This window comes from Schistocerca gregaria, chromosome X (genome assembly GCF_023897955.1).
Source record: "Schistocerca gregaria isolate iqSchGreg1 chromosome X, iqSchGreg1.2, whole genome shotgun sequence".
NCBI lineage: Eukaryota > Metazoa > Arthropoda > Insecta > Orthoptera > Acrididae > Schistocerca > Schistocerca gregaria.
The window spans coordinates 789,004,053-789,148,231 of NC_064931.1; positions in this window are offsets into that span (position 1 = coordinate 789,004,053).

Genomic DNA, 144,179 nt, shown 5'->3' on the forward strand with positions numbered 1-144,179 from the left:
CCAGTGTATACACAGACCGCCAGGAGGCGCACACAAAGCTATAAACTACAGAGTACATCGCCAGTCTTCAGCAAGAAGTCGCTGACCGAACCAAAAATCCGCGCATACTTCCGGTCACGAGTGACTTTGGGGGCGGAATGTCTGTTCCTGAAGAGTTGCTATTTAAGCCAACGCAGGGACCACTGCGGACAGTTCACGTCGGCGACAGCTGGTCGACTCACGTGCCAACTGCTTGCAGTCCATCGCTTAAGCTCTCGGCGACGTGCCGTTGGAGAAGACTGCGTCATTCCGAGAAATTAGGCTTTGTGGCAGGCAACAGTTCATCAAGTGTTAATCTTTTCCACTTAATTCCGGCCCCCGGGTATTAGTTGAAAAATTGTATTGAGTTGGAGCCGCTGAAGATACGTAGTTATCTGCACTGTAATCATCTGTTTTTTTGCAAGCTAATAAAGAAGCTGCTCGTAACATGTATCATGCCTGTCGCTAATTTGTAACCAAAAAAAAAAAAAAAGGCTCTGAGCACTATGGGACTTAACTGCTGAGGTCATCAGTCCCCTAAAACCTAGAACTGCTTAAACCGAACTAACCTAAGGACATCTCACACATCCATGGCCGAGGCAGGATTGGAACCTGCGTCAGTAGCAGTTGCGCGGTTCCAGAGAGTAGCGCCTAGAACCGCTCGGCAACTCCGGCCGGCTTGTAACAAAAAGTTAGATTTTTCAGAAAGCACAATACATTAAGAGAGAGCGGTGAAAGGCCTGTAATGTAGACAAAGTCGAGTAGTTGACTTCAGTACGTTCTTAGTCACATAATTACGAAAAATTTAAACGCTACAACTGTCGTTGTCCTCCTAAACTGATAACTCTTATCACAAATGAAAATTAATGGATGAAAGAGTATTCAAACCCACTACCTGCAGATCTCCCTTTGGATAGTTTAATACTTTTCATAGTAGTTGTGCGAGTTTTCATGGAAAAAGACTTCCATATGCAGAGTGAAAGTGACACAGAGCGCCATCGATGGTAACTCAGAGACGCCATCTAACTTTGAATACCATGAACAGAGTTCTGAAGAAAACAAGCCACCAAAGTTACACAGTATGTATTTTGATAGATTTCATACGAGCTGATTGTTTTGTGGTGCCGAGTGCGGAAGATTGTGAAAACTTACTAGCTGCTAACGCAAGTGTCAAAATTTCCACACAAGAATGGCAATGTTATTCGTGTGCCAATTTTTCATGCTGCATATGGCCTCAGAATCACTGAGCCTCATAATCTACCATTTCGATTAAAATTTATCAACAAATGCAGTTGAATAATACACTTATTTATCTCATGATGAAAGTTTTTTGTGTAGAAAGAAAAAGGTTAACTGTTTGTTTGAGTCACAGTTATGATAAATTTAAGTATGTCACAAGGTACTCAAAATGTGTATTCACAAGGAAAATGTATGTCTTCTGATGCAGATGCAAAAATAGTGGTATGAATAAGCGAGCAATGCTACTATTCGATAGTTTTTCACCTAGACATTTACCTCAGTGTGTTCACTGCATCCATAACGTTTGTCAAGGATGATGATTCTCTAAATGACGAACAATCCACAAATATCTGTTATTAATGCTTCCTTCAAGATTTTCCAAGACTCTTCTAACGAAGTAAGTCAGTATTTCCACAACAGACACTTCTGGTTACTCCTACAGTGTGCTGAATCAGGGTTATGAGATGGCTTATGATGCAAAGCTTCTCTTAATATTTCATTACTGCATATCATTCTGGCTGCTTGCAAATTGAATAAAAAAAGAAAAACGAGAAAATTACTTACAAACCACAGCGTTTATGCCGTGACTTACGAACCGACATGTAAATAAACCACCTCGTTACAAGTTGAGCGTCTTACCGCCAAGGCAATAGTATGTAAATGCATCACATCTTCCCTCATGACATCCAGGGTGCCTAAGGTAGCTGGTCGGAACGTGGAAAGAGAGAGCAATCGTAGTTAGATGACAAACATTAATCCTGGGTTAAAACAACGTATTTTACTTATTCAACGTCACATTTTAAATAGGAGCCATTCAGAATATTTTATCGAGGTGATGGCGAAGTATCAAATGATTGTAGACGGGTAGTTCAGCCCCAACTGGAAGTAAGCGAAGTATAACAGCGTTTCCACACTTTTCCTGCGATGTTGTAAATTACCACGAACACAAGTTACCGCGACTAAACTGCTTGGGTGGCTCCGAAAGCCCCTCGAATAATCGGTGACAGAATTCGTGAGACTCCTCACCTCACCGTTATCCTGAACTGCTTAACTTTACTGTGTGTTAACATATCATAGCAGGTAAGGTGACAAAGTGGTACCGACATATTGTCAGTATCCGTGAACTCGAAAAATTGTCCGAACGTCTTTAGACAGTTTTACATAGTGTGGGAGACTTTACTGCTGGTGATTAATTTATCTCTTATGGTTACCTACGGTACACACTAAAACAGGTTCAGAATGCACTGTAGTAATACAAATGAATATCAACTTATCATGATAACGTTATGAAAACAGTCTTTTTTAATAATACAAAGTATTCTATATTGTAACAAATTACCATTATAATACGCACTTTCGACTTCGAAATGGGCTGTGTCTACATGTAGGTCAGTTATAATGAAACAGCGTTACAATACTACAACAAGAGTATGCAACTGTAACAGTAGGGGTAGATATGTAACTAAATCCAATTAACAGATCATTCAGTACCACAATTAAGTCAATACATCTCACAGATGTAGAATTTTTTCATCCTTAGATCTGCAGGGTGCAGATTCAAGGTAATGACAAAACTTATGTGGAAGAAGTTGTTTTACGATTTCTGTTCTGGTTCTGAATTTTCCCGCTTCTGGCTCTTTCCCAGGAGAAGTAAACATCTTACCTCCAATAGGATTAGGGTCGAAAATTACCATGGATTTCCACTTGAAGGGCGAGCTCGGTACGACTAAGATAACATACAATTGTAGCAGAGAGCGCTTCCATGTCATCCAAGTGATGGCTAAGACGAAGAGTTCGCAATTTAAATGGCGACGGTAGCTGCAGTATCGGTATAAGCAGTTTTCTAGACGCAAAACCATAAATTTGTAAATTTTGTGTCATACCTTAAATGAGAATCATTCAGAATATTTAATTTAAATGACAAACAAACAATATCGAGTGAATACTAGAATCGTTCTGAACCAAATCAGGAAGCAATTCGGCGGTCCCATAGTAGCCAAAACATGTCAGAAACTGCTTAAACGTTCCATTAACTAGTCAAAGACTACGTTCGGTCAGCTCACCTGAATCTTGAGTAGGCTACTACCGTTGAAGCACGACCTTCAAACCCATGATGTCGCCGGCTGCCACTATATTGACTAGGAGCAGAAACAGCTACTATAGGCCAATGAGTTTTATTCGCAATTCTGGGACTTCGATTTGGGTCCCAGGCGTTGTGGCAAGTAATGCTCAGAAGTACCGACTGCAGCTCATACATCATAAATAAAGAGCAGGGAAATTATTTCGGCCGTTCTCCTCTTCTGCAGCTGTCGTAAGTATGTTTGTTTTTCTGCCTTAAGCAAACCACGAACTAAAAAAAATTCATTCTTGGGTAATTTCACCAGAAGCGATTAGCATTGTAAGGAAATCAACTGCCTATTGGCTTCTGTCTCGGTTTCTTCGGCCGACATTCGTCTGATGATTTTATTGCCGTTGGTCCAGCACGAGTGGCTGGCATTGTCAAAGCTTCACCCTCCACTGCTGGTGGTGAACACGAGCGGACCACGCGGCCGCAGACTGTATGTACCTGGCACGGCAACGTCCGAGGGCTTTTCCGCGATCATTTCCGGTGCGGTTCTCCGCTTGCTACCTCCGGCGGTCGTTCGCTGCAGCACCATTTAGCCTAAGGCTTTCTTCATTCTTGTTGAGGCTATTCCCGTGTTTTTGTATTTCTATAGCCTCTTTGAACAAGCAGGTGTAATAGTGCCTCTCTACAGCCAGAACTTCCGTATCGGCAGAGGGCACTGTCCTCTCACACATGGCTTTTTATTACGGCTGGATGATCCTCCGTTTTGTAATGCTTGTGGTGTGCACATCTCTGTGCGGCACATTTTAACAGACTGCATTTTATACCGTGATGCGCGGGCAGAAGCACAAGTTGATGGGGATCTGCCTTCTGTTTTAGCTAATGATGAGGCGTGAGTGTCTAGGGTTTTTCAGTTTTGTGATGTGTCTGGACTCTGGCCTAAACTTTTAGGCTGGAGGTTTCAGTGTATTGCAGAGTGGCTGACTCCTCCCTTTTTTTCCTTGCGGTGAGCCAGCCACTTTCATCTGCTACATTGTTTTAGCTCCATCTATCATTTTCTTCCTGTGTTGTCCATGTTTTACTGCTGACGCTCTGTTTCATCCCACGCTTTGGTGTGGGTGAGCACATGTTTTTCAACGATTGTTACCCATGTTTTCTGTTCCGTTTTGTATTCCTGTTCTGGGGTTTTTCTTGACACCCGGCTCACTATGTTAGTGAACGGTCGCTGAAGACCTTGCTGTCGTGCGCCCAAAACCCCTCTGCTACTACTAATACTATCGGCAAATTTTACAACGTGGTCGGTCTCACATAGAGCGTGCTCTTCCACGGCCGATTTCTGCACCTACCCCGCCCTGCAATGTCGCAAATGTTCTTTGATCCTGGTGTTGATTGGTCCTCCAGTCTTTCCGACATAAACTTTTCCGAATGTGCATGGTACGCGGTATATTCCCGACAATGTAAGTGTCTTTCTCCTTTGCCGAACTAAGACACTCTTTGATCTTCTTTGGCGGCTTCAAAATCGTCTTTACGCCGTGTCTGCGCAATATACGGCCGATTCTGTCCTTCACTCTGGGATTGTATGGCAGAGAGGCCGCACAAGACATTTCTTTTTACGATTTTTCGCTTCGCCCTGTGTCTGGCTCTTTTACACTTCTAATGTAACTTGTGGAGTACCCATTGCTCCTCAGAACACTTTCCAGGTGTTGCATTTCTCGTCTGAGGTGATGCAGCTCACATACTCGACCTGCTCGCGTTTCTAATGTTTTAATCATGCCTCTTTTCTGGCTCTGGTGGAAATTTGATAAATTATACAGGTCTCGGTCCGCGTGTGTCGGTTTTCGATACATGCTGTGTCCCAGGTTTTCGTCATCCCTTGTGACCAGCACATCTAGAAATGGTAGTTTGTTGTCCTTTTCTGCTTCCATGGTAAATTTTATATTGGTATGGAGGCAGTTCAAGGGTCTTAAGAAGTCACCGAACGTTTCTTCACCATGGCTCCACACAACGAAAGTAAAATCGAGGTGACTGGGACAAAATCGACAGCATCACTCACAGGAGCATGGAGAACGAACTCGAGCCCTGCACTGCGCGACAGATGAAAAAGTACAACATAGCAATCGTTGTCGATGTTTTTTGTTTTGTAATCAAAGAAGAAGTGGGATACGGAAGTTCTAAGGAATGACGAGATACGTTTGAAGTTCTCTAACGCTATAGATACAGCAATAAGAAATAGCGCAGTAGGCAACACAGTTGAAGAGGAATGGACGTCTCTAAAAAGGGCCATCACAGAAGTTGGGAAGGAAAACATAGGTACAAAGAAGGTAGCTGCGAAGAAACCATGGGTAACAGAAGAAATACTTCAGTTGATTGATGGAAGGAGGAAGTACACACATGTTCCGGGAAAATCGGGAACACAGAAATACAAGTCGCTGAGGAATGAAATAAATAGGAAGTGCAGGAAAGCTAAGACGAAATGGCTGCAGGAAAAATGCGAAGACATCGAAAAAGATATGATTGTCGGAAGGACAGACTCAGCATACAGGAAAGTCAAAACAACCTTTGGTGACATTAAAAGAGTGCAACGGGAATTCCACTGTTAAATGCAGAGGAGAGAGCAGATAGGTGGGAAGAATACATTGAAAGCCTCTATGAGGGTGAAGATTTGTCTGATGTGATAGAAGAAGAAACAGGAGTCGATTTAGAAGAATAGGGGATCCAGTATTAGAATCGGAATTTAAAAGAGCTTTGGAGGACTTACGGTCAAATAAGGCAGAAGCGATAGATAATATTCCATCAGAATTTCTAAAATCATTAGGGGAAGTGGCAACAAAACGACTATTCACGTTGGTGTGTAGAATATATGAGTCTGGCAACATACCATCTGACTTTCGGAAAAGCATCATCCACACAATTCCGAAGACGGCAAGAGCTGACAAGTGCGAGAATTATCGCACAATCAGCTTAACAGCTCATGCATCGAAGCTGCTTACAAGAATAATATACAGAAGAATGGAAAAGAAAATTGAGAATGCGCTAGGTGACGATCAGTTTGGCTTTAGGAAAAGTAAAGGCACGAGAGAGGCAATTCTGACGTTACGGCTAATAATGGAAGCAAGGCTAAAGAAAAATCAAGACACGTTCATAGGATTTGTCGACCTGGAAAAAGCGTTCGACAATATAAAATGGTGCAAGCTGTTCAAGATTCTGAAAAAAGTAGGGGTAAGCTATAGGGAGAGAGAGGTCATATACAATATGTACAACAACCAAGAGGGAATAATAAGAGTGGACGATCAAGAACGAAGTGCTCGTATTAAGAAGGGAGTAAGACAAGGCTGTAGCCTTTCACCCCTACTCTTCAATCTGTAAATCGAGGAAGCAATGATGGAAATAAAAGAAAGGTTCAGGAGTGGAATTAAAATACAAGGTGAAAGGATATCAATGATACGATTCGCTGATGACATTGCTATCCTGAGTGAAAGTGAAGAAGAATTAAATGATCTGCTGAACGGAATGAACAGTCTAATGAGTACACAGTATGGTTTGAGGGTAAACCGGAGAAAGACGAAGGTAATGAGAAGTAGTAGAAATGAGAACAGCGAGAAACTTAACATCAGGATTGATGATCACGAAGTCAATGAAGTTATGGAATTCTGCTACCTAGGCAGTAAAATAACCAATGACGGACGGAGCAAGGAGGACATCAAAAGCAGACTCGCTATGGCAAAAAGGCATTTCTGGCCAAGAGAAGTCTACTAATATCAAATACCGGCCTTAATGTGAGGAAGAAATTTCTGAGGATGTACGTCTGGAGTACAGCATATTATGGTAGTGAAACATGGACTGTGGGAATACCGGAACAGAAGAGAATCGAAGCATTTGAAATGTGGTGCTATAGACGAATGTTGAAAATTAGGTGGACTGATAAGGTAAGGAATGAGGAGATTCTACGCAGAATCGGAGAGGAAAGAAATATGTGGAAAACACTGATAAGGAGAAGGGACAGGATGATAGGACATCTGCTAAGACATGAGAGAATGACTTCCATGGTACTAGAGGGAGCTGTAGAGGGCAAAAACTGTAGAGGAAGGCAGAGATTGGAATACGTCAAGCAAATAATTGAGGACGTAGGTTGCAAGTGCTACTCTGAGATGAAGAGGTTAGCACAGGAAAGGAATTCGTGGCGGGCCGCATCAAACCAGTCAGTTGACTAATGACCAAAAAAAAAAAAAAAAAAAAAAAAAAAAAAAAAAAAAAAAAAAAAAATCAAATTTTATATGCTACGAAACACGTATACCTTCATATCAAAAAGGCAAACCGTGCAAGGGAACGTTTCACAATAGCCGAAAAATAGGTCTTAAAACAGCGAAAATAATTAATCTACTGGATCATGGCTGTTGAAGTTCGAGTCCTGCTTGTGACAACATCGAAGGAGGAGCAGCTGAATAAGAATGTGAAATAAGTAATGACATACGCCGTTAATAATGTGTCGATTATGTCATTATTATGCAATTCTACAATTCTGTAATAACCAAAGAGCCAAAAAGTATAGTCTACCCATAAAGATTACAATATAAGTGCTGGTGATGCTTTGTCAACAACAACGATATGCGCCTGATGAATGAGCTTTACAATTTTCAGACAAATTATGACACAGGCCAACCAAAGTCAGTAGAAGTGTGACAAGCAATTTCCATGCAGTATCTCGCAGCTGACACATTTTCCTGGTAGTTTATCTCTCGATTGTTTCAGACTAACGGGCCCTTAGGCCACCACAACAACTCTGTGTGAATTATCGAAGTGTGATTGTTAAAACAGGCTACTATTTTAAATATTACGCCACTGGTGGCCGGATCTGTCTCAGTGAAAAAAGAAATTGTAATTTCATTTTATCCTGGAGACTATTAGAAAGGCGTTGAGAACCACAAGGGCCTAAAGCACACAATCATTGTTTTTGAGATTGTAGGATGAATGCATGCTCCTTGTGGTTGACCAGTTTTATCTATATCTATAGCCCCACTCTGTATATATGTACTCTCACGACAAGCTGTCTTACCAGTTTCTCGGACATCCATAACATCAAAAAGCAGAAAACATAATTCTGTTACTCTGTGTTTCCCATCTTTTTATCTTGGGTTGTCATCGTAACTTCGGGTATACGTCTCTACTGCATCAACATACACACTCCGCAAGTCACCGTATGGTGTGTGGCGGGAGTGTGCCAAGCCCCACTAACAGACATTTTCTTTCTTGTTGCATTCGTAAATGGAGCAAGGGAAAAATGATTATCTTTATGTCTCCTACGAGCCCTAATTTCTCCAATGTTATCTTCGTTGACCTTACGCGAAATGTACGCTGGTGGCTCTACAGTAGATCTGGGTTATTTAAATGCCAGTTCTCTAAACCTTCTCAACAGTGTTCCTCAAAAATATCGTCGCCCTTCATCCAGTGATTCCCATCTGAGTTTCCAAAGCATCCCCCTAATACTTGCGTGTTGTTCGAACCTACCGGTAGCAAATATAGCAGTCCGCCACTGAACTGCTGTGATGTCTTCCGTTAATAAGATCTGGTATGGATCCCAAACACTTAAACGGTAGTCAGTAATGTATCGCACTATATATGGTCTCCTTTACAGGTGAATCACGCTACCCCAAAATACTCCCAATATACCGAGGTCGACCAGTTTCCTTCCTCTCTACAATCCCTCATGTTTATTCCATTTCAAATCGCTTTGCAACGTTCCGCCTAGATTACGGTATATTGATAATTTTTACGTATAGGCCGTCTGACAACAACTAAATAAAACAATTTTAGTGCCATACGCGTTTCGCCATTATTTTCTGCAAGGTATCATCAGTGGCCTGGAATATGTACATATGTTTGCTATTTAATTTACATTTGGTCACTGTACCTATAGGTTATAAACAGTTCTGATGGTTGGTATTCTCTATTAAGTAGTAACATTGTCAACTGTACCTACAGGTGCGTGGACGATTTCCTACATATTACATTCCTGTTGCATTTTTGGTGTTGCTCTTCTTCTTATAAATGCCAATTTGCGTTTTCCCCACATTTCACAGTACTATGAACTGAACACTTGTTTCGATGCAATGTTTTGGTTTCTGTTGCCGACTGTCCGATGTTTTGGCCAAAGATCGAATGTTATTGCCAAACTTTCGAGTGTAATTATTGAAGTAGCTGTGATCTATTGGTGTATGCATTTGTGTGTGCGCGTGTACGTGTGTGTGAGTGTGTGTGTGTTTTGGTATGATATAATTTTTTCTTTTCTTTTATTTATTTATTAATTTTTTTGTGGTCTGTGATTGTGTGTGTGTGTGTGTGTGTGTGTGTGTGTATCGAGAAGGTGAAGGGGGAAGAGTCTTTTACCTGGTTGCGTGGGAGGAACGATTCGTTCCCTTATTTTTTCTTTTTCTTTTTTTTATCTTTTCATTTCTTCTCAGACGATCCATAAGTAAAAATTATCAATATACCCTAATATTAGACGGAACTGAGGAAGACAGGACTACAAAAGTTGCGCCGACCGGAGTGGCCGTGCGGTTCTAGCCGCTGCAATCTGGAACCGAGCGACCGCTACGGTCGCAGGTTCGAATCCTGCCTCGGGCATGGATGTGTGTGATATCCTTAGGCTAGTTATGTTTAATTAGTTCTAAGTTCTAGGCGACTGATGACCTCAGAAGTTAAGTCGCGTAGTGCTCAGAGACAGTTTTTGACTACAAAAGTTGAAGATGTCATTGCGCCTAGATATTTAATCGACGTGACTGTGTCAAGCATCACACTACTAACGCTGCTCTCGGACATTATGGAGTTGTTTTTCCCACTGATCCCCATTAACTTATATTTCTCTACATTTAGAGCAGCTGCCACTCATCAAACCCCCCGTCTCCGGCCATCCTGATTTAGGTTTTCCGTGATTTCCCTAAATCGCTTCAGGCAAATGCCAGGATGGTTCCTTTGAAAGGGCACGGCCGATTTCCTTCCCCATCCTTCCCTCACCCGAGTTTGCGCTCCGTCTCTAATGACCTAGTTGTCGACGGGACGTTAAACACTAATCTCCTCTTCCCCTCCTCCATCAAACCCACTAGGTATTTTTATAGGTCGTCTTGTATCCTCCTACAGTCACTCAACGACGACACTTTCCCATACACCACAATATCATTAGCAAACAGCCGCAGACTGGTGCTTACGCTGACCGCCTGATCATTTATGCGTACAGAAAATAGCAATGGTCTAACACACTTCCGTGGGCCTCATATGACGATACCCTTGTCTCTAATGAACCCTTACCGTCAGGGACAGCATACTGAGTTCTGTTACTTAAGAAATCCTCGAGCCGCTCATGTATCTGGTAACCTATGCCGTATTCTTACATCTTCGTTAACAGTCATCAATGTGACACCGTGTCAAATGCTTTTCAGAAATCCAGGAGTACTGAATCCTCCTCTTGCCCTTAATCCATAGTTCGCAGGAGAACATGTGAGAAAAGGGCAAACTGAATTTGGCACGAGCGATGTTTTCTAAAACCATGTTGATTTGTGGACAGAAGATTTCCCATCAGAAGGAAGTTTGTTACTTTCGAACTGAATATGTTCGTTATGCAGCAAATCGATGATAAGGATACGGGTCTGTAATTTTACGTGTCAGAGTTTTTACTCTTCTTATGTACAGGAGTCATCAGTGCTTTATACCAATCAATTGAGACTCCGCACTGGGCGAAAGATTCGCGGTATTGAAAGCTAGCAAGGAACCCCTCGAGTGTGAGGTCTCAAGTTCAGTCTTAAGTAAGGCTCATTTGGAAGTGTTGTGTCAACATTTATGACAGGGTAAATATTAGCTGCTAATGACTTACCATGTGCAAAGTATGAGTTTCAGCGAGGTATAATGACCGACCTTTTGTGGGATGCATGCATTGTACTTCAGAATATGGACGAAGTCGTCATTCAATAAATGTTGAAAAGAAATCATTAACTTGCACCATAGACACTGAATGAAAGATGGCGCGCCATAGTGATCACGAAGGTTCGCACCATTAAGATCGAAAGCGAACTCCTCGGGAGTTACAAACTGCAAAGGATGTTCAGCAAGGTACCCACTCTTAAAAGATGCATACAGGATCATACTGTTGTCATGGGGTGATGAGAACTGACGGAATTTGATGGCATGAAACCGAATGCGATACCATCTGTCAAGGAGCTATTCTTGAAACTGGCGATCCTTCAAGGCGCAGCTGTAGATAGTGCGATAATATGCTTTATACACACTGAGAAAACAAACTACCAGAGGTCGAATTAGTCCAGTGGTTGTAGTTGATATGAACTGCAGTCACACAGTTTTCAGGAGAGATACACTCCTGGAAATTGAAATAAGAACATCGTGAATTCATTGTCCCAGGAAGGGGAAACTTTATTAACACATTCCTGGGGTCATATACATCACATGATCACACTGACAGAACCACAGGCACATAGACACAGGCAACAGAGCATGCACAATGTCGGCACTAGTACAGTGTATATCCACCTTTCGCAGCAATGCAGGCTGCTATTCTCCCATGGAGACGATCGTAGAGATGCTGGATGTAGTCCTGTGGAACGGCTTGCCATGCCATTTCCACCTGGCGCCTCAGTTGGACCAGCGTTCGTGCTGGACGTGCAGACCGCGTGAGACCCCAGGAGCAACAGTGTCCCTAATTTGCTGGGAAGTGGCGGTGTGGTCCCCTACGGCACTGCGTAGGATCCTACGGTCTTGGCGTGCATCCGTGCGTCGCTGCGGTCCGGTCCCAGGTCGACGGGCACGTGCACCTTCCGCCTACCACTGGCGACAACATCGATGTACTGTGGAGACCTCACGCCCCACGTGTTGAGCAATTCGGCGGTACGTCCACCCGGCCTCCCGCATGCCCACTATACGCCCTCGCTCAAAGTCCGTCAACTGCACATACGGTTCACGTCCACGCTGTCGCGGCATGCTACCAGTGTTAAAGACTGCGATGGAGCCCCGTATGCCACGGCTAACTGGCTGACACTGACGGGGGCGGTGCACAAATGCTGCGCAGCTAGCGCCATTCGACGGCCAACACCGCGGTTCCTGGTGTGTCCGCTGTGCCGTGCGTGTGATCATTGCTTGTACAGCCCTCAGGCAGTGTCCGGAGCAAGTATGGTGGGTATGACACACCGGTGTCAATGTGTTCTTTTTTCCATTTCCAGGAGTGTATTTTTGTCTACAGAAGTGTGATTTTTATGTGCAGACCAGGAGTCGAGCTAAAGCTAATTATTTTGCGGATGTTGGCCAAAGGCAATGCCCATACCGTAGTTGTAGTTCTCTCACGCCCATTTTCCCACTCTTGCTTGCTGTGACGTAAATATTTCCTACTGCCCTTGCAAGATCACGCACATAAAGAAGAATCGCAAGAGGCAGTGCACCTCCAACTTATGGCAGCACAATAAATAACTTTCCAGTCAAATTACCATCCAGATTAAGAGTCCGCATAATTGTATACTACTGCGTTAAGTCAATGATGTTTGTTGATCTTAATACACTCTTTTGCTACCTCTGATTTCCAGGATTCCTTTCATATGGGTTTCCTCTCCAGATTCTGATTGGTCGAAACTGACAACAAATTCATTTCTGAACTGTGGGATCAGTTTGTTTATCTCATATACAAATTTTCGGGCCAATACCGCATATTGCTGTGCATCATGAAGTTGACACTTTTTTTGAAATTTCATTACCTTACGTCATCCAATTCGGCAGAGCCGTTTGAAGTTATGCAACCATCCACTACTTCCCGTTAAATTACTGTAATCTACGTCGCGCAATTTGATCTCACTATCATGCGCATCCTGTAAATTGTATCGAGAATTCCTGAAAGGAGCAAACACCAGTTTTCGTAACAAGTGCGCCTTTTCCTCCATTGAATATCCGTAGTTTTTCTTCTGCAGCACACGTTCATATTACAGCGGACGTATTCGTAATCTGTTCGTAATTGTTCTTTTATTATGCTGCGCATGATCCTCCATGTACGTTATTGCATTTAGTACCCTCTCCTTTGACAACGATTATCCTTTACAATGTTTCGCTGGAGACTGGATTTGTGGCGTCATATTCGAGAAGGATGGTACCATACATGCTTAGACACCTGTTTCAATATCATTTTCACATGTTAAGCATGTATCGTCATGATTGTTCTCCTTCTGTAAATTCTGCGCCAGTAGAACGTGCACGACACCACACATTCCACTGAAGCATCTTGCAGAAACGCTAATATTTCATCATCTCCTTCATATTTGGCGGTATCTTTTGATTGCCTTGGCTTAGAAGCTTACAGTATTTGTATCAAAAAGGACCGTACACCTTAGTACCTGACATAAATTTCAACTTTTTACCGCTACACGTACTTCATAAAATAAGTCATAACAGTTGGACAGGCACACAAACAGACAGACGAGACATGCAGACAACAATCGGATCCTGTAAGGACTCTGTTTATACCTACCCAAGATCTGACACCTAATTTTGGAGACGTTTTTGTGCATTATTGACTCTTGGGGTGTGCAAGTCCATCCTTCTTTACACGATGGTCTGGTTGTGGATGAAATCGGAACATCGATGTGTTCATTGAAAGTAAATTCGCCGAAGTCTATTCCTCTCCGTTAGCTCTACCACGTATACTTTTGCTGACAGGTGAAGAAATACATTCACCCATTACTAAAGTGCCCAATTGTCATCGCACAGCAAATCACAAGTAGAATCGATGAAACTAAGAAAGTGTGCGCCTGGCTATGTAATCAGTTAGAATCTCCAGCTCGAGAGAAAATGTTTGGATACGCTTGATTTGTTGCGTAATTATCGCCAGATTGTTGGTATTTAGAACGTTAACAAAACTGCTTTTCCTAATGATAATCACATTAAAGAATGTGACTGTGGCATATGTACCTTCGCGCTTTCCTCATAGTGCTTCGATTCTTTATGGTTTGAACTTGTTTATGTTAGATGGCACCCGGGGAAATACACTGGGACTCTTGTAGAGTTAACGTACACATAAAAGAAAAATTGATGCACTACAACTTACATGGTTTGCATTTTCAGTTACTGTTAGTAACAAAAGATTATATAAGATCTGTGATGATATAATCTAATTTTAATAATGTTTGAAATGTTTATTTATTTTGAAACGAACCCATTGTAGTTCTTGCTTTCAAAGAAATTACACGTCACTGGTATCACGACAACGAAAGGAAATAAGTACCAACAAAAGATTGGTTCTGAACGCCGAGCGCAAAAATTCGAACCGACGCGCTTGCAGTATCACCATCCGTTTGAACTGATGCAGCAGCGTCAATACTTTGAGTGTCACTTTTTCGGAAACTATTGGGTGTTGGCAACTACGACCAAATAAGGGTCCATTTATTATCGGCATTCTTCCACCAAGCGAAATTTCGACTTTGTCAGAAAATGAATTACTGCTGCTCCTCCTTGTAGGATATAGCTTCAAGAGACAGCTGATGTAGCTGGAGTTTATGTGGCATTTCTGCACGAGAAGCATGATTGTTGTGATAGCCTGAAAATGTCACTAGTGTGAAACATCCGAGAAATAAACTACGAGCAAAATGCTCCAGCTGCGAGTTCCAGCTCGGAAATTGCTTACCACGCTTACCTGGGGTCACGTCTTCTTGTTACTTTGGTTCGTCTCTGTCTTAATTTGTCTGAAGGTTGAAAAGCTCATTCCTCAAGAGATTTAGCAGTAATGGACGAAGCATCAGAAGCAGTTATATTGTACTCTTTATGGCTAGACGATACTTGTCGTCTATTTGGTTATTACAGAGTGAATGACAGCTATGCTTATGAATGACATATTTGATTCATTACTGTAGGCACTTGTTGCTCCTTGTTTCACTTTCTCGTTGCAGCTGCTCCTCGTTTCATGTTATCACAAGCAGGAATCGAACTTCAAATCCAATGATCCCGTAGATTGTTAATTTTCGCGGTTTTCAGTCGTATTTTTTCTGGCATTGAGAAACATTCCTTGCACGGTTTGCTTTTGAGATATGAAGGTATAAGTGTTTCGTAGAGTATGAAATTAGATTACAAAACTAGAAACATCGGCAACCACCGGTATGTTGTAGTTACATTTCTGTTATAAGGTGTTAGTGGTGGTGCCAATGCAAGCATTGATCAGCAAAACTATTTTGAAGTATGTAATTCTCTTATAAGGCTAATGGTGTCTGGTGAAATTACCCAAGGCATTAATTCATTTTGTTTGAAATTTGCTTAAGGCAGAAAAACAGAAATACTTATGACAGATACAGAATAGGAGACCCGCCGAGATAATTTCCTTGCTTTTTATTCATGATGTTTGAGTTGCAGTCGGTGCATCTGGGCGTCACTTGTAACTACGCTTGGGACTCAAATGATACTTCCAGAATTGCGAATAAAACTCATTGGCCTATACTAGCTGTTTCTGCTTCTAGTCAGTGCAGTGGCAGCCGGCGACTTGTTGTCTCTGAAGGACGTGTTTCAACGGTACCAGATTCACGTCGTCTGACCGAACGTAGTCTTGTCTGGTGTTAATGAAGAATTGTAAGCAGTTTCGAATATGTTTTGGTCGCTATGGGACCGTCGATTTACTTCCTCGTTTGGTTCAGAATTGTCCTGGTATTCACTCGATATTGTTTGTCATTTAAATTATATATTCTGAATGATTCTCGCTGCGCAGAGTAGGCGCACGGTCTGAGCCATCTTGTCACGTTTCGAGCGGCTTCTCCCGTCGGAGGTTCGAGTTTTCCCTCTGGCATGGGTGTGTGTGTGCGTTGTCCTTAGCGTAAGTTAGTTTCAGTTAGATCAAGTAGTGTGTCAGACTAATGACCGATGACCTCAGTAGTTTGCTCCCATAGGAACGTACCATCACCACAAATGTTTCTCATTTGAGGGATGACACAGAAGTTGCAAATTTATGTTTTTGCGTCCAGAAGGCTCCTTCTATCGAAGCTGCAGCTATCTTCGTCATTTACGTTGCAAGTTCTTCGTCTTAGCTATGACTGCTACAATTGTATGTTAGCTTTGTCGTGCGGAGTTCGCCCTTGAAGTGGAATTTTCGGTTCTCATCCCACTGGAGACAAGATGTTTACCTCTTTTGGGAAACAGCCAATAGCGGGCAGATTCAGAATCAGTATAGAAATCCTAAGACTACTTCTTCTCCATAAGTTTCGTCGCTGACCCTGTAGATCTAAAGGTTGAAAAAATTCCTGAATTGGACACTTATTAGTTCCTTCTGCTTCTACATCTGTGAAATGTATTGACTTAAATGTGGCAATGAATGATTTGTTAACTGGATTTTGTTATGTATCTACCCCTACTGCTACAGTTGCATACTTTCTAGTCCTATAATGCTACTTCGGTATGACTGAACTGCATGCAGACACATTCTGTTTCGAAGCTCAATGTGCCTGTTATCTAGCTAATTATTGACAATATGGAATATTTTGTATCATTAGAAAAGGCTGTTTTCATAACGTTATCATGATAAGCTGTAATTCATTTGTCATTGTGCAGTGCACGCTAAATAGCGTTTTTCCGTTAGTTTACTGAACACAGCAGATACGTAAATCAGCAACGCTACAGATTCCCACATTATCTAAAAGCCTCTGGAAATGTTCATATTGATTCTCGAGGTTTTCCCTGTAGACTACATATTGGTACAACGTCGCCTTCTTGCATGTTTTCCTCTGCTGTGCAGTTCAGCTCAACGGTGAGGCTAGAGGACTCGTGAAGTCTGTCACCGACTGTACTGCCTCTGACATAAAACCCGGTCGTCGGCCGGCCACTGTCGAGTCGTTCACTTAAGGCGGCCAATAAAACCGGCCGCCCCTTAGAATTTTCAATCCGGCCACATGCTCTCTCTGGAAATACTGTAGGTTGTGGGAGTGTCCGGAGGACGTGCTGTCTCCTTCTCGAGCTGCTGCAGTGCTGTATCTGTTTCTTGATATAGTGGTAACCGTTGTGGAATGTGGGTATGAGATAGAGAGTACGATTTCCCTTCATCTTCTTGTGTTTAAAAGCGGATTTAGGCTCGCTCCCAATGTTACCAGTCTGATTGACGCTCAAAGATAGTTCGCTTCACTTTATAGCCCCCAGTAGTGGCACGAACTTCCAAAGACAATTCTGACCAACAGGTTGTGGCTACGTCGAGGGCAGTTCAAGCTTGCGAGTTTGTTCTTTCTACAATTGTGACGGGCTCGCAGCTACACGCCACCACGCAGCTCACAATAGGCTTGGGCAAACCACATAACCGTGGCGAGGCGCTCTGTCTGTATTTATCAATTGTTATTTCATTTTTGAAGGTATAGTATTTGTCTTGTAGTTACCTATTTAATTTTGAATACTTGAAACTTACGAACGTTCAAGCGTTGCATTAATCACAAGTGGAAAAATATCAAACATTTGCTTTGTTATATGGTCACTTTATGTTTAATAGAGAGGTGAAGATAGCGCAGATAGCTTGAACGTTTTGTATTGTGTGTAGCGCGAGTACGTTTGGGGAAAACACTCAATAGAAGGAATTTCTTGTTTCAAGGAAGACCGTTCTGGCATAAATGATTTTCCATATTCAGGAACTCTCGGAAGCTGAAATATGTGATGAACTGCAACCATTTCATTGTCATGCGACGTTTTCATTCAATAGACAATGTTCAGTAGGCGGGAGCAGGAGTATTGCGTGCTCTAATATTCAAAGCAACAAAAATTAAAGGGGTCACTATTAATGTATTTCTAGTTGAACAACATCATTTCTCTCGATGATGATTCCAATGCAATATTGTTATTGGTGACGAGTTGTGATGCCTTAATGTTAATTCTTCAGAAGATATTAAGAGGTAAGACCTAACAAAATACGTAAACCCGATCGAAGGGCACTGTCGACGTAATACTGTGGCGGCTCAAAGAGGGGATTCTGCACTAGATGTATCACCATTGCAGCTGGCATTTGTTATCAACAACTGAGACACCTTTCACTAGCTTTGTAAGAGAAAAGATAGACAAAACCGTATGATGTGTTGCCGCTACTGGATAATGCACTCTGCTTATATCAAAACAAAATAATCTAGGAGTTCTTCACACACTTCTTCTTCTGACCTTACGCCTTCAAATGTTTATCTTTCCCTCTCCTGATCGAATAACCGCCAAAAAATTCCGTTCGAGACGAAAATGTTCTTCGAATCTGGTTTGACGGCACGTGAGTTTCTACAGACTTGGAATCAGTAAACTACTTGAGCATCCTTAAATCTGTTGCAGATAATGTGAGAGTATGTTTTCTTGATGAATAATTTCTCTCGAATTTTTACTGTTCTTTTCAGTAAACAAAGAGAAAACACTATTAAAATATGCACTGTGCTAATACAAATGAAATACAGCCAGCCGCGGTGGCTAAGCGGTTCTAGGCATTTCAGTAGGAACCGTGAAGCTGCTGCGGTCGCTGGTTCGAATCCTGCTTCGGGCATGGATGTGTGTGATGTCCTTAGGTTAGTTAGGTTTAAGTAGTTCTAAGTTCTAGGGGACTGATGACCTCAGATGTTAAGTCTCATAGTGCTCAGAGCCATTTGAACCATTCAAATGAAATACAACTTACCACGATAGCCTCACGACGAAAATCTATTTAAATAAATCAAAATATCTGTTATACTTACGTGCCTATATTATTAGTAAGATATTACTCACTTGGGACTATCGAACGATCTGTGTTTATTTGCTGGCCTTTGTCACACAAAAGTGGTGTGGTAATGTGGCATTTCATAAATAAAAACGCATATTCGAAAAACCAAAAATTATTCCGGCAGAAGTGGAAAGAAGCACTATCAATTGTCCAATATTAGTTTTTCTTCTTTCCGCTACAGGCGATGAGAAGCCGCGAGACGACGTTTGATGGAAAAGTTTCCCCAAGAGTTTTTTAACGATTTTCGATCTGACTACCCGTAGCGCCCTGATGGATGGGTTAAAAATCTAGTCTTCAGCGATACTGGAACATCGCGCCAACGCAGCCTTCATTTTATAGGCGAACACATCACCGCAGATCTAGCGAGGACTACAGCGATTGGTGCCGCCCTATTGCTGTATTGCTGGTTATCATAGATAAAAAAGGCGAGAGTACTTGCAATTTTTGCGAGATCAACTTTTCTGGACTCCAAACCATAATGTTTATTACATTATCTCACATTTTAGGTGAAAATCACTCAGATTATTCAATGAAAATTATATGAATGTAGCAATTGAATCTAGGGTAATTCTATGCCCTGCTGGAAGTATCGCTTTGGTCATGGGGTTACCAAACATACCCTGCGTACTTGTCACTATTCAGTTACACTACCACCAGGAAGGATAGCAGCCTATGTGTTCCCTGACAGGTCTGGGAGTGACTACAGTTTCTGGCTCAAAGACATGGCTGCCCAGGGCTGGAATAGCCAAAATATATGTCAATGATTCTCATTCACGTTTCTGAACTACAGTAGTAGGGCAATCAGGACATCACCACAAACTAGGTCACCCCAAGCACCGTTATCAAAGATGGCCGCCACGACGCAAGTATGTATGCGTCACGTGACGTCAGCTGACGACGAGATTGACATCAGCTGATGAATCGACTACTGTTATCCAAGATTGCGGCTTTTGGTGGGAAGATAGCTCAATTGCGGTACCTATATTAACCTAAGAAAGTGTCACTCTCGCCTGACGGCAAGTTTGAATTTTGGAGGGAAGATAGCTCAATTGCGCTACCTCTACTAACGTAAGGAAATTGTGGCAAAGAAAGAGCTACCTCCACCAACCTAAGTCACCTCTTCCTAGGAACTTTATTTAAACAATTAGAAGCAGTACCGCCATCACATGTGTTCGCCATCCTCTTCGAATTTCGGATTTTGCTCTAGGAGCTTATTTCTGCAACTGAGGCAAGTTAGTATGGTATTGCCGTTCAATTCGAATATAAGTTTTATAAATTTGTTTAAATGTGCTTAAATTTGCTAAAATTTGTTTAAATTTGATTAAATTTGTTTAAATTTATTATCCACCTACAGCATTAGTGTAGTGTTACCGCCACAAGACGCTGAGATATCGATAGCTGTATTACATGCACTCATTCAGCACTGGACATTAGACTTTATTTAAACAATTAAAGGAAGCACCACCATCAAGTGTGTTCGCCATCCTCTTGGAAAATGTTCGCATATTTTGCTCTAAGAGGTTACTCCTGCAGCTGAGGCAAGTTAGCATGGTATTGTCGATCAATTCGAATATAATTTCTATAAATTTGTTTATATTTGATTAATATTATTATCTACCTAAAGCACTAGTGTCGTGTTACCGCCACAAGACGCTGAGATATCGATAGCTGTATTACATGCACTCATTCAGCTCTGGACATAAGTCTTTATTTAAACAACTAGTGTCAGTACCACCATCAAGTGTATTCGCCATCCTCTTGCAAAAAATGGACGCTAATTTCGCTCTAAGAGCTTACCCCTGCAGCTGAGGCGAGTTACCATTGTGTTTACTCCACTAGACGCTGCTCATTCAAATCAAATATAATTTGTTTAAATATATCATCTACCTACAGCATTAGTGTCGTGTTACCGCCACAAGAGATTGAGATATCGGTTGTCGGTATATTACATGCACTGATTCTTCTCTACACGTAAGTCTCTATTTAAGCAGTACCACAATCCTATTGGAAAATGCACGTTAATTTCGCTCTAAGAGCTTACTCCCGCAACTTACGGGAGTTGGTATAGTGCTGACTCCACTAGAGCCTGCTCATTCAATTCGAATGCAATTTGTTTAACTTTATTATCTACCTACAGCTTTAGTGTCGTGTTACCGACATAAGAGGCTGAGATATCAATAGCTTTATTACTTGCACTGGACATAGGTCCTTATCTAACAATTAGACCCACTACAACCATCAAGTGTGTTCGCCACTCTCTTAGAGAATGTTCACGACATTTGCTCTACAGCTTACTCCTGCAGCTGATGGGAGATAGTATGGTGCTTCCATTCAATTCGAATATAATTTCTATAAGTTTGTTTAAATTATTATAAATTTCTTTAAATTTCTATAAATCTTTAAATTTGTTTAAATTTATTATCTACTTATGGTATTAGTGTTGTGTTACTGTCACAAGATGCCGAGATATCGATAGCAGTATTACATGCACTGGACATAAGTCTTCAAATAAACAATTAGACCCACTACCGCCATCAAATGTGTTTGCCATCCTCATGGAAAACGTGCATGAATTTTGCTGAGGGAGATTAGTATGATGTCACCCCCACTAGAGACTGGTCATTCATATAGGCGAGAAAAGGTGTTCGCTGCACTTTCAAATAACTGCGCTACTGGCTATTAAATTTGCTACACCAAGAAGAAATGCAGATGATAAACGGGTATTCATTGGACAAATATATTATGCTAGAACTGACATGTGATTACATTTCACGCAATTTGGGTGCATATATCCTGAGAAATCAGTACCCAGAACAACTACAACTGACCGTAATAACGGCCTTTATACGCCTGGGCATTGAGTCAAACAGAGCTTGGATGGCGTGTACAGGTACAGCTGCCCTTGCACCTTCAACACGATACCACAGTTCATCAAGAGTAGTGACTGGCGTATTGTGACGAGCCAGTTGCTCGGCCACCATTGACCAGACGTTTTCAGTTGGCAGCTGGCCAGGGCAGCAGACGAACATTTTCTGTATCCAGAAAGGCCCGTACAGGACCTGCAACATGCGGTCGTGCATTATCCGGCTGAAATGTAGTGTTTCGCAGGGATCGAATGAAGGGTAGAGCCACGGGTCCTAACACATCTAAAATGTAACATCCGCTGTTCAAATTGCCGTCAGTGCGAACAAGATGTGACCGAGACGTGTAACCAATGGCACCCCATACCATCACGCCGGGTGATACGCCAGTATGGCGATGACGAATACACGCTTCCAATGTGTGTTCACCGCAATGTCGCCAAACACGGATGCGACCATCATGATGCCATTCGTGCACCCAGGTTCGTCGTTGAGTATACCATCGCAGACGCTCCTGCCTGTGATGCAGTGTCAAGGGTAACCGCAGCCATGGTCTCCTAGCTGATAGTCCATGCTGCCGCAAACGTTGTCGAACTGTTCGTGTAGATAGTTGTTGTCTTGTAACATCCCCATCTGTTGACTCAGGGATCGAGACGTGGCTGTACGATCCGCTACAGCCATGCGGATAAGATGCCTGTCATCTCGACTGCTAGTGATACGTGGCCGTTGGGGTCCAGCACGGCGCTCCGTATTACCTTAATGAACCCATCGATTCCATATTCTGCTAACAGTCATTGGATCTCTAACACGGAACGCCGTGCTGGATACCAACGGCCTCGTATCACTAGCAGTCGAGATGACAGTCGTCGTATCCGCATGGCTGTAACGGATCGTACAGCCACGTCTCGATCCCTGAGTCAACAGATGGGGATGTTACAAGACAACAACTATCTACACGAACAGTTCGACAACGTTTGCGGCAGCATGGACTATCAGCTAGGAGACCAGGGTTGCGGTTACCCTTGACACTGCATCACAGGCAGGAGCGTCTGCGATGGTATACTCAACGACGAACCTGGGTGCACGAATGGCATCATGATGGTCGCATCCGTGTTTGGCGACATTGCGGTGAACACACATTGGAAGCGTGTATTTGTCATCGCCATACTGGCGTATCACTCGGTCTGATGGTATGTGGTGCCATTGGTTACACGTCTCGGTTACCTCTAGTTCGCATTAACGGCACTTTGAACAGTGGACGTTACATTTTAAATGTGTTACGACCCGTGGCTCTTCCCTTCATTCGATCCCTGCGAAACACTACATCTCAGAAGGATAATGCACGGCCGCATGTTGCAGGCCCTGTACGGGCCTTTCTGGATACAGGGAATGTTCGTCTGCTGCCCTGGCCAGCTCATTCTCCAGAACTCCCACCAACTGAAAACGTCTGGTTAATGGTGGCCGAGCAACTGGCTCGTCACAATACGCCAGTCACTACTCTTGATGAACTGTGGTATCGTGTTGAAAGTGCAAGGGCAGCTGTATCTCTTCACGCCATCCAAGCTCTGTTTGACTCAATGCCCAGGCGTATAAAGGCCGTTATTACGGTCAGATGTGTTTGTTCTGGGTACCGATTTCTCAGGATCTATGCACTCAAACTGCGTGAAAATGTAATCACATGTCAGTCCTAGTATAATATATTTGTCCAATGACTACCCGTTTATCATCTGCATTTCTTCTTGGTGTAGGAATTTTAATGGGCAGTAGTGTATTTAGCTACGTATTTCACCTAAATTATTTATTACGCTGATGCAAAACACTCACCCTAAAGTGCTTAGAGTCACTATAGACTGTTTACAGGCCTCGAAACTACTCCTAAATAATAATTCATTACACTGATGTGCCGAGACTCACACAACTCGTAAATTACGAATTCGCACAGTGGCTAGCACACTGGACTCGCATTTGGGAGGCCGACTCTTCAAGCCCGCCTTCGCCCCATCCTGATTTACGTTTTCCGTGATTTCCCTAAATCGCTCCAGGCAAATATTGGGATGGTTCCTTTGAAAGGTCACGGCCGACTTCCTCCCCCGTCCTTCCCTAATCTGATAAGACCGATGACCTCGCTGTCCGGTGTCCTCCATCAAACTACCCAACTCCTAAATTCCCGAAATAAACCAGTACATACTATGCAGACGTGCAAATTACTCGTAGATCACCCAAATAATCCATGCAAATACGCTCACAAACCTTAATGACCCGAAAATAATTCAATGTACAAAACAAAGTCTGTGAATCCCAACTTACCAACCACTCGAACCGTGATTGTACTTGATGGGAAGCCTAAGTGCACCCTCTCTAACGCATTGAAACGCTCCAGTTGAAGAAGAGGAAGGTTAGGTTTGTGTACTTTACTTATTTTGCGCGGGAAACTGACTCAAATATCCCTCCTAATTACATAATTAATCACAAAGATCGGTCCTAATTAGATAACTATATGCAAAGCGCTGCACAAGGACGACTCAAAATCGCAAAACTGAACTGTACAACTCACCTTATCATGCTTTACTTGCACAACTATATGCATAGCACCGCACAAGAACCGCAATACTACACAAATACTGACAACTCGTCTGATGCTGTTTGGGAAAAAAATTATACCACTCAAAACCAGCGACAGAAACTCTCAAACTCTGCCGTACACCTACAAGCTAGGGGAAAAACGTTTAACTCACTAGATCCTGCTTTTCGACAGAGATGAGTTTAAAAAGTCTATTAGCTCAAAGCATATACCATCTATCCCTGTTTGACTTCAGAGATCACTGCACACGCCTACTAAAAAATCACGCTAACCAAAGCCAGTGGGAGATCCTAGTCCTAAAAGACTTCCTTCTCATCCATACACAATGACAAACTACGAGATCGAGCTACTACACTAATAGTCTCACGGCACCTGCCTCGCCGAAACGCCCCGCCACCAAAGCCCCGCTTTCGCTCCAAATGCATCCTGTTCGTCCCTAATGGCTACGGAGCACCGCTGTCGCAGCCCCACAACACCTCGCGTTCACAGACTTTGTTTTTACGTCACGCAGTATGCTCGAGCCGGGCCGGACGAGAGCACCGTTCGATTATTACTTATTTAACATCAACTTCGCTTGTACAATAAAGCAAAACATTTCCTACCACAATATGTGTCCTATTTTTCACGAAAATAGACAAAGTCCAGTTTTATGAGCGAAAATCTATATAGTTTTTCACGTTAGACTCAGAAACTTCTCACCCCTGCGAACACATTTACGTCTAAACCGATCTTTCCACTCAGGAATACAGTTTTCTGTGATTTAGCAGATACCGAATCACGCACTATAATTTACAAATTCAAATTACGTCTCCCTCATGTCTAGACAACCGGCAAACGTGTCTTCCACCTGCTATATGCACACTCCACAGTCCACCTCCTCTCAGCTAAATACAGAAGTCAAATCCGAAGAACCACTCGACCCAACAATTTACATGATAACGGAATAATGACCTACCGCAAACACACATCCAAATTCAATCTTGTCAAATTCCCACTTGATCACGAAAGCTGTCCCACACATACTAAGTATTAGTTCGCTATTCGGTTGCCTAGACAACTACATATTTAAGTCAAATACATTCCCGCATTGCAACAGCCTGCTCAATTCGGATGGCCTCCAACCGTTAATGAGAAACTTAAATCATTCCCAGCACAGGCCGCGCATAGACAGAATCATCCTACCAAATCGAACACATATATATTTGATCGCTATACTTACAACTGAATGGCATTCGACAGTGAGCGAAGTATCCGAAATATACCCTGCTTACGGCTCTGGAAATAGAAATATCTGTACTATTCATATCACTTGACATACTTTTCCCGTTGCTGTCACAGTATTCCACTTCAAATCCAAGCTTTCCTTACCACTGGACATAGTCATCTCCTTTTCACTTCTCAGAACACAGACACATACTTTATAAACCAGATGCTCCCTATTTGGAAAATTATTCTGCTAAGGAACGTGTTATTGAACTGGTATTTTCAAACCCCGCAAGCCACCGCGACTAGATATTTATCCAGTATTTGTAAAGTATTCTCTCTCTATGCCATGTCAAAGGATCTGTGATATATCGACTGGGCTATAGGCGATGCTTGATTGAGAAGGATCACAAACAGTGGATGATGTGCTGGTTAAGGTCGTAATAAGTGTACTCTAGTTTTACAGATCTCTCGTACAACAGTATCCTCTAGAAATGCAGTATCCGATTTTGAATAAAGTCCTCGCATTCAAGCAAATACCTGCATAGGGTCCTATGGAGAAGTCCTTTATTACAGCCACTAATCTATCATATTTCTAGCACTCTCATAACTCGAAACGACTCACCTTTCTCGAGTCGATCTGCTACGGTAAAATTCCGACCTCGATTTAGTTAGCCCCCATGCAACTGCTGCCGTTTCTCCAGCTTTACGAATCTGATCGTTCCAATTTAAAAAGGAACTGAGAAGGAGTCGGAGGGAAATATATCTACTATTTTCTGCAACACACGTAGAAACAGGCTAAGCTGCGTTACTGCGACAGGTCTATGTTTTGACCATTCGATGGAAACCGGAAGTGCTAGAAGGACAGTGATTTTTTTCTATCGTACTGCGGTGCCCCCCCCCCCCCCCCAAACTACATACAAGTACGATAGATCCATGTCCATTTACATCTATCTTCGTTATTCTGTACCATCCAACAGAGAAATATTACCAACTATAAAAGGACCCACTCGCGAATCACGAAATTTCGATGGCAGGATCTACGAAAGCCTTCGATGCTCATCATAATGAAGAGAATGCAACAACACGACCTGAAGGCGAGAATTCGCCAATGCCGCCATACAGAGGACCACTGACAAGATCTATATCCTGGGTGCTGTAGTCGGCTGCAGTAGGAGTTTCTGGAACAGTGGGTCGCTATCTATCGACAGCACAGAGAACTGCTTTGAACTATGGTGCATGTAATGTGGCATAGTGGTTCGGATCGCTTGTTGGCGTGCCACGTAGTTGAAATCAGAATGCTAGCAATTATTTGTTATATAGTAATTATTCTTTTTGAAAATATGTTTGTAATGTTTGTATATCCTGAAATAATCTATTTTGCTATAAGTACCACCATTTATTTTTTTGTATGTATAGCTACACTCTCCGTTCAGGAGTTCAGTTCTGTTCTGGCTATGTGTTAGTGTTAGTAGTATAGGTGCTTTCAGTTCTTCGTGAGGTTCTCCACTGACGACAAAGCCTTCGGATTAGGCTGCGACTGTGTTTTCCACGTGACACTGGGTCTGTTTCAATGAGACTGAAATCCATATGAGCCCATTGTGCGCAGCGATCGTTGAATATAGACAATAGAGAAAAGTACGGCAATCGATCGCAAGATCTGTCGTTTGATTATATCAGATCTAGGTATCAACTGCTATATAGTCATCTTCATTGCTAAAAATTGCGGAACGAGTGAAACAGGAACAAAGAAAAGGTAGAAACGAATCGTAAGTGTAGACATAAGCACCACGCAGTTACATACCATACAACAACAGGTGACATGTGTGATGTCCTTAGGTTAGTTAGGTTTAAGTAGTTCTAAGTTCTAGGGGACTGATGACCACAGATGTTAAGTCCCATAGTGCTCAGAGCCATGTGAACCATTCAGTGTTACATAGTAAACAATATTGGTTGACGTAGAACATACAGGAGCCTAACATGTACCGAAGTCGTTGCTTGCATGGTTGAAGAAGAGGACGTAACTGTGACGTCAAAGATGATGAGTGGTACTCTCCAAGCACTGGTGAATAATTAAATTGCAGCCAAGTTATATATATATATATATATATATATATATATATATATATATATATATATATATATATATATATAGCACCATTTATTTTTTTGTATGTATAGCTACACTCTCCGTTCAGGAGAGTAATAAGTAATGGTTAAACCATAGAAAACAATCCACTTGTGTGTAGTCACCTCAGTAACAGTAAGTAAAGGATAATAAGTAATGTATTTTTGCATTACAAGCTAATAGAAGAAGATCCATTTCCAATTACATACAGCATCGAAAAGTACAATATTAAAAATAACATACCAAAATAATTAAAACATAAAATAATGATAATATTACATTCCATGCGTTATCAAAAATAATGTACAAAAATAATTAGCATATAAAGGAATAAAAGTAGGTTATTCCTTATATTTTAATTATTTTGGTACATTAATTTTAGTGTTGTACATTTCGCTGTTATATGCAATTTGAAATTGAACTGCTTCCATTAGTTTTTAATGCAAAAACACGTTATGTACTGATGCTTTCTGTTAATGAGCATGCTTTGCTTATAGCTGCATGTATGGGATTTTTTATGTCTTTTAACCATTACTTGATAACTTGTGGGTTTATTGTTCAATATCTTTAATACAACTTCTTATTATTTAATATCTCACCGGTGTATCAGTAGAGAGTACTAGACATCTCTGACGTCAGATTTGGTTCCTGTTAAACCATGCAAGCAAAGACTTCAGTTCATGTTAGACTCCTATATGTTCTACGTCTACCAATGTTGTTGACCACATGACACTATGAACTGCCGTCGAGAGTTTTTCTGTGGTATGTAACTATGTGGTGCTTATGTCTGCACTTGCGATTCGTTTTTAACTACCTTGTATTTGTTTCTGACTCTCATGGTTTATAATTTTTAGCGCTGAAGATGACTATAGGATAGCTGAAATCTAGATCTCCTATAATGAAACTACGGATTTCGTGATCGATTGTGGCTTTTCTTCTCCATTGTCAATGTTCATTTATGTTGACAGTAATCATGTATTCATATCCTGTCAGCTGCCCCGTACCAAATTATTGCGATAACCTTACCACTCAGATAATACATGGAACATGCAAGTGACTAACTATGTGGAGTACTTTGAGCTACAAGTGGTCAGTATCATTTCCTGATTGCACTAACTTGAGGCAACCGTCATGACGTACGAGTGTTGGTTTCGGAGGGATAGAGCAGGCTGAATCGACGCCACCACTGTAGCCAGTTTTTATCAAAAAGTGGTAGTAGTGAGCAGAAAATTCATAAAGTATTTAACAAAGTGAAATATGAATCCCTCAAGAGGACGATGAAAGTACAACTGAACTGCAAGGAAAGAAACACATGCGATTGAACGACTGTTTGCGAGGGAAGAAAGAGAGTCGTATTGCATTGTTGTCTGGGAGAGCACGAGTGGTAGTTGGAGCTGGCTGATGGGACAGGCTTTCTTCCCCCTCACACAATAGTCGCTTTCCTCGCAGAATGTCAGTTGTGTCTTAAGTGTATCTGTTGAGTCTGATCATTTACCGAATATCTTAAAAGTCTGACAGGTAGCAAAGCAAGTTTTAAATATATCTTAAAATCATATTTCTGGGATAACTCCTATTCCATTGGCGAATTTCTTCCTACAACTAATTATGTTCATTAATGTTAAAACCAATCATGTATACAAATCTTGTAAACTAACACTTTCTACATCATTTAGACAAAAGAATCGTTCAGATGATCTATGGAACATGTAATTAACTACGTAAGTAACTAACTGAGATTGTAATGGATGTGTGTATTGTGGAGGCGTCATGTTTGTGTTGTATGATAAGGAGAGAACGTGCGACGGCTACGGTCGCAGGTTCGAATCCTGCCTCGGGCATGGATGTGTGTGATGTCCTTAGGTTAGTTAGGGTTAAGTAGTTCTATGTTCTAGGGGACTGATGACTACAGCAGTTGAGCCCCATAGTGCTCAGAGCCGTTTTTTTTTTTTTTTTTTTTTTTTTTTTTTTTTTTTTTTTTTTTTGAGGAGAGAAGGGAAAGGGTAAAAGCTGATGTCGGCACGTAAGTTGCTACCTTTGAATAGCACGAAAGGGGCCACAGAACCTACGTTTCCCATCCAACTGACTACTGTCAACTGTGTCAAAAACCTTCATTACATCACACTCTACGCAGAAGTTTGGAGTTTAATCCAGGGCACTGAAAATGTCTTTCACCACCAGCATTTGAACCTGCTACCTCCTAACGATCGCCATTGCACAAGCATGTGCTGGCGACATTTCATATGCAGGCGGGCTGCATGTGGAGAGAAGGCAAATTACTTTAATAAACGGCACCGAAGTTGAAAAAGTAAGAAATCAAAGGAAAGGAGAAGACAAAGAACAGACATTTGGAGCTGTTGAAAAAGACAGATAAAACGTTGCAGCGGTTACACTGAAGTCAGTAACGCCTCACTGAGATAGGAGAAAGTGGTTATACAAAACGTGAAGTCACTACTGAAAACAAAATATATGCGACGGATCATTACATATATAATTTTGCTGTAGGTTATTATTGTTATAATTAGTTTGGTAGTTTCATGTTCCAAGGATCATTTGCACTTTAAATTGTAATGATGTGGAACGAATCATTGTACATTCACATCACACATTATTATGTAACTACGACTACATGCTGAATATTTATAAGATTTTTTTCTTTTTTTCCTTTTCATTTATTATTATTAAACATATACATGTGAGTTAGTAATCCCTACCCCGTTCTTTTACCCGTTATAATAACAAATCTTCTACGAAATAGAAGGAACTATCATGAAGAAAATTTTTCAGTTTCAGTCTATATATAGCTGACATCTACGCATAAATAGTAATAAATTACACAGATTAAAGTAGCGTACATTACCTATCGTGAAGAATATGTCAATTAATTAAGGCACCCCACTGCTGATACTATTGCTCACTATGAATATATCAATTATATTTACAAATACGGGCCACCAGTCTCATATGAAATACATAATTGCTTTAGGTTATTGAAAGACAGTGCCTGTAGTGTTTCTAGAATCTGAATGTGAAGCTTCTTAAGTACAGAAGGTTGAACATGAACGCCAAATTTCTGTCTAGTAATTTTAAAATGAGTGAAAATAAATGATAAAATAATGTTAGTGACACTACAGTATTTCTTTGCGTAAGACACAGGGCATAGATTATTGTTCAATATACTCTTATTTCGTACGTATGGAATAGCACCTCATTTGTGCGACACGATATGTGACTTTCTGTTGGAAAAATAAAAGTTCATAGTAAATGACGGAAAATCATCGAGTAAAACAAGCGATATCTGGCGATCCACAAGGAAGTGATATAGGTCCCCTGCTATACCTAATCTATGTAAAGAATCTGAGTATCCCTCTTAGATTGTTTAGCCAGCCGGTGTGGCCGAGCGGTTCTAGGCGCTTCAGTCCGGAGCCGCGCTGCTGCTACGGTAGCAGGTCCGAATCCTGCCTTGGGCACGGATGTGTGTGGTGTCTTTAGATTAGTTAGGCTTAAGTAGTTCTATGTTCTAAGGGACTGATGACCTCAGATGTTAAGTACGATAGTGCTCAGAGCCATTTGAACCATTTTTGAGCCACATCCTCAGGTGAAAAACAAGTTAACTTAAAGAAGTACGAGGTTTACAGCTAGAGCTAAGACTTACTTGACTGTATCTAAGTGCTGGAGTGTCAGTTACCAGGTGAGAACTACGGACTTTAAATTGCGTTTAATTTTCCACAAGTGTAAATAGCACACGTGCAGTATGGTTCAAATGGCTCGGAGCACTATGGGACTTAACTTCTGACGTCATCAGTCCCCTAGAACATAGATCATATAAACCTAACTAACCTAAAGATATCACACACATCCATGCCCGAGGCAGGATTCGAACCTGCGACCGTAGCAGAAGTGCAGTATCTTCTCGCTTAGAAACGCACCCGAAATCCATTGAAATGACAGAGGACCCGGGGAAAGTCGAAAGGAGGCAAGAACCGAATGGAGCGAAATGGACCAAGACCGCCCAGTAGATCCAACTTAGCAGCAAGTGGAGCGCGACAACCCAGATGAAGCGGCGACGACACCGACACAACAGACACTGAATGTCCGGCCTATGACCACGGAAGACAGACCGGATACGCATGCGTGGAAGTGGAGGACCAACAGAGGAGCTCCGTGGCCCTCAAGACGTGTAAGGAACGGGGGGAACCAAACCAAACCGAGAAATTAACTACATGACAGCACAAGAAGATATAGGAACATCTGCATCATAACAAAATACGGAATCACCGGTGTGAAGAAAGTATAACTGTCAAACAATATAAAGTATCTTGACACAAGGACTGTATCATATGCAACTGCGCTTGATACATGAAGGACAAAAGCGGTCAATCTGACGGTGGGCGTTATTTAACATTTGATAAATAGTGTACGTTTTAATTTATGGGCCTTATTTTTCATGACTTTTAATGTACGTTGGTGGTTAATAATTTCTGTAAAAGACAGAGTGTATGACAAAAACTGAACTAATTATAAATATTTTCACCTTAAAGGACCGCAGCTGGTCATTCTGACAGGTGAGGTATTTTTTACGTTTCATGTCTGTAAAATCGCAACAATGGATTTTTCATTAGTTTAGCTTATTTTCTTTCATTGTTGTAATCTCGTTCCCTCTCTCTCTCTTTACATTTTACTTTGTTTAGTGGAAGAGTAGACATACTTTAATTACTTTTCTCTGTCAATACACTGTTGTCCTCTACAGAAGTTTAGGGCTCCTCCTCGTTATAGCGATTTTTGACTGAGAAGAATTGGATGATAAAGATGAAAAATATTATAAAGATGACACGGAACACCAGCTCCACGAATCAGAACAAGGCGAATCATCACAGTCGGAAGCTGAATATTCAGAAACTGTACAACAACATCAGAATAACCCAGTGCTTAAACGTTCGGTTCCAGTGGTGCCACAAATTCTTACTCGCAGAAGAAAAACCATCAATACCATCCACCTCAGCATTCGGAAATTGGAAGTGCAGAGACTGCAGCCGACGGAACAGTATGGACTTAGATTGCACCAGGGCATGCACCTGGAAGATTAGGGCGTCACAACGTGTTGGTAGAAACTCCTGGGACAACGTGTAACTCTAGGAAACGTATATTCGCAGGCAGTTTTTTGAGTACATGGCGAGTGTTGATGGACAACAATATTCTATAGAACATAAAAATACTTTACAAAAATTAGAGCCGGAGAATTCTACAGGATGACACATGGGTACTTGATATTGCCCAAATAGAAGCATTCATAGCTATAATGTATGCACATGGAGTGTATGGAGGACAGAATCTTCCCCTCACATCTCTGTGGTCTTGCGTATGGGTGCCAGCATTTTTTTCTCGCAGGTTAGGAAGAAATAATTTCATAGAAGTCATACGATTTTTAAGATTTAATGACAAGCACACTCATGCCGAAAGACGTAAGACCAATGGTTTAGCAGCAGCTACACCACCATCTGGAATTCATTGGTAGCTAACTGTATCCAGAACTATAAAGCAGGTGCATTTATAACCGCAGATGAGGAGCTCCATCCATGCAAATCTCGAGGCCGCTATATACAATACATGAGTAATAAACGAGACAAATTTGGTTCGAAGTTCTGGCTTGCGGAAGATGCCAGTAGTAAATGTATGGTGAGTAAACGAAGTGGATTCACTATAATATCTGTTGCAGAGCATGTTGTTACACGTCTCATGCAACCTTATGCTTCGGAAGGAAGAAGTGTAACATGTGACGACTGCTTCACAGTCAAACATGGTGGGCTACCCTGAGGTACCATGGTGGTCTACACTGAAGAAAACACGAAGGGAAGTTCCTCCATTAGTGGAGTCTACTGCCGGATCCTTGTACGATACTATGTTGTTCAAAGCTGGCGACACAACAAATATTTCCTATCAGCGAAAAACCAAGAAAAATGATGTTCTATTGAGCAAAATGCACCAATCAGTTGCACAGGACAAAAAATGCAGAAGAAACTCTCTGAAAACTGTGAGCTTCTACAGCTCCACTTGAGCTGATATTCTGCACTAGATGCCTCGTCTGTACACTGTCAAGTTTGGCTGGTGCACATGGCCTATGAATGTGTTTTTAATGCCCTAGACCTTCCTCGAATCAACGCCTGGATCCTTCATAGAGAGACAACAGGAGAAAAAGTTATCCGGCTAATGTTTCTTTTCAAATTAGCAGAAGAGCTCTCCTCTGTGTATGTACGATCAAGGAAAGGACCTGTCCATACATTCATTGCAACTACTCAAATACGGAAGCTACCAGTACGGAAGACCTGCCAGATAGCAGGATGCAGAAGTTTAAACGAAGTTAAAAATCATTGTGTGTAGTGCAAGAAATTCGTATGTGACCCATGTACAGGAAGTGTTCACTAAATGAGTGCTCTGACTGAAAAGATATCATAGAGAGAAGAAATGTTATTTTCGCGTTGTTGCTACAGCAATTTGTGTCCATTTTTCTTTATTTTTAGTAATAAACATACGTTTATGAGTGTTTGGGGCTTTCCTGAGTAGAAGTCATACAGCTAAAAAATGTTGTTGTGTAACTATACGTTTATTCCCATTTTTAATTTTAGTTTAAACTGACTTTGTATTACAATACATTCTATACTTCGATCTTTTTTATTTAGTTAATATACGTTTTACAGAATTTTTTAAGCATAACGCATTTTTAAGATAAGCATAATGCACTACTGACCTATAAAGGCACATTACTGAAGAAAAAAAAATCTTCACCGGTCAAAATGACCGTAGAGGCCCTTGTAGATAGTTCGCTAATGCCAATCCTCCTAGTGTTGAGTATGAACTAATAGACCATTTTACTGCAAGGAAGTAAAACGTAAAATACAAGAGCGAAGTGATTACAAAATAATTCGTAAGAAATCTGACGCACAAGAAAAGCACATATATCTTCGACATGCCCCCACGTCTTCAAAACGAATTCTTTAAAGCAACAGATGCTGAAAGACATCCACTGCAAAAATTAAGATATGACTTATAATGTAAAATGGAATACAGTCATATAAAATCGGAACATGAGGTAGCCTGTCCTTAGAGCAATACACGTACATAAAAAACAAACTACTAAACACAGTGAATATGCAAATACCCTTTCTATGCTTGAAGTGTGCACTAGTACAAATCACTGCTGCAAATAGTGAACTAACTGCCAGGCACTTACTGAACTGCAGAATAGTTATGTAGAGTTACAAGGACTTGCTGAAAAGTAATGTCCCCGAATCTTTTATGTGAAAACTGTTAAGGTCTTTTTTTTAATAAAATAAACCTCACTAACTAAGTCGAAACAAGGTCCCGGGAGTAGACAACATTCCATTAGAACTACTGACAGCGTTGGGGGAGCCAGTCCTGACAAAACTCTACCATCTGGTGAGCAAGATGTATGAGACAGGCGAAATTCCCTCAGACTTGAATATAATAATTCCAATCCCAAAGAAAGCAGGTGTTGACAGAAGCGAAAATTACCAAACTATCAGTTTAAAAAGTCACAGCTGCAAAATTTTAACGCGAATTCTTTACAGACGAATGGAAAAACTGGTCGAAGCCGACCTCGGGGAAGATCAGTTGGGATTCCGTAGAAATGTTGGAACACGTGAGGCAATACTGACCCTACGACTTACATTAGAAGAAAGACTAAAGAAAGGCAAACCTACGTTTCTAGCATTTGTAGACTTACAGGAAGCGTTTGACAATGTTTACTGGAACACTCTCTTTCAAATTGTAAAGGTGGCAGGGGTAAAACACAGGGAGCGAAAGGCTATTTACAATTTGTACAGAAACCAGATGACAGTTGTAAGAGTCGAAGGACATGAAAGGGAAGCAGTGGTTGGGAAGGGAGTGAGACAGAGTTTAGCCTCTCCCTGATCCTATTCAATCTGTGTATTGAGCAAGTACTAAAGGAAACAAAAGAAAACTTCGGAGTAGGTATTAAAATCCACGGATAAGGGATAAAAATTTTAAAGTTCGCCGATGACATTGTAATTCTGTCAGAAACAGCAAAGGACTTGGAAGAGCAGTTGAACGGAATGGACAGTGTCTTGAAAGGAGGGTATAAGATGAACATCAACAAAAGCAAAACGAGGATAATGGAATGTAGTCGAGTTAAGTCGGATGATGCTGAGGCAATTAGATTAGGAAATGAGACACTTAAAATAGTAAAGGAATTTTGCTATTTGGGGAGCAAAATGATTGATGATGGTCGAAGTAGACAGGATATAAAATGTAGACTGGCAATGGAAAGGAAAGCGTTTCTGAAAAAGAGAAATTTGTTAACATCGAGTATTGATTTAAGTGTCAGGAAGTCATTTCTGAAAGTATTTGTATGGAGTGTATCCATGTATGGAAGTGAAACGTGGACGATAAATAATTTAGACAAAAAGAAAATAGAAGCTTTTGAAATGTGGTGCTACAGAAAAATGCTGAAGATTAGATGGGTAGATCACATAACTAACGAGGAGGTATTGAATAGAATTGTGGAGAAGAGAAGTTTGTGGCACAACTTGACTAGAAGAGGGATCTGTTGGTAGGACATGTTCTGAGGCATCAAGGGAACACCAATTTAGTACTGGAGGGCAGCGTGGAGAGTAAACATCGTAGAGGGAGACCAAGAGATGTATACACTAAGCAGATTCAGAAGGATGTAGGCTGCTGTAGGTACTGGGAGATGAAGAAGCTTGCACAGGATAGAGTAGCATGGAGAGCTGCATCAAACCAGTCTCAGGAGTGAATACCACAACAACAACATTAACATTCTGTGTATTTATTCCTAATGTCTACATATTTCTTTCTCATAATAGCTACCCCGACGACGAACACATTTTCCCAACTAGAAGCCAGTTTTTATATATCTTCATTGTAAAGTGTTTGCCTTTGTTGACGGCCCCACAACGCCAAATCTGCCTGCATCGCTTCATCACTATCAAAGACAAGTCTTTGAAGGTGTTCCTTAAGCTTTGGAAACAAAAATTTGATGTCACCAATTCGGAAAATTATAGAGGACGATCGACGACAGTGAACCTAAGGGGTCGGATTGTTGGCGATGTCGCAACGCTATTGAATGGTCTGGCTTTGTTATACAGAAGGGAGGGTGCTCCATGTGTGGCCTAACTTGTCGAATTCATAAATTCAGTTATCTGAGGATTTCGCAGTACCGTGCAGAGCGTATGGTGGTGAACTTAGGGAGCGGTCTAAGGCGCTGCCGTCATGGACTGTGCGGCTGGTCCCGGCGGAGGTTAGAGTCCTCCCTCGGGCATGGGTGTGTGTGTTTGTCCTTAGGATAATTTAGGTTAAGTAGTGTGTAAGCTTAGGGACTGATGACCTTAGCAGTTAAGTCCCATAATATTTCACACACATTTCAACATTTTGAACATTTGGTGCCCTTAGGCATGAATTACTAATTCACGACAACCTGAACATCTCAGAACATGGTGAACATGACTTATCCTGCTTATGGCATTGTATTGAACTTTTTTGTGATCATTTGTGGCGGACCTGTCACACCTGTCACAACGTTGTTAAGGAATCTACCACCCTCATGCTCATAACGTAAAAGAATATTCTGACAGATTTCCAATCTCCTCTGTTCCATATCGGCATGGAGAATTCGATGCACCGACCGTGCAGATTGTTTTTTGTAGCGCGGTTCTGCAATGATAGCCCGTGCACGCTCTCGTGACAAGCCATATTTACCTGACAGCTGCGTCTGTGTTACCTGACGATTTTCTCGTATGAGTTCATCAGACTGATTCCCATTACTCTCACTAGTTACCGTCCGCTGTCGTCCGCTCCGAGATCTGTTGCACACTTTGAGGTTAGTACCACCGTTTCCTCCATTAAGAGCATGAACAATCCAACGCCACATATTCATGATGTCGACACAATCACCATGGTACACAGGTTTCATTCTTCTGTCGTTTTCAATTAGAGGTAGGTTTTCTGTGGTTAGAAACTCGATTACAGCACGCTGTTTCTCACGCACCTGCATGGCTTCGTTATACACCACCAAGTTGCACGCTACTGTTCGGAGCTCTCTAGCGACAGAGGCTTGCAACTTGCGTCAGCAAAGCGAGAAAATCATCCGTGTAGTGTGCATTACATGTAATACCTGAACTTCGGAAGCATTAGTTTCCCGGGCACCCTCGCAGAAATGTAGATGTACATATATCCGTAACAGCTATGGTTTACTGTAAAGCAAATATGGTCTTTGTACTGCCATTTACTTATAAAGAATGTACTGGATGCTAGTCATTTTCACACGACCCAAGGTGTGTTGCAAAGAACTTTAAGTAAGAACTTATAGACAGTATAGTGTGTTGAACTCTGCTGCTAAAAAACATTTTAAAGAAAAGCGGTCGGTGTGATTTTAATATGTGTAACATCCATACTGCCTCAGTTAAGTGAATAACATCAAGTAAGGAGGTACCACACCTAGCGATACATTACAGTTTTTCGCAGCTTGTCCTATCTTTTGTCACAGTTAAGAAGTCAACAGAGTCCATTATGTTTCTCTGAAAATGATAATGTAAACTTTTGTACATTGCATCTGAAGATAAGCCTGAAACTGTTCGAAAATTAATGAACAAAAAGTAATATTTCATAAATGTCTGGCCTTAGTTATCTATAGCTTTAATCCATCATAAACTGCTGTTCAAATGGCTCTGAGAATTATGGAGTCCCCTAGAACTTAGAACTACTTAAACCTAACTAACTTGAGGACATCACACACCCATGGCCGAGGCAGGATTCGAACCTGCGACCGTAGCAGTCGCTTGGTTCCGGACAGAAGCTCCCAGAACCGCTAGGCCACAACGACCGAATAAACTGCTGTTTAGTGCAAGAATCATTATTGTGTCATCTGCCTGTCTTTCATTTCCATTCATTCACATTTATAGCAATAGGGCTAAAAAATTTTAGTAAGGTATGTGATCCAACCACTGACAGACAGTTACGTTTCTAATTGCGAAACTAAATTGGCAGTTCCCGCTCTCTACCTTTGACCACGATATTGTGAGATTCAACATTTGTACTTAGAGTGTTTTACTCTGACAGTTCATGCTAACATATCTTAAGACGATACAATTAACACGGTGTAGAACAGTCTCCAAATTTGTAACTTAAATAAGATTTTAATAAATTTACGGAGACAACAGAAGCTACTTAGCAGCATGTAAAGACAGGTAAATATCAAACAATTGAAGGTATTCTGCAGTATTGGAAACAGCTTAAAATATTTTAATATAAGAATGTGTTCATGGTAGATCACCAGCCGAAGGGTGGTAGCTCGTAAGTCAAGTCAGTATTATAAATAAATTTATATAAATTCATATGACTTGTTTCTGTACAGGATCTATCCTAAATTGTTACAAACGATGGTGGAACCCTCAGCTGTCATTTATTTTACACAATTCGCTACTAGTTTCGGTCAATGACCATTATCAAGCTTAGGTGGCATAAACGGCAGGGAAGTTATACCACAATTTGAACAAAAGTAATTTGTTCTTTTAAGCACACCATAGTACGTAAAAAATTTCGCACAATACTGTGTACGAAAATTTTCGTCAAACAGCAAGTCCATATCGACAGCTACACTATGTGTTTGTTTAGAGAATCAACAGCTTTCTGCAAACACGATAACAACTTCAAATAGAAAGGCGAAACTTTCACTCTGAGAGACTGTTGGATTACTAGCTGTCGATGTGGACTTGCTTCTTGACAAAAATTATCGAACGCAGTTATCATTGCGAGAATTTTTGTTCCTACTATGGTGGCCTTAAAAGAGCAAATAACTTTGCTTCATATTATGGTATAACGTTCCTACCTTTTATCCCAGCTAAGCTTGATAATAGTCGTTGACCGAAACTAGTAGCGAATTGTGAAAAATAAATGCCTACTGAAGATTTCACAGCGAATTCTAGCAATTATATGGCGGCTGAATATGCCCCCTCCCCTGTAAACATTTATCTATGATAAATAATAGTGAAAACTGATACTGGTGAAAGTATAGGGCGATAGAAATAAAAACGTTCCATGAAACGTGGTTCCGCAAACCTGCTAGTTTCGAAATAACTGAGGATAAATGGTTAAGAGCCACCACTGACTTTACTACGAAATAATGTCCTACTTAGTTCAAAGCTACTTCATATGTAAAGGCTTCGACTAAGCCCTTATTTATTTCGATTCAAATTTCACCCTGACAGAATGTTACAAGAAGTACAACACTACGTTGATACTTTTCTTGTTGCACCTTGTTAGCTTTTAAAGGAGGCGTTTCAAGCATCACCTTTCCACTTCAATGCAGTGCTGTGCTTGTCTGTGCAGTGATTTACGAATCCATTCCAACTCTACCGGATCATCTCTTATATCTCGCTTGGACTGTACAATTAGCTGGTCCAGTTCTTCAATCAACGGGAGTGCTGCACACAACTCTTGAGAAAAACCCAGACCGGAAAATACGGACGACTGAGGTCAGGTAATGTTGAGGGCCAAGTTACAGATCCTTGCAGGGTAGATGTCATCTTACATCAGCAGCAAAATATACCAATGGTCCATTACGCGTATAACAAATTCCACAACATGACCTTATATGAAATTTTACCGAATTAGATGGGGACTTAATCCAAAACTTCACATTTCAAATACATCTGCGCTACCTACTGCTGTACTTGATAGTGAAATCATTGGCAGATCTAACCAGTCAGTAGCTGTTATCTCGCAAACAGCTCGTTACTCTATGTTTATCGAACATTGTGGGTTCTACACTCCTGGAAATGGAAAAAAGAACACATTGACACCGGTGTGTCAGACCCACCATACTTGCTCCGAACACTACGAGAGGGCTGTACAAGCAATGATCACACGCGCGGCACAGCGGACACACCAGGAACCGCGGTGTTGGCCGTCGAATGGCGCTAGCTGCGCAGCGTTTGTGCACCGCCGCCGTCTGTGTCAGCCAGTTTGCCGTGGCATACGGAGCTCCATCGCAGTCTTTAACACTGGTAGCATGCCGCGACAGCGTGGACGTGAACCGTATGTGCAGTTGACGGACTTTGAGCGAGGGCGTATAGTGGGTATGTGGGAGGCCGGGTGGACGTACCGCCGAATTGCTCAACACGTGGGGCGTGAGGTCTCCACAGTACATCGATGTTGTCGCCAGTGATCGGCGGAAGGTGCACGTGCCCGTCAACCTGGGACCGGACCGCAGCGACGCACGGATGCACGCCAAGACCGTAGGATCCTACACAGTGCCGTAGGAGACCGCACCGCCACTTCCCAGCAAATTAGGGACACTGTTGCTCCTGGGGTATCGGCGAGGACTATTCGCAACCGTCTCCATGAAGCTGGGCTACGGTCCCGCACACCGTTAGGCCGTCTTCCGCTCACGCCCCAACATCGTGCAGCCCGCCTCCAGTGGTGTCGCGACAGGCGTGAATGGAGGGACGAATGGAGACGTGTCGTCTTCAGCGATGAGAGTCGCTTCTGCCTTGGTGCCAATGATGGTCTTATGCGTGTTTGGCGCCGTGCAGGTGAGCGCCACAATCATGACTGCATACGTCCGAGGCACACAGGGCCAACACCCGGCATCATGGTGTGGGGAGCGATCTCCTACACTGGCCGTACACCTCTGGTGATCGTCGAGGGGACACTGAATAGTGCACAGTACATCCAAACCGTCATCGAACCCATCGTTCTACCATTCCTAGACCGGTAAGGGAACTTGCTGTTCCAACAGAGCAATGCACGTCCGCATGTATCCCGTTCCACCCAACGTGCTCTAGAAGGTGTAAGTCAACTACCCTGGCCAGCAAGATCTCCGGATCTGTCCCCCATTGAGCATGTTTGGGACTGGATGAAGCGTCGTCTCAAGCGGTCTGCACGTCCAGCACGAGCGCTGGTCCAAATGAGGCCCCAGGTGGAAATGGCATGGCAAGCCGTTCCACAGGGCTACATTCAGCATCTCTACGATCGTCTCCATGGGAGAATAGCAGCCTGCATTGCTGCGAAAGGTGGATATACACTGTACTAGTGCCGACATTGTGCTTGCTCTGTTGCCTGTGTCTATATGCCTGTGGTTCTGTCAGTGTGATCATGTGATGTATCTGACCCCTGGAATGTGTCAATAAAGTTTCCCCTTCATGGGACAATGAATTCACGGTGTTCTTATTTCAATTTCCAGGAGTGTATTATCGTATAACTTAGCACGTGACTTTTTGCGCTATGACTTAAGATTCTGTTCACTTAACTAGCCACTTCCTCTCATTATCTGCCACTATTACCATGGCAGGTATTGCTCATCCCTCAACGTTTCAAAAATACATCGAAAGTCATAGCCGGTTGGCAAGAAAACATGATTACCCATATTACAATATGAGCGCTGAGCATTTTCACTCGGTTCGTCTGACAGTTATCATTTCCATTTCACCAGTCTATAGAAAAGAAATCATTGTGACATGCGTGACCCCTCTTGATATATTGCCAGAAGGCATATGTTTAGATTCTTCGATTGACGGTAGTACGGCTGATAATCTTTCATTTTGCCAGCGCTCTTAACCACTGATATAACTTGAGTTTCTGACAGGAACTACAGTATCTGTTTTTTCAAAGAAGGACCAACGATCTGCAAACACGATACCAACTTCGACTAGAAAGGTAAAACACTGCGTCCAAGCGGCTGTTGGATTGCTCTCGTCCCCTGAAAAGCGATGGAAAGTAGCAAGTGGGAAGGCACACCGGTGATGACTACGGAAAGGTCCTCGGAGATTGCTGACGTGAGTATATTTCATCTACTTCATCGAACTCGAGTTCAGTCCACCACGAGGATGGAGGACAGTTCTTTGACGATCCTGGCATTCGGGTACATGGGATGGATTTCGGGTAAACTCAGCAGATGCAAGCCACACGTAGGGTACGTGCAATGTTGCGTCATGATACTCCCTCTGTTGGCAATGGATTATTACACTGCGAGCTAGATTTGGCTGAAATAATCACAAATGCGTAACTTACATATACAAGGGAACTTTAGAAATTAAGTTACATATTATTATCGCACGCCAAGCAACTTCTGTTGAATTGTACACCACACTTCGAAGTGAGGTCGCTAAATGACACTAATTTTCAACATAGTCATCAAGCCTCTGTAAACAGCAGTCGCAAAGTATTACCAATCATCGCATCGACTTTTTAACGACGGAAATCCGCTCGTTGACCACTGAGTCATTTGACAACAGTTGTGTGAGCATCCTCATAGTGGAAAACTTGGCATCCTTTATGATGGATGCTTCCAAACCTACAATCAAAAACGTTCAAGCATAGCTTGTACTGTGCGCGTCGTTTGAGGCGTTAAGTTGCTGTGCGGAAGAACAATGACTTGGCTTAATTTTCCACGCCTCTTGTTCTTTACGTTCAGCCCGCTACAACTGCACTGCCTCATTTTAGCTTACGTTTCCAATTGGCGCACCATTTCATTTGGACTTTGCGCTGCACCTCTTACCCGCACTGCGGCAGAATTGTGTCTGCGGGAAACTCAGAACAGGTTCTCTCTTCCGACAATGCACCACTCTTGTTGCCCATTGGTCTTAGCGTGGGACGACATCTGCAACCTAGTTTCAGAAGTCCCTACGCGTAGTAAATAAAAAGTCGCCCTTAGCGTCGACACTCGAATAAAAATATTAATAACGTCACTGGTTCGGTGCAGGATATGTACTCGAGAGTATTCCCCACGTCACTGATGATAACAGGGTTTCTTATACAGTTACTAAAGAAACGAGCCATGCCCATACTTAAAACAGTCACATAGCTTACGGATATTGAAAAGAAAATAAGTTCAGTTTTTGCTGATAGAACCAAGCTCTGTCCTCAATACCCAGTTAGAACCTGTTAGTCTGTGGTGCCAGTGGAACAGAATCAAGTGTAACTGCGACTAACGTGCTCGTGCGAAAGGAAAACAGGAAAGAAAAGCGTCCCATCAGTATAACAGACCTCCAAGAACTGCTATCCGGTAACATGTTCGGTTGTACTTCCACGTTTCATATTTATGACGCATTTCGGGTCAGCCAGACGTACTTGACGGCTCCAAGAGTCTGACCTCCTGAGATGTATTCTCGGAATACTAATGAAGGTTACTACTACTAGCTTCCTGCGTACGAGAACCAACAGCTATCCTTGCGAAATTCAGCATCTAGAAAATTCACGCCTGATACCAGCATTATATCCCTTATTCTTATAAATGCGAGGGGGTATTGTACACTTACGTTTCAGGAACATCAGATTATTACACATCCGTTGGCCGAAGAACTCTAAACGGGTGCGTCCTTGGAGAATGTCTACGCCTACGTGGAGAATTTTCATGAGCGCGAAAGTCAATATTCACACCATATGAGAACTCTGCACCACATCTGCATTCTCATTTGCGTTGCATAAACAGCAGTACACGTCTAGTGTAAGGTACCTGTTGCGACTATGAGGTCGCCCTCATTTTATTCTCCAGACTGGAAATACAAGATAAAACTGCCACTCATGGCCTAATCTCGTCAGGGATTATGTTTCCTCACTGTGAGAGCTAATAATGATCCTCAAAGTCACAGAAATATACCATGATACAAGAAGAAAAAATGAGAAATTCATATATCCACTGAGGGAGAGTAGGTCGGTTGTTCAAGATAAAGAAATTAATCTCCGGTCTAGTGAATAAGAACAGGTCGTATTAGGCTGTAAGGTTCGTTAACGATAGAGCGCTTGAAACTCAAGTGAGGTCTGCTGCTCTTTGCATACGTCGTCTTGTATCCGGTACCGGCCGATTGCTGCACGGGTTCAACCTCGGAGTCGGCGCATTTACGAAATAGTGCGCCAGCCACGATGTTTGGCGGATCTTCGTCATTGGAGTGACCAGAATGTAATATAAACTATGATGTCAGAAGTACCCGGACACCACTTTGTAATGTGGAATTGACCCCTAGATGACATGAGAGGCAGACCCGCCAGAATAAAAGTAAGCGTAGAATATCGTATTTTCAGTAGACGAACAGTAACAGAAGAATGGTTCGGTCAGTAAATGTCAGTGACTTCGAAAGTGGACTATTCGTTGGATATAAACTAACGAATAAAGTCATCAACATTTTAACCGTTCTAAAGCTGTGCAAGTCGACTGTTGGTGTTGTTGTGTTGGTGAAAAGCAAACTCAAAGAATAACCGCACAACCGCAGCTGAACCAAGACAAGGTAGATTTTATGCACTGAAGGACAGGGATCGTTGAATATTGCAGATAGTGGCACGAAAAGGAAATAAATCAGCGGAAGAATCTCTCGCGAGCTCCAAACTGCTAGCAGCAACCCAGCTAGTACAATTACTGCGCGCAGGGAGTTAGAATGATTGGGATAATATGGGCGTGCAGTTCTATAGAAGCCACATATTTCTGCTGGTACACTCAATGGTAAGTTACACTTGAGGTTGTGTACAGAGCGAAGCCACTATACAGAGGGTGACTGGAAAAGAGTGATTTGGAGTGACGAATCACCTGTGGCAATCCGAAAGAAGGGTTTGGGTTTAGCGAATGCCTGCCGAACAATACCCACCATTAGTTTAGTGCCGACAGTGAAGTACTGTGCATGTGGTACGAGGGTTGCCCAGAAAGTAAAGCGCCGCGTTTTTTCTTCAACAATTCTTTATTGAACATAATGAGAACTACACATACGAAAGAATGGTGTTTTATCTATACAACCTATTTTTCCACGTAATCCCCATCTCATTCTATGGCCTTCCTCCTGCATGAAACAAAGGCGTGTGTGCCCTGTCGGTAAGAATCCTTGTCCTGGTAGTGGAGCCAGTGCTTCACTCTGTGAATCACCTCCTCTTCGTCCTCAAATCGTCTTCCACGAATGGCACCCGTTAATGGTCCAAGTGGAAGTCCGAGGGGGATAGGTAAGGGCTATCAGCTGTGACAGCAAACCGTGGAGCTCCGCCGAACCGCCTTCTGATAACTTCACCCTCCGTGCCCAGCGACTAAATTTACCTCTGACGACATCAGATGCTCGATAAACTTTGCACAAGCGTTTGTGAATATTCCTCACAGTTTCTTTCTCAGCAGCGAGAAATTCAATGACGTCGCGTTGCTTGTAACGTACATCACCAACAGAGGCCATTTTGAAACTGTCCTGCAGCTACGCTATCTGTCGGAAGTGACGGAAACTCGGCGCGCTCTTTCAGAAGACTTCAAATAATACATACAGGTATATAACGTTTCGCATTCGTAGCCTTGTTTTCGGGTGACAAAAATAAATGTTGTGCAGTACTTTCTGGGCAAGCCTCGTATTACGAAAATAGTCCAAATGGCTCTGAGCACTATGCGACTTAACTTCTTAGGTCATCAGTCGCCTAGAACTTAGAACTAATTAAACCTAACTAACCTAAGGACATCACACACATCCATGCCTGAGGCAAGATTCGAACCTGTGATCGTAGCGGTAGCTCGGCTCCAGACTGTAGCGCCCAGAACCGCACGGCCACTTGGGCCGGCCTCGTATTACGGTATGGGAGTGTTGTTGTTAGGGTGTGCTTCTCTTATTGCGCTTGAGCAAACGGTAAATGCGTAAGGATATGAACACATTGAGCATCATTGTGTACTGCGTACTGTAGAGGAACATTTCGAAGACGATGATTGTTTATATCATAATGACAATGCATTATGTAATAAAGCAGCATCTGTCAGTCAATGATTTGTCGACAATAATATTCCTGTAATGAGAAGGCCTGCCCACTGTGCCAACCTGAACTTCTTGGAATACTTTTGGGAAGAGTTAGATGTTCGACGTCACTCCAGATCGCAGCGTGCTATATCACCTCCTTTCCGGTTTCGGTTCTTGAGTAAGAGTGTACTGCCACTCATCCACAGACATTCGGACATCTCACTGAATCTGCCCCCTGCAAACCTGAAACCGTCATAAAGGCGAAGGGTCGATATATCCTATACTGAGGTCCATTAATGGGTGTTAGGATAGTTTCGAACAGATTAATCTACTCTCTCTCTCTCTCTTCAAAAAATGGCATGCGTTTGTGGAAGCGGTTTGATATGCACCGGATAAGGGTGGGAAAGGCATCGACATTGACATCAAATTGTCTCTGTATTGGCGCAAGAGTAGTTGAGGTGACAATAGGGTCGAGTCCTTTGCAATAGTAGGCGGCAACATCTCTCACGCCATTGACTCTGATGTGAGGAGAGGCCGAGACATAAGAAGCCCAGTTGGTAATCAGTGTCTAGCGCTCTGTTGGCGCTTGCACAGGCCGCGAGACATTTGGCAGTGAAGTTAGTAAGTACCTCAATGTGCTGTTGTCGGCTGCTTGCTGCAGGAGCAGCTGATTTCGGTAGCGGCAGAAGCACCGAATACATATGAATGTATTGGAAATCTGACTCCCAAGAATGATAATTTGTGGGCAACCCTTTTAAGCGAAACGACCATCGAAAATTCTCCCTTGATGGAAACTTGTTGCCTATCGTAATTTAGCAAACGAAGGTGCGTTGCTACAGGGGCTTGTGAACTTAGATGCCTATACATTGCCAGGTCATGAAAAAATATCTTGGTTTTATTCAACTGAAAGCAGACCAAACATTTAGTCCTCAAATTAATAACGAGCATGTGTTGCTTATCTGTTGTTGGGTTAATCACTGTCGTGATACTGGGTATGGTCACTGGTGAGTCAGTACTATGGTTTTCGTCCATGTCGTGCTCACTCCAGAAGATCTTGAGAACAATGTCTAGTCAATGGTAATATGCAAATTTATAGTTCCTGCGGGGATATTCATGCGGTGCATGTTTAGAAAAACTGGAAAGGGATGACTACGTTGAACTAGAATCTCTTCGTTGCGTTCGCAGTGAGAGAATGTCAGTAGATGACGCTGATGGTATGATAATGTGCTTGCGGCTTGTGCCGAAATGTCTGCTGATTAAAGCTTTCTGGCGTATGTGTGTTTCTCTACCCTTCTACGAGTGAATCGCAACGGCAGAAGGCTGCTGCGTGCAAAGTATCGTGCATGTGCTATTTTCTCTGCCTCATGATGACTGGGTGTTGTGTGATGTCCTCAGGTTAGTTAGGTTTAAGTAGTTCTACGTTCTAGAGGACTGATGACCATAGATGTGATGTCCCATAGTGTTCAGAGCCATTTGAGCCATTTGAACCATGTGCTATTCCCTGACTTGTGCTATTTCTAAAGCTTGCTCAATAGCAAAAACTATTTCGACTAAATTTCGAACAGCTTCAAACACGCAGAGGTGACTTTCTTGTACAAAGGAAGGCCGCGTAGCAAAATTGAGAGTTGAGGTTCGAACAAACAAATTGAAAACGGTGATTAAGGCGACGTAGATTAGCACCCCACATTTGCAACGATGTCGGTAGTTTCTGTCGTTAGTCAAAATGATGGCGAGACGCCACAGGCCCCTAGATACGTCTTGCGCTTACAGCGTATCACATATTCCTGAAAAGAGGAGCGAACTGGACCACGATAGTGACTGACACCCGAAAGTCTACCATGACAGGAAGACCGATAGGCGTAATTCGGGGAATCTACGTACCTTGAGGAAACCGAGCAAGATCATGCAATGGTACTATACCAGATTCGTGTTCGACCAATCAAAATTAGATTCCCGACATTTCGATCTTTGTCCTGCCCCAATCTTAACTTGTGATCCGTCTCTAATGACCTGCTTAATGACGACATGTGAAGCCCTGATCTTCAGATTCAGTCTCCTTATCTAAAAAGCGCGGTGGTGGTGCTGTAAGCGCCTGAACTACGCGTCGCACTCCTCTGTTGGTTCACTGAGCGGGGAAATATGGGAGGTGGCACACAGCTCTCTGTCCTGTGTTATTCGTACAGAAAATGTATCTGTTGTTTCCTCAGTCATTCCTTTAGCTGCTACGTCATATGCTGTTGCTGCTTATTGAGCTGCAGAAGCTCGGAATTCATTTTAATCCGTAACGAACACATGCTGTATGTTCTCGTCGTCACTGTTGAGATATAGTCTCAACCAAGGGTATATCTTAACTGAATCTACAAATCTACATCTACATCTACATCCATACTCCGCAAGCCACCTGACGGTGTGTGGCGGAGGGTACCTTGAGTACCTCTATCGGTTCTCCCTTCTATTCCAGTCTCGTATTGTACGTGGAAAGAAGGATTGTCGGTATGCTTCCGTGTGGGCTCTAATCTCTCTGATTTTATCCTCATAGTCTCTTCGCGAGATATACGTAGGAGGGAGCAATATACTGCTTGACTCTTCGGTGAAGGTATGTTCTCGAAACTTTAACAAAAGCCCGTACCGAGCTACTGAGCGTCTCTCCTGCAGAGTCTTCCACTGGAGTTTATCTATCATCTCCGTAACGCTTTCGCGATTACTAAATTATACTGTAACGAAGCGCGCTGCTCTCCGTTGGATCTTCTTGTTGTCGGATTGCATTTCCTTAGGATTCTTCCTATGAATCTCAGTCTGGCATCTGCTTTACCGACGATCAACTTTATATGATCATTCCATTTTAAATCTCTCCTAATGCGTACTCCCAGATAATTTATGGAATTAACTGCTTCCAGTTGCTGACCTGCTATTTTGTAGCTAAATGATAAGGGATCTATATTTCTATGTATTCGCATCACATTACACTTGTCCACATTGAGATTCAATTGCCATTTCGTGCACCATGCGTCAATTCGCTGCAGATCCTCCTGCATTTCAGTACAATTTTCCATTGTTGCAACCTCTCGATACACCACAGCATCATCTGCAAAAAGCCTCAGTGAACTTCAGATGTCATCCACCAGGTCATTTATGTATATTGTGAATAGCAACGGCCCTATGACACTCCCCTGCGGCACACCTGAAATCACTCTTACTTCGGAAGACTTCTCGCCATTGAGAATGACATGCTGCGTTCTGTTATCTAGGAACTCCTCAATCCAATCACACAATTGATCTGATAGTCCGTATGCTCTTACTTTGTTCATTAAACGACTGTGGGGAACTGTGTCAAACGCCTTGCGGAAGTCAAGAAACACGGCATCTACCTGTGAACCCGTGTCTAAGGCCCTCTGAGTCTCGTGGGCGAATAGCGCGAGCTGGGTTTCACACGACCGTCTTTTTCGAAACCAATGCTGATTCCTACAGAGTAGATTTCTAGTCTGCAGAAAAGACATTATAGTTCCAGCACAAATATTTTTACGAAAGTGAAGATGCCAAGCCCGTGTGACTTCAGGTGATCATGATGAGAAGCAGACACTGCACTACAAACAGTCGATGATGGTCAGAATCTTTAGCCGATTGTATGCAAATATGCAAGCACAGCGAGTCCAAATAACATCTTGAAGGCCCAAAATCAGATCAATAATAACATGCATGAGTAGTCTAAAAGCGTGAGTAGTCTGAACGATATTTCATCACTAGAGTAGTACACAGAAAAGTGAGACGCGTCGTTCCACCAGTAAGCTGCGTTAGTAGCGGGGTCTTCCCAAGTGACACCTGTGGTGTGTTGCCTCAATGGAGCAAGTTAGTCGTATCCTTGAAGTGGTCCTCTGCAGCTTCCACGAGTATCTCTGGGAGTTCTAAAGCTTCGTCCTTGGAGTCGGAGTGATACAAACGTTGCAGAAGGTGACTATCGAAATGTTTCCATGTGTGTGGAATCGTGTGTACATTTAAACATTTTGGTCTACATCAAGCAGTGGCACATTTGTGGCTTCGATGACAATCAAACACAAAGCTTATCAATCTTTTCTTCAGCTAATCCGAAATATTCCTAGTAAGCCCAGTATTGTTCATAGTAAATCGAGACAGCAATAAACTCAGAAATAATATGCGTATTGTGATGGATTGCATAGAATCTGAAACTCGAAACATACCACGAGTGCAGCTGTATTAATAGAAGACATTCAAAACAGCTCCGTGTCACTCATAACCGAAGGAAGGGAATGATGACATCAGTAATTATTCTATGACATCTTGGGTTGTCGGGAGTTCTGCCGGAAATCTGCGTCGCACTTGCGCGATATCTCGGTAACGTAGCTCGTAACCTTCATCAGGTACGACCTGAGACTGCTCCTCGAGTGGACCTGGTCCGGTATTTATGTCTATGGCCCTCCCCCTCAACCGGCGCTTGGAGAGGTTTCCTCTTGGATCCGCGCCCGCTCGCTGCGATCTTCTGGAACGTTGCCTTCGGTTTTCCGTCCCCAAAGGGAACATCCAAAACCGCAGCGGATCGAAAACGGAACGGCAGCGCTCCAGCAGATCGCAGTGATAGGAAGCGGACCTCGGGGGGAACGCCTGGTACCTCACACAGAATTCCAAAACAGCAGACCGAAGGTGGATCACCCAGTAGCGAGTCTGGTGAGCACGAACCACTGAGGGAACACTCAGTACCGCAGTGGACGGGAAACGGAACGAAAAGTTCCAGCAGATCGCAGGGAGAGCGCGCGGACCGCAGAGTGAATGCCTGCAAGCGCCGGTGGAGAGGGAAGGCTACAGACGTAAATACTGGACCAGGTCCACTCGAGGAGCAGTCGTGAGCGCGGTGTCAACGTGAGCAAACCGTGCAGCGCGCGCGCAGGAAGGCTTCGATCGCCAGTCGGCGGGGTCTGCCCCGCCGCAGGCCTCATCGGCCACTCCGCATATGACGACTTCGCCACCAGTAGATGGACATCGGAGGGAGACGACACGAGCTATGGAACTGGTTTACGTGAGTTCAACGTTTCACTCGGACGGGGCTGTGCAACCGCCTTACGCCGCGGCGACGAGAGAACACCACTCCGAACTGACACAAACAGCCGCTTCTACCGGTAAACAAGAGCGTTCGCGGAAGCCGGGGGCGCCGCGCTCAATTGCAACCTTTACGGACGAAGAAAACGCGTATCCTCCGCGCGGTAGTGTCCTTCACGACGAACCTGATGTGGAACAGGACAGAATATCGCTAGAATTCGGCGTGGACGTCGAATTGATGGACCAAGAACCACTGGAAAGAGACACCAGCTTTGCAGACACGATTGATTTCGTCCTAGTGCGAAACAAACGGCACTATCGGAGAAACTCGAAAGGACGCGAACTCTCAGAAACGACGAGCTGAGACGATTGAGACTACCAGTAGGTTTACACCTATTACCCTCAGAGATGACACCAAGGTAGACTCCACACAGACACGAAACCTCAAACTAGGAACGTGGAACCAACAAGCTGCTGCTGCATCAGACGCAGCAAAACAAAAACGTGTTCCATCAGTGACGATTTATTACACTGGCCAGTACGTGGAACTGAATAATGCGCTACAACAACAACTCTTCCAGAAGGACCGGATTAAGTTCCATTTATAGTCCTTTGAAGATCAGAGAATAGCTCTGAAATTTTTTGAGACCTACGACTTGCTACACCTCACACATCAACCACTGGAGGAGAAGGACCTTTAGGTGGTGACCAGGTCACAGGTCACAGAATGTCAACTCCAGGAGGCATTAAGTGAAAAATGATTCCCCCACTCCAGGGTACATCAATATAAATGGAGAGAGGGAGAACAAGTCAGTGGTGAATTAGTTAGGCTGCCCACTTACTGCGTCATCCTTCCCAAGGAAAAGGACAACCATAAAATCTACGACAGTCGATACCTTCTCTACACGAGGGTGCACATTGATGATTATTGGTCGAAGGATGGGCTGACACAGGGCAAAAACTGTCAACGCTTCGAGCATACAGCCAATTATTGCTGTATGCCATCCTGCTGCCTGAAGTGCACTGGAGACCATCGAACCAAAGACTGCAGCCTGCCCTGCACCTTCAAAGCAAAACGTGCTAATTGTGACAAAGACCTCAGTGCTTCATGGCGCGGCTGCAAAAAACACCAGGCACTCCTAAGGAAATATAAAGCCCAGCCGTACCTGCAGGCCAAGAAACCGACGGTGAAGATCGTTCAACAATCGACAACGCCAGCGACGACGATCAAAATGGACTACGAGGCACCAGAACAACAGCCAACCGAACGGCCCCAAATATCAGTTACAGATTTGATTAGATTAGATTAGATTAATACTTGTTCCATAGATCATGAATACGACACTTCGTAATGATGTGGAACGTGTCAGGTTAATAAAAGATGTCTGTACAAGAAATTACATTACACAAAATATTGCATGACACTAATGATTAAGGTTTTTTTTTTACTTAGTTTATATCTAAAAATTCAGCCAATGAGTAGAAGGAGTTGTCATCTAGAAATTCTTTTAATTTATTTTTAAATGTTAGTTGGCTATCGGTCAGAAGACTCCAAGACGACGTATTTTACGATCCTATGCAGACACAATGTCGGCCAGGTGCGACCAATCTGCAACATCTGCTTCAACTGCAGCCACCCTAGGCACATGGACGCGACCCATATCGGACATAGCAGCCCTACTTGTACAACTTAAAAAAAAAGAGCTGACAGGAATCCTCACGCTAATGAAGGGAATAATCAACGCGTTTAACGCTCCTTAAGTAATCGATAAAGGCCGCAGAATAAGACACCTCCGTCTATGTATTTGGAATGCCAATGGCGCAAGACGTAAACAAACTGAACTGAACGAATTTGTTAGTCGGCACTGATTGGACATAGTTCTGATACCAGACTTGCACATGACGGAGATGGCTAGTTTCAAATTACGCAACATGCGTGGTTATAGGACAGATCGGGTTGGACAACGAGGTGGCGGCATTCATCAAAAACACCATACGACATCACCAGGAGGCTCTACCGCCCCTGGACTCACTGGAAGCCACAATGGTTACAATCTTCACGGCAACAGGAAACATAACTCTCGTGGCGGCGTATCTTAGCCCCCAGAAACAGTTGGTGGCCAAAGATCATCATGCTGTCTTCGATCGATTCAATAAGGTATTGCTGGCAGGAGACCTTAACTCCAAACATGGTACTTGGCATTCAAGGAGGGCCAACAGAAAGGAATAGCAACTCTATGAGCTAGAGAACGATCTTCAAGTCACGATCTATGTGCCACTGGAGCCGACTCGCATCCCTGAGTTCGCCGTCCAGGAGGCTGACGTTCTCGATATAAAGTACTCCGTCTTCAAGCCACAAGTGGCCCATCAGGACCATCCGACTGCCGTGTCATCCTCAAGTTGAGGATGCGGATAGGAGGGGCGTGTGGTCAGCACACCGCTCTCCCGGTCATTATGATGGTTTTCTTTGACCGGATCCACTACTATTCGGTCGAGCAGCTCCTCAATTGGCATCACGAGGCTGAGTGCACCCCGAAAAATGGCAACAGCATATGGCGGCTGGATGGTCACCCATCCTAGTGCAGGCCACGCCCGACAGCGCGTAACTTCGGGGAACTCACAGGAAGCGGTGTATCCACTGTGGCAAGGCCTTTGCCGACGTTCTCGATATAGCGATTGTCAAAAATGTCGCTGCAAATCTACAGCTCAAGACCATCCAGGACCTGTGATATGATCGTCTACCACTTCTCGGACCTCTCGAGGGTGGCTGCCTCCCAGCACCTCCTCCTAGCTCCAGGGCTGTTAACTGGGATCTCTGTGCGACATACCTTATCTATAACTTCCGACCAACCAAAGCAGTCTCTACAATTCCTGAAATTGACATCGCTGTGGCAACTTTGACAGCTAAAATCAAACGGGCCACAAGATGTGTAGTTACTGATATCTTTCGTCATGAGCATCAATTTGAATCATTCCCTCCTCATCTCACCGACATCAAGCATCACCGGAATACTCACAGAAAACGATGGCCACGAATAGAAATCCAGAAGATAGACGGGTGATGCAACGTTGGCCCGGAAGCTACGTCGCCGAGCTGAAGAATGGCGGCAAGACCTCTGGGAAACAAAGATGAACGAAATGTTTCTCCGGCATAGGGAAGATTGGCAACTTGTCAGGGCACTACGCCAACCGAGACCACCAAAGAGAGCAATACGAGGCCCCGATTGCCTCTTATACGACTGTCTTGGCCAAGCTGAATTGTATGCCGATGTATATGAACACCACATGACAGCTCCGCCCAACAGGATGCAGAGGACGCAAGGGAAGTGGACTGTATCCGACAGCGAATCGCCGACTTCCGCCAACTCCCCACACAACAGAGGCCTCTTCTTCGTTAAAAACTCAACGTTGCCTGACAGCTACCACCAGATTAGTCTGTTGCCCACACTCGGCAAAATACTGGAACGGGTGCTACTACATCGTCTCAAATCCTATCTGAAAGAAAATAACATCATCAGCCACGAACAGTTTGGCTTACAACCACGGTTATCGGCGGAGCTTCAGTTGCTTCGGATTAGAGAGTCCATACAACTCAATATGAATAGACGAAACTCCACAGTTGGAGTTTTCCTAGATATCGAAAAGGTATATAATCGGGTGTGGCATGCGAAGCTTATAGTCAAACTAGTCGATCAAATCCTTCTCCCCGACTGTTACATCAAGCTGATTGATAGCTTTCTGCAGGACAGTCGGCTGTTTGTTCAAATAGATGGGAAGAAATCATCACTCATAACTGTCTCAGCTGGCATCCCACATGGAGCGGTGACATCGACATGCCTGTTTAATTTGTATATTAACGACATTCCCACCATTGTGCACGTCATCACCAGTCTGTACGCCGATGACACAGCGTTTCTAACCTCTGGAAGGAACATCGAACAACTTGTCAACAAGATGCAACGACAACTCGTTGTCACCCAACAATGGGCAAAGAGTAATAAATCACCCTAAACTCTAAGAAAACTGCATGAATACTGTATACGAAGAAACGGCCGGAACTGAGGGCGCGACTTTCCATCAAGGACAGCCAATAGCCTGCACTACGATCACGAAATACCTGGGAGTGGTACTGGATGACTTTTACCCCACACATACAAGGTAGAAAACTGAATACTATGAAGATGATCCGGGCACTCACGCAGTTTTCACGAGCAGGAATCTAAACCCGTCAACGAAATTAAAACTTTATAGAGCAACGTAAAACCCTCCCTGTTGCACAGCTAGACGTCTTGGGGAACAACATGTGACTCTAATACACGTAGTTTGCAACTATTATAAAACAGGTGTTTGAAGTGGAGTCTAGGCGTCCCACGATGGGCCACGACGAGAGAAATACACGAGATGACTGGAGAAAAATATGTCGCTGAGAAGATAAAAGGCCAGGCGACTCTTCTTTTTCACAAATTTGACGAGTATCGGGGAAATGACCGCCAACTTGCGAATGTAGGCCAGGCCCTACCGAAACATCCACACAAATACAAGGTGCCTCTAGCTATTATTGCACCCCCACAGGACCATCAAATTTGATGCAGTCTTCAGTTATTTGGTGTAGTTACTGTCCGTCACTTGTACGACTACCTAACCAACGCCCTCAAAGGACTCAAGGACCCATATAGAGCCCAAGCCCCTTTGCTAGAGAGCACAGAATAAAGTGAAACCATTTAACCATTTCTCACGCCTTGCCACTCCAGAAGAAAAAACCGCCAAAGGCGATCACTCTTTGGACACAACATGCCCATAAAAAAAAAGGAGCAGTCTCATGTCGCACCTGACGAAGGTGCACGTACGGCGCTGATATCCGGCAGAACACTCGACAGCCCAAGATATCATCAGATCAACGGGAAAGTTTGAAGAATTGCAATGATCATTCCATTTTACAATTCTCTACGTTCGCATTCCACTTCTGAAGAAAATCTCAAGAGAAGTTTCCAGATTTTTCTAGTTAATAGTGCACACCTCGCCGCAGTTTGTGATAGAATCCCGCGTGTCGATAACTGTCCCGGAAAGAACTGTTCATGTAGCTGAGGAGATAAAAACTTCAGAGTACGTTGTAAGTAACTTCCAGGCCATATTACGTTTGAAGGAAACTTCTTTCATGACATAAAATGCGTCTTGAACTCGATGGTAACCTTGTACAAAAACGATGTGAAAAGGTAAGCATTCGGATCTTAAATACGTCACTTCCTTATGAGCAGCTCCCTTATTAAATTGTATGGCTTTTTACAAAGTGACAGGCGCTGTATTTCAACAAAGAAAGCTATTACTATGTGGTACTCTGAAGTACTTTATAACACTGGTATCGTGCCTAACATTATTACCCATTAATGAACTCTATGTGTGTATAGTGTGGCGTAAGCTCGTTGAATGGTAATCAATTTTTGCACATGTCCGAAACAATCACAGTCAAATTCATAACCAGGTATAGTCGACCTCAGTGACTATAATGATGATAAATTGGTCGCACATGATCCACCATAGGAAACAAGTTGTCTGGTTAACTGCCACTTCGTAAATCCCTTCTACTGGTGCTGCAACTAGCTGTCGAGAGCTGACATTTATTTCTGGACAGTTATTAGATGATGAAGTGTCTTTATAATTTATGAGTTCCCTAGTTTCGTCTCATAAACAAAGCGGTGCATGTGTCGCTTATCTCTCTGAGCCTGTGATATATGGGATCCCTACCAATAACTGGTAGCTCTTTGAAATCAGCCTTCTGCTCAGCTACGATGTATCTTTAAGACGAATTGCAACATAAAATGTTAATGGACCATTCGACGATAAATTAACATCTGGTAATATGCAAGTTTCCTACGACTCTGAAACACGATGTACTCGTATTGAGATCATGTACATTGTACGTTTGTTAATGTTAGCTGCAGGGTAGTAAGAGTTAAATAAAAAAATGGGAATTAGGTCGATTATTCAGTACTTTGCTGTTCAACTTTAATTACTATCGATTGCAGGACTATAATTTTATGGAACTATCCTCCAATGCTCAGATACTCTGTTACTCCTACTTTAATGCAAACTGATACAAAACTCTTGTTATTTATGAAGAGTAACCTAAAACGTGCTATTTGTAAAAGCTGCTGGTCACCACCATGTGGAACGTGTCCGCAGGGGTGCTATGTAACTGTCTGCTTGTGTTGTTGAACCTCAAAGTGACTTCCGCGTAACATTTACACAGCCATGGTAGGAAATTCCAACTTCCATACAGACTCTGTTGCGTCTGATGTGATCGCACCTATAGTCTTTGCGGGGCAGACGCATGTCACAATGGATTGTGATAGGACTAATACATCGTCTGCTGATGACAGTAACACACAGTCGCCAGTTGATATTGCCCCCATTCCAAAGGAAAGGCTTTCTCGCACGCCTGTAGGGGAAGCACAGTACGCTTCACCAGAACAGTTTTATGAACTACACCAAGTAGGAAACGCTCAGTTTACGTAGACAGGAGCGTTAAACCAGGCGAGATACTAACAAACGTCTAGGTCGTGACAGAATATACTCGCAAACACCCAACCAAGCAAAAGCCATCTCAGACGAAGAAGCCCAATGCCGAGACTGGTGCACTTCCCTCTGATACCAAGAATATCGACATTGCGTCCGCAGGCGCTCTCGAATCATCTCATTGACTTTGACCGAAAGTTCAGAAATCAGTTAAAGTGCTCAAAAAGGGGCAGAAGGCCTGCAAACTTTAGCAAAAGATTCAAAAGAAAAACGAATGGAGACGGACATCTAACCACCTGTCACAGATTCAAACGATCCGTTGTGGCTTGACGGTGGTACAGAGGAAAGAGGAGGTTTCACTTGCTGATGAATGATAGTCATGCTTACATAATCACAAAGGTTAACGCGAACAGAAACCAAAATGTTGGCAAGATGCAGTCACTTACATATCTCGTCTACAATGCCAAAGCAGAAATTGCGCTGTTGCAGGACGCGACAGATGAGATTAGTGTGTCAGGATTTGGCTTGATTGAGAACATGAATAAAGAGACCTCTACTGGTACTGCTATTTTATTGCGCGAAGGTATCCATATTACACCTGTGAAACGGCCCCTGATCGGCAGAGCGGTGTCTTACAGGGTGAACGATGTGCTATTGGTTAACGTGTATCCTCCTTCCGATGGCAACATTAGACGCGAGCGTTCTCTTCATGTATAGGGTGATTTTTTCCACCGTGTACAAAGTCTAGGGATTGACCGATGAGAGGATACGGAACAAAAAAGGTCTGATGAACTTATGTCAGTAAATGTATGCTTTCGATATTACAGACTACACATTCAATCATACTTTGTTATAGAGACTGTGATCTAATACGCACTCTACCATGCTGCCACAGTTACAGTATGCATGGTTCTACATCTAAATCTACATGACTACTCTGCAATTCACATTTAAGTGCTTGGCAGAGGGTTCATCGAACCACAATCATACTATCTCTCTACTATTCCACTCCCGAACAGCGAGCGGGAAAAACGAACACCTAAACCTTTCTGTTCGAGCTCTGATTTCTCTTATTTTATTTTGATGATCATTCCTACCTATGTAGGTTGGGCTCAACAAAATATTTTCGCATTCGGAAGAGAAAGTTGGTGACTGAAATTTCGTAAAAAGGTCTCGCCGCGACGAAAAACGTCTATGCTGTAATGACTTCCATCCCAACTCGTGTATCATATGTGCCACACTCTCTCCCCTATAACGCGATAATACAAAACGAGCTGCCCTTCTTTGCACCCTCTCGATGTCCTCCGTCAATCCCACCTGGTAAGGATCCCACACCGCGCAGCAATATTCTAACAGAGGACGAACGAGTGTAGTGTAAGCTGTCTCTTTAGTGGACTTGTTGCATCTTCTAAGTGACCTGCCAATGAAACGCAACCTTTGGCTCGCCTTCCCGACAATATTATCTATGTGGTCCTTCCAACTGAAGTTGTTCGTAATTTTAACACCCAGGTACTTAGTTGAATTGACAGCCTTGAGAATTGTACTATTTATCGAGTAATCGAATTCCAACGGATTTCTTTTGGAACTCATGTGGATCATCTCACACTTTTCGTTATTTAGCGTCAACTGCCACCTGACACACCATACAGCAATCTTTTCTAAATCGCTTTGCAGCTGATACTGGTCTTCGGATAACCTTACTAGACGGTAAATTACAGCATCATCTGCGAACAGTCTAAGAGAACTGCTCAGATTGTCACCCAGATCATTTATATAGATCAGGAACAGTAGAGGTCCCAGGACGCTTCCCTGGGGAACACCTGATATCACTTCAGTTTTACTCGATGATTTGCCGTTTATTACTACGAACTGCGACCTTCCTGACAGGAAATCACGAATCCACTCGCACAACTGAGACGATACCCCATAGCTCCGCAGCTTGATTAGAAGTCGCTTGTGAGGAACGGTGTCAAAAGCTTTCCGGAAATCTAGAAATACGGAATCAACTTGAGATCCCCTGTCGATAGCGGCCATTACTTCGTGCGAATAAAGAGCTAGCTGCGTTGCACAAGAGCTATGTTTTCTGAAGCCATGCTGATTACGTGTCAATAGATCGTTCCCTTCGAGGTGATTCATAATGTTTGAATACAGTATATGCTCCAAAACCCTACTGCAAACCGACGTCAATGATATAGGTCTGTAGTTAAATGGATTACTCCTACTACCCTTCTTGAACACTGGTGCGACCTGCGCAATTTTCCAATCTGTAGGTACAGATCTATCGGTGAGCGAGCGGTTGTATATGAGTGCTAAGTAGGGAGCTATAGTATCAGCGTAATCTGAAAGGAAGCTAATCGGTATACAATCTGGACCTGAAGACTTGCCCGTATCAAGAGATTTGAGTTGCTTCGCAACCCCTAAGGTATCTACTTCTAAGAAACTCATGCTAGCAGATGTTCGTGTTTCAAATTCTGGAATATTCCATTCGTCTTCCCTGGTGAAGGAATTTCGGAAAACTGCGTTCAATAACTCCGCTTTAGCGGCACAGTCGTCGATAACAGTACCATCGCCACTGCGCAGCGAAGGTATTGACTGCGTCTTGCCGCTTGTGTACTTTACATACGACCAGAATTTCTTCGGATTTTCTACCAAATTTCGAGACAATGTTTCGTTGTGAAACCTATTAAAGGCATCTCGCATCGAAGTACGTGCCAAATTTCGCGCGTCTGTAAATTTTAGCCCATCTTCAGGATTTCGCGTTCTTCTGAACTTCGCATGCTTTTTCCGTTGCCTCTGGAACAGCGTTCGGACCTTTTTTCTGTACCACGGGGGATCCGTTCCATCTCTTACCAATTTATGAGGTATGAATATCTCAATTGCTGTTGCTACTATATCTTTGAATTTGAGCCACATCTCGTCTACATTCGCATAGTCAGTTCGGAGGGAATTGAAATTGTCTTTTAGGAAGGCTTCTAGTGGCACTTTATCCGCTTTTTTAAATAAAATTATTTTGAGTTTGTTTCTGATGGATTTGGAAGAAATGGTATTGAGCGTAGCTACAATGACCTTGTGATCACTAATCCCTGTATCAGTCATGATGCTCTCTATCAGCTCTGGATTGTTTGTGGCCAAGAGGTCAAGTGTGTTTTCGCAACCATTTACAATTCGCGTGGGTTCGTGGACTAACTGCTAGAAATAATTTTCGGAGAATGCATTTAGGACAATCTCGGAAGACGTTTTCTGCCTACCACCGGTTTTGAACAAGTATTTTTGCCAACATACCGAGGGTAGGTTGAAGTCCCCACCAACTGTAACCGTATGAGTGGGGTATTTATTTGTTACGAGACTCAAACTTTCTCTGAACTGTTCCGCAACTGTATCATCGGAGTCTTGGGGTCGGTAGAAGGAGCCAATTATTAACTTAATTCGGCTGTTTAGTATAACCTCCACCCACACCAATTCGCACGGAGTATCTACTTCGACTTCACTACAAGATAAACCACTACTGACAGACACAAACACTCCACCACCAATTGTTCCTCCTAGAGAGTGGTACTGTTCATCATACGACATGCCCTAGTACGCTCCCCTACCGTAATGACTGGAAATGATGTGTCCGATTCACTTCTGTTGCTGACTCATCTTGTAGTGAATGTGATATAGCGTTGTATACAATCGTTCAATATTCGAATCGAGAGCTTGCCGACGTGCTGTTTAGTTACGGAATGACAAATGGCAAAGGGCGGCGGGCAGCAAGGTTGTATGAGGAGACATATCCCCGCCGACAACAACCACAGGATTCAATGTTTGCAACAGTGTTTTACCTTTTGTCTGAGATAGGGTCATTTCAGGAAGGAGGAAATCATGAAGGAGGTACCCGAAATGTTCGGACACCATACCTGGAAGAAAATGTGATTAACACTGTGCAAGGCGACGGCCGTGTAATTACTAGGCAGTTGGCCCGATGAAACAGGGTAAGCCAGACGGCCGTGTGGAACACCCTCCACGACAACTGCTACTGCCCTTATCACTTACAGTGTGTGCAGGGCTTACTAGCGATAGACTTTCCACATCGGGAAGTTTTGGTACTGGTCTCTTCACCAGGCAACCACGATTCCGGGATTTGTGTCACCCATCCTATTCACAGATAAGGCCACCTTTACCTGCAGTGCTATCTTCAGCTTTCTTAACAGTCATCTGTGGAATAGCATGCGGAACCCCCTTGATATGATGACAGAAAATTATCATCATTGGTTCAAAGGGAATGCGTGAGCCGGAATAACTGGAGACCGTATTTTGGGGCCAGTCTTCCTTCCACGCCTCCTAACAGGCAGGAACATCGGGGTTTCTTGCGGGTGACTTTGCCTTCCCTGCTGGAAGAAGTGTCATTGATGATTCTAAGGGTTATGTGGTCGTTACATTATGGTCCTCCAGCCCACTTCGCTGTTAACGTAATGACGCATCTCAATCGTGTCTTCCCTGGTCGATGGATCGGACGAGGTATCCATTTGCATGGCCTGCTCGTTCGCCGAATGTCAACCCGTGCGATTTCTGGTTATGGAGCCATCTCAAATATATCGTGTATGCAGAGCCCATCCCAGATAAGGAGCCACTGGAGCAGCGTATTCATGCTGCCTTTGGCACTGTTCGGATGCAGCCTGGCCGATGCGAATGTGTGAGACAGAACATGCTATGGTGCGTACACGCATGCATTGAGGCACATGTAAACCATTTTCAACACATACTGTAAGTGTGGCTGCATGATAAATCGCGTATTAGACCGTAGTCCCTGTAACAATGAGTGATTGAATAAATGGTCTCTAGCTTGGAAACGATGAATTTCAGGACATAAGTTCATTACAACTTCATTGTTCCGTATCCTCTCATCGATGGATCCCAACAGTTTGTACACGGTGAAAAAAACTACCCCGTATAAGATACCTATAATGCCTGATAATCCTGACAGAAATCTAATCATTGGAGACGATTTAAACTGTGCCTTAAACGTGCAACACAAGTCGCGGAACTCGATCATGTGTTTGAGTATATCTATGGGAACAGCCAGTCGGCCAGTCGCATTGACAGGATTTGTGTTTCGGCAATCCTCAGCACACGAGTAATGAACTGCGACATAACGCCAACTCCCTCCCCTGATCACTGCCCTTACCTGTGTTACGCCACTACCGCACGTGTAGAAGTTTATCGAGGTATAGGATGTTGGAAGACTGAACGTGATGGCATAACTCACGAGGCATGTGGGAAAGATGAACGGTGTAATAGTTGATACACAATGGTGGTAATCTGACCCAAAATTTAAGTTAGGGTCCACTTTTATCAGATATTCACAGCGAAAATAACATTCGCACAAACAAACTGAAGAGTAACACTTTCAGTATCTATGCAAGCTATTCCAAAGCGACAACATCCACTATGTTCATACCTGCCGAAGAGACGCAAGTCTAAAATTACTACCTTCATTCGAAAGCAAATGGAAGGTAATATAGTTAACTCAAACCGATTACCACTTGCAGAGGATTATGTTATAGATGAAACGATGAATAAAATAACTGATATGCCAAGCATAACATGGAAAGAACAGTATCACTACTGCAGTCTCTACAGTAAGAAGGATGTAAATGAACGTCTTTGTGATACAGTGCTTGAGACAGCATGCCGCGGTATGTCTGAGACTGAAACAGTTGCCCTACCGTTCACTAGCGACGTATTTGAGACTGCTGTCAACAACGCTGCCAGAGGGAAGTTTCCTGAGTCTGAATGCGTTTGTGCTGTGTTTTGCTAACATTACTGGAACGTCTCTGAAGCTACACAAGCCAAAATGGCCAATAAAATGTGCAGCGACACTAATGTCCCACATGAAATTGAGGATGCTTTCATTATCCCAGTACCCAAGAAGGGCAACAGCAGGGGAATTCATAAATTGCGCCTAGTTACATTCTTGAACGGTGTTTTTAAGACCATGACGAGCTCGATGAAACTACGAATGCAGATGATTTAAAAGTGCCTGTGCCTTGATGAAGCACAATAAGTGCAGCTCGCCAACTTAGAGAGGTCATATATGGATATTCTGAAACCAGAGGAAATGGAGTGCTACGCTCCTTAGATTTTGAGGAGGCATTCGGTCGAACAGGCAATGACTGTAAGGTGGCTATAATACCGCACCTTACAAGCACTCATCTACATACTTTGCCATGATTTACAATAGGAATTAGGTATCATTTGATAGGTCGTACATCGTATATATCAATATTTGAAGAAGACTGATATTGTCACGTACACCTTGTAAATAGTTGTTAACGCTTATTACATGAAAGGTGACGGACTGCCTTTATTATCAGAATGACATAATGCATAATTGCAAATACTAGTAGAGGTTGGAACGACAGTAGAAATGAAATGGCAGGCGGAATGCAAGCCCTGGGTGGTAGGCCCACACAGGTGTGTTGGTCCTGCTTCAAGACAGGAGGTAGCTAGATGGACGATGCGACACATGAGCGCTGGAACACAATAGAGTCGCGACCGGCTGGCCTAGCTGGACGGAAAGGGTTCTACTTCGGAAACTACGAAAATCTTGGAGGCAGCTGAGAGGAATGAGGAAGCGTCACCTTGGAAATCACGCAGGCTGGGTTATTTCCGCGGATTTTTACTCAGAAGCGTACCTTTGTATGAGTATAGGTATTTCCTCGCAAACTTTCCGCGCTGGACGACATAAGACTAAAATATGGTTGGCCAGCGTTCGGAAGAATCTGTATAGAGTGAGAATATTCCGTTGTTTGAGGAATATGATTCGTTTTCGGAATTACGAAGGCGGGAGCCGAGCCTTGCTTGGAACCCGTGTAGTAGAGAAGAGGTCTTCCGTTGTGAGCGCCCGTGTGTGACGGTCGCTCGGTAACAGCATTGTTGGTACAGACGGACTTACTGTCTTTTCTCGCAGGAGAGTTTATATTTAGAACAGTTAGGCACTGCACTGTTGCGAACCTATACGATTCTGGACTTCACCTCCGGGTTGGAAGTCGTAGTTGAGTACGCAGCGTTCAGTAATTGAGTGCACTTCTTCTGTCTATACTTACGTTGGGATGTTATCTGAACACTGTCCTTGTGGCTGGTAGCTCGCGTTTCTCGTCTGTAGAACACAGAGAGGAGAAGACAGTAATAGAGTATATTAGTCAGAGGACCGCATTGTACCGTCCTAGTGTTTGGAAGAGTTTATTTTGTGGCTGGAGTTCTTCCATCACCGCAGACGAGTACGAGAACCATCACTCTGATGCACCGTAAGCAGTATGTACGATGATATCGCAAATTGCTTCGGCTTATTAGGGCTATAAAGGCAAACAGCTGTGATCACGTTAGTTAATTTCCACTTAGGTTCCACGTCACCCTAGATCATATTTGAAAGTAGTGTCTTCTAGTGTTTGGTACATACATAATGTCAGTCATTTCGCGTTATTTATGTTAGATCGCGTGGCAATAAAAAGGGGGCTAGCTGGGGAATTGATTAATATTTTTACGTAGGAAATATAGCCATTTATAATATAGGTTTTTTTATCTACAATAAACGTATAATAAGAAACCATGTTTATCATTTAGTAGTATTCGTTGCCTTCATCATTCATTTATGTTTAGATTGTAATTTATAGAATTAAGAGATCCTAAGATCTGCTTCAGGGGGTAGTCAGACAGGGCCAAATCATCATTTTAGCGTTTATTATTTTCCGTTGCGCACATTAATTTTACACCCTTCTGGAGTATCATCTTGGATGACTACTCACTCAAGGCTCTTCCCAAGATGTGATTTGGCCACAACTTTGTTACTCTCATCAATAAAGTCATCAGCAATGCTTTGTCACTTGTACTGCTAAACGGATAGACAAGTAAAGCAGTTTGAAAGATCTCTGTTGGATTCCTTTCAAGTTAATTTCTTAAATCTGTTGTCATTTACGGCATAAATTCCTCTTCTAAATTTACTGTGGTGTTTCTGACTATCTGGGAGGAGACTGAGCAGTGAAACGTGTTACTTTTACACATAAACAAGAACGATCTGTCACAGTAATATATTAAAAAAAACAGTTTATATATAATTCATGTCACACAGTCTCATACGTAACCTAAATCCGCTTTCTTTTATATACTGTATATGATAAGATACTGTCATCCCCCTTCCCTTCTGTGTGAGAGGATGAATGAGCAAATGTATTTCTAGTTGCATGCTGGATGGTAGCAGACAAGCCTGTCTGCTAGAGAACAGTAGGACCAACGTCGGAACAGGTAGCTACGCTTTCTAAAAGCAAAGAGGTTTCTATCCTTAGTATGGTTCTGTCCGTCTCTTGTCATGTTGGTATAGGAAGCTGCCCCTCTGGTCACTTCCGTTTTGTATACGGAAGCACCCTTGGTAGGAGCGCAGGTCAGTCTGTCCGCGGCGAGCGTCTGAAGTTGTAAGATCTCCGGCTAAGCGCGTGTCTGCTAAGTCCGTAGGACAATGGATTTCTTAAGTTCAGCCTAACTGAAATTTAATCACCTTTATTTCAGGTTTAGCTCTAAAATATATAATGTTATCTTAAATTGCAACGGAGTGTGATTCGAGTGTACAGTTCAGAATATCTTCCGGTAGTTGCTTTGTCGGAACTTTGTGAGTAAAGGGGAACCACGTGATGATCAGTAACTCTAACTAAGATCATCAATCTTAAATGCGAATGTGCGTGAGATTATAATGTCTCGTCTTGCCAATATTTTTCTATATAGCAATTTTTCTTTTTGTTAAACCCACGTGGGGTGTACTTTGTGAGACCAGTACCACGTGCTTATACAATTGTTTCACCCATCAGGTTTATAGTAAGACGATAGTAACCAGTTCGAGGTTTTTCTTTTGTCAATTGCTTTTAGATCTAATTTATTTCAATTATCAAAATTATTGTGGACTTACACTCTTTGTGTAAACCAAGTTGATCACGTGAAGCATGTGGTGTAAGCATCAAAGTAGCTCTCAGCTATTCTTTTCGGGAAGATTTCACACAGAGTTAGTATGAATTTAGTATACCAGTGTGTGGTAATTAAATGACGGACAGGATTGCGCTATGAACGTTACTTCTTTGGGTGAAAATTGAATCGGTTGATTGTGGTTAATTTCCTCTTGCATATGTTTCAACGTTCTTCGTGTGTTATTTTATGAATGCAGTGTTGTATGTAGTCTCCCAATCTTGGTTCCCTATTTGATGTGTTCCGTAAGATTACAAACTCACATTTTCACAATCCTAAATAAGGCACCAGTTTAGTTATGAATCAAGTTTAATATGCTCAAATTTCAATGATCAATCTTAAAATAAATTTCCAAATATAAACCGATTTATTTCTTTTTATTTAAATTCATATATATATATATATATATATATATATATATATATATATATATATATATATATATATATATATATATCACCGGTTGTCGTATGACGATTAAAAGATTATAATTAATGTTAGTCTGATTTAGAATTTGGTAAGCTAGGCTGGATACCTGGTGAAACAGATGCGCAGTAATGAAGGTTAACTTCCCCAGAGAGCTCACAGCTTTTAACCCGCTTTTATTGTCTATCAACACCACTTTCAGACTAAATTAATGCAACAACATTACAAGTTATCATCGTAAAAACAATACGGCATGGGTGCGCACTTCCCATTCGCTATGTTCAATTGCTGTGCAGCTGTTAGTATCAGAGACGGAATAACGGGCATTGGAATTAACACCACTGTCACTTTCTGTACAGCGTATGCCATTGAAATATGTATTAAAATATCTAGTGAACAATTTCTCGCAAGTGAGAGACGTATCCAGCAGGAGTATACAGGTTTCACAAGAGCCAAACGCAGTATCGCGAGGACATTTCAGCACGTCGGTGATGGCACTGGGGCGCGGAAAGGATCTGCGTCAAGTCTTTTGGACTCGCGACGTACAAAGTGTCATTTCCAACCGTACCGATCACCCCACGGCAAAACATGTGTACCTTACAGAAGGTAGAATCTTCCAACAAACAAGGTCGTTCATCATGGAACCTGCTACAGTCTCAGGATCTAAAGGTCACTATTCAGAACAGAGCATGCTACACAAGACACGAAAAAATAACGCAAAAATTATGAATAATCATGCGTTGCGTTGCGTATATTAAACACCAGTGCGATGAAGAACCGATCTGAATATGTGAAATATCAAGTCAAGAAAGCTATACTGAATACTCTTTACTCAGTCTAAGAGCATTACATACCAAACCAGGCGGGACGGTGAACTAAAGTCACTGGCGGGAAGGAAGAGACTCCTGCTGCCAATACCTGCACCGTGTAACAGGTACCTGAATTATATCTCGGACTCCTCCACCTCACCAAGTAGTCGAAAACTTAATTTTGTACTTGAGACCACTGGCACTAGGATACTTTCTGACCTTAGCGTGCAAATGAAGCGGCTAGTTCAAGTTACACTGAGGTGACAAAGGTCTTGGGATATAGATATGCACATGTACAGATAGCGGTAGTATCTAGTACACAACGTATAATTGTATTCAGGTGCTCTATGAGAAAAACTGTTCAACGTGATTATGGCGGCACGATGGGAAACAACTCATTTTGTACGCGGGATGGTACTTGGAACTAGACGCCTGGGACGTCCCATTTCGTAAATTGTTACGGAACTCAATATTCCGAGATCGACAGTGTCAAGAACGTGACGAGAATGCCAGATTTCAGGTACCACCTCTCACCGCAGTCAACGCAGACGCCGACAGCTTTTGCTTTTGCATTGCGTTATCAGCACTAACAAACAAGCAATGCTGTGTAAATAGCCGTAGAAATCAATTTGGGAAGTACGATGAACATATCCGTTAGGACAGTGCTGCGAAATGTAGCGTTAATGGGCTATGGCAGCAAACGACGGACGCCAGTGCTTGAAATTTTGGTTTCTCAATTACTAAAGTTATTTAGAAGTTGAAATACAATCAATGCAAACATTTCTGGAATCATGTAAATAAAACACCGACAGATGTGAGTGCCTTTGGTAACAGCACGACATCGTCTACAGTGCTCTCCTGGGCTTGTGACCGTATCGGCTGGACCCTAGGCGACTGGAATACTGTGGCCTCGTCAGGTTTCAGTTGATAAGAATTGATGACAGGGTTCGAGTGTGACGCAGACCTCACGAAGTCATGGACCCAGTTGTCAAAATGGCACACTACAAGCTGGTGATGGCTCCATAGTGGTGCGGACTGTGTTCACATGGAATGGACTGGGTCCTCTGGTCCAACTGAACCGATCATTGACTTGGAATGGTTGTGTTCGGCTTCTCAGAGACCATCATGTTCATGATTCAAAACAACAAACCGCCATGACACTGGTCCTCAGCCATTCGCCACTGGTGTGAAGAACATTCTGAACATGATCGCCCGACATGAACCCCACTGAAGATTTATCGGACGTAATCGGGAGATCCGTTTGTGAACAAATTTTGCACCAGTAACACTTTCACAATTATGGACAGCTATAGAGACACAATGGCTCAATATTTCTGCTAGGGATTTCCAACGACTTCCAACAACTTGTTGCTGCATTACACTGAGCAAACTGAGTTGGGAATTGTGAGTATTGAAGCCTAAGCAATTACAACGAAAAATACGATAAAATTGTGGAAAGGAAGGCACATAAATGACCTGGTGGATGACATCGGAAGTTCACTCAGGCTTTTGCAGATGATGCTGTGGTGTATCGAGACGTTGCAACAATGAAAAATTGTACTGAAATGCAGGAGGATCTGCAGCGAATTGACGCATGGTGCACGGAATGGCAATTGAATCTCAATATACACAAGTGTAATGTGCTGGGAATACATAGAAAGATAGATCCCTTATCATTTAGCTACAAAATAGCAGGTCAGCAACTGAAAGCAGTTAATTCCATAAATTATCTGGGAGTACGCATTAGGAGTGATTTAAAATGGAATGATCATATAAAGTTGATCGTCAGTAAAGCAGATGCCAGACTGAGATTCTTTGGAAGAATCCTAAGGCAATGCAAACCGAAAACAAAGGAAGTTGGTTACAGTACGCTTGTTCGCCCACTGCTTGAATACTGCTCAACAGTGTGGGATCCGTACCAGATAGGGTTGATAGAAGAGATAGAGAATATCCAATGGAGAGCAGCGCACTTCGTTACAGGATCATTTAGTAATCGCAAAAGCGTTACGGAGATGAGAGATAAACTCCAGTGGAAGACTGCAAGAGAGACGCTCAGTAGCTCGGTACGGGCTTTTGTTCAAGTTGCGAGAACATACCTTCACCGAAGAGTCAAGCAGTATATTGCTCCCTCCAACGTATATCTCGCGAAGAGACCATGAGGATAAAATCAGAGAGATTAGAGCCCACACAGAAGCATACCGACAATCCTTCTTTCCCCGAACAGTACGAGACTGTAATAGAAGGGAGAACCGATAGAGGTACTCAGGGTACCCTCCGCCACACACCGTCACGTGGCTTGCGGAGTATGGATGTAGATGTATAAAAGTATTTCATACAAAAACCAATTAAATAATGAAAAATAATCGCAAAAGACAAATACAGAGTGTGTGCTAGGAAATATTAAACAGGAACTGAAAGTGAAAAACTTTGGGAATGATAAATTATCTCACTATCTGCTACTCCGTAAGTATCATGCAACTATCCTGGATTGAAAACTTAACGTGTTTACTTTCATATTTGTAAGTAACGAATCCTACGTTCTTGAATATGCATTTATAACTTCCTGCTTTTTATGTAGACCTAATACAGAAAACTAGGAAACTACAATTATTTAAGACGGATTTGATTACTCAGTAGATAGTATGATGTAAACATCATTTCATTTTGCTGTACACTTTCTTTTCGTTGTGTATCATTTCCCTTAATCAAAGATCAGTGTTCGTATTCGTCCCTGCAGATGTTGGTCTTCAATTTAGGAACAGTTTCCTCACTTCTCAGTTATGGGTTGGGAAGGCCTTGTTCAAAATATTCGCTGCCTCTTAGTTCCACACAGACCCAAATGTATGTGGGAAAGGAGTTGGCAACGAAATGAATCAAGAGTAAATAAGTAAATAGACTCACGTGCATTCTTCCTTAGCAGAGGCTGGGCGAATAACGTGGTCATAAAGAAAGCAAATAGGTTACAAAATGTGAGAGGAAAGTTGCTGGCAACACATTGTGGTATAACTCGCACTCTGCTTTAACAAAAGGGGACGTCCTTTCACCTTTCAGTATGTCGTTAGCACTGTCTCTCTTAGTCTTCTATGCTTTGTAACAGATAGTAAGGCTTTTCGTTTCACTAAAACGAAAAGGCGAGGGTCCTCACTAATTCTGCCCCTGATTGTATTACTAACGGCACACCACATTTTAACTGAGTACCTGTATAACATGAAATTAGAGTGGAGCAGGTAATTTTTCGGCTTCTCAGTCGTCTATTTTGAAAGGCGATTAAACTACGTTGGTACTAGTTGTACAGTTTTGTATTACGCCCGACTTATTATGTAAAAGATTTAGATTGTAATAAATATGATTGCAAATACATTGATTAAGCTTTTGGTGTGCTTCCTGAATTTGCATTTTAACAATATATTTTAGTAGTAGCACTATATATAGCTGTTTTGTAAAGTATGTGTTTTGACAGTGGCGGTGTGTACTAATTTGAAAGTGGCAGTAGGTTTTAACAAATATTTTACAACACTGTGTGTAATGGCCCTTCGAGCACAATAGCTGTTTCACAGTACCACAAATTCGGCATTTTTATGTATTCGCTGCAGCCTGTATCTGTAAAATGTAACTTGTCACTCCACAGAATACTGCCTGCCACACGTCATCAACTTCGATCCATGCCAGAAATCCAAGAGCAAATTCTAACGTTGCTGCGGATCATGAGGTTTAGGCTGCTGTACCATCTTGATTTTGTACGAATACCAGCATAAAACAGACCATAAAACATTCCGTGCTGTTGGCCATGGGATGGACAATTCTCTTGATACTGCGCGAGCTCTGTCACTACCTGGGTCACGAGCTGCATGGACAGTTACAACTATAGCTACCACAATAACTTGCACAGCGATAGGACGCCTTCCTATTTCAGGTATCACACCAAGCTCACGCCTGTTTTTGAACTTCATTATCCTCTCCTTCAATCAGTTTCATGACATCAAGCCTATCTTCAGACCTTTCAGTCTACGATACTCTCAATGAGCACTATAATTGCTACCGTATACATAAAACAGATTCACTAACAGTGCATGACCTTTCTTCTGGATTTCCATACTGTTCACTCACGTTCTGGCTCGTCAAATGACAGTGTGGGAGTGATGCGGTCAAACATCCAGTGTACAACGCCAGAAATGCACCTGCTCGCCACAATTGGAAGTAATACTTTTTGTAGCGTAAATTGGTTCCGCAACAATACATTAGGGTATCTACCAAGTTTGGCTGCCATATGATAATTACAGACCACACGGGACTTTCTTGAGCAGCTGCACTTTAATTATACCCAACCGTACTACAAATTTTGCCCGATGAGGTGTTAGAGTCTTGGTGGGAGTGCGTTTTGAAGGTCAGCTTTTTATTTTTTATTGAATAACTCGAAAACTATGGCTGCTAGTGAGTTGTTTCCTAGCACGTAGTTAAAATACATTAAACTGCCTACAATAAAGGTCCTACTCATTTTATTTCTGGGACTACATGTTTCCGCGTTGCAGGGGATGGAATTATCACCTATTATTAAAATTAAAACTGAAGAAACTGCAAAAATGTGGGAAATTAAGGAGATGGGACCTGGATAAATTGAAAGAATCAGAGGTTGTACAGAGTTTCAGAGAGAGCATAAGGGAACAATTGACAGGAATAGGGGAAAGAAATACAGTAGAAGAAGAATGGGTAGCTCTGAGGGATGTAGTAGTGAAGGCAGCAGAGGATAAAGTAGGTACAAAGACGAGGGCTGCTAGAAATCCATGGGTAACAGAAGAAATATTGAATTTAATTGATGAAAGGAGAAAATATAAAAATGCAGTAAATGAAGCAGGCAAAAAGGAATACAAACGTCTCAAAAATGAGATCGACAGGAAGTGCAAAATGGCTAAACAGGGATGGCTAGAGGACAAATGTAAGGATGTAGAAGCTTATCTCACTAGGGGTAAGATAGATACTGCCTACAGGAAAATTAAAGAGACCTTTGGAGAGAAGAGAACCACGTGTATGAATATCAAGAGCTCAGATGGCAGCCCAGTTCTAAGCAAAGAAGGGAAGGCAGAAAGGTGGAAGGAGTATATAGAAGGTTTATACAAGGGCGATGTACTTGAGGACAATATTATGGAAATAGAAGAGGATGTAGATGAAGACGAAATGGGAGATATGATACTGCGTGAAGAGTTTGACAGAGCACTGAAAGACCTGAGTCGAAACAAGGCCCCCGGAGTAGACAACATTCCATTAGAACTACTGACGGCCTTGGGAGAGCCAGTCATGACAAAACTCTACCAGCTGGTGAGCAAGATGTATGAGACAGGCGAAATACCCTCAGACTTCAAGAAGAATATAATAATTCCAATCCCAAAGAAAGCAGGTGCTGACAGATGTGAAAATTACCGAACTATCAGTTTAATAAGCCACGGCTGCAAAATACTAACGCGAATTCTTTACAGACGAATGAAAAAACTGGTAGATGCAGACCTCGGGGAGGATCAGTTTGGATTCCGTAGAAATGTTGGCACACGTGAGGCAATACTGACCTTACGACTTACCTTAGAAGAAAGATTAAGAAAAGGCAAACCTACGTTTCTAGCATTTGTAGACTTAGAGAAAGCTTTTGACAATGTTGACTGGAATACTCTTTTTCAAATTCTGAAGGTGGCAGGGGTAAAATACAGGGAGCGAAAGGCTATTTATAATTTGTACAGAAACCAGATGGCAGTAATAAGAGTCGAGGGGCAGGAAAGGGAAGCAGTGGTTGGGAAAGGAGTGAGACAGGGTTGTAGCCTCTCCCCGATGTTATTCAATCTGTATATTGAGCAAGCAGTAAAGGAAACAAAAGAAAAATTTGGAGTAGGTATTAAAATTCATGGAGACGAAGTAAAAACTTTGAGGTTCGCCGATGACATTGTAATTCTGTCAGAGACGGCAAAGGACTTGGAAGAGCAGTTGAACGGAATGGACAGTGTCTTGAAAGGAGGATATAAGATGAACATTAACAAAAGCAAAACGAGGATAATGGAATGTAGTCAAATTAAATCGGGTGATGCTGAGGGAATTAGATTAGGAAATGAGACACTTAAAGTAGTAAAGGAGTTTTGCTATTTAGGAAGTAAAATAACTGATGATGGTCGAAGTAGAGAGGATATAAAATGTAGACTGGCAATGGCAAGGAAAGCGTTTCTGAAGAAGAGAAATTTGTTAACATCGAATATAGATTTATGTATCAGGAAGTCGTTTCTGAAAGTATTTGTTTGGAGTGTAGCCATGTGTGGAAGTGAAACATGGACGATAACTAGTTTGGACAAGAAGAGAATAGAAGCTTTCGAAATGTGGTGCTACAGAAGAATACTGAAGATAAGGTGGATAGATCACGTAACTAATGAGGAGGTATTGAATAGGATTGGGGAGAAGTTTGTGGCACAACTTGACTAGAAGAAGGGATCGGTTGGTAGGACATGTTTTGAGGCATCAAGGGATCACAAATTTAGCATTGGAGGGCAGCGTGGAGGGTAAAAATCGTAGAGGGAGACCGAGAGATGAGTACACTAAGCAGATTCAGAAGGATGTAGGTTGCAGTAGGTACTGGGAGATGAAGCAGCTTGCACAGGATAGAGTAGCATGGAGAGCTGCATCAAACCAGTCTCAGGACTGAAGACAACAACAACAACATATTAAAATGTTGGCTTAACGGTATAAAATTGATATTTATCGTTAAATGAAGTTGGTTAAAAACAAATATTAATTGTGTGCACCACTCCTAAATACAGAAGAACTGTTTAGGGTGGTCTAACAGCCTGGTTTGGGGAGTCTGTGGGCTAGAAGTGCTATGGAAGATGGGACGTCGTATTGTGTTCATGCACCCACCCCCTTCATAAGTATGCAAATAAGATCGAGCAGCTGGTTCCCCACACTGTCTATCCCACTGCGTCACAATTAGCCACTACAGGGTGTTTCACAAATTATACTGACTCTGTGCAACACGCCTTTTGCATCTCTGGTTCTGTGGTGACACAGTGTTTACTTTCCACAGAATGCGTTAACAGGTATGAGTTAGTACGTCAACATCACATAGTTCTCTACTGTTACTAGGGAAACTGAATCATAGTTGTCCTGTACAGCAGCTGAAGTGTTCTTCTGGGAACGGCAAATTCTCCCACCATGAGCGCTGCTCGCTTCTTAGTTTACAAACAGACTGTACCTGCGCCACATTTCCGGCCCAGCTCTCTTACATGAATAGACAAAATTACTTCAGTGCACACGTATTTATACAGTGGAATCTTTCAGTTTATTACATGTGTGCTTATTTGCAGTTGTTAAGTGAGCTTTTGTGTAAAATATGTTACTGCAAATAACGGCTGAGAGGTGCCTCATTTGTAATTATGATTTCTCAGTGACCTGTGTAGCGTTGGTAGAAGTGGCACCTTCTTGCGGTCTATCGTTGACAGAGCACAGTAAAGCTGTGTAACTAAGATGTAGTCACTCTGTGGTGAATTAATCAGTGAGTGGAAAGTTATTGCACTTCTCTCACCATTAATTGTATCACTGTTAGACTGCGTAAGTCTCTTCCATTCGGGAATTGGTAGCACCTCTAGACTGGACTGTACTAAGTGGAGTCACTTACCACACATTCACAGTTTATCTCCAAAGTTGGGTTGGAGTATGTCTAATGGAGTAGGATAGCTCTTGTTCAAATCTGAAGCAACAATCTGCTGCAAAGCATTGCTTGACTTCCGTTGAAATATCTTAAATCCTGTATCGCCTGGGTGACGTACAACTTTCGCTGAGGGACACAAGCCCAGGGGCCTCATCGGATGTTGGGAGAGCTAAGACTGGGGTGACGCATTTGATACCCTTCATTATGTGCTAATTATTCCAGTCAGTGATGGTGGAGACAATGAAATCGACAGTTTCGAATGCAGTTGACAATATGTTACACTTGGGACAAGCTATTGAGTATGGTAAACAGCTGTTGAGCTTTTTTTTATATAAAATCTCAATCAAAAACTGCAAATAAATACTCAAGTAGTAAACACAAAAAACTTCATTATATAAGCACTTGCACATTGAAGTAATTTTGTCTATTCACTTAAGACAGCTGGACAGGAGATGCTATGGTGCTATGGAGGTATAGTCTGCCTGTAAACTAAAAAACGAGCAACACCCGTGGTGGGGGAATTTCGCTTTCCCGGAAGAACACTGCAGCCCTCGTACAGGACGACTAATATACAATTTCCCCTACTAACAGTGTACAACTTAATGGGATTTACGTACTTTCTCTCCAGATACGTTTCTTGCGTTAGTGTTATTAGTAACTCATATCTACATTCCATGTAAGGTTAAAGCATTCTGTGAAAATAAACAATGAACCGCCAGCGTTTCATAAGGAGTGCTGCGGAGAGTCGGTATATTTGTGAAACACCCTGTAGCTGCTAACTGTGACGTAGTGGGATAGTCAGAGTGTGAAATCATCTGCTAGATCTTAAGTTTGCATACCTATGAAGGAAGCAGGTGTATGGACACAATTGGACGACCCACTTTCCGCCGAACTTCCACCTCACATATTTATCTACCCATTCCTCATCCCCTCCACCCTTTTACACACTCAGAGCACAATTTATCCCTTCATACGATTCTACTGTACTTATAAGCTTTAATTTTATACCGTAAAACAATGTTTTTAATACTTTGTGATCTTTCCGTCCAGTGCAAAGCGGAAACTATTAGTCCTAGACAAAAAATTAAGTACACCTTTTTGTTGGAAATTCAATATAGTTTAATTTTGTGCTTAGAGACATTTTAATCAGAAGCCACAGGTTTCAGGATATTCAATAAAAAAAGTAAGAAAGTGACTTTGAAACACATTCTCATCCCATCCCTGACATTCCATTAGTAAAGAATTTTATTACGTTGGTCATGGCAGTCGCCCCTCCCACTGGGGAAAAATTTTGCAATTACTCGAATTTCTCTCTCGGTTAACATTTTGTGGTTTTCAACGATCGGCCTACTTCGGGTCTTCGCAGGGGCAGTCTGATAACTTTGTTACGTTGAGACAGTTTCACATAAGGAAAAAGTAACCTGACTCAGTCCCCTACCAGTTGGTCGGAGACTGAATCAGGTTACATTAGTTGAGTACGACAGCGAAGAAAGACGTGGACTGTTTTGCGGCTCCTCGGCGGCCCGGATAAATGTGAATGGCTCGTTACAATAGGCTGTCACTCAGTGCCCCTTCCCCTGGGCGGCAAGCAATATCTCGCTTGCTGCAGTCGGTCGCAGCTGTCACATCCGTTCCACATTTTGCCACAGTCCGCCCCAGAGTGCCACTGCCAGATCTACAACACGGAAGAAAGAGATCCGACAAAATTATCTTTTTTTAGGAAACCTTCGTCGCATTTGTTTCCGTGACGCGGAAGCGATTGGGCGAGTCTGATAATGACATCTTTGGCAGGCATTATTTCTCTGAAGACTATGAGTCGTTGGAAGAAGAAGTGATGTAACCGAGAAAGATAATACTCCGTGAAATTCAGGCCAAAGCTACATCTTACGTCAGATAATCAATATAGATAATTATTTATCTACGTAACGAAAGCACTGTTACTTTGCCTAAAACTTCGATAAATATTTTTACAAATAAATATTTAGACTTAAGATTCTGGCCAATAATAATTATCAAATAAACATTTATCAACGAGAATTATACTGCAGTGGTTTTCTTTGCTGGCATCACGCTGAGTGCCAAGCAACGTAGTTGTTACTTTTGCTGAGCCGACTTTATGCGTCCAGATATGTAATGACTTCCCTGGCTAAATAGTTAATGTCATAGACCAATAACTAAAATAAATATAAAAAAATCTGCTGCAAGGTGTAAACCTTAAATGATTCTCTTAACCGGAATGTGAAAATGGACTTGCTTGTCAATATACAGGGTGTTCACTTTAACTGAAGGCGTTGAAATATCTCGAGAAGTATACATCGGATGAAAAAAGTTCCAATTTGTCTGTCTCAAAGGGAGACATCCAATAATATCACACCCGATCCCCCACCCTACCCCATGCATGGTTGGTGGGGTGACTACTTTAAAATCTTCAATGGGAATCCCAGTTTTTTGTTGCAGATTACGATTAAACTGCAAAATCTACATGATTTTATTTGAAGTATTTTCTTCATTTTGACACAAATGGCGCTCTAATCGGAGGAACAGGAATGGGTAGACAATAGCAATTTACGACGTGCTACTCAATGGCCCTTGAATTTCCAATAACACGTGTGACACCAGGCGGGTGTAAAATGAATGTGCGCAACGGAAAATAATGAAAAGTAAAATTATTAATCAGTTGCCCAGCTCTGCCCCTTTTTATTGCACGCGATCTAACATAAATAACGCGTTATGACTGACATTATCTATGTATCAAACACTAGAAGACACTACTTTCAACGATGATCTAGGGTGGTGTAGAACCTCAGTTGAAATAATCTAACGTGATCACACCTGCTTACCTTTATAGCCCTAATAAGCCGAAGCAATTTGCGATATCATCGTATGTACTGCTTCCGGTGCATCTGAGTGATGGTTCTCGTACTCGTCTGCGGTGATGGAAGAATTCCAGCCACAAAATAAACTCTCCCAAATTCTAGGAAGGCAGAAGGCGGTCCTTTGGCTAATATACTATAATACTGTCTTCTCCTCTCTGTGTTCTACAGACGAGAAACGAGAACTCCCAGCCACAAGGACAGAGTTCAGATAACATCTCAACGTAAGTATAGGCAGAAGAAGTGCTCTCAGTTACTGAACGCTGCATGCTCAACGACGACTTCCAACCCGGAGGGGAAGTCCAGTTCGGAACAGTGCAGTGCCTAACTATAAACTCTCCTGAGAGTAAAGACAGCAAGTCCGTCTGTACCAACAAATCTGTTACCAAGCGACCGTCACATACGGGCGCTCACAACGGAAGACCTCTTCTCTACACCGCCGGCTTCCCACAAGGCTCGGCTCCCGCCTTCGTAATTCCGAAAACGAATCATATTCCCGAAACCACGGAATATTCTCCCTCTCTACAGATTCTTCCGAACGCCGACCAACCATATTTTAGTCTTTTGTCGTCCAGCGCAGAAAGCTTGCGAGAAAATACCTATACTCCCACAATGGTACCCTTCTGAGTAAAAATCCGTGGAAATAATCCAGTCCGCATGTTTTCTAAGGTGACGCTTCCTCATTCCTCTCAGCTGCCTCGTAGTTTCCGAAGTCTAATGCTTCTCGTCCAGCTACATCATCAGCCGGTCGCGACTCTATTGTGTTCCACCGCTCAGGTGTCCCAACGTCCATCTTGCTACTTCCTGTCTTGAATCAGGACCAACACACCTGTGTGGGCCTTCCACTCAGGCTTGAGTTCCGCCTGCCATATAATTTCCACTGTCGTTCCAACCTCTACTAGTAGCAGTAATCATGCATTACGCCATTCTGATAATAAAGGCACTCTATCAACTTTCATGTAATAAGCGTTAGCAACTATTTACAAGGTGTACGTGACAATATCAGTCTTCTTCAAATATTCATATATACGATGTACAACCTATCACACGATACCTAATTGCGTTTGTAGATCATGGCACATTATGTGGTTGAGTGCTTGTAAGGTGAGAAATTATAGCCACCTTACAAAGAACGCCATTCTACTGTTGCTATTAGAGGTGGTGTTCAAAGTTTGTACCGCCAACGTCAATAATACACTTAGTGATCCGCTTGTCAAATGACCGTACACACGACAGAAACGTATCTGCTGGACTGTCAATACAGGTGGTTCTGTTGCGGTCGACCACGTCTTCACGGCCTGTTGATACTTGCTAGCACACCTCATCTTTTAAATGACCCCACAGAAAGATATTCGGAGACGTCAAATCCGGCAAACTAGCGGGCCAATTAATACAGCCATATGTGCCGATCCACCAACCAGTGTAAACACGGTCTAATACTTACCGTGCTGCAGTTGTGTAATGCGCTGGGCAACCGTCATGCTGAAATCACATACGCTGTCGGACGTCCAGGGCAACATCCTGCAATACTACCGGTAGTTCCTGTTCCAAAAAGTTGATATTTGCGTCCATTCAACGTGCCGTCGATAAAGTAGGGGAGAATGAGTTTGTTCTCAATGATGCCACACCATAAGTTAACCGAGCGAGGACGTTCATGGTCAACTTGCCATAACCACTGAGGATTGTCTATACTCCAGTAATGCATGTTATGCCGGTTAACGCTTGTGAATGTAGACTCATTGGAAAATAGAACTTCGTTAGAAAACGTGGGGGTCGTTTGCATTTGTCCAATCACAAAACAATTTCCCGTTGTGGAAATCGGCGCCATAAACTCCTTGATACAGTGACACGTGGTACGGATGATACTTATGACGATACAGTACTGTGAAAATACTCCCTACCGGCATAGTGGAACCACGGTGTGATTTCCGGGCTCTTATCCGTAGGTTGTGGTGTACTGCAGCTAGTAAAGCTACTGTATTACACTATTGGCCATTAAAATTGCTACACCAAGAATAAATGCAGATGATAAACGGGTATTCATTGGATAAATATACTAGAACTGACATGTGATTACATTTTCACGCAATTTTGGTGCATAGATCCTGAGAAATCAGTACCCAGAACAACCACCTCTGGCCGTAATAACGGCCTTGATACACCAGGGCATTGAGTCAAACAGAGCTTGGATGGCGCGTACAGGTACAGCTGTATTACACTACCACGGTTAATCAAGAGTTGTGACTGGCGTATTGTGACGAGCCAGTTGCTCGGCCACCATTGACCCGACGTTTTCAGTCGGTGAGAGATCTGGAGAATGTGCTGGCCAGGGCAGCAGTCGAACATTTTCTGTATCCAGAAATGCCCGTACAGGATCTGCAACATGCGGTCGTGCATTATCCTGCTGAAATGTAGGGTTTCGCAGGGATCGAATGAAGGATAAAGCCATGGGTCGTAACACATCTGAAATGTAACGTCAACTGTTCAAAATGTTGTCAATGCGAACAAGAGGTGACCGACATGTGTAATCAATGGCACCCCATACCATTACGCCGGGTGATACGCCAGTATGGCGATGACGAATACACGCTTCGAATGTGTGTTCACCGCAGTGTCGCCAAACACCGATGCGACCATCATGGTGCTGTAAACAGAACTTGGATTCATCCGAAAAAATGACGTTTTGCCATTCGTGCACCCAGGTTCGTCATTGAGTACACCATCGCAGGCGCTCCTGTCTGTGATGCAGCGTCAAGGGTAACCGCAGCCATTGTCTCCGAGCTGATAGTCCATGCTGCTGCAAACGTCGTCGAACTGTTCGTGCAGGTGGTTGTTGTCTTGCAAACGTCCCCATCTGTTGACTCGGGGATCTAGATGTGGTTGCACGATCCGTTACAGCCATGCGGATAAGATGCCTGTTACATCGACTGCTAGTGATACGAGGCCGTTGGGATCCAGCACGGCGTTCCGTATCACCATCCTGAACCCACCGATTCCATATTCTGCTAACAGTCATTGGATTTCGACAAAGGCGAGCAGCAGTGTCACGATACGATTAACCGCAATCGCGATACGTTACAATCTGACCTGTAACAAAGTCGGAAACGTGATGGTACGCATTTCTCCTCCTTACACAAGGCATCACAACAACGTTTCACCAGGCAACACCGGTCAACTAATGTTTGTGTATGAGAAATCGGTTGGAAACTTTCCTCATTTCAGCACATTGTAGGTGTCGCCACCGGCTCCAACCTTGTGTGAATGCTCAGAAAAGCTAATCATTTGCATATCACAGCATCTTCTTCCAGTCTGTTAAATTTCGCGTCTGTAGCACGTCATCTTCGTGGTGTAGCAATTTTAATGGCCAGTAGTGTATGTAAATTATGCGAAATTAATTTCCAATTAAACGGCCTCTCTCATCTTCATTACTGAATTATGGGTAATATCGTTATCTCAGTCCACGTGTCTCATCAAAAACAACAATTTGATAGCTCAACATCTTTAGCGGCTTCAATACGTTATAAGTTACAAAGTACATACCTTATATGTAAATCTATTTGTCCTTGTAACTTCTTTTATATAAAACACTTAGATAATGTCTTTATATCAATGAAAGCGTAGTTAAACCCCCTCTGATACGACAAATTGTGTTTCTGTACGTATTATGGTTTCCACTGCACATGCGCAGATGATTACAAAGCACTTGCGAGTTGCGCCGTCCGTGGTGGCCGAGTGGTTCTAGGCGCTACAGTCTGGAACGGCGCGAACGCTATGGTCGCAGCTTCGAATCCTGCCTCGGGCATGGATGTGTGTGATGTCCTGAGGTTAGTTAGGTTTAAGTAGTTGTAAGTTCTAGAAGACTGATGACCTCAGCAGTTAACTCCCATAGTGCTCAGAGTCATTCGAACCACTTGAACTTGCGAGTTGCCAACGGCAAGTAGCCACTGCTGTCACGGGCTCGCGAAAACATACTCGTGGTCCACGCTCTGCTCTGCGGAAAGGAGTTGAACGGCGAGAAACGCGCTACCTGCACCGCCGGCGACAGGCGAGAGGCTCCAAGCCATCCCGTTCTGTAATCCTTTCATCATAAGAATAAGCCTAATGTAAACATTGCACTATGTATTCTTCCGCGTTTGCTCGAACCGTTTCACGTGGGACTGCAGCCAATCTGCCTCGAGTACTGTCAAGTATTATTAATAAAGATACGTTTTGTGTTGTGTGCTATGCTCAAATCGACTTAGTGATAATACAGGACAGCAGTTTTATCGGCGCATTTAAGTTTAACAGCACTGGCCGGTCAGCTGGTACAGCTAGCCTGCAGTGACGTGACTAGCTGCAGTTCACACGTAAAAAGAGTCGAGCAAAGAAGCAATACAGCTTCGAATGTCATTTAACTTTTAATCAGAATGAAATAATACACTGCAAATCTACCACAATACGCTTTAGACGAATAAATGAAAGCCGCAACACGTTATAGTTGTTACCTAAAAACAAGAATGATGAAAATTCCTGACTTAACCACAGGGTAATTTTCCTTTACAGTCAGTCATCTGTAGATTTCTTAGCTTCTTCCTTTTCCGAATCCGAGAGAAACATTTCAATTCTGTGTCACCTGCTACGTTGATAACGAGTATACAAAGAACGTAATCCATGTATCCAACCAGGCGCAGCATTTTTTCTTCTTTTATGAGGAGCCGTTTATCCCCCTAGCGTTTGGCAGTGGCGTGTGAAAAAGCTGCGCGCGTTAGTCCAGTACGACTGGTAGCTTAACAGTTTCGTTGCTTCTCGGGCCAAATCCCGCAGCTTAGCTCCAGATCAGTTCTGTTGGGTTCATGTTATTGTAATGGTACATTAGCAAATGTAAAAATGCAGCTTCTGTATGATGTGCTCGTGCTGTGAAAATGATTGTTTTTCATCTTTCTACACTACATACTTATCTCTGTGTTATAAAACGATTGACATAGTCCAGATAAAGAGGATTTGGTTTTTAATTTTCGCCTTAGAACTAAATTGTTATGTTTTCTTAATTGAAACAGCTTTCATTAATAGTCGTGCATAAAACATCGATAATCAAGAATTTGTATTTGAAATGGAAACAGGTATTTCGCGTCCAATATGTAATTAGGAACAAGAAGACGTGCATTGTTCATAACAAACCACGAGTTTTATAACTATGATATGTAGGTATCTCAAACTGAACGAGGAAAAAAACTGATGCTGGGGAGAAATGAACCAACGCATGAAATACTCCATTGGTTCACATGCCAATACACCACTTACTTCGCTACACGTTCAATGTGGGTTTGTTAACAACCGTATTGTATACAACCGTGGGAAAACATCGAACCCAATTATCTCCGTAAATTTATGAAAAACATTAAGAACAGCCAATTTCTCGGCACTTATTAACCATGTTCCATGCGCGTGTTTCACTACGGAACAGAAAGCTGCCTTAAAAACTTTCATACGGCGCATTAACAGCGCGACTGTCAGAGCACAACTCTGCAGAGGCTGTGACTGTACACGATTCTTGAAGTAAAAACTACACAGCTAAAGCATGATTAACAAAAGCGTTGATGGCTGTTAATACATTTGAATGTCTTACAGTTTCATTTAACGTAACTTAGTAATAAGGTATCTAATAACTAAGCTGGACAAACTTCCAAGAGCGTAACACCAATGTACGTGTGCTACGGCTGTTGACCAATCATCGCGTTTGTGTTTATTCTTATGATGAACGGATTATACGGCGATATGACTCTTGTTGAACCAGCATGTAACTTTTTTCCTCTATCGATGACATAGGAGCAGTTTTTAAGTTTTTTAATCAAGTTCTTCACCTGAGAATAAAAACAGGCATCGCAGGATTGCAGTAGCTAGTGCATTATTTAGGAGGGAGGGGGGCGGGGGATGGCTTAGGGGACAAGTCACTGTAAAAAATCTCGTCATATAATTGTGGATTTGTTTGTCACTTCCACAAATCAGTTAATGGAATAAATGTATTCTCATGCATGAGCCCAAAAGGTTTTCACCATTTTTTCTCTTTCCTGTCTTTCCTTTAGCTGCTTTAAATTCTTGGAGGTATGGACCGTCTATGCAACCAACTGAAGGCAATTTGTTGTTGCCTTTCTTTCCATTTATTTGGGAAGCATCATCAGTGGCCTGTAATACGCGTTTCCTTTTTTACATACAATAAACGTATTATGTGGTAGATATAATATGCTGCTATGTTACCTTTTGTCGTGTCTTTCTCTTGTTTCTTATGTTAAAATCAACTTTTGTAGCGCAAAGTTCGTAATGTAAACTTACTGTTCGGTGTTATTTACGATTTGCAGCGCTGTGAGCTCGTGTGTGTAGTCCTGGAGATGTATTGGTTAGTTTCCATACCTCAGCTGGCCGATTTCTGGCGTTCTTTCACTCACATTTGTAACATTGCACATATCACTTGTACTTTCCATTTTGCTATCAACGTATGTGTGTTTCGGTGCGTAGTGTTGTCAAATGTTCTTGTGTGTTTGTCTTTTTTTTTGTTTGCGTTGTGGTTTGATATTACACTCCTGGAAATTGAAATAAGAACACCGTGAATTCATTGTCCCAGGAAGGGGAAACTTTATTGACACATTCCTGGGGTCAGATACATCACATGATCACACTGACAGAACCACAGGCTCATAGACACAGGCAACAGAGCATGCACAATGTCGGCACTAGTACAGTGTATATCCACCTTTCGCAGCAATGCAGCCTGCTATTCTCCAATGGAGACGATCGTAGAGATGCTGGATGTAGTCCTGTGGAACGGCTTGCTATGCCATTTCCACCTGGCGCCTCAGTTGGACCAGCGTTCGTGCTGGACGTGCAGACCGCGTGAGACGATGCTTCATCCAGTCCCAAACATGCTCAATGGGGGACAGATCCGGAGATCTTGCTGGCCAGGGTAGTTGACTTACACCTTCTAGAGCACGGTGGGTGGCATGGGATACATGCGGACGTGCATTGTCCTGTTGGAACAGCAAGTTCCCTTGCCGGTCTAGGAATGGTAGAACGATGGGTTCGATGACGGTTTGGATGTACCGTGCACTATTCAGTGTCCCCTCGACGATCACCAGAGGTGTACGGCCAGTGTAGGAGATCGCTCCCCACACCATGATGCCGGGTGTTGGCCCTGTGTGCCTCGGTCGTATGCAGTCCTGATTGTGGCGCTCACCTGCACGGCGCCAAACACGCATACGACCATCATTGGCACCAAGGCAGAAGCGACTCTCATCGCTGAAGACGACACGTCTCCATTCGTCCCTCCATTCACGCCTGTCGCGACACCACTGGAGGCGGGCTGCACGATGTTGGGGCGTGAGCGGAAGACGGCCTAACGGTGTGCGGGACCGTAGCCCAGCTTCATGGAGACGGTTGCGAATGGTCCTCGCCGATACTCCAGGAGCAACAGTGTCCCTAATTTGCTGGGAAGTGGCTTTGCGGTCCCCCCCCCTACAGCACTGCGTAGGATCCTACGGTCTTGGCGTGCATCCGTGCGTCGCTGCGGTCTGGTAACAAGTCGACGGGCACGTGCACCTTCCGCCGACCACTGGCGACAACATCGATGTACTGTGGAGACCTCACGCCCCACGTGTTGAGCAATTCGGCGGTACGTCCACCCGGCCTCCTGCATGCTCACTATACGCTCTCGCTCAAAGTCCGTCAACTGCACATACGGTTCACGTCCACGTTGTCGCGGCATGCTACCAGTGTTAAAGACTGCGATGGAGCTCCGTATGCCACGGCAAACTGGCTGACACTGACGGCGGCGGTGCACAAATGCTGCGTAGCTAGCGCCATTCGACGGCCAACACTGCGGTTCCTAGTGTGTCCGCTGTGCCGTGCGTGTGATCATTGATTGTACAGCCCTCTCGCAGTGTCCGGAGGAAGTATTGTGGGTCTGACACAATGTGTTCTTTTTTCCATTTCCAGGAGTGTATTTTCATTTGTTATGTGTGTGTGTTTCCTGTGTGTAATTACGTAATTTTTTAAAGGATACTTGTATGTAGGTGTGTGCATGTGTGTGTGTGTGTGTGTGTGTGTGTGTGTGTGTGTGTGTGTGAGAGAGAGAGAGAGAGAGAGAGAGAGAGAGAGAGAGAGAGTGGGTGGGTATTTTGCTGTGTGTAAATGTTTTTATTTTATTTTGTTTATTTTTTTAGGCGTTTTTGTGTTTGTATGTGGGGTGGGGAGGGGGGAGAAGGAGGTAAGGAGATTCAGTACCTGGTTTCATTTCGGTTTGTTATTGTTTTGGTGGCTAGCATGATCATAGACTTATTGCTTATATGGGTTTGGTCGTCGAGTACCTTCTTTTCCATTGCAATGGCTCTTTGTATGTGAAAGTTTTCTTGCAACGTCAGCAGCTTTTTGTTTTGATTATTCATTCTGATAACTGTCATGTCACATTGCGTGGTTCATGTCCATGTTTTATCAGGTGTTTGGCGAAGATAGAATGGCTATTTTCAGATTTCCAAACTTCTTTATGTTCCTTATATCTAGTTCTGAAATTCCTGCTTGTCATCCTCAGATATACAGATTTACTTTCTTGGCACTCTAGCTGGCATGTACCTGCTCCTTGGTAATTACCTGGTTTGTCTGTTGTTTGAAAATGTGATTGGAGTGTGTTTCTTGTTCTGTAAGCTATGTGTAATCCCTGTTTCTTTAGTATATTTGCCATCTTGTGTGTTGCTTTGTGATTGTACGTAAGAGTGTACCACATTTATATGTTATTCGTGTCATGAGTGTTATTGTTTTGTGTTTCTGTGTGTGCTGTAGTGTCTGTGGGGTTCTTTGGTGTTCGTGGTCTCAGCTTGTTTTGATTTTTCTATAGTCGTGTTTTAATTTTTTGGCTGTGTTTTTGTACTATATGGGTGTTGTAACCAGCGTTTGTGGCTATACGTTTTACTGTTTGTAATTCTGTTTGATAGTTTTCTTTGCTGAGTTATAATGTTTTTTCGTCTGTGCAACATGTGTCGTAGGACCGCTAATTTTTGATTTTGCGGCAACTTATATGAAGCACCTATAATTTTATCTGTGGCTGTTGGCTTTTTGAACATGTCTAATGTGTGCTTATTGTATTCCCTCTTTATTGTTATAGCCAAGAAATGTATTTGCTTTCGTGTTTCTTTTTCCATCGTGAATTGAATATTTTTATGTGTGTTGTTTATGTCTGTATGAAGTTTAGCAATTTTCTTTGTTGGTTCGTCTACCATGAAGATCATTTCGTCCACATACCTGTACTAGTAAACAATTTTCTATCCTTTCTTTGCTATGATTACATGAAAGATTGTGTCTTCTATGTGGTTCATGAATATGTTTGCTAGTGTTCCTGAAATTTGTGATCCCATTGGAAGCCCATTTTCCTGCAAGAGAATTATGAAAACTATCAAATAGATATACAAACAGTAAAACTTATAGCCACAATGAGTGGTTACAACACCCATATAATACAAAAACTCAACCAAAAAATTAAAACACAACTAAAGATAAAACCAAACCACCAGAGAACATGGACACCAAAGAATCCCACAGACACTACAGCACACAGAAACACAAAACAATAACACTCATGACATTAATAACATATAAAGGTGGTACACTCTTACATGCAAACATAAAGCAACACACAAAATAGCGAATATACTAACGAAACAGGAATTACACATTGCTTACAAAACAAGAAACACACACCAATCACATTTTCAAACAACAGACAAACCAGATAAATACCAAGGAGCAGGTATACACCTGTATATCAGCTAGAGTGCCAAGAACGTAAATCAGTACATCCGATGGTGACAAGCAGGAACTTCAAAACTTGATACAAAGAACATTAAGAAGTTTGGAAATATGAAAATAGCCATTCTATCTTCCCCAAACACCTGATAAAGCATGGACATGAACCATCCAACATGGAATGTGACATGACAGTCATCAGAGTGAATTATCACAACAAAAAGCTCCTGACATTGCAAGAAAACTTTCACATTCAAAGAGCCACTGCAATGCAAAAGAAGGTACTCAACGACCAAATCCATATAAGCAATAACAAACCGAAGTTAAACCAGGTACTGAATCTCCTTTCCTCCTTCCCCTCCCCCCCCCCCCCCCCCACTCACACACACATAAACGCATAAAAAATGAAGTAAAATAAAATTATTTACACACAGCAAAAGAACACACACACACAAATACACAAATACAAATATCCTTGTGCTAGAAAAGTTGATTTACCCTAAAAAACAAGACAAAGACATGACAAAAGGTAATATAGCATCATATTATATGTACCACATCATACGTTTATTGTATGTAAAATAGGAATCGAGTATTACAGGCCACTGATGATGCTTCCCAAATAAATGGAACGAAAGGTAACAAACAAACTGCCTTCAGTTGGTTGCATAGACGGTACAAATCTCCAAAAGGTTCTGTTTAAGAGTGCTGTAAATTTACACGGTCTTGATAAAGTAATGACTGCATTCCTACATTCTGCCAAGTACTCATACACACAATTTCCCTTTGCCTTTCCTTATTCCTATTTTTCAAAATATGATAAATATAACATTTGAGCATTATTTCAGTTTATTTGCGATGTAAGTGGCGTAAAAACTGATATTAAAAGTATTTTTTGCACAGAGACTCCAGTCCATGAGCCTTGGTTTACAATCCTGCACACCTTGCACTGCGGGAAACGGTGCATGGAAAGTATGCCATAATAAATGGCTCATGCCTTGTCCGACAGGCATCAAACTGCCGTTTTTTTTCTAAACACTCGGCCATCTGGAGCTAAAACTTCTGTCACTTTCATGTATGGCCACTCTCTGTAATACTACAAATTCCGAGGAAATGGGTGACGAGCATTAGTCGAAGTTCCCTCTGTTAAACGCTGCAGTTCTGTGACCGACACATTTTCTCCAGCTCTAACTGCACCGGAAAAATCGCATGTGTAGCAGAGGTTAGCTTTCGCGAAGCATACAGCACGTCAGCCGACAAAATATTATCAGTGGGCAGCGATGCATGCTTCTAATTACCTCAAATGAGACAAAAGCGTCGTCATAAGATGATAAAGTAAAGATAAGTCATTGCGTATGCATCTTCTTTTAATTTTTCAGTCTTCATTATCTCCCGGGACACCACTATTCCTTTTTTGTGCTATTGGTCACATGGATCGTGTTATTCGCCATAGGTAGCACCTGTTACTGCTCGTTCAGACCTCTTCCCTCCTCCCATTTTAAGGGTGATTCTCTCTTTCTCCAACAGTTTGTGGGAACTGAATATGTTTTATTTCTTATAAAACATTATTACAAAAGCACTTGACAAAGCAGGGATGTGTTGGAATGTGTACAAAAGTATATTCCGTGAGACAAACTACTCGCACATTCCCAGAATCAACGCTTCATTTGCTTTCAGGCATCAAAACATAAAAATTCAAATCAGTGTCCTCGACGCCAGCGCCACGTAGACGGTGATCCAACGCCTGAGCGTCGCCAAGTATAAAGGTACAGGTAGAATTGAACCAAATATGTTTTAAAATGCTATGTACTGACTTGGTCAAAAATCGTAAGAAATTTTGATCTTATGTCAGAGTGGTAGGTGTATCAAAACAAAATGTCCAGACACTCTGTGACAAGAATGGTACTGAAACAGAGGATGACAGACTAAAGGCCGAAAAACTAAATGTCTTTTTCCAAAGCTGTTTCAATAGAGAAGACTGCACTGTAGTTCCTTCTCTAGATTGTCACACAGTTGACAAAATGGTAGATATCGAAATAGATGACAAAGGGATAGAGAAAAAATTACAATCGCTCAAAAGAGGAAAGGCCGCTGGACCTGATGGGATACTCGTTCGATTTTACACAGAGTACGCCAAGGAACTTGCCCCCTTCTTGCACCGGGGTACCTTAGGTCTCTAGAAGAGCGTAGCGTTCCAAAAGATTTGAAAAGTGCACAGGTCATCCCCGTTTTCAAGAAGGGACGTCTAACAGATATGCAGAACTATAGACCTATATCTCTAACGTCGATCAGTTGTAGAAATTCGGAACACGTATTATGTTCGAGTAAAATGACTTTTCTGGGGACTAGAGATCTACTCTGTAGGAATCAGCATGGGTTTTAAAAAAGACTATCGTGTGAAACCCAGCTCACGCTATTCGTCAACGAGATTCAGAGGACTATAGACACCGGTTCCCAGGTAGATGCGGTGTTTCTTGACTTCCGCAAGGCGTTTGATACACTTTCCCACAGTCTTTTAATGAACAAAGTAAGAGAATATGGACTATCAGACTAATTGTGTGATTGGATTGAAGAGTCCCTAGATAACAGAACGCAGCATGTCATTCTCAATGGAAAGAAGTCTTCCGAAGTAAGATTTCAGGTGTGCTGCAGGGGAGTGTCGTAGGACCGTGGCTATTCACAATATATATAAATGATGCTGTAGTATATACAGAGATTGTAACAGTACTGAAATGCAGAAGGATCTGCAACGATTTTACGCAACGTGCAGGGAATGCCAATTGAATCTCAATGTAGACAAGTGTAATGTGCTGCGAATACATAGAAAGAAAGATCCTTTATCATTTAGCTACAACATAGCAGGTCAGAAACTGGAAGCAGTTAACTCCATGAATTATCTGGGAGTAGGCATTAGAAGTGATTTAAAATGGAATGACCATATCAAATTAATCGTCGGTAAGGAGATGCCAGACTGAGATTCATTGGAAAAATCCTATGGAAATGCAATCCGAAAACAAAGGAAGTAGGTTACAGTACACGTATTCGCCCACTGCTTGAATACTGCTCACCAGTGTGGGATTCGTACCTGATAGGGTTGATAGAAGAGGTAGAGAGGATACAATGGAGAACAGCGCGCTTTGTTACAGGATCATTTAGTAATCGCGAATGATAGATAAACTTCAGTGGAAGACTCTGCAAGAGAGACGCTCAGTAGCTCGGTACGAGCTTTTGTTGAAGTTTCGAGAACATACCTTCACCGAGGAGTCAAGCAGTATATTGCTCCCTCCTACGTATATCTCACGAAGTGACCACGAGGATAAAATCAGAGAGATTAGAGCCCACACAGAAGAATATCGGCAATCTTTCTTTCCAAGAACAATACGAGACTGGAATAGAAGGGAGAACCGATAGAGGTACTCAAATTACCCTCCGCCCCACACCGTAACGTGGCTTGCGGAGAATGGATGTAGATGTAGACGTAGTTTCAGTGACAATAATAAATTATTATTGCTTCAGAACAGAGCAAAACAATTTTGAGGGAATGTGTGACTTCCTTATATAGTTTTTGTCTCACATTTATCTAGATTTACTCTAAAATCTTCTGTCACTTCCCCTAATTATGTCTCTCTCGGGCCTTAATATACTTCAGACATTTAACGCAGCAGCAGTCTACATAAAGATACTGAATGCTTACAAGCTGAAACCACTTATTTATACAGTAATCCTCCCAGAGCCTTGTGAATCATTCTAAGATGCTGAGAGGGGGTCTCCTTCCGACATGCTTATATGCAGCCAGATATTCTCCTCTCAAAAAGTTGGCCCTAATAGTGCCTGTCTAGTTTTACCTTATAGATTTCAGAAGGAGATTACAATCTGATGAAAACGAATGTGCAAACATAACAGAATGTAATGTCCAAAGTACTGTTTTTCGTTAACTTTTACTCCTATGGCAAGTCAGAATGAGGGAGTATTCCCATCGCATACAATTAGCTGCGTTTTTAGAAAGTCTGGATGACCAGTCATAGGAATTGCATTAATTTTGTCTTCCCATTTCACTCTAACAAACTTTATGACACTAGTGTACTTTCTTTCACTTCGTAGTGACTTGTAGCAGTGAAAGATTTTGCCACTTCTCCTTCTGCCATTTCTTCAATTTTATTGCCCTAGATAAAGAATACAAGAACTCTAATAGGTATTGAACCTATAATTTATGATTAATATTTAATCGGCTGCACACCCGTAAGGGAAAATTGTCTATCGTTGTTTTATAAAATGATATAGAACAATAAACGAATTGCCACAGATCTGGGATAGTGTTCAGAAACGAGACTACTGTTGTCTGTAACTGCTCTAGTTTTGTGTCGATTCGGATCGGTATCTTTAACTGAAATTTCTTCTAGAAGTAAACAGGACAAAACAGTAGACATTATCGGCTGGTAATCGTGCATTTCCCAGGAGCCTATGTCCCTGACATGCAGTTGCCGAACACAGCGATATATAGTACGTACATGAAAACTTCTATTAAGCTAATTAAAAAATTCTCTCAGAAAGTGATACATATTTGATGCACTTCCTTCCTATCGTGATTTTTCACAACATGATTTTACTGTTGGTTCCAAGCAGAACAGTATTAATATACCTTTGAAATGAAGGAAAACACGGTCATTGGAGCACCTAAAAGTGTTTAGTCTGCGAATTAGTCAGTCGAGAAATCTTCAAGGCCCTCCGCAATAAAGTTGACTACTTCCCGTAGGTCTTTCTATCGAAGTTCCAAAATATAGATTCTTCCAACCATACGACCTCCTACTAAAAATGTTATAGCAACGACTATACTTGGACGTCAGGCTAACGCAATCTTGTCGAACCCTGCATCATTATATGTAAACAACCTGTGATTCATCGATGACCACATCGTATTCAGTGTGTAGTAATAAACGACAAGGCGTTCGGTACAGGGTCATATCTCCTGTGTTTCGTTCGGTGTTGGAACGACTTAACCAACTGTGTAAGTCACAAATTCCTCTTCGTATATTTTTGCAGATCGAAAAGTAGAACCGTTTCAAAGTGCTCGTTTCTCACGCTTGATCAAAAGACACGCAGCCCCCTCGACCAAAATGGTTCAAATGGCTCTGAGCACTATGGGACTTAACTTCTGAGGTCACCGGTCCCCTAGAACTTAGAAATACGTAAACGTAACTAACCTAAGGACATCACACACATCCATGCCCGAGGCAGGATTCGAACCTGCGACCGTAGCAGTCGCGCGGTTCCATATTGTAGCGTCTAGAACCGCTCGGCCACCTCGGCCGGCCCCCTCGAGCAGCTACTATTTAAGCTTTCACTGAAGTTGGAGTCTAATGTTCAAAGGCATCGAAGTAAAGTAGCTGCGTTAGGACCCTCTTGCCATTAGAATAGAACGCTTTAAGGCACACTAAGAAGCTTCGACCGGGAATTTAGCCTGATGGAAGGAAAGAAAAAAAATAATGTTTCCGATAATATGTTTCTCACAAGGAATTATCTGTTTCCTCTTCACAGTTCACGTAGAATGTTATAAGCGAATTTACATGTTTACATAAACTTACATTGGTTTTTCAAATGTTCCTTCATTTACAAGCTGCTGAACTATCTTTCGTGCTCAGTTCTCCGTACTAAAAATATCTTAGGGCGCATTTCAAATAAAATTGACAAAAAAAAAATCATTTATGATACACAGTGAATTTATGTACACAAATGTCGAAAGATAATAGTACCTGGCCAACAGTCTAGGGCATGGAGAACAGCACACAATATGAAGGGATGCAAACGGTTTGACTTGTTTGAAGATGCTGACGATTTGTGAACGATACCTGGAGTTAATTAATGCACGAAGAAGAAAATGCACAATAGCTTCGGTCTGAATTTGTGTGTGTGTGTTCGTATGCTTACATCCATAAGTGCTCTATAGCAACTCTTGTTGGATGACGGTGGGTCGTTCTGTTGCTGTGAGCGCAATCGAAACGCTGGGTCAGGTAGAAGTAATTAGAGGAGATAGGGAACACGCGTCTCTCCAGTCCGCGTCAGGGAGCAGCTGGGCTCCCCCAGGACCTGCGGGTAACCTGTTACACGGACCCAGCTGCATTCTTGATGAAAGTGGATGGGCTTCTCCGGCGCTACACCCTATCGTGCTACAAATCCAGAAGAAACGTAACAGTTGCAGCCTACGTTTATAACGAAGAGTAGAATTAAAAGGTATCGATGACTATATGTTAACTTACTAATTAGGAAAGTGCCTACGAAACTAAATGATACCAGCTTAAATATGAAATGTTGCAGCGGTATTGTGTTTACTACTCATTGTATTAAGGATACTATCAGCTCTACGTTAGTAAAGTCCGTTTAGTTCAACAGCGAGAGAAATAATTTCCATTATTATAAATTTTTGTCAATTGTCCTTTACCTCTTAGTATGAGCACTCTTTATTCACATTCTCGAGCACACAGTCGCATTTAGCACTAGACTGAATAAGAAACTGAAATAAATTTTTAAGTAACTATCGGTACTCACGTCATATACATTTAGAGTCCTCAACGGCCTTTCTTTCCCGATACCATTATTTGCTTTACTTTAATAAGGATCCAATACCGGGAGAAATAATTTCCATTATTATACATTTTTTTGATCAATTGTCCTTTACCTCTGAGTATGTGCCCTATATATTCACATTCTCGAGCACACATTTGCATTTAGCACTAGACTGAATAAGAAATTGAAATAAAATTTTAAATTAATTATCGGTACTCAGGGCATATACATTTAGAGTCTTCAACGGCCTTTCTTTCCCGATACCATTATTTGCTTTACTTTAATAAGGATCCTGTATGTAATTATTTCATCGTAAATAGGATATTAAACCCTGTTTTTTCTTATTTTTAATCTAGGTGAGACAATGTCACAAAGAACTAAAACTATACCTTATTTCTGAAACCAAACATCAGTAATTTTTATTACAAGAAAATTACTTACATTGATTGATAAAATGCAAATACGTGATATAGTTTGCATTCTAACAACTCTTTTAGAAGTCTCTAACACGAGCCGTAAAATCATGTTGTGAAAAATCACGATAGGAAGGAAGTGCATCAAATATGTATCGCTTTCTGAGAGAATTTTTTAATTAGCTTAATAGAAGTTTTCATGTGCGTACTATATATCGCTGTGTTCGGCAAGTGCATGTCAGGGACATAGGCTCCTAGGAAATACACGATTACCAGCCGATAATGTCTACTGTTTTGTCCTGTTTAGTTCTAGAAGAAATTTCAGTTAAAGATACCGACCCGAATCGACACAGAACTAGAGCAGTTACAGACAACAGTAGTCTCGTTTCTGAACACTATCCCAGATCTGTGGCAATTCGTTTATTGTTCCATATCATTTTATAGAACAACGATAGACAATTTTCCCTTACGGGTGTGCAGCCGATTAAATATTAATCATAAATTATAGGTTCAATACCTATTAGAGTTCTTGTATTATTTATCTAGGGCAATGAAGTTGAAGAAATGGCAGAAGCAGAAGTGGCATGTCGGAAGGAGACCCCCTCTCAGCATCTTTGAATGATTCACAAGGCTCTGGGAGTGCAAATGTCGATTGCTTGAGATGCGTGCTTTGCTTGAAAGAAAAAAACTATTTCGTTCACTTACGCTATTTTCTTTTGACAACAGTTACGACTCAAATTGGTATCGTTAAGTTCTGTCTCGAGATCGTTCTTCCGAGAGTACTAAGACTGATACAGAAAATTATTGATCGGGTATAGATGAAAATCTAGCCGACGTACACTTGATCCATATGTTCACTGAATGAAATAGAAGAGTGGATCAACTATGTTATATTAAACTGTTTCCGCAGTGACATCAACCATATCACTATACTTCTGCACCTATACATTGGCGCCTACTAGAAACAGAATTATCCCATGTTTAATGGAAGATATTGGTCGTACAAGGCATGCCAGAACTCACCATCTGGAGGTGAATGGATTGCAAGCGTCTGGTGAAATTCGTTCCACTTGGTAGTCGGTGCGTTGCACAAGTGACAACTGGACATGTCTCATCCGCAGAAGGTACTGTCGTTGCAGCATATCGTCAGCTTATGTGGTTTCTACATGGCTGAGCGCCAACACTATTTGCACACGACCACAATGATGTATGATTTGGAGAGCAACGTGTTGGTTCCAGTAGTATTGTTCATTATGTAACTAGGTTACCAGACATGACACGAATAGACAACTTCTAACAGAGATATATGAACAGCCTAGTCTATGAGACGGTGGTAAATACTAAGGTGCACATGGTTGCAAGGATTGACGCAGCTGCAGATGTAGTGCATCACACTCGTGGGAGCCGGCTGGTGTGGCCGAGCAGTTCTAGTTGCTTCATTCCGGAACCGCGCTGCTGCTTTGGTCGCAGGTTCGAATCCTGCCTCGGACATGGATGTGTGTGATGTCCTTAGGTTAGTCAGATTTAAGTAATTCTAAATCTAGGAGACTGATGACCTCAGATGTTGAGTCCCGTAGTGCTTACAGCCATTTGAACCATTTGAACATTCGTGGGATTCTGGAACGTGTAAGACTTTCGATGATTCTCCACTGCACATACTGTCATAATCATGGTAGTCAACGTTTTAAACAATACCTGTGTGGGATAATTTGCTATGTACTGTAACAGAGTGTTAAAGAAGATTATGAGTGGGTGGTGATTCTCTACCGGAGATGTCGATATGGGTGCAGCAGAAGAAGGCAGTCTGTGAATACAAGATAATTTACATATTTGTTTATTTGGAATCGTGAGCCTTCGATGCCCCTAAGTGCTGATCCCTGGAGAGAGTACCAATACATCAAAACAACTACTCATGGTATGTCGACCTCCCAGCATCGTAGTCAACGGTTGCGTTGGCCGTTCACTGCTGTGGCAGCCGCTGTAGCGAGGGAAAACTTTCATTACCTGGTCCGTAGCTGGGTGGCCCGGCATCGGACGCTGCTAAAGCGAGTCTGCAAAATGCATGTCATTCCTATGGCACAGGACGGAGGCGCCCTCCGATAGAACCTCGTTAGACGTGGGGATGGCTGGTCCCCAGTGTCGTAGGTCCGCAAAGGCGGCAGAGTGCTGAGCTTCCCAAGCACTGAATGACCAGGTGGCGGGAAGGGGTACAAATTCCAGTCACAGTGACGATGGCAGAGTCATGGGTACGGCACTGACTGACACAGATTGGACATTATACTTCTACCCAGCTCTTCGACTAGATGGTCATATGGCCATAGTGATTTAAATGCAACTGTCCAGGGCTGACTTTGTGGCAGCTGTCGTGTTTATATGTCACTCAGAAGCATCTCAAACAGGGGCCAGTGACCTAGTCTTGACTACTGCTACACCATAGTTGTTAGAGCTGCGGACGCGTCTCTCTGCTGTTAGGTGCTTTGCCTGCAGGTCAGCGACTGAGGCCAGTTCCGAATGTCGAATATTTCGTATTTCAGCGTGGTTGCCGCATGTTTCATTACACTTTCTTCTAAGAAAATCTGGTCTTCTGGATTCCTTATGCAGGCTGGCTGCAACATTAGCACTGACAGATTTATACATACTTAAGATTTGTATCCTCTACTTCACTCAAACTGTCCCTTGTTTCTATTCTGTTTACTTTTCTTTTGCTGTTGCGCCAGCATTTGGCACACACACTGGTTCATGACTGGTTCTTCACTTTGGCAGTCTGTTCCTCGTTGGCGCCAATGTTACTAGTATGAAGACATAGGTTAAGGATGGAGAGGGGTGGAATTTGGGCAACTGTGCACTTGAAATGGTAGTAAGCAGTACCTATATTGTCCTGTCAGAGGATGTCACAGTTCCTATGGTTACTAGTTGACGATGATGAGGTAAGATAACTTTTTAGTGGTCTAATAGGTTTTCCGTTGATACACTTCCGTTTTATACAGCTAACATTTTATCTATGGCGGGGGGGTGAGTAGAATCAGGTCTAAAGTGTTAATCATATACGTCAATTTCCCAGTGGGAGTTGTGTCGGGTAGGTAAATTAAAGTGTGGGTAATATCTACAGAGATGGTTCTAGTGATGGCGGAATATAATCGGAAAGTTGGCCCACAAACATTTCATTAGCTGCCACTGAATCATGACTCTTGTCTGATGGCTCTGTGCAGTGTGCATCTTTGTAACGTCCTTACTCATAATAAGTAAAAATGATGACCGCTGGGTAAGTATAACCTAACCTTCGGAAGAATTCAGTTTTATTTGTGATTATTTTCTTGGGACATTCCGTCGCAGATTTATGGGAACAGAACAGAGTGAACTCACACGACGTGAGACAGTGTGTACCCAATGTGTAGGGTAGACAGTGACCGGATTGGTTTTGAGAGCAGAGAATGGGAATTTCTGTCTAATGCTACCCTTCATCCTATCTGAATAACATGGCTTATGAGATAAATCTTTGACCTTCAAGCTGCATACCCATGATTAAAGCAGACACATATACACACACTCATAAACAATAACTGCACAGAATGGACATATACTTCTACGTCAACCAGATTCTCATATTTCACAAAATAATAAACATGTTGTACCATGTATCCTCGATGCTTTCCCATCAGCCTTGTAAGTAGGCTGTTTACGTTTTCTTATTGGTAAAGCTACGTAGCACTCTGTATGAAAAATCACTGGCTGTGGTGTGTGCAGTCTGTGGCTAGTTTGCATTGTTGTCTGCCATTGTAGTGTTGGGCAGCTGGATGTTAACAGCGCGTAGCGTTGCGCAGTTGGAGGTGAGCCGCCAGCAGTGGTGGATGTGGGGAGAGAAATAGCGGAGTTTTGAAATTTGTAACACTGGATGTCATGAACTGCTATATATATTATCACTTTTGAACACTATTAAGGTAAATACATTGTTTATTCTCTATTAAAATCTTTCATTTGCTAACTATCCCTATCAGTAGTTAGTGCCTTCCGTAGTTTGAATCTTTTATTTAGCTAGCAGTAGTGGCGCTCGCTGTACTGCAGTAGTTCGAGTAACCAAGATTTTTGTGAGGTAAGCGATTTGTGAAACGTATAGGTTAATGTTAGTCAGGGCCATTCTTTTGTAGGGATTTTTGAAAGTCAAATTGCGTTGCGCTAAAATTATTGTGTGTCAGTTTAAGCACAGTCATGTATAATTTTTCTAAGGGGACGTTTCAGCCTAATCGCTAAGTAACTACTACCATTAACAAAATTTCGAATAAGAATTTCACTCAAAACACGCTTCAACCAAGTTCGTAAACCAAATGTCTTCTTTACAGTCACTCAAGAGCCTTTTTCATGTAAACAAATTCCTCTATTATCTGGTACTTCTTAAAACATAGACATAGCCATAAAATTTACACACACATGACCCCAGTATGCAAACACATATAATTCACATACAAATTGGGTCCTCAGTTATCTTTCAATGCCTTTAGTTACCTTAACACTTATGGATAGGTCAGAATAATTCTTGCAGTGTCCTGTTCCTTTTGCCTGATCTTACTCTTCTTTGCAAGCCCTCCCCATTCTGTAGGTGATGCTGCAGCAGGAGGCAGCACTTTTGGAGTCCCTTTAACTGGGTGAACGTGACTTACGTGCTTTGCTGTGGATGGCTTTTGGACTCATTATTTTACAATAACAAGCAGCATCATATTTATTACTTGATTGGGTTCTTGGAAACATGTAACAAAGGCTTTTGTCTTTCCCTTCCAAACTTGGCTAGCAACACCCACTGGCCATCAAGGCACTGTAGTAATGTTTAACTTTTATTGTGAGTACTTCTCTGATGTTACAAGCGCTTGGTGTCCATTTTCTTAACAAAGCACCAAATATTTTTCAGATTTTTTGTGAATTTTCGAACTGATGATATAAGTTTTGTCAGAAGGTGTTACAAAGCTCGAGAGGTAATGACATGTTTTCACCAGAAACAGCCTAATAGGGGGATAAGCCTATACTGTCATTGACGTTTGAGTTAAAAACCCCTACTACAGGTAAACAATGGTATCACAGTCATTGTATCTGCTGACTGTTTCAGTTTGTCTGGCAGAGATTTATGCCGTTACATTTCCTCTTTCCTTAGATTAATCTACTATACTCGGTTACTGTTCAAGGGTCTTACTGCAACAGTAACTGTGATATATTTATCATTGTTTCTACGTTTTATGTTACACAGCACAGATTCAGAGTAAACCAATTCTTGCATAACTTGTCCCTTTGGCCAGTCTTTCTTCCCTTTCTACATGAAATTTGTATACTATCTCTCTCTCTCTTATGATGCTCCAACATGGAGTTTCTAGGTTCTTTCACCTTCACTCTTTGTGTCCTTTTCCACGCCTTTTCTTCACTCACTGAGGTTGATTCATTTTTTCACTGGTGTCAGTAAGACAACTATGAATACAAAGGTTAAAGGAAGGCATGGGTAGGTTTTGGACCCATCTCCATTTAAGGTGGCAGTACACAATAATTATTATTATCACTGTTACGAGGGCAGCTGATGTGGAAATATGTATTGTCATGAGTCTGTGGTAATGTCCAGTTCAATACTTTTTCATATGATCGACCAGGTGTTCCATCGTTTTGTAGCCATTTTTGTGGCTGCCATTTGATCCAGGGAAACGGTAAATGTCGAGTCTATTATGCCATTTAAGGAAGTTACGGCTTGTCTTCCGTAAAACTTCGAAGGGTAGGTCTGACAGGTAGATCAACGAGTAGCTGATTTTTAGAGTGTGGTTCCAGTGAAGGTAACCAGAAAGAAGGTCATGAGATGTCTCATCATCAAAACTTGCCCCTGCAGTTCTGTTCACTATGCAGTGCCAAAGTGACGTTGTTCGTAGCAGGTGCAAATGAAGACTCCCGGTTTTGTTACTCAGAATAGCTTATGTAATCTTTACCTTTCGAAAGAATTAGGTTTCGCTTGTAACACCCTCCCTGGGGCACTCAGCCACAGGCTGCCTGGAGTGAAACAGAGTTTACCCATATAACTCAGGAACTCTGTGTGATCCCACATTACCTTTAATGACTAAATTGTCCTGGAGTTCATGAAAGTGAGTTACACCTATGTACATTCATTCTCAGCTACTATCAATCTATTCTTGATGCATCACTACCAGACTACTTATTCACAAGCAACTCAGATAACAGTAACATACTGCACCATGTAACACTATTTACCCTTTAATAGGTGGCGGAAGATAGTGCAGTCGTTGTCGTAATGTGGAAACGGACGATTTATCTGATGTCGAAAAGGGTATGATCACTGGCTTTCGGGGAAATGTCGAAGCATTTTTGAAACTGCTGAGTTTGTAAGCTGTTTGCGTGCCGCCACAGTCCAAGAGTACCGTGCATGGAAAATGGCGCTGTCCAAAGCCGGCGCCAATGCAACACTGGTGCGCTACAGACAACACATGTGTACGGGCGAATAGACGCGCAATTGTTTAGCAGCTGACAGCCCGGGCGAACCAGGGGGGTGTCAATAGTATCTCCTCAGCGACCATTGCTATGTATGGGCCGCCATGGCAGGCGGCTCGTTCATGTACCTGTTCTGGCTGTCATTCGTACGCTAATATCGCAACTTGGCGTCCACTGTGTGACGACGCGTGGGCTTTTCAGATAAATCACGTTTTATACTCCATCGTGGAGATGGTTGTTTGCGTGAACGGTGTGAAACATCTGAAAGCAAAGACCCTGCGGCAGTCGTAGGATGGGTCCAGGCCGCAGGAGGGAGAGTTATGGTGCGGAAAGTGTTTTTATGGCATTTCCTGGGTGACTTCGTCGTTCTGGAAGGCACAATGGATTAACATAAGTACGCATCTATTCTTGGAGACCATATCCACTCCCATATTCAGATTGTTTTTCCTCACCACGCTGGCATCTACCAGCAGGACAATGCAACGTGTCACGAAGTTCACAGTGTACGAGCGTGTTCGAACAGCATCAGGATGAGTTTACCAAATGGCTCCGGACACCAAACTCCCCAGATTAAAAACCAATCGACAACCTGTGAGGCCACCTTGATCGGGCTGTTCGTGCCTGGGATCATCAACCGAGAAACCTAGCGCAGCCGACCACAGCACCGGAGTCGGTATAGCTTCCCATCTCTGTCGGTACTTTCCACAACGTCACTGACTCTCTTCCTGCAGCGGTCCACATTGCAAAAGGTGGTTAAACAGGTTTTCGATGCATGGTTCCGTAAATATGGATGGACAATATAAATGAGACACACTAAGTTTCCAACAACACTGCAAATAAAATTTGAACCGAAAATTATTTTAACCTATTACCTAATAAAAAAATTTCCCTTACATTCACCCATGAGCCTCTTCCAAACAACAAATGTTTAAATGTGTCCCTAGACTTACATACTACTTAAACTAACTTATGCTAAGGACAACAAACACATCCATGTCCGAGAGAGTACTCGAACCTCCGGAGGGAGGGGCCGCACAATCCGTGACATGGGGCCTTAAACCGCGTGGCCACTCCGCGCGACTCCAAACAACAAAATAAGCATATATGTTACTATAACATTCCCAGGTACCCACGAATATTTCTATGAATTAATAAGGAAATACAAGGAATTGTCTTACGTGGTAACCTCGTGATATCAAGGCATACGAATATATCAGAACTTCGTTCTGTACATCCCGAGACACTTGCCCTATTTTACCTTTATTTCTGTATTTTCTTCATCCACTTCCCTTCTCCTTCAGTGGGAGCTGCCAGAAATTGTGGCAGTATCTCTGGTTTACCCTGAAATGGACGAACTCTTTCTACATGTACTATTGTGAGTTTCGGGTCGGAAGTTAAGTGTGACAGTAACTTGAGACGCCATATCAACTACCTGATAAGTTCCATGGTAAAGCCAAATAAATTAGTTCGTTTTTTTCCTTTGACCATTTTTCACCTTTTAATGTACCTTTTCAGTTCTGCCATTGTTTATTGGCATTATGGCTTTTAGTGTTCTGAATTTCAGGAAGCAGTGCTTAGCAAGCTACCGTGCCACCGTTTATCCCTGCTGATTTGGTATGACAGTCACGACCACGAAATATGAGAAATGATTAGTTATCGTTCAAAATCTGTCCAAAGCTTTTACCTGTGGAAAACGATCAATAATGTCCATTCTGATCATCTGGAATAGCCTTTGGGATTCTTTGAAAACTCAGCTCGTCTCTTTGAGGACAAAGAATGAAGTTCTTTACGTAACGCTCTAAATCTTACCTTATCGCCAGCCGCCAATAGTATTAGGCGACACGGAACTGTGAGGCACGTCGCCCATTATGCACTGCCATAGTGGAATCGTGAGTCTTCCTCAATACTTCCTCCCACAAACTTGCTGGCACAACTATGCGGCGGTCACAGCTTGTTTGTACAGCACCCCGTTGTCAGTGCTGAATTATAGTGCTTGCCTCATGAACTGATGATTAATGGAGTGAACAGCCTGAAATCTGCACCATTCTCCCATGCTTACCCCAGTATATTTCATGGTGCGTATTTCTTGACTACGTCTGTTTGTGTGTCCGTGAGATTTACTTGGATGATATATAACCTCAAAGTTAGACCTTAGCCTTATCCAAGCATTTCAAACAACTTGTTGGACCCTTTAGCCCCAGAGGCTATTTCAGTGATGTATGATCTGATATGACCTTAAAAACGTAGCCCATATACATAACAATGGAAACAGGTGATGCTAAAATTTTGCGCGAGCATTTTCTTTTCGGTAGTTGACCAGTTCTTCTCTGCCTTATTGAGCCGTTGAAGCAATCAATCACCGAGTGAGGTGGCGCAGTGGTTAGACACTGGACTCGCATTCGGGAGGACGACGGTTCAATCCCGCGTCCGGCCATCCTGATTTAGGTTTTCCGTGATTTCCCTAAATCACTCCAGACAAATGCCGGGATGTTTCCTCTGAAAGGGCACGGCCTACTTCCTTCCCCATCCTTCCCTAATCCAATGAAACCGATGACCACGCTGTCTGGTCTCCTTCCCCAAACAACCAACTAACTAACCAAGCAATCAATCCGTAACTAGACGGCCCAGGATCAGCTGCTGTCGTCACAAATACAGCAGATTATATATCGCCCCAGAGGCGCATGGCGCAGGCTCCCATTCGGCACATGCGGCAATCGCTGAATGGCAATGCCGTGGCGGACGGCGTATCGAGACACGGCGCTGATGCTTCAAAAATTGTTCAAATGGCTCTGAGCACTATGGGACTTAACTTCTAAGGTCATCAGTCCCCTAGAACTTAGAACTACTTAAACCTAACTAACCTAAGGACATTACACACATCCATGCCCGAGGCAGGATTCGAACCTGCGACCGTAGCGGCCGCTTGGTTCCAGACTGTAGCGCCTTTAACTGCTTGGCCACCGCGGCCGGCGGCGCTGATGGTCACAGCAGCATCATTGGTACGATACTATCCAGCACAGAGAGGATGCATACTACTGCCTACCTGTTCGATCAGCTGACCATCTGGCCACAGGGATTTAAATGTTGTTGTCAAGAGTTCACTATGTGTTAGCCGTGTACGTATGTCACACATAAGCATCTCGGACAGAGAGGTCAGTGAACTATTTTTGCATGTTGTTACACCATGGTGGTTGGAACCGCAGAAGCATCTCGTTCCTGCCGGGTGCTGCAACAGCAAGGCAGCGACTGGGACCACTTGCGTTGCGCTAGTTTCAGTATTTGGCGGTGGCTGTGGCTCGTTCTGGTACAGTACTGTACCACAAACTCAGAGAACGCATTGAAAGCTCTGTGATGAAAATATATGTGGTTTGTCTGAGGGTCACATCAGTACTATGTGTTTTGTGTTGTACGTTTGATGATTGCATATTACAGGTTTTTTCATTTTTGAAAAAGAAATTTCAGAGAAACAAATGCAACTGGGTAAGAAATCAAATAAATCATAATTACATTAGTACCCCGCAGTTAGCCAAGGAGACCAAGAGCGCTTCGAACCAAATTCATCCCATGACAACTTCAGAAATTTGTAGCTGGAGTTCCGGTTTACACTTTACATCGCCTGTTACACTTACATAACTTACTCATTGCCATTAACAGTTTCAGACGATCATTTGCCTGGTAAAAGCTTTTGATGCTATTTCATGTTCCTGATATTTTGCAGCATATTTCCATTAATTATTTCCATACCCTCAATTTACTGTGTGTACAAATGAAAGTAACACACTGTATTATGTATTGGCTTACGTGAACAGTGTTTGACAGACAATCTACACACACATACATACACGTCCATGGCGAGGTACATCTTTGCAACCACCACACCGTGCAGCTCGGTACAGATAGGCCCAACAACGTGCCAAATGAATCGCTCAGGACTGGCATGACGTTCTCTTCACCGTTGTGTTTCGCATATGCCTTCAATCTGACAATCGACGGAGACGTGTTTGGAGGCAATCGGGTCGGTGTGCGGACATTTGCCACGATTTTACCTGCTCTGAAGGGTTGGGTCGCTTGTCTCCCCCTCTTTCTCCTCGCCCTCCTCCTCCTCATCGCTTACTGAGCATTTCCTCTGGTTTACTTAACATAGAACCAGAATCTCTTTGGATTATCACCACATTTCTAGAGGGAGTTTCGTTGTGGAAACTATTAAATGCATCTCGCATTGAAATCCGCACCAAATTTCGAGCCTCAGTAAAACTTCACCAACCTTGGAGATTTTGCGTTCGTCTAAATAATACGTGCCTTTTTCGGTGCTCCTGCAGCAGCTTTCTGTCATGTTTTGTGTACCATGGGGTATCAGTTCCATCTCTTATTAATTCATTTGGTATGAATCTCTCGAGTGCTGTTGATACTGTTTCTTTGAACTTAAGCCACACATGGTCTTCAATTACATAGTTTGGAAGGATTGGTGACTGTCTCTTAGAAGGACGTCAACCGAATTCTTAGTTGCTTTTATAAATAGATATATTTCACGTTTAGTTTTGGTGAATTTCTTTGTTACGGAATGGAGCCTCGCTGCGACTGTGTGTTCACTAATCCCTGTATCCGTCGTGACGCTCAGGACTATTTGTGGCTAAGAGGTCAAGTGTGTTTTCGTAACCATTTACAATTTGAATGGCCTCGTGAACTAAAAGTTCAAAATAGCTTTTAAAAAAGCATTTAGAACAATTACGGAAGTTCTTTTCTAACTACAATAGGATCTGAAAATGTATTTTTGTCAGCATACGGGAGGCAGATTGAAGTCACTGCCAACTATAATTGTATGAATAGGGTAACTATTTCTGATGAGACTCAAGTTTTCTTTGAACTGTTCAGCAACTGTTTCATCTGAGACCGGAAGCCGGTAAAAGGAGCCAGTTATTAATTTATTCCGGTTGTCGAATATAACCTCTGTCCATACGAAGTAACAGGAACTATCTGCTTCAATGTCGCTTGTGAGCTGGAACACACATTACATTATTTTTACTTAAGTTCTGCTTCTTGTTTCTGTTGTAGTGCAGATCACTACAATTACGGCTTTTCCCTCTAAAATCTAGGATGCTTTCTCTGTGACCCCCTAAATACCAGAGCTAAACAATGTAGAACAACAACGTACGTCACAAGCATAGCATTCTGTATTACTTCATTTCCTTATTTCTAACATATTAAAATTGTAAGTTGACTTTAGAAGACATGTCAATCATAGATGTTCTTATCTCTATTTAGTGAACGTATTTTCAGTCATGTTTTGAACATTGTCTCGCTACACTTTATTAACTAATGTTTCGCCGCAAGGGGTATCGCATTTTAGAGAGTAAATTAATATGGAGAATACCGTTCTTCTTTTCGCACATTTACATACCCATTTCATCTTTCCTAATTGTCTTTTGGCCTCGCAGTTGTAGTAATTAAAGTAGACACAAATGCAGTGATCAAAAAGAAATTATTAGTGTACATTCGCATTCTCTTTACTTCGGTCCTTTCTTGTTTCTCCCATGGCGGTGGACTTTTCTGTCGCAATCAGTAAGCGTGAAAGGAAGCTACCGTACAGACAGAGTGATCTATATTTTACTTGGCAGAACTAATTACATACGGACATAATCGTCGGTCTTGCTTTCGTTTCCCAAAAGTTTTAAATATTTCGATTTTAGAAAAGAAGCGCTGTATTTGGCCAATACGTTGAAGAAGAAGGTCCCTTACGTACTAGATGTATCGAGTAAGATGTGGAGACGGCTGTTTGAAACAGGACAGAAATAGTACGAGGAAGGGCGTCCCTTACCTGAGGCATCGCTACCTGGCGAAGGGGCAAGTGAGGCAAATTTCCGGCGTGGTAAATGTCCGGAATTCGCTGCAGTCGCTGGATAGTGTGTCTAAGGTGTTCAGCTTGACCGGGTGAATGCCGGACAATCAGTGCAGCAAGGTGGAGGTTCCCTGCGGTTTTGGGTTGGCATTATGTGGGGCCGACGTACGCCGCTGGTGGTCATGAAAGGCACCGTAACGGCTGTACGATATGTGAATACCATCCTCCGACTGATAGTGCAACCATATTGGCACCATATTGGCGAGGCATTCGTCTTCATGGACGACAATTCGCGCCCCCATCGTGAGCATCTAGTGAATGACTTCCTTCAGGATAAGGACTTTGCTCGACTAGAGTGGCCAGCATGTTCTTCTGACATGAACTCAATCCAACATTCCTGGGGTAGATTGAAAAGGACTGTTTATGGACGACATGACTCACCAACCACTCTGAGGGATCTACGCCGAATCGCCGTCCAGGAATGGGACAATCTGGACCAACACTGCGTTAATAAACTTGTGAATAATATGCCACGACGGTTACAGGCATGCATCAATGCAAGAGGACGTTCTACTGGGTATTTGAGGTACCGGTGTGTATCTCTGAAGGTCTCGCTGTATGGTGGTACAACATGCAATCTGTGGCTTTCATGAGCAATAAAAAGGCCGGAAATGATGTTTACGTTGCCTCTACTCCAATTTTCTGTACAGGTTCAGGAACTCCCGGAACCGAGGTGATGCGAAACATTTTTGATGTGGCGAGAATGTATGAATGCATATGTCGTATAAGTAATATACATTAATATTTGAAACTTCTCGTTTGTAAGTACACCGGCCACTGTTCGTTACCAGCTTTTGCTGTTTAAGTGACAGCAGCATAATTTTACTATGTAAAGTTTGACATTACGGCAGTGAGGCGAGATATCTATAGCAGTAACTCAGCCAAAAGATGCTTTTTCGCAGTTGTGTAATGATTATTTAAGTGCAACATGAATGTAGGTAAACCAGAACCGCACTAGATTTCTACACGTCCACATAAATGGAGGACAGGAATTTTTCTTATAAAATTTCAGTGTCACTTACGCTGATTGACTATGGTGAGGGTATCTTCCGTTTTACAAAAGCTTACTATGAATTTAGAGGAGCTATGTTGCCTTGATTTTATTACGTCACCTATCCCACTCTTAGGACAGCTTTAGTATCGCCACTCACAAGTCGAGATGAATGTTCGCCAGACGAAAGGTGGTTCATTTCTTTCTAGTAAAGGTGCTGCTAAGATTCGCGCATGACATTTAGTAACATATGAAATTTATTTATGTTATAGGAATAGTGTTTCATCCATACACACAGACAAACGGTCAGACACACACACAAACACACACACACACACACACACACACACACACACACACACACACACACACACACAAGTTAAAGTAACCAGCCCGGCCACGGTGAGGCAAACTTGGCGCCAGCCGGGTATGCGAGCCGCGTACGGGCCAGGGCTCGCCCTGACGGGCCATGCTCGTACTTTCCCTGAAGTACTCGCTACAGTGCGACATTTCATTCAGTATTGCGGCGTGGCAATTTTCAATCGCCATAGCTCTCTTCAGTTCGCAAAATTGTGGTATCAGCGCTGTTTACACTTCGGTATTTGTTCGTGGTATGAAGGACGTTCACAGGTAGAGTAGCTGTTTGCACAAAAAGAGGTAGTGCAGCAATCTATCGTCACACACCAATAAAAATGAATGGGAATCAAAGAAGAGAGAGACAATAATGCTCAGTATCTATTTAGCAGTCGAGAAAACCAATTATACTGCAAATTTGCTATGAACAGTATTACATATAGTTCCATGCAGATGTAAATCTCGTGTGACTAGGGCCTCCTGTCAGGTAGACCGTTCGCAGGGTGCAAGTCTTTCGATTTGACGCCACTTCTGCGACTTGCGCGTCGATGGGGATGGAATGATAAGGATCAGGAAAACACAATACCCAGTCCCTGAGTGGAGAAAATCTCCGACCCTGCCGGGAATCGAACCCAGGCCCTTAGAATTGAGATTCTGTCGTTCTGACCACTCAGTGCCGGGGCGGACTCCATGCAGATAAAATTTAAGGATTTAGTTGACAATGAAACAGCAAAATATCAAAACCATCGACAGATGGGATTCACTGTTCAGTACACCAAGAAGCATTTAACGTGAATTTTCAGGCTTGGATCACGTGAAGAAATTGGCGATATGAATACTAAAACATCTGAAGTCGCACGCATTATTCCACTGGCCGTTGCGACGGTTTTCGATGCATCTGAGCGAAGAGTATGGAGACCTAAATTACAGGTTGTCCCAAAATAAGCATACACTCTCTCTTTAACTAAAGAAGACAGAAATAAAATTTTTGGGGGTAATAATTGAAAAAGTGGTGTAAAAAATAACAACGCTTTCTTTTGTTTCAGGATCGTAAGCAAACATGGCGTTATCGTTGGATCAGTGGAAATGGGTGCTAAAGAGTTACTGTAAAACAGAGAATGTGAGTGAGATACGACGACGTTGGGGGATAGAATTTGGAATACCACCACATACAAGGGTAACAGTTACAAGAATCCGCGATAAGACGTGCAGGAAACGAAGAAACATTGCGGAAGAAAGAGACTTTCAACAGACAGTGAAATTGTTGATGCAGTGATCTGGGCGTACACACAGAAATGGTTCAAATGGCTCTAAGCACTATGGGACTTAACATCTGAAGTCATCAGTCCCTTAGACTTAGAACTGCTTACACCTAACTAACCTAAGGACATCACACACATCCATGCCCGAGGCAGGATTCGAACCTGCGACCGTACCAGCCGCGTGGTTCCGGACTGAAGTGCCTAGAACCGCTCTATCACAGTGGCCGGTCGTACACACAGTCCCAGAAGAAATCTATGATGCTTTCGTGAGACTCGGAGCTGAAAATGCAGTGTTCATAAAATTTTGCGGGCTCAGAAATGTAAGCCTCACTTTCCACGACTTTTCCACGCTCTTATCGAGGATGATCTCGATGGGTGAAGTGAACTTCGTGAGTGCTTCATTAACAGATGTGAAGAAGAGCAACGTTTCCTATACATAATTATTTGGTCGGGTGAAGCCCCTTTAAACTTAAAATAACCATTAACCGTCATAATTGCGTATACTGGGCCAGTGCGAAGCCATACGTAACCGAGAAAAGGCATGTTAAGCTGCCACGAATATCAGTCTGGTGTGGTCTGTCTTCTAGAGGGTTAATCGAATTGCACTTCTTTGAAAATACTGTTACAACTGACCCTTACTTAGAAATGTTACTTGTGATAAATCTTGGTTTCAACAACTTTTTTGAAAATAAATTTATTACTTTTAACTTTAATTTTCACATTGGTGTGAGGGAGTTTCTCAGTCGTACATTCCCTGCGAGATGGACTGGACGGAAAGGGAGTGTGAAGTTTCCTGCTCGATCTCCTGATTTAACTCCTCTAAACTTTAATATGTGGGGTACTCTCAGGAACAATTACGTGGAAGACTACGTACACTGGATGATCTTTACGAGCAAATTGAGCAAGCCTGAGATGCTATGTCATTAGTTGGCTTGTCATTCTGTTGTAAGTGGTTTTCCTCGGTGTACTGAGGCAACATGACGCCATTTTGAACATTTATCAACACTAGTTGGACCTTAAGTTACACCACAAATGTTCTTTTGTATTTCTATCTCCTTTAATTAAAGGGAGATTCAGTTTCAAAGAGTGTATACATTATTATGGGACTCCACACTAAGTACGTTGGTTAACCTAAGTGGTATACCTGCATACCTGGAACAATTATTTTATTTAAAACTCGCTATTATTGAATTTATGAAGGAAAAAGGAATGCAGGAACTAACATTAGAACAGCAGGAATGGATTGCAGACCTTGCATTTTAAGTATACTTGACTGCACAATGTCCACAGGAAGACTTTTCAAAGTGATAAACAACGTCTTTCTGATTTGATGGGGAGCCATTTAAAAAGAAAGTCCTATTACAGGAGAGACACTTTCTGAAAAACACTGTCCAGTTTCCTAAGGTTATTGCCTTTAAAGAAAACGCAAGGTTTTAAGAATCCATGGTGGTCTTGAAAAAGTTACAAGGACAGTTTCCCTAAATTTTTGACAACACTGTCAGTCTTGCACATGTTTCCGAGCTGTTTTCGAGACCGTTTGCCGTTTCAGCTGATAGGGGCCCTGTGTATCTGCATATGTAACTGACTGACCTACAATAAAATTATCTTTTTAATGACTAACTCTTTTAAGTAAATCCTGCTCAGAACCGTCTCCATTGCAGTCCTGAGGCACAATTTCCAGATCCCGTAAACAGTTGCAGAAGTGTTACAACCTTCGATCAAGATATTTGTTTGAAACACGTTTTACCGATTATGAAACTAAGTAAGTCACAATTACGTTGCAACCTAACTGCAAAAATCTGCGTCTGACCTGTGCTGAGATTTTGTACCAGATAAACATCGTATTATACCTTCAGCGGGCCAAAAATAATTAAATAATAGTTAAAATTTGTGTTTCTTCTGATCTATGTTGTGGAAAAATGTGAAAAATAGAGCTAAGTCATATGCAGTGCGACTGCACTGCCGTTTACATGTGGTGCGTTCGCAGTTTTCCCCTCTCCACCTCTAAGCTCTCAGACTGCGTGGCGTGGTAGTGGGGGAGATGTGCAGCGAGAATGAATGCTATGGTACTCACACCAGGGCACCCCCGCGAGCCATAATCTTGGCCGCCCTTGGTCTACGTGACTAACGTTTTTGCGTCTACACACACACACACACACACACACACACACACACACATGACCATTCTAATGAATAATAAGGAGGAATAACTGAGAACAAAGATGGGATACCTCAAAATGTTTCAGAAAAAAGTTGTAGATCGTGAAGAGAGTTGCGCGTTGGTACTAATGGCCGCGACCTTGAACGTGATTTTCAAGCTGATTTGAAGGTGAAAGTGACTTTTCTTTTAGAAGGGAATTCTAATATTTGATTTAAGATTTGAAAAGAGTAACAAATTTTATGTATAGAGTGACACATCATTCAAAGTCAGCACAAGGTTCAATAAAGTTATATGTTTTTAATTCTAGTAGGCATTAACTCGGAACAGAGGCGGGATTCAGTAAAATACAATGTTAGATTCAATTTGGAAGGGGCATCCCGAGGAATGAGAGGCAAGGGACTCATTCTACGACTTGCATATCAATGGTCTACATTTTACTTATGTTTGCTCAGTCTTGTAAATGTCAAAATAATAGTTATACATTGTGATGTATTTGTTTTTGCCAAAAACTTGTTTCACACATACGGATTTCCATGAAACAAAACTCACCCCTTCAATGACCTTCGATAATTAACTTTAAGATTATGGTGATCGATAATGATACGTGGCCCCTTATGCCCCTTCCAATTTGTATCTGACATTGTATTTTGCTGTATTCCTCTATTCCGAATTAACTCCTACTAGAATTTAAAACATATTTTCCTACTTGATCTTCATCGACACTCGCCATGACCTTGAATAACGTATCATTTGCTACGTAAAATTTACCGCCGTTTCCACATATTACATCAAATATTAGGGCTCCCATTTAGAGAAATCGCTAATTTATAACTCATCTTGAAAACTACATTCATGGTGACAATCTTCAGTAGCAATGAGTGACCCTCTGTGCCCCCTACAAATTTCACCTCAAACATTTTGTTGTATCTCATCTCTATCTACGTTATTCCCCATTATGGATTAAGGTTGGAACTTAAATAGTGGCCACACTGTTGTGGAGACACTATGCAATGGGATATACTATTGTCGCTAATAGCACACGTTGTTGACATACCCTCACTGCCGAGCAGATGGACTCGCCTGTCACACGTCACCGGCGTGCACACAATCGAGAAACGAGGGAGACACAGTCACTTGTGAGCGAGCTGTCTAACGTAACGGTGTCATTATGTTTACCATTATGTTTACGCAACAGGAACAGCGGAGTTGGAACAAGATTGAATGTGCCAGAGGTCATACAGCACGACAGTGTCATCAAGGTCTTCAAGAGGCGTGCGGGGAATCGGCATTGCCGTACACACACACACACACACACACACACACACACACACACACACACACACACACACACACAAACGTGTGTGAAATCTTATGGGACTTAACTGCTAACGTCATCAGTCCCTAAGCTTACACACTACTTAACCTAAATTATCCTAAGGACAAACACACACACCCATGCCCGAGGGAGGATTCGAACCTCCACGGGGACCAGCCGCACAGTCCATGGCTGCAGCGCCCGAGACCGCTCGGCTAATCCCGCGCTGCATTGTCGTACAGAACAGTGGCACATTGACTAAAGGCCTTCAACGAAGGTCGGCAAACTGTCGCAGACATGCATCCGGCAGGTCGTCCTAGCGTCTCTGAAGAAGTGCATGCTGTAGCCGCGTCAGTGGACAGTGATCGACGCCATACGATTCGTGAGCTCGTCCACGAAACCGTATTAGCGAATACGATTGTGCTTCGCATCCTGACGGAACGCCTGGGCATGCTAAAAACTGCATCACGAATGGTTCCGCATGGCTTGACCGAAATACAGAAATGCATGCGTTACGACGCTTCTCAGACGCACTTGGAGCGCTATGAGCGCGAAGGAGAGGCTCTCTCTCGTAACACTGGATGAGACATGGTCCACATAGTACGAGCCAAAACTGAAACGCTAATCCAATGAATGGTGTCATTATGGGTCGCCGCGAAAGTCGAAAGTGCGTCAGGGCACCAGTATGTTGAAAGTTACCGTGATTCTCGTGTACGACTCTGATGGTTTTGTCCTTACGCATTACGTTCCTCCACGGCAGACCGTCAATGCACAGTATTACTATTCGTTTTTGGAGCGTCTCCCGCGACCAGCTTTGCGAAAGAAGCGGCGACACTTTCTGCGCAACCCAACCATCATTTTGCATGACAATGTGCTGGCGCATACGGCGCAAGCTGTGTCTGCTCCGTTCGGTCGATGGGACTGGGAAGTACTGTACCATCCACCATACTCCCCAGATTTAAGTCCTTGTGACTTTGATTTGATTCCGAAGATGAAGGAACCACTTCGTGGCATTCGCCTCAGAACTGCTCCAGAGATTCGACAGGCAGTAGATCGCTCCGTTCGCACCATCAACTGAACAGGCTCTGCTAACGGTATAGTATGCCTTACACATCGCTGGCAATGGGTTCTGCACAACGCTGGTGACTACTTTGAAAGACAGTAACAGGTGCAAACTTGTAACTCTTTTGTATCGGTTGTGAATAAAAGTTGCCACTATTTAAGTTCCAACCCCCGTATAAATATTAGTTACAAAAATAAGTAACAGTATTGGCATTACTTGTGTAACTTACAGGTTAATATGCACTTCACGTCCAAAACTTGACTGTGGACTTTCAAAGTGTCACAACGTTATTTTCTCGTCTACAAAATGTCGATATAAGGTACCAAATGGTTCAAATGGCTCTGAGCACTAAGGGATTTAACATCTTAGGTCATCAGTCCCCGAGAACTTAGAACTACTTAAACCTAACTAACCTAAGGACATCACACACATCCATGCCCGAGGCAGGATTCGAACCTGCGACCGTAACAGTCCCGCGGTTCCGGACTGCAGCGCTAGAACCGCACGACCACCGCGGCCGGCGATATAAGGTACCAGAAACTCTTAAACATACAGGCACTATTGGTGTTAGATTCAGGTTAAAAAGCAGTTGACTCCTAGAAAACGATTCTGGAGTTCAGATTAAGAGCCACAATGCTGTTTTAACATCTAAATTGTTTGTATTATTGTTCTATAACAGTACAAAACATATGTGGCTAAGATAATACCTTCAGTAGGTAAGGCGGTAATAGTAAAAACTTCCTGTGAAGACTACTTAAGGCACTGTTACTGATGGTACATAAACGAACTTCAGTTTCCTGACTAAGCAGTACTTTTTATCTTGGGCCTAATTGAGGTTATGTTCTAATGGTGCCACAGAAACAAACTATCAAGAAGGCCTCGACAGATATAGGTAGGAAATATGTTGCAAACGCTCTCTAAAAAAAGTTAACACAATGTATCCACTTTCCTTTCCACAAATAACTACTAAATAATACGTCGATATACAGCATGTTAGCCGTAGACATATTTTCGACGACTTAGTACGACAAAGCATACTATAAATATGTGTTTTACAGAGATCTTTATGGCAGTTTATTACTTAAGCCGCATATTGCCACGTAGAAGAAGATGTAGTTAGATGAATGACGAACACTGACTTCACTTAATGAAGTATTATTCAGCACTTGCACATACAAGAGCGGGGAGCCAACTGCCTCCGGCCAGAACACATAGGTGTATATACAGTTACAGAACATTCCAGGACACTGGTTCTTGACATTTGTGGATACTTCTAGAATGAACTTGAAACGAATATAGAAATTAAAACTTCACAGTTCAGGTTGAGTATTGAACTCCCGACCCGCCATGTAACAGTTTAGCTTCATAACCACTTCACCACGGTGACTGTTCTGCTCAGCTTCTTATGCGACACTGCTCCCTCCTTAAGACAACAGCGTCTCGGTGTTACGTCCTCCTAGACCGGGAACTAGTCATCGATCGTGCATACGCCGACTCCAGATGACTGATGTTCGCGCTGGTGCCGGTCGCTGGAGCTTCGAATTTACCCTCGTTTGCAGGATCCTTACAGGGCTTCACTCGAAGGACGTGGACCGTATCTCTGTTCTTTCGTCGTCTTGTGTCGGGGTCGAAAGCTTCAACTTCATAAGTAACATCAAACAACTGTTTTACAGCCTTATAAAGTCCAAAGTAGCGCCTGAGGAGCTTCTCAGACAGACCAACCTTCCGAACACGAGTGAAGACCCAGACGAGGTCACCAGGCTGGTAGACAACAGGGCGGTGGCTAGCGTCATATCTTCGGCGATCGTTTTCATGAGCCTGTGGCGTGCGGAGACGAGCCAACTGCCGAGCTTTCTCAGCTCTGGTTAACACCTGGCCGATGTAGTCGTCGTCCACGTCATCGGGATGTAACGGAAACACAGTGTCGTCGTAGTTGCCTCACACGCATGCACCAGGAAAAATGGCGTAAATCCTGTGGTGTCTTGTTTGGCGGTGTTGTAGGCAAACGTGACGAAAGGTAGCACCTCATCCCAGTTGTTCTGCTCAACACTGACGAACATTGACAGCATGTCGGCCAAGGTCTTATTAAGGCGTTCAGCAAGCCCGTTAGTTTGCGGATGGTAGGCAGTCGTCATGTGATGAGTAATGTTGCACCGACGGCTTATATCTGTCACAAGATTCGATTGAGAAACTTTCCCTCGATCCGTAATTAACGACCTTTTGGCACTGTGTATTAATAGAATGTCTTCCACGATGAACTTGGCTACTTCGAATGCTTCGGCAGTTCTCATGGCTTTTGTAATGGTATAGCGTGTCAGACAGTCAGTGCAAATAATAATCCATCTATTACCACTATCAGACTTTGGAAATTGTCCGAGGAGGTCAATCCCAACGCGCTGGAAAGGCGTTTCGGCTGGTGGCTTTGGTATGAGTCGGCCAGGTGGTCTATGAGGAACTGCCTTTCTCTCTGGCACTCTCGACAGTGCAACACGTAGTGACGGACACTCCTAAATAAACCTGGCCAGAAAAATGTCTTGTGGATCCTATCGTATGCCTTAATAAATCTTAAATGTTCGGCCTCAGGTGTGTCACGGAAATTCTGTTGAACACCTAAGCACTTGTGTTTAGGAATCACTGGTAGCCACCTCTTTCTAAACGGATCAGAGTTTTCTTGTAAATTAATCGGTTAAGTACCTTAAATTGTCCTTTCGCATCCTCTAACCGATTTAAGTCAAGCATAATTTGAGATATCTTAGCGTGCTTCTTCCGCTCAGCAGAGAAATCCTGGAGTGCAGCGAGACAGTCACTATCTTCATCAAAGTCTTGATTGTCTTGCACAGCGTTTCTTGAGAGACAGTCGGAATCTTGGTGTTTTCTTCCACTTTCGTACAGTATGGTAAAGTAATACTCCTGAAGACGTAGTGTCCACCTGACGAGTCGTCCTGTTGGATCCTTAAGACCGACGAGGAATCGGTGAAGTAGACATAGAGTGTGGTAGTCACGCAATTTGTCCGGCCGCAGCCACCCTAGCTCGGAGTATGAAGCACTAACATGATCCTAACGGCGAATGCACACAGACATTCATGGTTAGTTCTAGCCGTCTTTTGTTTTCCCTACTCATGCCTTGTTGAATTACATCACAATAGTGGAGGTTCGGTACAACGAGTGCTTGCACGAGCTGGCGTTTCAAGTCCTGTGGAAATATGTTCCGAAACTTTTTGAGAGCATAGAGACAAGCAGACGTCTTTCGGCACACTGCGACTGTATTCTCCGCCCAGTTGAGATGCTCATCCAAAGTTGCACCCAAGTTCTTAACTGTTTTCTGATATGGTATTGGAGTACAGTCGAGCAGAATAGGAGGTAGCCGTTTGCGGAAATCTGAACTTATTAATTTCTGATGGGCTATTAAGATTACTTGCGTCTTTTTTGCATTTAGTTTACGCCCCAGGTTTTTCGCCCATGTCACTACTGAAGACAAATCATCATTCATCTGAGTGATTGCAGTGTTTACATCTTAAGGTCTGACGCTTAGGTAGATCTGGAGGTCGTCGGCATAGAAATGATATTTACAGGAGGACAGAACAGACGAAATATCGTTGACATATAAAGAAAACCGAGTGAGGTGACGCAGTGGTTAGACACTGGACTCGCATTCGGGAGGACGACGGTTCAATCCAGCGTCCGGCCATCCTGTTTTAGGTTTTCCGTGATTTCCCTAAATCGCTCCAGGTAAATGCCGGGATGGGACCTTTCAAAGGGCACGGCCGACTTCCTTCCCCGTCCTTCCCTAATCCGATGAGATCGATGACCTCGCTGTCTGGTCTCCTTCCCCAAACCAACCAACTGACTAACATATAAAGAAAACGAAAGTGCTCCTAAGACTGATCCTTGTGGCACTCCCGACGAAACATGTTTCCAGCACGATTTTTCATTTACGCAGACAACACATTGCTGTCTGTCTTTTAAGTAGCTTTCCAACCATCTCATTACACTATCTGAGAAATTAAGCTGTTGCATTTTTCTCAGCAATATGTCAACGTTAACAGTGTCAAAAGCTTTGCTGAAGTCACGTAGCGTCAATATTGTTGCCTTTCGATTGTCGATGGCATATTTCAGGTCATCATTTACTTTAATTAGTGCAGTGTTTGTGCTGTGATGTTTAAGGAAACCGGATTGAAATTTGTCATATAGGTTGAATTCACGCAAGTGTTCAGTGATTTGGTCATGAACAATATATTCAAGTGCTTTGGAAACAGCAGGCAGAATGCTAGTTGGTCGGTAATCTCTAGGCAGTTGCGGGTTTCGATCTTAGGGATGGGTCGAATTATGCTTCTTTCCTTGCAGTGGGGTATATTCCGTTCACGAGGGAAAAATTAAATATGTCAGTTAAGACAGGTACTAAGATATCGGCTACATTCTTAATCATGGTTATTCTTGTGGACGGTAATTATCAGCCGTGCGGGTATTCAGAGGTGCAGAGAAGAATTCATTTAAATCGTTAGCTGACACATGAAAAGTACTTTCTGATTTTGCCTTTCCGACCCCCAAACTACGGAGATTCTTCCATAGAGTCGTGGGCGTCAGATCACTGCATACAAGGGAACTAGCGTGCCTGATTTTAGCATTGCGAATACATTATTTCACTCTGTTCCTTAGCTTTCTATATTCTTCGAAACGATCGTGTTTCGGATCTGCCTTGGAACGCCTGTGGGCAGCATCCCTATTAGTCATCATTTGACGTAATTCAGCTGTCATCCATTGAGCAGGAGATTTTCTTACACGGATTGTACGTACTGGTGCATCTTTGTCATAGAGGGCAGTGAGTTTATCACCAAGTTCGTTAATTCTGCCGTCGATTAATCTATATTATGGGATGTTCTTAGCGTTAACATTAGGCCTGATCGGACAATGTTGTTTATGTAGCTTAGGTTGTGACTGAAGGTGAGGGGCAGTGGAATTCATAGCAAAGCAGTCACACACTTCTCACTTAGTTAGAAGGAAATTACAGTTCTTAAGAGTTTTCTTAAGTTTTGCTTGTAATTTAGAAGTGAAATCACACTCTAATTCAATTATGTTATTACTACTGAAAAATTCCATGATGTCGTCCACATATTCATTTTCATACATTGCAGCTGCACAGTTACCTTTGTCTGCCTTGACTATTAGAGCTTTACTGTTAGAAAGCTTGGAGTTGATACAGTTCAGTGTCTTTGGGTCACTGTTTTGATGTGAAGTATTTTTTAGATGTCTTGTGATTATTTTATTGGCTTTGAAGGCTATTGCATTGGTTTCACTGGAATTTAATTTTGCAGTGAATGCAATAAGGCTTTTTAGGTTATTGCCATTGAGATCTGGTTCTATGCTGTGCTTACGGCCCTTGTTTAAGAGGGCAAGTTCAGTATTTGAAAAAAGTGATATTACTTGAAATAATAACTCCTACATGGAACTGACGTGGGTTAGCATGGGGATTTTTGGCAGTTAAGCTACCTTTTTTACCTTTCAGACCTACAAGTGTTTTGTTATGCCAGTGCCTATATTGCAAAGTATGTGCAGCACTTATAGATTACATATCACCATATTGTACAAAGCACCACACACGCACGCCCAAAAGTATTTGCCACATGTGAAGTTAACAATGATTGCGGTTTCAAAAATGCAGCAGTGCTACATATGTTTTCTCTCAGAGATATTACCACATATAGATAACTTTGATTTCGCAGTATGAATGTTTATAAGGAATAAACGTAACATCATGATCAATTAAAACACAAAGATAAAGCTTACATATAATATTACAAATGAAGCTGACAGATGTAGTAACCAGTTTGTGTGAATGCTACTTACATAGTATTATGTAAATACTGTGCTATCTAGAGGGAACAACGTAGAGGTGAGATAAAATGAATAATATGACAGTATCAATTATATTAACATAGTGTGGCGCATATATATATTGCTTTGATTTGACAGTGGAATTTTTACAAAGTATCAAGTTAACATTACAAGCACTTGTATTACATTGAATAAACATTACATTGTGAGAGTACAATATTCAGTGAGCATTAATTACAAATAAATTCTGAAAATATAGTAACCAGTTTGTGTGAATGCACACTTTATGTACACCACAGAATTTTTTTTTTTAAATTGCCCTTATGAACATCATACTTTTTAATTAGTTCCTGATGTAAGAGTAGGGTCCAGAACGTGAAAATATCTTTTAGCACAATTTTAGCAGCATCAACGTATTTTCCGAAGAATGTACACCGTCAGGGGCGGTACGTTATGTCTTCCCTCACTTGATAAGTGAGTGAACGAGAAGGAGCCTCAGTAACTGGAACAATAATAAATACCCTTTTCCATAGACTTCGCAGTGATTTCCTGAATGTAGATGTCCATTTAAAAAATTGGTTTCGCTGCAGATAGCATTGCTTATTACAATCCAAACACACACACACACACACACACACACACACACACACACACACCACACAAACACACACACACACACAAACACACACACAAATTAAAAGTTATACATGTGACTGAAATATGCTGCGAAATATCTCTTACCTTCACTGACATTTACGGAAGTCTATGTACCTAAACGAGGTAACTGATGTTACGCAGTGTATTTACTGGAAAATTGTTATACCAATGACTAAAAGAAATACATCAGTTACTGCTGATTTTGAATCAGTTGTTGTTGGTCTTTGGAAAACTAAAGGTATGTTACATAACTCTAATCATAAAGAAAAGGTACTTTCTGGTAATAAACGAGAAGGAAAAATAATTGAAATATGATCAATGCAAACTGTAGATAGAAAATAAATATATCCAAAAGAACTAATATGCTCGAAAATACTGAAGATGGTTTGGTAGCTGCAGTTCTGTTTTTAAAAAGTTATTTGAAATTGTATAAAGAGTTCAAGAGATCATACCCTCAAGAAAAGTTATTATGATTTCGATTGAATGAATTCTAAGATAATCAAATTACGAACCTCTTATTTATGTGTTAACCAACAGTTTTATGTTATAAAGAATGCAGAATTGAACAGCCACTTAAGAGACAACAAGTGACCATATTCGCTTATAATGGCTTGTCTGTTGCACTTCGTAATCTATGTGATAAATAATGCTTTTTTCCAGTTATGTCTGTACTGAACAGTCATTTGTGACATTTCATGTTGGATTCACTAGATGTTTATTGCTTTTTGTGTAACTGTTATGTCATTTACATCATGTTCGAAACAACATACTTCCATTTCAGCATAGAATGGGCAACAAATATTTCTTTGTGTTGCCTATGCATTCTTTCGTTCATGTTACAGCTTTGGGTAGAACATTTAGAATTAGAAAGTAAACTGATACGACTGTCAAACAAATGGAGAAAGCTGACTTGTGGAATTACGAGACGGCCTGGGTAGGGGGAGGCGGAGACGAATTTTACCATCAGATATTCGTTTCTAGTGTGTCTTTTTGAGTGCACTGCGCTCTTCTTCAAAGTTTCACTGTGTGTGCTGCTACCTCGCGAAGATTTTACTGGACCGTTTCGTCGATTTTTACTGCAAACACCGCGCCAATTCCGAAGAAGTTGGGAGATGGCTTCAGTCGAACTCCTGCATCAGCAAAATGGTCGAGTAAAGCTCTTCAACGAGAAACAACTTTTTATCGGTCCATCTTTACTGTTCAAAACTCCTCGAGGTACATACTTCATAGAAATGAACGTTGATCGCTGTCAGCAAAGTCAACATTATTCCTCTCTAACGACGACCAAACTAGGTGTACCAAGAAGCTAATTCTAAATTGTTGTGTGCTAAGGAGTACACGGGTTCTAGATTAATGGTGCAACAAATTTAGTTACACATGATCAAACAGGAAATATATCCAACATTCAGCCATAAGTATAACGTCGCATCGTCAAGATTTTGATCAAATGGAAGTGAAATTAGAACGGTTTTCACGGCTTCTTAGGAAGTACAGAATTAATCGGAATGGCTGTAGCAGATCTACGCCACGGTTTTAGTACAACGGCACATGGCAACGAAGATTGTATTTTCCAACGTGTGTTATAGCTGCTAATTGAGTTCCTTCACGGGTCGCAGCTCGTATTGAAACACGACGCATATGGACCAGTATGTGCACAGACACCTAAATCATCATCCAGACAATAAAAGAAGATCGATTGATACGCTTGTAACGAGCGCAAGACGACTATGTGAACCGCAGTAGAGAGGACGCCAAATTAAACACCTGGACTGCGTTCTAAGGAACAATGGGTACACCATCGGTTGCGTGACGGTCACGAAACCTGACACCCGGCGGAGTGAGACGTGGAAGTACAAATGACACAGTATACATAGCCAGGGCGACGGACAGAATTGGTCGTATCTTACGCAAACACGAAGTAAATGCTATTTACAAACCGACAAAGCGAATAGAAGTGTCTCGCCTCCGCAAAAGATTCAAAATGTCGAGAATATACCGGTTTTATTGTACATGTGGAAAAATCGACTTTGAACTGACCGGACAGTCCATCAGTACCAGGATCATCAAACATAAACGGTATTGCAAGTTAGGACAGGTGGAGGAATAGGCTGTGACGGAATACACGCTTTGTGAATCCAAGCATACAATAACACTAGCCGACTCGAAGGTTCTAGATGTGCAGATGAGGTATCATACCCGTTTGTTGAGGACAGCAACAGAAATTCACTAAAATGACAATGGCTGTAACAAGAAAGAAGCAAGTGTCAAGGTAAACAGCCTAGATTCATTTGAGTCAGCAAACGCCTGCTGCGCTTAACAAGGGTATAAACGCCACGGTAGTGACAAAGGAAAAATCTTCACACGTTGGCGTGACAGTATCAAAAGTGTCTGAGAGACTTGATTTGCATTCCACCTAATGTGCATGCAGCCCACATAACGTAACTTACTGCAGGCCCTCTACACTGTTTTCGGTATAATCGTGTGACTATGCAAAATGTTACCACAAGTGACCCCAAGCGAATTCTGCTCTATATACCACTCAGTTCAGATGTATATGAAAACCACGATCGTGCGAGTTTCAGGTAACATGGTCAAACGTGAATATTGCAAGTGTAGCCTCTAGTAACGTGTCAAGCTTTTTCGATGCTTTTGGGAACGGAATGCTCTTTCACGCCTCTCTTTTCCTTACTGAGTTAACTGTAAAAGCCCGGTAAATGCAAGACTCTTGCCAGGCAGCTGCCAAAGGCGATGCATCGATTTTTCATGCTGTGAACGCACCAGTCGGGGCTTGTCAGAGGGCACCTTACCTATGATGTGGCTTCATCTTTTATTCCTCATTTACTGCGACGAAATTTCGTTATGCATTCATTTCACAGACTTCATCGCCATACAGCCGTTCGAAAAATGTTCTCCGCCCTTGAATTTCTTTCCTCTCTTAAGATAACTGTAGTGCATATTTTAAACCTATAACAAGCAAGGAGCTCTAAATATGTTCAATACTCTGTATAGTTGTTAACCGTACTTTTTAGCCTTAAACATTAAGAAATCAGTAGTTGATGATCTAGTTGCAATCAGATGGTATTTTACTGCGACTCGTAGCTCCTTGAGATTATTAACAAAGGCGTCATATATGTAATAAACTGTTTCGCAGCTGACTTAAGTATTTAGTTCATCATCACATCAAATAATTATTTATGATCAGTCATTCAAAATTACTATTTATGGACGGAAAATGAACTGTTCTCTGTGTCAATGTTTTAATAGAAAGAAAATGTCAGTTACTGAAGTGATACAGCACTCCGTGATATCCAAGAATAAAGGCTAAATAATATCAGCGTAACGCCGAAATATGAAGAGACTAAGCTAACTTGTTACGTGAAATTGTTTTACTGAGTGCTTGGCGTTATTCATTGTATTTTTGTGTAAAATGAACACCAGTCCAAAGCGTTTGAACTTACAGACTGTGAACAACATCTAAAAACATATTGAACTGTCTGTGTGGCGTTAACTGAGGGCAAGGCACAATGCATAACCCAGCAGTAATATATGTCAGAAAGAATCAGTCTAATGTACCTTGTGAGTTAGAAACGAACGTAATTGTACTCATACAAGCTGACCGTTTCTGATAGTGCATCACATAGTCTTAATAGATGTCACGCGTGCAGACGACCACTGTGACAGATTGTAACGCGGCTAGATTAGCGAATCACTGCATCCAACTATCGTTCTCCTACGCCTGGGGGAATAATTAATAGGGACCACAGAACTCTAAATTGTTCTTTACGGAACAATGATCAGACATCCTTCTCTTCTACTGCGAGAGACATTCGTTGTGTTTCATGTAAAGATGTCGGTTACAGAAAGATCCGTCGAGCGACCACAGGCCTCAATTTTAATATTCCAGGTGATACACAGGAATCAGTGACAGCGCGATATTTCGCGGAATATGATAAACTCCACCACTTTTCGTCAGCGAAGAAGTGGAAAATGATTTCTTTAAGTAATTATTCCCTCACTGTGGCAAAAGTTTAGAATCCGACTTCTTCTGGATTAGCAGGAAAATACCGAGCGAGGTGGCGCAGTGGCTAGCACACCGGGCTCGCATTCGGGAGGACGACGGTTCAATCCCGCGTCTGGCTATCCTGATTTAGGTTTTCCGTGATTTCCCTAAATCGCTCCACGAAAATGCCGGGATGGTTCCTTTGACAGGGCACTGCCGACTTCCCTCCCCGTCCTTCCCTAATCCGATGAGACCGATGACCTAGCTGTCTGGTCTCCTCTCCCAAACAACCCAACCCTAGCATGAAAATGCTTTTGATCGCAATCCTTGGGCTGATTTGGAGAGAGTAAACCAGATATGTTTTTCTCTAAACGTTACTAATCATCCGTGTCCTCTGTGACATGCGGCAAACTGGAGCTCAAAAGTGTCCAAACGACATGAATACCGTTGCTCCTGATTTGTGTGCATCTCCTATAATGTCTTTTCTGTACAGTCTATATAAAATGAATGCCATAAGAAGCACCAAGAGAACATTGCTTAGAATGGCAAACAAACCAGATGTAAATTACTGCTATGATATTTCAAGTATCAGGGCACACGTTATTAGGAGTGGAACAGCTCTCAACACGTGTAAACTCAAATTTACTACCATAAGCGACATATCAAAAATGTTAGCACCCTCCTCAGCATCAGCGACCACTAATACTCGTAACTAATTCGCATAAATCATTCAGTAATACTTAGTTAAAACTAATTATATTTTGTGAACAAGAGATTATGAGGGAATTTCTGGAGTTAAAGAAGTCAGTGATAATTCGAAGTATGAAGTACTTCCAGAATTGGCCGCCCGGTTCAGATCTGACGGTATGACATCCACGTTGTCAGTTGACAAGCGATACCGATGAGATCCACGTTGTCATTTGACAAGCGATAGCGTGAGTGAACAGTATAACAATCGAGAACAGAGACGAGAATTTTGCGGTCTATGTTACATTGAAAACCGTACAAGATCCAGACGATGCAGCAACTGAAACCTTATCATCCGCAGCAACATTCTGAATTTGTTCTTCTGTTTCTGGCACGGATCGAAGTTGGTGACATATGGCCGGGCAATATTTTATGGAGTGGCGAGACCCATTTTACGCTACAGGGTACAGTGAATCTGTAGAAATGACCAATTTGGGGTACTGTTAAACCGATGTTTTGCACGAGGAGTAACTGCACTCGCCGTATGTGACTGTGTGGTGTGGATTTACAAGCACATTTATACTCAGTCCGTTCTCCTTTGAAGAGAATACACCCACAGGGCCTGTGAGGTATACTTGCACGTTATGGACACTTCCATTTACAACATTTGACTACTGCTTTAGAAGACCGCACTTGTCTGGAAAACACTGTTTTCACACAAGATGGGGCAACATCCCACTCCACTCGCCCAGTGAAAGATTTGCTTAATGCCACTTTCAAATGGTTCAAATGGCTCTGAGCACTATGGGACTGAACTTCTGAGATCATCAGTCCCCTAGAACTTAGAACTACTTAAACCTAACTAACCTAAGAACGTCACACACATCCATGCGCGAGGCAGGATTCGAACCTGCGACCGTATCGGTCGCGCGGTTCCAGACTGTAGCGCCTAGAACCGCTCGGCCACCCCGTCCGGAAGTGCCACTTTCCACGAACGTGTTATCACCGGAGGTTTTCCAGATCAATGGTTTGCTAAGTCACCTGATCAGAACACATGTGACTTTCGGCTCTGAGGATATCTAAAAGTACGCGTTTACCAGTGACATGTTCGGTCTCTACCTGGCCTCAAGGCCAGTATACAGGTACACGTTGCTCAGATTTTACTGCAGCTGCTGCGAGCAACTGTTGATCACGTTGTTTTACGGATGTAGCATCTCGTGGACGTCTCCAGTGCTCACACTGACATATTGTATAAGTAGTAGTTAATAATAAAATGAATGCTGTATGTTTCTAGTTTGTTTGACCTTTTCTGCTTACGTCCCGTTCCTGATCCATAACATACGGTTCGAATCCTGCCTCGGGCATGGATGTGTGTGATGTCCTTAGGTTAGTTGGGTTTAAGTAGTTCTAAGTTCTAGGGGACTCATGACCTCAGATGTTAAGTCCCATAGTGCTCAGAGGCATTTGAACCAATTGAACTGGGCTATGCACGGCGCTTTTTAAAAGGAATAACCCATTGTAGTCCTAGAGTCGAGCCGTGAACATCTGCTTCCATGCGCCGCAGCTAGTTTCCTGCAAGTAATAACCTTTTGCTGGGATCCTTCAGTAAAATAGTCTATGCATTGGCTACAATTACGAGTTAATAATGCACACAGAAATACAACATAAAAATTTAATGAATAACTTAATAGCAAGAGTTCTATTCTGAAATCTGTTCTTGGTGTAGACAACAGAGAATTATGTTGAATAATGTCTCCTCAAGAAAGGACATCCCAAATAAACGGAAAGTGCTCCTACGATATTCAGATATAAGACAGACAGAAAATACCGTTATGAAATGCAGTAAAGTTAAGTTGAGAGCAAATTCTCAAAACTAAGCAGTCATCAAAGTTACGCGAACACTAAATCCACATCATGATCACAAAACACGAAATATTCACCGCTCAAAATAGTTCAAAGTTCAATATGAGGAATGACAAATTAATACCCGTCATACAAAGGATAATAGCTCATACTCTTTCTGTCCTCCGTTCGGGAGTTCAAGCGGAACAATTAGAGTCCTACACTGGAGTCCATTCAGACCTGCCGAAATATGATGTCCCTTGAGAAATTAAAGTATGGCAGCGGCCGTTCATCTGACAGAATCTCTTATCCAGTTCATCAGAAACCACAGGATACCACAGGTTGGTCTGCCTTCTTGCAGAACGAACATCCAAGTGTCCAGAATCTCTCCCTTGAGCTCTTAAAAAAATGTTCAAATGTGTGTTAAATCTTATGGGACTTAACTGCTAAGGTCATTAGTCCCTACGTTTATACACTACTTAACCCAAATTATCCTAAGAACAAAGATAGAGGACTCGAACCTCCGCCGGGACCAGCCGCACAGTCCATGACTGCAGCGCCTGATGCGGTTCTAGGCGCGCAGTCCGGAACCGTGCGACTGCTACGGTCGCAGGTTCGAATCCTGCCTCGGGCATGGATGTGTGTGATGTCCTTAGGTTAGTTAGGTTTAAGTAGTTCTAAGTTCTAGGGGACTAATGACCACAGCAGTTGAGTCCCATAGTACTCAGAGCCATTTGAACCATTTTTTTGCAGCGCCTGAGACCGCTCGGCTAATCCCACGCGGCCTTGAGCTGTTCACTCGAGAAGTCGCAGTCACCACTTTACTCCTTGAGTATTTTCTTAACTTCTACAGAAGATATGACCCAACATGACTACTACCCAGACTAAACTAATATATTACAACAATATTTGAATAAAGAAATTTTATAAACATCCAGTGACACTCAGATCATTTACAATAAATGTAACTAAAGTTTTCTCATAATTTTGATCAATTTAATCGTATGGCTAGGGCCTCCCGTCTGGCAGACCGTTCGCCGGGTACCGGTCTTTCAATTTGACGCCACTTCGGCGACCTGTAGTCGATAAGGGTGGTAGGTTGATGACGAGTACAGCACAACACCCAGTCCCTGGGCGGAGAAAACTCCCCGATACAGCCGGGAACCGAACCCGGGACCAGAAGGTTGACAATCCGTCACACTGACCATTCAGCTACCGGGAGCCAACTTTGCCCATAAGTAAATAAGTCAGTATTCTTGTGCAGCTGCGCTACCTTTAAATGACTACAGATTACCGTTACATATTACTTATAAAATTATTTATGCCTGCTTGAAAGAAATGTGTGTGACTTTTTTTACAGTAGTGGTATCAGCTAACACAACTACTGACCACTCTTATGTTTCTTTAATAAGACTTGCAAACCACATTTAAATAAAGTTTCTGGCAAAATAATAAACTGTTCGTTAAATAAATACACAAGTATGACGAAATGTGAGGTATTCATGTTGCATTCATTCCCATTGTGCTATTGCGGGGAACACGATGTTCTGACAACAATTTCCGGAACGCAAATGATATAAAGGACGTCGTAAATCCCTAAATAAAATAGATACACATACGTAGCGTTCAGGGTTGGTAGCTACAGTGCAACGCTATAACCTGAATTATGGTTTGTCAAAATTGCATGAAGTGCTTTAAAGCTGTTAATTCTTAGATTTATTGTGTAAACGTTTATTTACTCAGAAATATTAACTTTTGTAGTATGAAACATTGTCGTGTCACTGGATGCGCCTCACTTACCTGAGGTCGCTGATGTGTTGAGATTTGCATTAAAATTTCATTGTAAATTATTATCTATCCTCAAACAGCCTACTTTAAGACTGTCTGATACTCCGCCATTTTTGGTGCATCTCCCGCACAAAGGCAGTGTGAGCATCAGCCGTCCAAATTACCAGCTTTGGGATTTACCGATTTCCGGCGGCGCGCTCCTTGTCTCAGGCTAGCCGGGGGCGGCAGCGTGACGTCCTTGTCCCGCCGACTCACACCCAGCCCAGAAAGTAAATTCATCTCTCCTCAATACCAGCTCTAGGCAGGCGAATAACTATCCCACATACTCGTAACGTTACAAGACTTTCACCTGATGGCCATAATTGGAACTACTTTTCTTTAGTGTAAATCGGTTCCACATTAGCGCATTAGAATATATGTTTCACTACCATACGACAATTACAGCCCGCACTCGAAATCTATGTGTAGCTGCACTTTATTTACAACCAGCCGGTATCTGCAAAATATGCCAACTGCGAGCAGCTGCGATGAAATTCCGACTTACGCTCACCACCGCGAAACTGTTACTGCTACTTTATCATCTATCATTGACAAAGTATTGGCAGAAGTTACATTGTAGCCATTGTGAACAGCTGATACTTCTCGTTCCTTCGGTTTTTATAGACTGAATGATTTCGCTTAAGAATAATATATTCTAGACATTGCAGGCAGCGTTTTATGTTCGTTGATCCATATTCTGGTCACTAAGAAAACTGTTCCGTAAAAGTTTGCAAATAAGTTTAAAGTTCGTTGAAAGTCGCTAAGTGTTATCATCCTGAAATCGTCGATGAATAGTGCGAGTAAGTTGCGCGCCATGATCTATAATTCCTCAAGACATTCTTGCCTTACTGTTAAAAACTTTAATATGAGAGTGTAAATCACAAAGCGTAGATTAAGACAGCAATTTAAATTTTGAAATTCAGTAAATATTTATATGAAATACAGAAAATCAATAATAGACAATCTGCTACAGGGACCAAGTGATTGTATCCCAGGTTAGTCGTTCAGTAAGATTTTTCGTTTCTTTCCACTGGTGCCATGTCCCGAACTGACGCAGGGTCGGCAGTGTTAGGACCGGATTTGGCTAGGTTAGTATGAAGGGGTGGACGGATGCGCCTCCTGCCACCACCCCATACCCCCTAGGACAGAATTAGTGGACCCCCAGCTGTCTTCGTCTAGTGTAATTCATGGAATAGTGCGAACGTGTTCAGATGTCGGCGAGTCGTGTAACTGAAGCGGAATGTGGGGACCTGCCCTGTATTCACCTAGCGGGATGTGGAAAACCGCCTAAAAACTACATCCAGGCTCGCCAGCACACCGGCCTTTTTTGTTAATCCGTCGGGGTGATTCGATCTGGGGCCGGCGTGCCTACCCGAACCCAGGAAGCAGCGCGTTAGCACTCTCGGCTATCCTGGCGGGTCCTTTGTCATTCAGTAAGATAAATATGGTAAATTTAGAGAGATGACTGCATGGGCTACAGTCCAAAAACATGAAAAAAGCAAAAAGGAAGAAAATATTAGTTAGGAGACGGAGTACCCCACGCATCGGGCAGCGACGAAATGGCGCGTCAACAGACTCTTGCTATTACTGCGCTCTGCTCGCACGCCGATGGTTGCTGCAAGGTCTGATTGGAACCCAGTCCAGCGCCGTGCCAGACTATTCCATCTGGAGAATAAACACCTGCGGAGGTCATACTGACTTGCCTTTCACTGCTGATAACCACAGAGTAATGAAACAGAATTTCTTTGTTTAAAACATCGCGATACCAGGCTGACAGATCTTCGGAGCGCCGTTGTAGACAATGCTACATTTATATTCCTAAACTTTCATTTTCATCTTTATTTATTTTATTCCTCGCTTAATTCATATTTGACTTTTAATGTAATATCTCTCACATATGTTTTTGTCTGATATATCCTCTCATTACCGACTTCACGTTTTTTAGTGTTCATATAACTTGAAGATAATACTATCGAAATTGAAGAGAAGGCCAGTGAATACGGAAAGAGAGATACGCGTCTGTGTGAAGAATGTGACAAATCACTGAAAGACTTAAATCGAAACAAGGCACCTGCTACAGACCACTCTCCCTCAGATACTGATACTCCTAAGAGAACGAGCCATGACCCTACTATAAGACGTAAAATGTAAGATATATGAGACAGTCAAAATACTGTCGGGCTGCAGGAAGAATGTAATAATCCTATATTGAAGGAAAGGAGGGTTGGCGGGAGGAAAGGTGTGTCATATTCCGGGGATCGCTCTAATTTAGCCGCTTTCCTTCGCAATTCCTCGAGCAGGTTGGATATTTTTGTGACACGGAGAATCAAATGACCAAAGTAGCTTTACCCATAAACAATTGCAGTTCCTAGAGATTCGGGGATTTTGGCATATTATCTACGGCACAGACCGGCTGATTGATAATGTGAATGCCGAGCTTGTTAATTATAGACTCAAGGTATTCAAGGGATTTCTGAAGAATTTGAGCTTGAAATAGGCCTGCAGCAGTTAATCGTAATAATAAAGCTTGCGCAAATTTCGAAGGTGTTCACTAGCACTGTCACTAAGAGTTTACTGAGATAACGTCAGGGCGAAGGAATGTCCTGTCCTCTCAGCTGTTGCAAATAATGCTGGCATACTGCCAGGGTGCTGAAAATACCAGAGCGTAGCCGGTTATACCGGTATAGGCCAGACATAAAGTTGAGTACCAACAGTTCCCGAGATAATGTTCTGCAGCTGTGAAAGCAGATCTTTCGGACGCAGCGTCACGGAAGTATGCCCGACGATCTGGGCATTTACGACGTTAAAATCTCTACATAACAGGAGAGAGCCACGTCATTTCTTTACTATCATGAGTGGAAAATTCCACTGGCGCGATGAGACGGGTTATCACTACAAGGTCCTGCAGCTTGTCCACTTCAACTCTTTCTGCGTCCCGCAGGACGTCGCACCGACGTGAAGCGAGACACAAAACATTGTTTTAACACGTTCACACCAGCGTCTAATACAGGGGGCTCACACTTGACCCTATCAATCATGCTACCAGCAATAACTTACGTATGATGTATTTCCTATCAGCCAGACACACCGAACAGCGGTGAATATAATGTTGTATGATCCTTCAAAGAGAGAACTTTCTGAAAAAACGAGATATCACATAGTATGTGATTAATGTAGTGTAAAATTATTTTATGTGATCTTTCGTTGTTTTAACAGAATGGACCTCTCCCACTGAAACCTTCCCGTCTAATATTGGATGAACGTTTGCTTGCTGACTGAACGCTGCGTCTCTTAAAATCTTTTAACTGCTGCTCTGTCAAGACTACCTGCTGATTATTACGACGAAACATAAAATGTGTTGTCGCCGTGGCCCTCAGTCGTTACCTGAAATTATTAAGACTGATTCTTACCTTTAATTATTTATACTGGATCGCCATCTGACTGCTACAGCAAACTGTGGAATGAATATACTTACTTCTCTTTAACATAATTATAAGCTGCTGGTGGAGTTTCATAATACTTTGTGACTGGAATTCTTTAAGTTGAAGTTAATTTAGATTTGATAAAAGCTGAAGCTCAGTTTAGACTTTTCTTTTAAGATAACAATAAATTCCGTAAAGCATTTACGTGAATGATTTTGGGATAGAAAATTCTTAATGCATTTAATCTGGTAGAAGTTAACTATATTCTGAGAACGATCTTGACAAACAATTACAAGGGGTATAGTTCTTTACAAAAATTCTTAAAAAGTAGCGTTGTGCTACATACCTAATTTCCCATCAAAATTACATAACTATATTCTGAGAACGATCTTGACAAACAATTACAAGGGGTATAGTTCTTTACAAAAATTCTTAAAAAGTAGCGTTGCGCTACATACCTAATTTTCCATCAAAATTACATAACTATATTCTGAGAACGATCTTGACAAACAATTACAAGGGGCATAGTTCTTTACAAAAATTCTTAAAAACTAGCATTGCGCTACATATTGCGAGTGTCTGGCGAGCACACCGCTTCTTTCAAAGTGTTAATTCATACCTCGCTTACAGTGACCTCCTCTCATGTCTCGCTAGCTACGACTGCCTCGTCTCACATCTTACTCGCAACTGCTCGCTTCCAACGCTCAATGCTACAAAAGTGCGGTCTCGCCGCCAACAATGGTTTTTGGTGCAGACAATCCCTGCTACCATTACAGATGTATTACTGCGCGCTGTTTCCCGCTCTTTCTCAAAATGTATCTATGCGCGGTTTCCCGCTCTTTCTCAATAATACACAATGCAATTTAATTAACAAAACAATTTAAATAAGAAACAGTTCAGATAATTACATGCTAAAACAGTTTAAATACGCCTATTACATAATTACATATGCCGCTACTCGGCTTTCTTAAAATTTTACTACGTTGTTGAGTCATATGGACTCAACATAAGTATAAAATTTGATTATAGAAAATAGTTTGAACAAAGTGTATACACAAATGCTGTCATACGAAATGATTTGTCTATCTCTAATAAAGAGAATATGTAAATAGAAAGGGTTTTAGTAGGAATTGTACATCAAGTAATATTTGGTTCCCTTAAATTTAACAACAAGAATAAGAGTAAATGTGAAAATCAATATACTGATCATATGAAGCAATTGAAAGTTTACATTATGAAACATTTAATTCAAATTGGCATCTCTTAGTACCACAATTAAGGAAGGTACAAAAGGAATTGGATAGCATGGTCAAAGCACTGGCAACTGTCTGTGAATGCACTCAAAAGTCTGTTCCTTTCCCTCACATAGCACAACACCATTTTTCGCCATGTGGTTCCATCATCGCCTTGCTCCATAGTTTTAGTGTACCCAAACACTAAGTACGTCGTCGAATAGCCTGAGTTGCCGCAGCCACATCAGGATTAAGTTCCATCTCCAATGGTCCATTAAGGTTGGTGGTGTGCATCTTGGTATGCAAACACCTATTGTCGTACATCATACTGTGGTGTGTATCTAGGTATGCAGGCACCAATTGACATACATCGGGCTGTGGTGTGCATCTAGGTATGCAAATACCTCGTCGAGAACATCATTGGTTGAAGTCATGTGTTTCACAATTCACTGATTCTGTGCTCATTAACCATGGGGATGCACAGGAATTAAAGTACGGGTAAAATTGATTTGGCAATGGGTTCACGGACATTGTTGGTACCATAATTTGACTACCAAATAATTTTCCCTATGACAAAATATGTTGTGTCGTAATTTGTAACAATATGTAGTTTTAATTTAAGAATTCTTCCAGAAAATTATTCCCATATATAAAAGACATAAAAGTTCCTACTTATTCAGTATTTGATAGTATACAGATTTGTTATAGACAAGTACATTATTACTTATTCTGTATTTACATATCTTAGTTTCTTACATCATTAATTATAAATTTTGTTGACAATGCATTTCTTGACTTACTGTCCTAAAATTTTATCTTCCATTCAGGGGTGTAGTCGTCAGTTATGAGTCGTCAAATGTCAGGTCATAATATACAATAAAATTACTGTCATAAAATTATTTAAAGTATTCTTTTGCAGCTGAAAATTAAGGTAAACATTATTCTGGTTAGACATTGTAATGTGTGGTCCCCATCCATAGTGTTGCAATGTGTCACATGCTAGCAAAATTATTTCTTAACATTATACATTTCTTATATACTAACATAACATACACATTCTTCTTCTGCATCTGTGTCAACTCTCTGCATAACCTGTTATAAACATTCAGCATTAATTAACGTCAGCGCACGGCATGACTTATTATAAAACATTCAGTATTAATTATCGTCAGTGCACGGCATGACTTCAATAAACATCTTCTGGTACTTCTCGTCCGCTCCTGGCATGACCTATAAAACACTTTATCATAATGTTAACTGCTGCAAAATCACGTCAGCTCCCGGCATGACCTATAAAATTTCTGTAATGACAATTAGCGTCAGCCATCTGCGTGACCTAAAGATTCACATCCTTATTCTAACTAAAACTACGTTTCATTTTGATGACGTGTGACAACAATGCTGCATTCTGGAATAAAGAGTACATGTTAATGTTACCACTAAAATAATTGATTAATGAACGATCTATATTATCAGTTTAGCTATTGCAAAAATCGACATTTTCTTAAGTAATTATGTCACGTTATAAAAAAAAAATTCTTTCATTTGTGAGCTCTCAGTGCACAAATTCATACGTCGTGTCGTTGTCTGCATGTTCTCTTTAAGTTAGGAAATGTTTCTCGTGTTTTTATTTGTCTTGGCTGGCGTAGCATCATTAAGTACTGCTGTGTTCTTTAAGGTACGGTGAAATATTAGCGGCCCGCTGCGTGTCGCGGCTTTGTTTGTTACTGAAGCGCGCTGAAACTACCATTGTTGCATACTTACGTGTCACGCCGTCCTTTCGTCAGCTGAAATGCAAAAATTTAAGTCAAGAAATGTTTCACGTTGGATACATGATGATTCCCTAATGATTTCTTCTTACGTAGCGTTTCCACATGCACTACATTAGCGTGTGGAATATTACGAACTCTGTAAGGGCCTGCATACAGAAGTTCGAATTTACGGCATCTGTGCTTACCTTTGTTGGAAAGAAAATGAGTGCGAATCAGTACTTTGTCGCCAATCTCGTACTTCGGTAGTCGACTTACCTGCTTCTGTTGTTTCTTCCGCCGATCTGCAGCTCTTTTAGTGTTTGCTAATGCTGTGTCTATTATTTCACAATGTCGAAGCCTACGCGTCTTAGGAAAAGTAATTAGTTCGGTAATTTTGTTCGGTGGGTCTTTATTTGTCAGTATTACGGTTGGTTATAGCATCGTAGATTCATTGGGTATTGCATTTATCACTTCTTGAAACTGTAAAATATTTTTATCCCATGTTGTATGTCTTTTATGACAATAAATTCTGCATAACTTCCCGATCTCTTTCATTATTCTTTCTGATGGGTTGGAAGAACTGTGATATCTTGATATGTAAATAGGTGTTATGTTCTTACTTTCTAACATTTTCTTCCATACATCTGACCTAAACTGCGGACCGTTATCCGAAATAACCTTCTGTACACGTCCTACTACTGATAGAAAATCTCTTACAAACGCTCTTGATACTGTTCTTGCTGTTGCTTTCCTTAGTGGAGAAAATGTTACAAATTTGGATGTTAGTTCTACAGCTACAAAAATATAACTATAACCATTATTTGTTCTGGGGATTGGACCGAAAAGATCCACTGCTGCCATGTGTCTTAACTTAACCGGTATGATGGGATACAATGGTGGAATGTGTGACACTGTTGATGATTTAGCTTTTTGACATATCTTGCATGATGCTATTACTTTTCTTATGTGTTTTTCCATGTTATTAAAGTGGCAATTTTGTCGCAGAATCAGAAAGCATTTCCTCGCTCCGTAGTGTCCATAACTTAGATGTGTATACCATATCAGTTTATTTACGATCCCTTCCGGAATACATAAAAGCCAATTATTACCGTCTCGGTATGATCGAATAAAGAGTATATTTTGATGTACAGTGTAATGAAGTCTGACTTTAGCGTTACTTCTGTCTTTCCAAAGCGTTACAATCTCTTTCAGTGTTTCATCTTTCTGCTGTTCTCTCTCTATATCCTGTAATGCTGCTGATATAAAGTTTTCGAAAGCTACTTGTTTAATATACATAATACTATGGTTGTTGTAGCAAAAGGTATTTTCTTTCTCCATGCGTTTATTGTGAATGGACCTCGACAATGCGTCGGGAACAGTATTCTGCGTGCCTGGAATGTGTATAATGGTAAAATCAAACTCTTGTAAGTATAATTTCCAGCGGCTTAATCTATCGTGCGTAAGTTTTGCTGACAATAAAAACTGGATTGCTCGGTGATCGGTATATATTGTTGTATGTCGGCCATATAGAAAATGACGGAATCGCTTAAAAGCGTAAATTACACATAGTGTCTCTAATTCTGTTACAGAATAATTGCGCTCTGCTGGAGAAAGTATCCTGCTTGCAAAAGCAATGTGTTTCACGACTGTCTTATCTTCTTCCTTTATTTCTTGGAAAATATGTACTCCTAGTGCTGTGGTTGAACTATCTGTTGCAACGGAAAAGTTTTGTGTTGGGTCAGGGTGTGATAACAAAGGTGCTTTTAATAATGCTTCTTTCAAGTTCTCGAATTCAGCTTCAACGTCTTCATTCCATGACCAAAGTGTGTTTTTACTTGTAAGCTGGTATAGCAAGGGCGTGTCTAATGCTTTGTAGTGGATAAATTTTCTAAAATAATTGATAAGACCTAAAAAGCTCCGAAGTTCCTTTTTGTTTGTTGGCACGTCGATGTCTTTCAGTGCTTGCAATTTGTCAGGGTCTGGTGCGATACCTGTTTGTGAGATAATGTGCCCTAGAAATTTTATTGACGCTTTACCAAATTCAGATTTACGCAAGTTTATAGTTATACCATTCTGCTCGAATGTATTCAGTAATTGTTGAAGAGTATGATTGTGTTGTTCCCAGTTTTCTGCTGCAATTAAAATGTCATCGACATATGTAGTAATTTTGTTTTTCAGATCTTGTGGTAGAATAGTATTCATGCCTCGTATAAAGGCGGCAGACGAAATCGTTAGTCCAAACGGAAGTTTACAAAATTGATAGCATTCCCCAAAGCAAAGGAATGCCGTCTATTTTCGGCAATTTGGGTGTAGTTGGATTTGCCAAAACCCTGATTTGAGGTCGAGTGTAGTATAAATGGAGGTGCCATGAAATTTTTGCAGTTACTCTTCTAACGTCTGTGGTCGGTCGGTTTCTGTAATGATTATTTTATTAACTTGACGTGAATCTAAAACTAAACGTAGTGATCTATCCTTCTTTTCAACAATGTGTAGTGGATTTATATATTGGCTGGCTGCTGGTTCTATTATTCCTTGATCGATCATTGCTCCTAATTCTTTCTTAACTGCTTCTGTGTGTATGTGTGGTATTGGATAATGCTTTGCTTTGAAAGTCTCGTGTGGTTTCACCTGAAATTCGTACATAAATCCTGTCATTGTTCCTGGAACATTGGCAAAAACTGCTTTGTGTTGTACCAGAATATTTTCAAGTTCTGTGCGTTCTGCGTCGCATTTTGCTACACTATTGTCTACCTTGCGTGTAATTGTCTCGAACATATTGTACTCCTGTTCCTCTACCAAGTCATTATTAAGTGTGTTCGTGTATAGTGCGATATAACAATCGTTATCTTGAGAATCAGTAATAATCTCGATCCTGTGCATTATTTGTTCTTCGGAGGATACTGTGTTTTGAAATCTTACGATCACTTCCCTGTTTTCCTTTTGTAGTGTGAGGTATGACGATTTGAAGTCAATCTTCGCATCGTACTGAACAAGAAAATTTATTCCTAATATCATGTCTGTTGTTAAATTCGGAACTATCCAACAATCACTGTGGAACGTTTCCCCTGCAAAAACAAATGTTAATTGTGTCTGTCTTTTAACTTCAATGCCTTTTCCTGCAAAAGCTCCCTTGACCTTCGTTCTGTTTAAAGGAAATACTGGGTAATCATTATTGCTATTGCATCTGTTAAATGTGTCTTCGTTAATTACGCACATAGGTGAACCTGAATCAATTATCGCTAAAATATTGTGCGACTGTAAATTTATCTCTATTATTGGGTGATATATTGTTTTCTGTAGGATTGGTTTTTCCTGTAACAATGTGTCTCTCACGTCGTCAAATGTAATGGCATTTTCGGTCGTTATGTTTTCTCTGTGTGATTTCATAGTATCGACATTAAGAGATTCATTGCAGGTTTTCTCTAGTCATAATTCTTCCGATATGTGATTTTCAGCTTGGGAGTTTGGTATGTGTTCTATCAACTGTACAGTTCTGCCGTTTTGATTATTAGCAGTGTCTGGTGGATGAAATCTGGTGTCTGGTACATTCATACGGTAACGCAGCTGTTGGGCCCTGTTGTAGTTTCCGTTAAAATTGTCATTGTGGAACGTCCTCGGCGGTCTGTGTTCGTTTTCTTTTCTCCTGTCGTTATAACTGTCACTGTACGGCAGCCCACCTGCACCCCGTAGAAACGTTTGTTTTTGTTCATTTTGCGGTCGACCCGCGTAATGGCCTTCCCCGGTCGCATTATCTGAGCGATGATTCATATGGAAATTTGACCTATTCGGTTGCGTGTTAAGTCTCGGATTCTGTTGCTGTCCTGAATATAAATTTACCGTGTCAGTATAATGTTTTTCATTACTCCTGTTTTCGTTGTCATTTTCGCTGCGAAAGCGTTTACTCGGATTGTTATTACCAAATCGTGTTTGTTCAAAAGTAGCTGAGTTTGTTTGTTTTCCGTTCTGTCGTGAAAAATTTTTGTTAACAAATGCGTAGTCTGCCTGGTGTGCTTCTAATAGTTGTAAGATGTCTCTAAAAGCGGATACATTGTCCTTTTGTTGCCCTGTCAGTAATGACACTTTCAAAGCTCTGGGCAGTTTTGAAATGCAAAGCTGTATTAATGCCGATTGACTGTATGGCTCGTTGAGGTACTGGTTCTGTTCCACCATGTACTCGAAAAATTGTGTGATTGTTGGAAAGGTAGAATTTTCAAAGTTTGGCAAACTAAGTAGCCGATCTTTGATGCTGTTTTGTGTAGTGTCAGACCAATATGCTGATAAAAATGCTTCCTCAAATGCTTCTACGGAAAAACATTGTCTAGCAATTGGTCGCATTCGTCGTGCTGGTTCTCCTTCAAGAAAACTGACAATAAATTCTAACTTATGTTGTACTGGCCATGATGGTGGAAGTGCTCCCCTGAACTGTTGGATAAAATCCAACGGATGTATTTGCGCCCTGTCGTTTTTAAATGTTTTAAACTTTCTAACTGAAAGAAAATGTTTGTGATCAAAACTGTCATGTCTGTGTGTGTAAGTGTTGTCGTATTGTCTTGAATATGGATTCGGGTGTCTTTCTTCCTGGGTAAAATCTCTTACTCTCTGAAGTCTACCAACATTATATGTATTATGGATCTGAGGCATTTCGTAACGGTGTGTGTGTTCTGTTGAAAATGATTATGTGCGGCGGTTTCTTGTGGGTCCGCTATCTCTTGCTGTAGAGAATTTATTTGCTGATGCAATGAATCATTACGCGATTTTAGATCTGTGATAGTTTGTTGTATATTTGTCAATGGCGTGTTATTACTATTAGAGTTCTTTTGCACTGGGACTGGTGCAGTGTCGTCTGATCTCTCGTCATTGTTAGTATCTCAAAGATCTATTCTTGTAGTGAGTTCATTGATCTTTTCTGTCAGTTCGTTTCGTAATTTACGGTTGCTTTTGGTGACTTTCTTAAAATCTGCCTTTAAATTTTCTGTGTCATGGTTAATTTCTATGTGTTCTATTTTGTCAGTTAGTGTCTGAACGTCCTCTGTTAATTTATCTTTAACATTCTGGATTTCAGTGTCTGTAGAAGTTTTCATATCGATTGTCTGTGTCTATTAATTTATCTTTAACATTCTGGATTTCAGTGTCTGTAGAAGTTTTCATATCGATTGTCTGTGTTTGGATTTCTGTAAGCCTGTCTTGTATTTGACTATTTGTTTCTTTGACCGTTTCGATTTCTTCCGAGATCGACTGTATGTGACTGTCTACATATGTTTTGCCCTGGGCAAACACTTTCTTTTTGTCGTCCTGACGCTGTTTAGTGATTGTTTGTAGTAATTCTTTTCGTTCTTTATCCTGCGATCGCACCAGTTTACGGTGACGTATCAAACAGTTTTCTGTGTGATTGTTAAAACGTTCATCAATCTGAGCGTTTTGTTTAGCAAAGTTTTCTGTCATTGTTTCCCGTATACTAACTGCAAATGTTGCTTGGTTATCGGATATTTCTTGAATTTTGTCGCGTAATTCTTGTGTTGATTGTGAACATTTTTCAGCGACTGTTTGAATTTCTACTTTGATTTCGTGTTTTAGATTTTGGTACATGTTGTCTAATTTCTGATCTGTGTGTGCGTGTTCTGCCTTAATTTCGTTTTTTAGATCTTGTGACCTTTTTTCTAATTCTTGTGACCCTCTGTTAAAGTTTTGATTCATGTCTTGTCTCATTTGTAGCAAAAATGCCATTATTGGATCCGTTTCGGATTGACTTCTGTGTGTATTTGTATTCGTTGTTAAAGGCTGTAGATCTGTGTTCATTTGAACATCCTCAGATGATTGTGACTGCGTCACGTTTTCCGTAATTTCGGAATTTTGGTCATGAGAACTGTTGGATCTGCTACGCAGGTTGTGTAGCTGTGTACCGTTTGAATCTAAATCAGTGCTTAATGGAGTCTCTCTGTCTGACTGCATTGTAGTGGTTTCGTTACTGAAACTGTTATGTCTACTATGCGGAATTTGTGACTGTGTACCGTCTGTTGCATTTAATGCCACATTATTTTGCACTACCGTTTCATTGTCTGTGGGCATTTCTGAAGTTACTTGTTCGTTAAACGCTTCCATATTGTTACAGTTATTAAATGTCTGTTCACCTAACGTTTCAGAATCAGGGTTTTCACACGTATTATTACTGCCTATTCCAGAAAAGAATCTCTCGTCAGTATTTTGTACAGTTTTATCAGTTTGAGAACGAGTAATTATTCTGCGGGACATTGTCTATAATCATCACACGCAACAAAAAGTTTTATCAGTTTGAGAACGAGTAATTATTCTGCGGGACATTGTCTATAATCATCACACGCAACAAAATATATCACTGTTCAAAGCGGATTCAACACTGAACAAACACTTTTCAACGCCGAATCAATAAAGCAAACAGAATTGCCGATGACCTGTGAATAAAAGTTATACACTTTAGTATATGCGTTGCGCCACTTAACAGTAACTTATTCACACTATTATCAAAGTCAGTATATTCATATCCACAGTAGATTCACTAAAATGTCGTACTGAATGGATATCGCCAAGTGAAACCTTCCCGTCTAATATTGGATGAACGTTTGCTTGCTGACTGAACGCTGCGTCTCTTAAAATCTTTTAACTGCTGCTCTGTCAAGACTACCTGCTGATTATTACGACGAAACATAAAATGTGTTGTCGCCGTGGCCCTCAGTCGTTACCTGAAATTATTAAGACTGATTCTTACCTTTAATTATTTATACTGGATCGCCATCTGACTGCTACAGCAAACTGTGGAATGAATATACTTACTTCTCTTTAACATAATTATAAGCTGCTGGTGGAGTTTCATAATACTTTGTGACTGGAATTCTTTAAGTTGAAGTTAATTTAGATTTGATAAAAGCTGAAGCTCAGTTTAGACTTTTCTTTTAAGATAACAATAAATTCCGTAAAGCATTTACGTGAATGATTTTGGGATAGAAAATTCTTAATGCATTTAATCTGGTAGAAGTTAACTATATTCTGAGAACGATCTTGACAAACAATTACAAGGGGTATAGTTCTTTACAAAAATTCTTAAAAAGTAGCATTGCGCTACATACCTAATTTCCCATCAAAATTACATAACTATATTCTGAGAACGATCTTGACAAACAATTACAAGGGGTATAGTTCTTTACAAAAATTCTTAAAAAGTAGCGTTGCGCTACATACCTAATTTTCCATCAAAATTACATAACTATATTCTGAGAACGATCTTGACAAACAATTACAAGGGGCATAGTTCTTTACAAAAATTCTTAAAAACTAGCATTGCGCTACATATAGCGAGTGTCTGGCGAGCACACCGCTTCTTTCAAAGTGTTAATTCATACCTCGCTTACAGTGACCTCCTCTCATGTCTCGCTAGCTACGACTGCCTCGTCTCACATCTTACTCGCAACTGCTCGCTTCCAACGCTCAATGCTACAAAAGTGCGGTCTCGCCGCCAACAATGGTTTTTGGTGCAGACAATCCCTGCTACCATTACAGATGTATTACTGCGCGCTGTTTCCCGCTCTTTCTCAAAATGTATCTATGCGCGGTTTCCCGCTCTTTCTCAATAATACACAATGCAATTTAATTAACAAAACAATTTAAATAAGAAACAGTTCAGATAATTACATGCTAAAACAGTTTAAATACGCCTATTACATAATTACACCACTTTCAAAATATAAGGTCAGTATGTTCATTTAGTAGCCTATGGCATTTGAATACGACCACAGCCTCAATGCGAGAAACAGGGAAAGC